A 144,179-nucleotide genomic window follows, 5' to 3' on the forward strand; every position below is an offset into this window, starting at 1 on the left:
TTGGCAGATGACTAGCCAAGGTCAGATGAAGGCCTGAGGCTGGACAAGAGTCATCAGCCAAATTCATTCCCATGACCATTGGACCCATGGCTTTGACTGTATCTGTCAAGAAGTGTCAGCCAGTTCCTCCAAACAGTCTAGATTCTTATTACCACTCACACTGTCTACATGTGCAGCAAAGAAGTGACATCATTGATTTGGCGGTGAAATCCCAATTTTTCCATCTAAAGCAAACAGAATTTTGGAAGGAAGAGTTTGGTTATAAGCAAAAGGCACAGAAAAATCTCATAGAGCTGTTTTGCTTTGAGATGCAGGAACTTAAGTCCATCCCTAAGAAACTATTTTAAAGTCTTCTCGGATGCTTCCTAGAAACAATAAAAGGAAAATAAGTTGATTCTGGCAATAAAATGTTAATAGCTTTTCCTTAAGTATTAATCTACTGAACAAATGTTGAGAATGAAAGCAGCAGTCATATAAATGCTGAGATTTATATATTTTCTTTGCTGCTTCTGCTATTTGATCCTGGGCAAATGACTAAACCAAATCTCAAACCCCAAAGAAAAGTATATTGAACCATACAAAAAAGTAGGAAACACAGAGAAATCTAAATGATAAAAGACGAATATCTCTTCCTTTGTGTCCTTTTCTGGAAAAAACTCTCCCCATTTGGGGTTATAGAACCATTTAACTTTCATTTTCTCCTATACAAACTGGATTTCATCACTGAAGACCCTCAGAATTCAGTTGGTCCACCGTCCCATTTTGTAAATGGGAACACGTGAGATCCATGAGGTGAAGTGACTTATCCAATGTCGTGTGTACATTAGGACAAATAAGGTTATTATTTCAACTAAGTGGGAAGGGTGTTGACCTAGGAATGAAATGATCTGGATTCTCCTTTCCACTCAGCCATTAATGAGACTTTCTATATCAAATAAAAGTATTAGATTAGATGGGTTTGAAAATTCCTTCCCTCCCTGAAGGTGCCATAATTTTGTGAACGTGAACATCAGTTGTTCTTGATTGTTTTTCTTTCTAGAAACTCAATAAGTTTCTTTGCAGTTACGATAAAGAGGCAACATATACAAAGTTATGAGTTCAGGCTCTGACCCCAATCCCAGCTCTCACATGTCTGTGTAGGGAAAGCCTGGACAAATTAACCTGTCTGCCTCACCTGCAAAATGAAGCCTGTCACAGTATCTGCTACATATGGTCCCCATAATGATTAAATGCAGTAACACATGTCAGGTATTCAACACAGTGCATGGCACATAGAAACAACTCAGTAAACAGAGGTCGCCATAATACCACCATAAAGGAACTAGATATGACGTCTTCGTGTGAGTTCTAAGAAAGGCACCCCTTCCTCAGGGCAGAAGCACCCCAAGTGCTAAGGTCCACATCAAGACAGGATGTCATTCTCTATGGCTATGTGTCTGGCTTTAAAAACAAAACAACAGGGGCGCCCGGACGGCTCAGTTGGTTAAGCCTCAGATTGATCTCCACTCAGGTCACAATCTCACAGGTGTGAGACCAGACCCTTCGCTAAGCAGGAAATCTGCTTGGTATTCTATCTCTCTCTCTCTCTCTCTCTCTCTCTCTCTCTCTCTCTCTGCCCCTCCCTGGCTCCTGCATGCCTGCTCTCAATCAATTAATCAATCAATCAATAGATGTTTAAAAACACACACCCAAAACAACAACAACAAAACCAATTTCCCAAACTCCCTTCCTGCTAGCGGTAGGCAGCCAACACTGTGTCGGGGTTTGCTGTAACAAAGGACTTCTGAAATGCTCTTCAGACAGGGCCTACTTGGATGGCAGGAACACTTTCCAACTGCTCTTTTCCTTTTTTTTTTTTTTTTTCCAGCCTGGAATGCAGAAGCAATGGCTGGAGAGTCAGCACCTTACTGATCATACAGGAAGGACTAAAAGACTTTCAGAAATTCAGTCCTTGAGCCAATCATCGAACGCCAGCAACCATTGACTTCTGGACTTCTTGTTCAGAAACTCATGTCCATATTTAAGCTACCATTATCAAAACACACTTCCTAACCAAAATATCCTCCAAAATCTATTTTTCTCTGCTGTCAACAGATATTTGCAGACTTCCTGGTTAGCTGCCTACTTGCTCCTGGCCACTTAGGGGTCCTAAGTCTTTGGCCATCACTTAGATTTTCGCAAAAGGTCCAAGCTGTCCTTGAGGTCCTTTCTACTCAGTGTGGTGTGTGGAACAGGAACACAGTGTCACCTAGCAACGTGTTGGACACGCAGAATCTTTGGTTCCATCCCAGGCCTACTGAGTCATAATCTGCATTTTAACAGGATCCCAGGGATATCTGTGTACATTAAAGTCTGAGGCGCTGGACTAGACTTTCAGGGTCTATTCTGTCCTTCCTCTTAATTAAGTACTACTGCCAAAAGAATCTTCCTGAAGCACAGTTCTAACAATGTCACTCTCCTCGGAAAACTTCAGGGCACCTCACTGCTTACAGATGAAAGTTTTGACTCCTTAGCCTCACACTCAAGGCTCTCTAAGATCTTATGTCTTCCTGGAAATGTCCATCAAAGTGCCTGCCATGCCCATAGTAGGTGGGCAATAAATAATGTTCTGCATAAAAGAAAAGAAAAGTGAGTGTACCTGAGAAACAACATATTTCTCAATTCTGGCTGTACTACGCTAGGCATTTAGGATAGACTAGTACAAAAAACAGACATGGTCCCTTGCCTTCATGGAGCTTAGAGACTGGCTGGAAGGATAGAATTTTAAAACACGAATAAAACTATGCAATGATAAATGATAAGCGCTAGATAAAAAAATAAATAAATAAATGATCAGGCAGTGATACAGAGTAAGGTGGCCTGGTCAGAAGGATGGCCCCAACAAGTGGGGTGGGGTGGGGGGCAGCCTGCTGGACCAGGCTGGGGGACGGTGCGAGCAAAGCCTTGAGAGAATTTGGTGTGTTTCAGGATTGGAAGATCGGCTGCCCTTTCAGGCTCACCCAGAAAACAGATTCCCTGGGGGCTATGGGGTGCACCTTCCAGGTCACTTAAGAGAAAACGCTGAATTTCTTTTCCCTCACATATGTCTTCACTGGGACCACGGGTTAGGCCGAGAGCAGGGCTCGCTGCAGAGTCGCGGGGAGTCCAGCCCTGGAAATTAGACCTAGAGATATTCGAATCCGCCACTTACTGGCTCGCAACTCCCTTGAGCCCTAAGCTTCTGCTCCCTCAGGTACTAAGTGAGGTTAAGAAAAGAAGCAACTTTGCAGTCACTGTGAACATCAGGTTGATAACGCTTGAAAAGCTGCCCAGAACACTGCCACCCACATCGGTGCTCACCTGAACGTCGGCGGCTACATGATTACGACGGTGACGATCACTACTGTTAATCATTAGCTAGTGGGCAGAAGGCTCTACCCACAGATTCCTGCCCGCCCCCCCTCCCCCCAGGCCTCCCGACCCTGCCATCCCTTGCCACCTCCCCCCTGCGCACGGCCACCGTGACCCCAGCGCGGGCGCCAGACGCCGCCGCCGGACCCCCGTTACCTGGGGCCAAACGCGACTTGTCGCCACCTTGCGTCCTGGGCCCTGCCTCCCTCCCGGCCGCCTCCCGGCCCCGCGGCTGCCCGCGGCGGCGCCCCCCAGCCCAGCCCGGCCCGGGCGGCGCGGGCTGCCTCGGCGGGGCTGGCGGCGGCGGCCACGCTGCGCGCTCCGGCGGAGGGGAGGGGGCTCCGCGGCGGCGGCGGCGGCGGCGGCGGCGGCGGCGGCGGCGGGCCCGGCGGGGGGCAGAGCCAAGAGGCGCGGCGGCGGCGGAGGAGGAGAAGGAGGAGGATGCGGGGGGCTGCGGGCGGCGGCACGGCCCTGTCCGCAGTGAAGCCCGCGGCGCCCAAGGTGCAGGGAGTGGCCGTCGCCTCCTGCGCGCATCATTCCTGAGATGGCGGCGGCGCGGCGGCGGCTCGGAGAGCCCGGGAGGGGCCAGCCGGCCGCGGGCTGAGCCCCCGCCGGCCGGGGAGCTCGCCCCGGGGCCCGCGCGGCGGCGGAGCCCGGGCCGGGCGGGCCTGGGGAGCGGCGAGGCCGGGAGCGGCCCCGGAGCGGAGCGCACGGCCTGGGGAGGCCGCGATGGCGAACGCTAGCGAGCCGGGCGGCGGCGGCAGCGGCGAGGCGGCCGCCCTGGGCCTCAAGCTGGCCACGCTGAGCCTGCTGCTGTGCGTGAGCCTGGCGGGCAACGTGCTGTTCGCGCTGCTCATCGTGCGGGAGCGCAGCCTGCACCGCGCCCCGTACTACCTGCTGCTCGACCTGTGCCTGGCCGACGGGCTGCGCGCGCTCGCCTGCCTCCCGGCCGTCATGCTGGCGGCGCGGCGTGCGGCGGCCGCGGCGGGGGCGCCGCCGGGCGCGCTGGGCTGCAAGCTGCTCGCCTTCCTGGCCGCGCTCTTCTGCTTCCACGCCGCCTTCCTGCTGCTCGGCGTGGGCGTCACCCGCTACCTGGCCATCGCGCACCACCGCTTCTACGCCGAGCGCCTGGCCGGCTGGCCGTGCGCCGCCATGCTGGTGTGCGCCGCCTGGGCGCTGGCGCTGGCCGCGGCCTTCCCGCCGGTGCTGGACGGCGGCGGCGGCGACGACGAGGACGCGCCGTGCGCCCTGGAGCAGCGGCCCGACGGCGCCCCGGGCGCGCTCGGCTTCCTGCTGCTGCTGGCCGTGGTCGTGGGCGCCACGCACCTCGTCTACCTCCGCCTGCTCTTCTTCATCCACGACCGCCGCAAGATGCGGCCCGCACGCCTCGTGCCCGCCGTCAGCCACGACTGGACCTTCCACGGCCCCGGCGCCACCGGCCAGGCGGCCGCCAACTGGACGGCGGGCTTCGGTCGCGGGCCCACGCCGCCCGCGCTCGTGGGCATCCGGCCGGCGGGGCCCGGCCGCGGCGCGCGCCGCCTCCTCGTGCTCGAGGAGTTCAAGACGGAGAAGAGGCTGTGCAAGATGTTCTACGCCGTCACGCTGCTCTTCCTGCTCCTCTGGGGGCCCTACGTCGTGGCCAGTTACCTGCGGGTCTTGGTGCGGCCCGGCGCCGTCCCCCAGGCCTACCTGACGGCCTCCGTGTGGCTCACCTTCGCCCAGGCCGGCATCAACCCTGTCGTGTGCTTCCTCTTCAACAGGGAGCTGAGGGACTGCTTCAGGGCCCAGTTCCCCTGCTGCCAGAGCCCCCAGACCACCCAGGCCACCCTCCCCTGCGACTTGAAAGGCATCGGCTTGTGAGGGGCTCTCCTGCCTCGTACGCCCCACCCGGCCTTTCCCTTTGGCTCGGACAGTGACGTCGTTTCTCTCTCTTCTGCCCCCTTATTAATTTTCTAAGCTGCCTTCAAAATGACTCTCAAAGTGGTTAAGCACTTGGATTGTACAGACTACTTTTTTCTTGGCGGGGGGGGGGGGGGGGGGGGGGAGGGGGAGGGAGGGATGGGTTTCGATGTTCCAGCCCCACCTCCAGCTCCGTGCATTTGTCCTACTAAGTATATTTTCATCCTGAACAATAGGCCTTGGAGTCTTTGTACTGGTACTGACGTCTTTTATTCCATGTGTTCCTTTTTTTTTTTTTTTTAAATAAAGCCTACACTAATTTTCTTCATGCAACGTTTCCTAAAGACCTTGGCCAGTTTTCTACAGAAGCTATTTTTGACAACCTCAAGTGGCATTACATTTCGCAGTGAAGTAGAGGAACCTAGGGGACTTCACAAGTTTGATTTCTTGAGGGTCTTCTGTGGGAAGCAGGAGAAAGGGGGGAGGGGAAATTGTCGTCAGTTCCCCCTTGAGTTGCCGGCCGTGGGGTCAGTTGTGCTGCTCTGGTTCTTTGAAAGTGTTGAAAACTTTGTTCAGTATCGGTAATGAATTTGAAGAGCAGAAATGGGAGCGTAAAGTAGAGAGGCAGTGTTTTTTCAGCAGTGACAAGTGACCAGATTTGTTTCCTACCTTCCTTTATACTACTAGAAAAATACACATCAGCGGCAACAACTGCTCTCTGTATTATACCAATCTTGAGTGGAAACATTTCTGTAAAATTGTAACTTTTAAAAAGAGTAAAAGTGTTTTGGTCAGTGATGGTGTGGAGAAAAAAAAAAAACCAGTATTGCATGTTTTTGTACTGATTGTGGTTCACGGATTGGGAAGGCTCTGGGAAGCAGAGTCAGAACTAAGTCAGAATTGCTTAGGTATTTTTTGCCAATAAAAATGAAAATACGTTTATGGAAACAGCTTGTGCTTTGAGACGCCCAGTTTTATTCTGTCTTATGAAACTAATTTCCACTTTGAAAACTGTTCTCCTTTTGTTCATGGTATCAATGAATGGAATATAATGATAACTCTACTTCTACAAGACAAAGCATTTCCTTAAAATGTTTGCTAGGTTAAGCTGTGCTGTTCATCTGATGGATATTTTAAATTAATAATGACAACCATACTTTTAAATATTTGGTAGACACACTGTAATCTTAAACGGAAAGACTAAATTCTGCAAGTACTGTATAATATTTTTTGCTTATAATGCTACATTTTTATTAATGTACCTTCCGTTTTGAGGATTTATATCTGTATTTCTCTTTGCATTATACAAATATACCAGTATTTTCATTCTGGAGTGGTTTCTTGTTGCTGTTGTTTGAGACTGTGACTGGTACTGATACACTTCTAAATACGGTATTCGTTCCATTATCCTGTGAGTGCATGGCTCTTTAGTTGACCATCAGAATATCTAAGGCATTTGGAGTCTAGCTAAGATACAAGATAAAAAGATGCACATCTTTTCTTTAAAGGAACGCAGTAGTATATATTGCTTTAAAACTTTTTTTAATAAACATACGGAAGATGAGTGTGAGCGAAGCGGTCATTTTGATAAAAACAATAAATATGAGCACAGTAAATATGTTGAAATTTATTGTAGTTCATATTGTATATAATATGAACTATTAAGTATTCAGTGCAAGAGGGATAAGTCATAACAAGAGGGTGTGGCCAATTTGCCTCTGATAAACGGTCAGCAGTATTCTTTTGTGTCCGCAGAAGACAGTCTGAAGATGGTCTCATAGTTGGAAAATACAAGTAACAATTACCTTCTTCCTCCCCAGGTCGTGAGACCAGGTAGATGTTAATTATCCGACAGCCACTTGCCAGAAATCTCAGCTAACCTAAAGAAAGACAGGCCCAGGCTCTTCATCTAACCCTCCTCCGCCTCCCAGGGATCCAAGTTCAAAACAACAGAAGTCACTAAGCCCATGTGATTTGTAGACTATTTAGCACCTGGCATGGAGCATGGCCCAAACCATTTGACCCCTGAACATCTTCAGCCTTAGGCAGCAACCTGACTGTTGAGACAACCCGTTCAGATTGCTCTCTATATATGGATTTGAGTTCGTGGTTGTTTTTTAACAGGAAAATCCATAAACCCGTGATTCTCAAATTTTAATATACATAAGAATTACCTGAAGTGCTTGCATGGTCCAGAGATTATTAGGAGGGGTTGAGGTTGGATCCAAGAAAGAACATCTTTAAGAAGCACACCGGTTGGCTGGAGATATACCAACAGACCTTTGTTCAAAGATTTACTTTATTATTTTATTTTTTAAAAAATGTATTTGTTTTGAGAGAGTGAGCGAGCAAACATGAGTCAAGGTGGGGCAGAGAGAGACAGGGGAAGAGAGCATTCCACACAGGCTCCGTGCTGTCAGTGCAGAGCCCAACCCGGGGATCGAACCCACGAACCGTGAGATCATTACCTGAGCCAAAATCACGCGTGGGACGCTTAAGTGACTGAGCCACCCTGGTGCCCCTCAGACAGAGATTCGCTTCAGATGGCATGTCTAAACATTCGATTATGTGGTTCTGTTTTGTTGTGCTTCATTCTGATTAGGTGGATGATTCCTAATGAGAGTTCAGGTGAAGAGTAATGAGAAATGACAGTCAACTGTAAAAGAAACAGAAGAACAAAGAGAGGCAGAGAAACGAGCTGTCTAGGGGAATGGTGTAGAGATGCAAAACGCCCCTCACACCTCAGCAGCTCTTTGGATCAATGAATCTATTAACATGTACTTTGATTGCTAATTAATAAAACATCATCAAGAAAAAGTTAAAATTTTTTTTTCAACGTTTTTTATTTATTTTTGGGACAGAGAGAGACAGAGCATGAACAGGGGAGGGGCAGAGAGAGAGGGAGACACAGAATCGGAAGCAGGCTCCAGGCTCCGAGCCATCAGCCCAGAGCCTGACGCGGGGCTCGAACTCACGGACCGCGAGATCGTGACCTGGCTGAAGTCGGACGCTTAACCGACTGCACCACCCAGGCGCCCCCATCAAGAAAAAGTTTAGTTGTGTTTCAGAATACTCATCAATTGCCGGACAGGTACAAAGTCTTTGGGGAAGACTTCTATTAAAATAGCACATTTGTTTCTTTGGGAAGTTTATTTAGCACGTCTCCACCCCTCCCACTCTCCCGTGAGATAAACAGGTAATCACTGCACTTGAGGCAATGGAAAATAGATTTCATGTACATAAATCTTCATCTGAATGTCCTGGCATGGAACTGTTGATTCAAAACTACGCATTTTTACGTGTTTTGATATCCTATGTCTATAAGCTTTGCAGAAAAAGGGTATCTATTTACATTTCCACCTAACTGTTCCTTTTTTAAAAAAAGAAATATCTCAAGTGGGGAAGCATATAACAAGCCAATAAACAATGACAATAATCTATTTAGTATCCAGCCTTGACAAATCTTGTCATTTTTTGCCATATTTGTTTCCACTTTCCTTTTCTTTCTTGACTTTTTTTTACTTTTCCTTCTTTCTTTGTCCCTCTTCTCTATTCCCTCTCTCCACTCTTCTCTCTCTCCCTTTCCTTCTTTCCTTTCTCTTTTTGAAAGATGCAAAACATGGCACAATTACTTTTGCCAAGTCTTGGATCTCACCACCACCCCCTACCTTCTCAAGTGACCTGCCCACTAAAAGATAACAGGTTCTGGGTCCTAGGGCTGAGCTAGGGTTTCCTTTTGCAGAAGGATGGGGGGGGGGGGGGATGAGGGGGGGTGGGATCCAGTCTAACCTTTACCATCTGTCTAAGCCTGCAGGATGGAATGCAAAGACATCCTCCCTTTGATGATGACCTTTGTATACGCTCTCCTTGGAAAGCCTATGTCCCCTTCTCTGTCTGGGAATCTCTCACCAATCCCTCCAGAGCAGAGGCAATATTTGCAGTATTTAAGAACTGGGATGGCATAGGTGGAACTTACCTGTATACCCATACCTCTGGGTCCTGGTGAACATTGGGTTCGTGCTGGACCCAGATCCAAGACTTTGCAAGCCTTTCTTAGCCCAGCCACCCTCCTCCGGGCTCTCCTGGTGCACTGTGTTTACCTGTATGAATCCTCGTGTATGCCCGTGGCTCTCAGCTCCCTTAGCTCTCACCTCTGTCCTTTCCTTTCCCAGGCCCTGCCCTCCAGCCACTCCACAACCGCCATACCCTGAACAGATTGCAATGTGTCAAGCCTTTGCATGTATTGTTCCTTGTGTCTAAAGTCCTCATGCCCATTCCCCAATGCAACTGCTACTAAGCGTTCAGATGTAAGGTGTGAATACCTAGACATTAGGAGTGAACTAGCTGCCACAGGGGAGGAGAGGGGGGAAAACGGTTCTAGGGCAAACCCTGCAAAACGTTCCAGTCTCCAAACCTACTCTTTAGATCTGAGGGCCATGGTGGGTTGAGTAGCAAGTTTATGGTCTTACTGGCATTCTGAATTGTCTGTGTGCTGAGGTATCTGGGGTTAGAAAGTGCAGTGGATGTAAAATACTGTTCTCCATTCACCTGGCAGATGTGTCATTCTGTGTCACCTGCCAAGGCCGCTGAGCTTCAGGACCCTCTCCATGAGGGGCAAAGGAGGTAATGGGAAACCGTCACCACCCACTCACATTCTAGACCGAAATCAATAATATCCTTTGCAATGCTTTTTAGCTGCTTCTGGAGTGAACAGAAGTTAAAGCAAACTTAGTCTGAGTCAAAGGGGTTCTTTATGCCTTTTCCTCAACTTAGACAAGACCCTGGGGGTCCAACTCAGCCCAAGAATAGAGCTCTCTTGTCTTCCCCCAGCCCTACCACTTCCTTTCTTTGGGGGTGTTTTTGGTGAGGATTTGGCATTGGGAGCCACAGCAGCCATCTTGCAACCATGAGAAGAGATACTGTCAACACAGTGAAGGTAACAGACCAGAAAGGCATCTATTTTAACAGAGGTGAGCAAGCAAGCAACCTCATGGGATGCCTGGGTGGCTCAGCGGGTTAAATGTCTGACTCTTGGTTTCTGCTCAGGTCACGACTGCACAATTTGTGGGACTGAACCCCACATTGGGCTCTGTGTTGACAGCTTGGAGCCTGCTTGGGATTCTGTCTCCCTCTCTCTCTGCCCCTCCCCTACTTAAACTCTCTCTCTCTCTCAAAATAAATAAACATAAAAAAAAATCCCATAAGCAACCTCATACCTATAGACTCCTAGTCTTGAAATAGAAACTACTATTGCTTCAGGCACTAATAATGATGCTTTTTGAAGCAACAATTACCGGCAACAGTACTTAAAATATTCGATTCCCTTCACTCCTTTGACAGGAGTACTTGATATCCTAGAACTGTATTTAAAAAGTTAAAAAAAAAAATTAGACTTATTTAATTCACTCACTCTTTCCAACTATCAGGTCATTCAGCCTGCTGTTGACTGTTGAATTAACCTGCCTTTGGAAAAATAGGAACTTTGACCTGATTTCTTAGAATGAAATAAACCTAGAAGATGAAAAAGACTACCTATTACTAGGCTAGTTTTGACCAGTGTATGTTTAAGATTTTGACATCATAAATCTAGTTACAGGAAAATGGAAAACCACTTGGATAAACCCATGGACAGTAATCAGTTCGTATTGGAAGCTAATAAGCAGCCAGTTTCTGTGTGTTGGGCAGGGCAGGAGGAGATGGGGATATGGAAGGTCCCCGTATGCTAATGAGTTAGCAAGCTAATTGGAGACACCTAGCAAACGTGCCTCGAGCCACAAATCAAGTCAGAACATAATATATGCCCAAAGCAGGCCCTAGATAAGGCGCTTGGGGATAATGAGGAGATCAGACATCATAATCAATTGTCTGGGATCTCTGGTTACCCAAGTGAGAAAAGGAGGAAAAACCAGAAGACTGGAACAAAATTGTCCAGTTTTCCTCTTTCCCCTCCTCTTGGGTTCTTCTTACCTTCTGACTCCCACATTCTCCTCACCCTGGTGTCCATTTAAAAAAATAAAGTCCTCTAAGTGAAATAAAACCATGTAATTCTCTGCTCAACATTTTCTCTTCCAATTCTCTCCAAATATCCAAGCGCCAGTAAGGAATGTGGTCATTTTAATGGAGGAAATTTGTTATATAAAATCTTGCTTCAAGGAGAGCCCGCAAAGCCATTATTAATTAGACAAGTCAGAACTTAACAGAAATGAAACAGGTAGTCCTCAAGAAGACCACTCCACTTCCCTGACAAAAGAAGAAAGAGTAGCAGGCTTTCACTACAGAAAAAGGTATTTTGTGCTTTTGGTCAAGGAAAAAGCAGGAGGAAAGCCTTAGTAGGTATTTAGTGCACCCTGTGTCCTGCATGCAGTCATTTAAGAGAAACAGACAGCTTGAAATTTGTTATCTGAAAGCCTCAAGTCTTGAAGTCACTTCAAATTACACGGTGAAAACATGCAAAAACATTTTAAGCTGCAATGTCAAGACATAAATACAATTCTCTTATTTCTCTGTAATATCAAGGAGACAGGTACATTAAAGCTAATATTACTTGGCTTCTAGGAGGAATAATTTCGCCATTTATAAATGAAGATTTAAGTGACCAGTCTACTCTAGGTGGAGAACATATAAACTGTTGGCTAAGCACAGATGTAAAAATTTCCCTGATTCATTTCTACTACCAGAATGTGCCAATCTACGGAGCTTTCTAGGATATGCCAGGATATGATATGTGAGAGGAGCACATTGTTTTTTGGTTAGGCCCCGTGTTGGAACCTGGTCAGGGCAGTAAATGGTTTCATTTTCCTGAACTACAGACGTGCTGTAATTCCAAAAGGCTTTGGAAAATTATTAAAGTTTCGATGCTGACTTAATACATGCCTTATTAGAATATTCTCCAGAGATCATGAAATGTAAAATGCATGTGGAGATGAAACTTTTCCATGTCTTCGTCACTTCACATTTTATTTTCTCCCCGCTTATTCCTCCATATATTTTCCCCAATGTGTTTCCTGAGCACTGACCAATTTGCATGGCAATGTGCTCAGTAGAAGAGGAAGAAGGAGACGAGACAGGGAGGAACCCGTCGCAGGTTCTCATCAGGGATAGCGACATAAAGAGTGTAACTGTACATTGTGTAATTCTTTCAACCCAGTCACGAGCAGTGTAATTTGCATATCTATCTTGAGGAATTATGGGATACCCAGAGCTATTTCTAGAATTTGATTTGCATAATTGTTCTAATCCTTTATGAGTATGGTGACATGTGGTCTGACAAAAGATTTCCTTTTAATTTCTAAGTTTCCTTATAAGTTTTAGAAAGGTATTAGAATTAAACACCTTCAGATATATATTTAATAACCTGCCTCTATTGAAAGGAACACAGTTATACAAAGGCATAATTAGTCTTCTGCTAATGGCATATTACTTTACTTTTTGCTACTTGAAAAAACAGCTTTGTTCACTGAAAGTTTGTCACTTAAAGTCTTTTTTCTCTTCCCTTTATCTCGTGCTTCTTGGTGAGATTAAAATTCACTTAAACATCCTAAGAAAATTTACAGTCATAGAGGGCCTCAGGGACATTCCCTGTCTCCAAAATTTCTTAATCCAGGGAGAGATGACATATTTGAATTAAAAGGAGTGGCACAGAGAAATGGATTTATGCATTTTCTTAGGTTTGGAAAATTAATATTCTCATGACCAAAATACATAAGTGAGTTCAGCCATTATTGGTTTGAGGGTTATTCTTCCATTTGATTATCAGGTTCTCATGAAGATATTATTTCAGCGCTGTGATAAAGAGGAAAACCCCAGTATGGATGTCTGAACACTGACTGCTCTCAAGCCTCAGACTCCCCTTTTCTTTTTGCCCTACAGCCGAGCTACCCAGCCCCAGCAGGCAGGAATTCTCAGGTTGGCCCTGCCTCCTGATCACAATGAAATCTACAACCAACCAAACTGCGTGCCTAGTGCCCTCTGGACTGACGTGCGCCTGCTCCACCCTTGCCAGCAAATCCCAGGAGACATAAATCTTGTCACATCCTTTGGGGGTGTGCCATCACCAGTCCCCAAATGCCCATCAGTTTTGGGTGGGGGGCTGATCCCACTCTCTGCAGGACAGCCGCTAAATGAAAACACGGACGCTATGTTTTTCAAGGGCACAGAATGAAGTCTGAAGTGTAACGAAATGATGCACTTTGGGAAAGAATGACTCCATTAGGATTGGTTAGGGGAGAGGTGGAAGTGTTGGATAGAGACCCAAAATAAGAGTGGCTCAATTGTTTCTCTGGGGTTCTGGAGGCCTGCTTCAGGAGGTGATCCAGCGACTGGCTAGTGGGTCAGCTCCATTACCTTCCCCAAGTGCCTCCTACCCTCGGGGCTCAAAGTAGCCAGGTTCATTACTGAATCTCCCTATTGGGGAGGAAGTGGAGCGTGATGTCCTTTGAAGCACGTGGGGCAGAGGACTGGTGCTCACATTCCACTGCTAAGATCTCAGTCATATGGCCACACCCAGCCAAAGGATACTGGTAAATGAAGTCTCTAGATGGCTAGATGAGTGGCCATGTGCCTAGCTAAAACTTTTGGGGGAAGGGGAAGGAGGCAGAGGAGAGGAATGAAGGAAGGAAGCAAGCAAGGAAGGAAGGAGGGGAAAAGAGAAGAGAAGAGAACGTGAGAATAAAGGAATGAATTATGGAAGACAGATGGAGTTTACCAGTCATGTCTTCAAGGATTTTCCCAAATCCTTCTTACCAAACCCAGGGAAATTAATAGAGAATACTAACATTTGCTATCCAAAGGACTATTGGCTGCAGACGACATTCAACTCCCCAGAACCCAATCACAACACCGTAGTTGGCATATTCTCCTGTGAGTCTCTTACTTTGAGCAGCAATGATTTTCTTTTAAAATTTTATACAGGAGAAAATATTCTTTCGTATGTTCTTATGTCAGGCCTGAGATATTTTTCTCCTCCATTTTGAACTCCAACTTGGGATATGAAAAATGTATCTCACGAGTAAATGGGTAGGGGCATAGGCTGATCAGTGAAAGGACCCTAGCAAGGTTCAAGCAGAGAGCTGCCCTTAAAAGAAAAAGGACTTATATCATCAGTAACACACAAGACTGTGGCTGCCTTTCCCCTAAGAGGCCCTTTCTATCGGGGACAAGACTGATTTGCTGCAAGGCCACACAGGAGAGGCAGAGGTCCTGGGGTGAGAAGCAGTCAGGTAGAGCTGGCTTTGAGATGGGGACTGCTGAGAAGATACTGGATGATGAATACATGAGGCTGTCTTATATAATTTTGATTACTTTCATGTTTAAATATTTCCATAATGAAAGGTTTTTGTTTTGCTTGGCTGAACCACACACACTGAAGCCCAGCCTCAGTCCTGCCTAATGGGAACAGGTCCGTACTCAGTCGCACTCAGAAAACTCAATTTGTGAAGCTTCTCAATAGTTATTCAAATCTCATTTAATAAAAAAAAAAAAAAAAAACCCACAATTTTCTTCAACTTTTTCTTGTAAAGCTTTTGAATTTCTGCGACAAAAACATTTTTAATAAATTATAACACATTTTAATCAAGATGGTGAAATCTGGATTTGAACAATGTGGAAATTTGCTCAGAAGTCTACTCCAAAGATGTGAAATATTTCATCTACTCTTGAGGTTATCTGAGCCTGTGGCCTTAAGCTTTAATGAGTGGCTTATTAAAAAATTTCTCCCTTGAAACAGTAAACTATACAGCTGACATACAATTGATATTTCTTTTTTAATATATACATATTTTTTACTTTAGAGAGAGAAAGAGAAAAAGAGAGCACATGTGAACCCCCGGGGGAGAGGGGCGGAGGGAGAAAGAGAGAAAATCTCAAGCAGGCTCCACACTGTGTGGAGGCTGACACGGGACTTGATCCCACAACCCTGGGATCATGACCTGAGCCAAAACCGAGAGTCAGACTTTTAACCAACTGAGCCACCCAGGCACCCCACAACTGGTATTTCTTTGGTTGGCTATTAAAATGTATCAAGTATTTACCTTTCCATTCCTTTGAATATAAATGGTAGTTTTCTATTTGTGTTTTTTAGTTTTTAGAATACCTATTTGGTACAGCCCCCATTTGGGGGTTTAATTTTTTAATACTGTTGTTTCAAATTTTGTCTGATACTGAAACAAAATTGATATGAGCAGACACAAAGTATCTTCAGACGACACCAGTGGGTTTCGTAGGGAGACAATTTACCCCTACCTACTCATTTGGTAATGCCTAGAGACATTTTGGGGTGTGACGGCTTAGGGGAACTACTGGCATCTAGTGGGCAGGAGACAGGGGTGCTGTTAAACAGCCTACAGAATACGGGACCGTGCCTCACAACAAAAACTGGCCTGGCCCAGGAAGTCAGTAGCGTCAGTGTTGACAAATCCTGGATGAAAGTGAGCGAATGCCTGGAAATACCCCCCAGCTGCCCCTGCAGGGCGCACGCCCGGTTTTGCCTGGCTGTGCCACAGCTCATGAGTGCGTGTTCCAGGCCTTCATGATGATGAAAATCCGCCGTGGACACAATGGTACACACTGTGTACATACATGACACAGGCTACCCCGGGCATTTGCCCCATGATTTTCTACTTTCTTGCCTTTCAATCTCTTGTGGCGTATGTACGTTTTATTAAAATGCTTACTAATGTGAGTTACTCAGTTACAATTTGCTGCAATATTGGACTTTCTAAAGCATTTTGAGGATTTATAGCTCCAGTAACATAGAATGAAATCTGGAGATATATAGGAACGTGGGGCTAGGACAGGGGGCAGTTCGGAAGCTGTCACCTGGGAGGGTGTGCCTGGAGGACGACCGAGGTCAATAAACCAAGGGAGCCGGCTGCACAGACTTCTCAGGGCCAGCAGGAGAGCCAGCACCAGCCAGGCTGCACCCAGGCCTGCTTCCCTAATGTAATTCAGAGGAGCTTTGAATAGACTCCTCAAATGAGCTATGTAACCCACTAAAGTTCTCAAGCGGGACCCTTCTGTGAAGGTCCCTCTAGAAGTCGTGGAGGGAGAAGAAAAAAAGAAACCATCCCAAAACAGAGATTCATTTATGCTTGAGGATCCCAGGGACTTTTGAGGGTGGCAAGAAAAGGCAGACATTAGCTACTCCCTCCACTTCTCATCTAACTACAAAGGTGTCTCATAAAGGGGTTTCATGGGGAAGCAACAGTTCTATAAAGCATATTCCTTTGTTCTTTCTCAGTGGCTCTCAACCACGGGTGCACCTTAGAATCAAATAAGTAGCTTCCAAAAAAAAAAAAAAAAAATCCCAACACCCAGGCCTCACCCCAGACAAACTGAACCAGAATCTCTAAGGGTGATGGATAATGGGGGGGGTGGGGGAGGAGTGGTCCTTCAAGAACAGCGTACTAATGGCATCTCGAATCTTGGGAGAGGTGTGCTCTGAAAAGTGCCCTGACTTTTGGGGGAGTCAGAGTAGAGGGTAATAAATTTACTTAAGGATTATGTTGTCAAAGATACTAGAAGAGAAACAGTTCTCTTTAGTACCGTAGGGTGTACTGACCATTAACAAATCAGGGGGAAGATGTCTAAGAACCAAAGAAATATTAATTCTGGGGATATTACTGGAAATACAGGGCAACATGTTAAAAGAGAATGATCGTAAAAGGTTGTCAGTGAATTTTAGGCAGTGATCCTCACTGAATACCAAAACTGTCCTGTTTTTAAAATTAAAATGGTCCCCAACTTTAATCCTCTAAAAAAATGAAGTTAGAAAATTCTGAATGGGATGAGGTTTCTGATACTGAAACCAATGAAGAAGAAAATTGGCTTAGATGAGTGATTTATCACTGGACTGACTTTACAGAGCTCCAACACTAGAACAACACTGAAATGCTGGGAAGAAAAAAGGCCTTCAGTTAGATGAGAGGGTTTGTAAGGAAAGACTTTTAGCACAAACTTCTCCATGGTCAAAAAAAGATGTTGCTTTAAAAAAAAAAAAAAAGGTTGAAGTCCGAAATGATAGTTTTCAAGAAAGTCAGTGTTTGCAAAGGAATCCACGGGTCCACTTGAATTTAGCTCGTAGGTTCTGGCATCAGATCTGTTTCTCTCCCAGCATGGATGGAATTCACGCCCGATAATGACATCAAAGTAGATTGCTGACTTTAACTTTTCTTGCGTAAATTTTCAGCTTGCCTTACCTTGCAGAAATTCTGGCCTATGAAGTCCCAGTTTCAGGGAGAGAGTGTCCTGAGGAGGGAAGAAACAGCAGCACAGTCTTTATAGCGCAGGAATTTGTGTGCTTTGCGTACAGTGAGCTTAAAGAGTCTCCATGGAACATGATTACGAGTTTTTGAAACAATTATTCGAAAGATGCTAACCCTGGTGACAAGTTAAAAGAACACTAACCAAATAAAGCTGTACCTTACAAAGAACGGAGTTAGTTATTCCCTAGTAAAGATAATAATCGAGGGGAGAGGTTAACAAATAGTAAGGTTCTGTTTTTCTTTGAATGGTAGAAGGTGAGTCAGTAGATATAGTTCTGAGTTTTCTACACAAACCTCACATTCCTTCTCATGGCTATACTACGATCTACCTCTTTTTAGTGATTTTTTTTTATTGAGTTGGTTTATGTAAAAACAGAATTTTATAAAAGTCATATGTTTTTTAACTTGGGTGAAAATGGATGGTTGACCCAATCAAGTTTTCAGACTTAAGAAAAAGGATGTACCACACATTACAAGAAAACAACATTTAGGGTAACGGCTGAAGTGCCTGCCTCTTCACCCATAATTTCACTTGCTGAAGGCGATGTTTTTCCAACAAACTCACTGAGGAATGCTTCTTGCACACAAACTAAACTGAACCAAAAATAATACTTCTATGACTAAATATGGTAATTAGTACAACAAAATCCCATTCATTTATTTATGGGACTCGTTAGCCCCCAGGGTAAAGTTACACACAATGTGCAACTGTGAGCGCCGGCTGAATAAGTTAACTTACTACAAAATGGACGTGTTTTTTTTTTTTGTTTGTTTGTTTTTTTTTGCAACGGTTAGTGGGTTGGCATGGTCAAGTTTACTCAGTTGAACACATTTCATAAGCTGTTTATTTGTTGACGTTGATTCCATTTACAATACTTGGTAGGTTTTGCAAGGCTGGGCCACTGGCATCACCTTAAGGCTATCGCCTCGCATCCTGCCTGACCACTCTTGGTAAACACTGGGTCACTATATGCTGAATCAATACAGTGAAATCCCAGGAGTCCATTCCTGATTACAACCAGTTCTGCATATCACAATTTTCCTTCTTGTTCCAAAACCCTCACCGATTTACACATTGTTTATTTTTTGTACTACCTTAAAATTCATGCAAACAGAACTTTGCTGTATGTAAAGTGAACACGCAAATACTGTTGGTGCTATTTTACCAATTTGGGGGTCTTTACCCATTTTAGAATGTGAGCTAATAGAAATCTGCTTGTAATAAAAACTGACAACAACTGTGACAAAAATAAGGATATAATATTAAAATAAATCAAATGATATATAATACTGTCATTATTCTGATACAGAATTTTTACACAGCAATATTGATATAGGGACACATGGCAGGATGTCAGGTAATCCATTACAATAGACCTTTTGGTTACAAGTAAAGTTTAAATTACAACTTAATACCGACTTTAAAATGGTAACTAGTGTTATGCCAGATTAAAATTAATACTTCCTCTTCAAGGGACATTTTCTGGAACATCTCTAATTATGAGACTTAAAAAATAAACTTCACAAGAAGAAAAAGAAGTAAGTGTAACATATTGGAGAAGTGTTTTTTACTAAAAAAACCCAAAAAACCCTAAATCTAGAAATAAGGTCTAAATGGACTTTCCATGCCTTCTGAACTCACACCTGTCACACAGCGGATCTGAGGTTCTGTCACATGGACAGGTTCCATGAAAGCTGGAGAGTATGCCCACCTCTACTTCAACCAGGAAAATTGTGGAGTGTCTAGTTCAACCACACACCCTTTGCTGTTTAAGTATCAGGCAAAAAAGCTTGATTTTCCACACGGATTTTCCCAGCAAGCTAAAGGATATCTAACAACCCTGTTCCCCTCGTTAAAATGCTAGAGGGCCCAGCAGGGAAATGGCAAAGAATAAGTGGGGGCCTTAAAATTCTTTGAGGAGAGAAAAGAGACCAGAGGGTGTGTGTGTGTGTGTGTGTGTGGTGGGCAGGGCTGGGGTGAGGGGGTTTCAGACAAAAAAGTTTCTGTAACAAAAGACCAAATTCTTACTCTCCTCATTTCTGTGAAAATGGGTGAGTTACTGGCATTAAAAAAGGCCAGACCAAGCCAAAACACAAACAGGGAAATGAGAACCGGTTCCATAATGCTCTACACTCTACATTTCTATCCAAAATTGAAATCCTCTTTCAGTTTAAAAAAAAAAAAAAAAAAGCCATTTAAACATCAAAGATAGAAACGTTACTTGGATAGCTGAGGAAGCAAGAGCATTTCTTTCTGGCATATTATACTTGTTGGGCACAATCACAAGTAAATAGACTTTACAGACATCATGTGGTTGTTCACATTTAAAGTTTCTACTCTGAAGTGATTACTTTCGGGCTAAACAAATAAATCGATTAAATGAAGTCCGTAAACAGGCTAAGCCCGGCATACATGGACATGTGTGATGCATTCTCCGCCCAAAAAATGGAACCTAAGATAAAAGAAAAAAACTGAGTCAGAGCAGGAATCATTAAAAACAAAACAAAACACAAAAACACCCAAACACACATAACAAAAAACGATTCTCGAGAAATCTCTGAATAACAACAGCTGGTGTTATATTGTGAACTATCATCAAGTAATATGCTCAGCTCTTTATATATTATCCTTTTCCGTCCTTACAACCACTCTGTGAAGATGACAAATGCTTTAATTATACCCATTTTACAGATGAGAGACGGAGGCACAGAGAAATTAGTAACTTGCCCAAGGTCACATACCGAGAACTCGAAGCTTGGCTGGCCACCTGGACCAGAGAGACCAAGCTTTTAACCACCAAGCTACACAGGCTTTCACTTCTTCTCATTTTTTGGTCTGTATATCATCCTACTAATGAAGCTCATTAAGGAGGGCATAACATTACGGGCATGTTCACATTGATATAATGAGTAAATATGAAGTCACTGACAAGGATCAACACATAAATTCACACATTTGCACACAGATGTCAGAGGGGTCAAAATTCTGGGGGGGGGGGGTGTGGGTTGGAGAAAAACAAAAGAGAAATTAGGGAAGGAGGCAAGCTCGAGTCACAGAAATGGAACAAACCAAGCCCTGGCCTAGGGAGAGCCAGCAGAGAAAGGTCGGATTCATTCCAAGAGTCTTCCAGTGGGTACTTTTCAGTCTTGCCCATGCCACGAATGAAGCTGGGCTAAGGAGGCAAGTGGCATGGTGGTCCTTTGTCTGAGGGGCATGGGAGTACCTCAAAGTACATATTCTTTCTAGAGGCAAAGGACGACATCCATTCTCCCTCCCCTGGGAATCGTGCCCTCTTGAGAATCTGTCTACTTTGCAAGTTACAGCAAGAAACTTTCAGCCCAGGCCTGGAGGCAGTTGATAATCAATGAAATGGGATGGCAGATTACTCCCAGCCAGGGTAACGTGAGAGAGAGGCAAGCTCTTAGAGACTCATGCCTCAGGGATCCTTCTTCGGTTGACACATGGCACAAAAATGCATCCTTTCTGTTTCTCAATTCAGATGCTTTTTCCGCTAATCATTCTAGTGGATTTCCTAATTCTATTCCACCAAAAGAGGCCGCCCCATACCAATTATCTGTCTTGAGGAGGAAATCTCGGATACATCTTCCAGATGCCTTCTAAATAATTTCTTTGCACATAAGAAAAGAAAGACTGTGCAGACAGTGACAGAACCATTCTAACCTTCTTTTGTGGTTGAACTAATAGGACAAACCCAACTGTATGGTGGTCCAACAACAGTCAGGACTGATTATTCTGCACATTGTCTTTGGGTTGGTACCATGCTCATGTCCTTCTTACCTCCTTTTTCCTTTTTCTTCTCTTCCTCTTTCTTCTCTCCTGCCTTCCATTTCCAAAATGGTTCTGGAAGGGCCAGGGAAATGACTGTGATCAATAAATACAAAAGGAAGAGAGGGAAGCAATAGGAGGGCAGGGTGTGCATGGGGTGAACAGGCAGAGACATCCTTCTGCCTTTTTTTCACAAGGGCCTCATTTTCAAGGCTGCAAGGACAGTGCCTGCACGCAGGTGCCACAGCCGTCAGCTCCATGCAGACTTGTGCGCAGAATGGTTCTGTCACTGTGTGTGTCAAAGGGCACACAGATGGCTAGCTCAGTTGTTGGCATGGAGACCATGTCAGAGGAAGTGGGTGCAGGTCGACTGGCTTAGACGATCACACGTGGACTGCATAAGAAGTTAGCACCCGGACCTTCATCATCTATTCTAGCCCTGAGCCTCTGAGCGCTTCACTTTGTCAGACCTAAAACCATTGGCATGGGCCAGAGGTTCTGAGTTGGGGGGGATTCTGTCCCAGAGGGCACATCTGGCAATATCCAGAGACACTTTGGTTTGTCACAACTTGGGGGAAGGAGTGTCAGTCACATCTAGTGGGTGGAGGTCAGAGAATGCGGCTTAACAGCCTACAATGCACAGCACAGCCTCCCAACAACAAACAACTATCTGGCCCAATGTGCCAACAGAGCCGGCGTTGAGAAAAACGAACACGGGCAGCAATAATGAAGGAAAAAGACCCGAAATAAGTGAACGAGAACTATAATGCACACGTCCGGATGTTCCACATGGACAACGCCAAGCGTGTTTCTTTCATTCACTCATTCAGCAGTAGTTCAGTGAGGGTCACCAGCACATCCATCCTCGTTCTAGGTGCTACGGATACAGAGATAGACAGGAGACGAAAGCCCTCTGCCGAGCATGGAGCTTACTTTTTAATGAGGGAAGACAGGTAACCAGCAAGATAGTTTAAGCTATGAGTAAGTGTCCTCATGGTGCTTACAGTCTTGTGATTTGTCCTTCAAGACACCATGATCACTCTCTGGCCTGTCATGTGGGTTCTCAGTACCCTGAAGAGAGCAGCAAAGGAAAATAACAGTGGGGACCTGCCATGGCCAGGCTTCATAAGGCACTGGGCATCAATGTCACACCAAACCCGTGTGCCAGATTTTTGCCTCATTTTGACACAAGCCAAGTGGCTTCTTCTTTTTTTTCAATGTGTATTTATTTTTGAGACAGAGAGAGAGCAAGAGAGAGCAGGAAAGGGGCAGAGAGAGAAGGGGACAGAGGACCTGAAGCAGGCTCTGTGCTGACAGCAGCAAACCCGAAGTGGGGCTCGAACGCACGAACCATGAAATCATCACCTGAGCTGAATTCAGAAGCTCAAGCGACTGAGCCACCCAGGCACCCCGTAAGTGGCTTCCTCTTGAGCTGAAGTAACGTGGCTGACTGTAGTCACCCAGCTGAAAGGGGACATGTCACAGACCCAGTCCCACTTTCTTCCAGAGTTTGCTCTTTTCTCAAATACCACCATCCCCCAACTTTGAAGCTTTGTGAAGAAAGAAATCTCCTTTGTGAGCACATGGCACTTAGCCTGGTCCACAGGAGACACTGGAGAAAATATGTGTTAAAGGCCTCTCTCCTGGCAAAACCCCCATCACAGACTATGTGCCACCTGAAGGCAGAGGGGTGGCCTTCCCAGATCCTGTGGCTTCTGCTCACTCGGCACACCAATGCCTGGCACCAGGCAGGGACCCAAGGGGCTCATGCCACCAAAGTTAGAGATGGATTTACTGCGAAGCCAAAGAAGCTGAGGGCCTTCACTCGTGTGGTTCCCTGCAGGGCTTAGGTAGGGCCCTGGCAGTGTGTTCACAAGGTCATAGGTCTGTGTGAGTCTTTAAAAAATATTGTGGGGGACACCTGGGTGGCTCAGTGGGTTGAGCATCCGACTTCGGTTCGGGTCATCATCTCACAGTTTGTGAGTTCGAGCCCCACATCGGGCTCGCTGCTGTCAGCAAAGAGCCTGCTTTGGATCCTCTGTCCCCCTCTCTCTGCCCCTGCTCTTTGTGCGCTCTCTTGCTCTCTCTCAAAAATAAATAAAACATCAAAAATATTGTGAATTCTTCTTTTTCTTATTGAGGGCACCAACATGGTATTAGCCTAGGCCCAGATCTGCCCTGGCAATCTTAACATAATGATCAGACTGTCTTGTAGGACCTTTTATACCTGGATTCCCTTGTCTTATTCTTATCAAGTCCACTTCCCCTCTTTCAATATCTGTCTTTGTTTCACCCCCTGCCAAGGATTTTTTTCTTTCTTTTTTTTTTTTTTATCTGCACCTGCCCTTAGCGGGTTTTCCTCCTCCCCTTCCATCTGTGAGCTCATAATGACAAAGAACTCCATTTCTGATATTATACACTTACTAGATACTTGACATTTTCTCAACAGGCCCGTTCATTTCTAGATCTACATATACTGTGTGACAAACTTAATAGATATCTAACAGCCACAGATACATTACAAAGTATATAGAAGATGCATATTCAGAGGCATATATATAGCCAAGGAGCTAACTATTCAGTCCAAATTTGATGGCTTATTTTAGAATTAACTCAATCCGTTTCTTATAGACTAGAATTTCAAACAGAAAATTCTAGAAATAGCCAAGGTAGAACCTTTAGAACTTTCCAGAAGGCATGATTCTTATCCATTTGTGGCATTTTTAAAGAGAAAATAATAGCACTGCCACAAAACAAATGTATTGTTTGTGATTTCTCTCACAACAGAGTCAGTTTTGCTAAAGAAAGAAACATAAAGAAGGATACATGAGGGTGCCTGGGTGGCTCAGTCAGTTAAGCGTCTGACTATTTCAGCTCAAGTCATGATCTCACAGCTCATGGGATCGAGCCCCGCGTCGGGCTCTGTGCTGACAGGGTAGAGCCTGCTTGGGATTCTCAGTCTCTTTCTTTCTCTCTCTCTCCCCTGCTCCTCTCTCTCTCTTCCCACCCCTCCCCTGCTTGTGCTCTGTCTCTCTCAAAATAAATAAATAAACTTAAAAAAAAAGCATACATGAAGAAAACTGTGGTCATGTCACATAAAAAGCACTAGTCCAGTATGGGAGGAATTGGGGGGGGGGCGGGCAAAATGGGGAAAGGGGGTTAATGGAACAGTGGCAGATGGTAGCTAGACTTTGGATGGTGATCACTTTATACTTCAGACAGATCTCAAATTACAATGTTGTATGCATAACTTACATAATTTATATACCAATTTTATCTCAATAAAAAAGTTACGTGTGTTTTTAATAAAGCCAGTTTTGTACATTAACTTTTGTCAACAAAAGTACATAGTTCACAAAATTTCAAATAGCCATAGTAGTGCCTAAAATAGAAGCCTGAAATCTCAGAATTTCTGCCACTCCCAGTCTCCAGTTTTAATAATTAGGAAGATCGCCAATGTATTTGAATTGGGTCAAGTCTAAAAATGTTTCTTCAATTTTTTTTTTTTGGAGTAAGTATATATTCATACAACCCTAAATAATGCAATTATTTATCTTCTTGTGAGTAGACGGTCCACATGGAATTGCACTGTGCCCTCTGAAAGAGTAAAGGAAAACAGGGAATGAGGGGGTTGGCCTCATGGGTTGTGTGGAACTTCACGTGGGTTGGGGAAGCTGTTGGCATATATGCCTGGGGCCTCTGGGTCTAGAGGGGAGTAAAATACTGGCAAGAGGTAAGGGTGGTAAGGATGGGTCTAGGGGGCCCACGTGGCTCTCACCTGTGGCAGCCACAAGTACCCTGTGTGGTAGGGAGGACACACGAAGTATGTGCCTGGGTAGCTGCTGGGCGCCTAATACGATGGTGCTGCTGTGTCCCCTCACTGGTCCTGTGAGGCTAAGTACAATGTAGTGTGAGGCCAGGGGTGCCCAACCAGAACAATTTCCATCTCCCAAACTGTCACGGGGAACATCTGTCATAGTCCGGAGACACGGCTGGTTGTCACAACTGAGAGAGGAGGCTGCTGACCTCTAGTGGGAGGAAGCCAGGGATGCTGCTAAAACATCCTATAGGGTCCAGGCCGGCCCCCACAACAAAGAGCTATGGGGCCCATACTGTCAGCACTATATTTAGTATATCTATCAGTATACAGACTAAAGTATATTTATGTCCTCTGAGTCTTTCTGACAATGAACTTGTATGCACAGCCGTGATGCTGCCCTGAGGGAGAAAATGTAAATAGTGGCTTCTGACACCTGTGATAGGAAATATGAGGAAATTAATGTACTAAGCTTTCTTCTACCCATCTTCCACTCAATTCTATACTTACATAAGTTATATTTTAGTTAATATTGTTTTAAGAAGTACTCACTATCCTGAAATTATAATTACAATGTTTTATCATTGTAATTCTAAATTTATCATTTTAAAATAGAAACAGCTAATAATTTTTAAAATCTTCCCTTAAAAAAAAAACACAAAAATGTCCCAGGTTTTAACTGGAAAAAAAAATGTTTTTTCAGAAAAGGAAAATATATTGGTCAATTATTGAAGTGTCATGCCATATATATATATATATATATATACACATATATATATGTATATATATATATGTGTGTGTGTGTGTGTATGTATATATACGTGTGTATATACGTGTATATATACGTGTGTATATACGTGTATATATACGTGTGTATATACGTGTATATATACACATATATATATATGTAAAACCCAGAAAACAAAAAACAAAACTGGTACAAAAAAGTGTTAAATATACAAAAAAGAGCAGAAACAACTTTTTGGAGGAAACACAGTTGTTTAAAATGAAAAAATAGGGACGCCTGGGTGGCTCAGTCGGTTAAGCGTCCGACTTCTGCTCAGGTCATGATCTCGCGGACCGTGGGTTTGAGCCCCGCATCGGGCTCTGTGCTGACAGCTCAGAGCCTGGAGCCTGTTTCAGATTCTGTGTCTCCCTCTTTCTCTGACCCTCCCCTGTTCATGCTCTCTCTCTGTCTCAAAAATAAATAAATGTTAAAAAAATGTTTAAAAAAGAAAAAATAATAAATCACACATTATAAAAATAAAAGTATTAATCACAGAATGATAAACTTCCAAAGCCAAGCAGTAATCAGAACAGGATAGAAATGGCTAATCTTTGCCAACTGTGAAAAGTGTTGGTATTAATAAAAATATTAAAATAATGTTTTTCTTTTTAAACAGTAAAATACTCCTTGCAGACATACGATTCAGCAATTCATCCTTAATTGTTAGAAAATTGTTAAAAATGAATACATGTTAAAACTTTCATTTGACCAAATATGTATTTGGAAAACATACACTCTGTTCTTCTTAGGGAGGATGATCTTTTATTCTACTTTTGAATTATCAAATGTAAACTTAAAAACTGCACAATTATAAGATTATAGCCTAGCAGTCACTATAAAGTCCACAAGTTAGTTAATGCATCTGAAATAAAACAGTAAACTGAATCCAGTGACTATCAATTCCTACCTGTAGTTTGTAATTTTATTCATCAAATATTATTCACTTTATCAAAATAAACACACATTTGTGGCTAATGACTAAGTCAAGCCAGAATGGAAAGTTTAAAATTTAAACAGGAGTAGTCTGCACTTACTCACAGTCTGGTGTTTTAAAAACACTGATCCCTGTGACCCTTCTTTAAAAACAAAACAAAACAAAACAAACAAACCCCCCCCCCCCCACAAAAAAAGAAGAAGAAAGTACTGAACACGTCATATTAAAATACAATTTTCTATGCAGTGTCTACATTTTTACCATTTACTGATGAGCTATTAAACTGTAGTCTGAAGTTGAATTCTATATATTACATTCACCAGGAAACATTTACAAACATTTTTTTCCTCAAGTTGTTTTGAATACAATATAGTGGAGAGATAATCTGGAAATAACTAGATTTTTACCAGGATAAGTTAATTCCGCCCAGAACAAATAATAACTCCTGGACCTACTCTAAAAATAGGCCATTGAAATAACCGATGAAAACGTATTTTCAAGACAGGAAAGTATCCAGGATGAAAAGTTGTAACACTGAGTTCTAGAAAAACTTTTCAGGTGGGCATCTGAATAGGGGAAAAGTTAAGATCTGACAAAAAAAAAAAACAAACACCTTTTTTTTTTAATCCTTCAGTTCTTTTATCACTTAATTCTAATATGAAAACCATAATTTGTCATTAAAGACTTCATTATTAAAACTATGGTAAAAACAAAGTGCAGAGATGTACCTGGGTTTATGGGAGAAGAATGATTTTGTTTACTCTCAGAAATGACCTTGCACGAGACCTGAACTGGAAGTTATCTAGAAACCCAGGGAAACACTATTTGGTTCTCTTTTTTAAAATGACCTCAGATTTGGGAAGCTCATCAAAACTACATAGGATGTGACAAATTCCCATGCGGACACCATTATCTCTCGTCCCACACAAACCAGTCTTGGTTAACTGGAGTACAAAGCGTTCCAACAAAACCGCTTTTGGGGAGGCAGAAGAGTATGGTGATTCACACCACAAAAACACTGGCTGGAGCGTCAGACAGAAATGGAGCCCGGTGTCTCTCTGCGACCTATCACCTTGTGACCTTACCCAGTTACTGAGTCTCCTCTGAGGCTGCAGGTGGTTGTATGCAGCACAGGACAGAAACAAATGTGCTTCATAGGCACATCTTGTATTAAATTAAAAAAAAACGCATATATAACATTTAGTACAGAGTGTGGGATACGTCACAGCCTTCAACAGGTGGCAACTGGAATTGCTATGATTACAAACAGCAGTTGAGTAGAATGTGTCACTTTCTCCTTGTTTTAGCAAGCAGGCCACGTGACTCTAGTATGCAGGGAGCGTAAGGTTATGCTAACACTGTGGGAAAATGTCATTCTTAAAAGAAAAGGTTAAGAGTAGACTTTTCAATGGCTCAAATGACTCACATGTACAAACGTGGACTTGCCCTTGATAAGGGTGATGAAAAACGAGACATCAATGCCAAGGGTGACTGGGTTGGTGTCACTTCCCCGCAGGGAGTTTGGCATTGAGACAGACAACTAACGGCTTACAACCTTTCCTGTCTTACAGCGGCCAAGAATAAAAGGTGCATGTCATACTTTAAAATGACTGTAAAACCACAGGAGGGATGGGCTACGCGGAACAGGAAGTATTTCTCAAGGAAACCACAGGAAAGCCAAACAGCCTTCAGAGAGACCCAAACAAGTGGAGTCCCTATTACAGCTCACAGAACTAAAACAATCCAGTTTACTGCATTACCTTTACTCCGAGAAAGTCAAAATAGTAACTGTTATCTACAACTGTAGCATATGAGGAAGATGGTGGGCCTTACTACAGCTTTCAACCCCAAACTACATGTAGAAGGCGGGGTCGAGTTTGCTTCAAAAACACTCCATCTATTAAAAAAAATTGTTTTGGGGCACCTGGGTGGCTCAGTCGGTTGGGCAGCCGACTTCGGCTCAGGTCATGATCTCGCGGTCCGTGAGTTCGAGCCCCGTGTCGGGCTCTGTGCTGACCTCTCAGAGCCTGGAGCCTGTTTCAGATTCTGTGTCTCGCTCTCTCTAACCCTCCCCCGTTCATGCTCTGTCTCTCTCTGTCTCAAAAATAAATAAAACGTTAAAAAAAATTAAAAAAAAATTGTTTTAATGTTTATTTATTTTTGAGAGAGAGAGAGAGAGGGACAGAGCACAAGCAGGGGAGGGGCAGACAGAGAGGGAGACACAGAATCTGAAGCAGGGTCCAGGCTCTGAACTGTCAGCACAGAGCCTGATGCAGGGCTTGAGCTCATAAACCGTGAGATCATGGCCTGAGTCGAAGTCAGCTGAATGGACTGAGCCATCCAGGCGCCTGGTCACCCCATCTATTTTAAAACAGGAGTATACAACACGGAGAGAGAATGCTGCAGAAAGACTGAGCTCTGCCTCCCAACAAGCCACCTGGCCTGGGAAACGCCTTTTGATGCTCTGGACTTCACTTTGCTGCTGGGTAAAACCAGGAGGTGGCACTAGGGGAGCAAGTCACTGTCACCTGGTATTGCTGGGGAAGCCTGCCGAGATCCCATCATTTTCAAAGTTTTGATCGGGAAGGGCTGAGACTCTCCAGGCTCCACAGACTTTTCTGCTCCCTCCTGTCTCCTACCCACCCTTTCCTGAAGTAACATAACTGACAGACCCCTGCGGACGGGACAGTCTACAACACAACCTCTAAAGCACCATCCAACCCTGCCTTCATATGGTCATACCACTAACTGCTAAAACTGTCCAAAAGTGTTGTTGAGGTCATTAGGATATTTATACTTGAGATAAAAGAATAAACTGGAAAATTAAACACCATTAACCCCTAGGATTATGAACTGTGTACTGCGTAGACTGAAGGAAAATAGAGGATTTTTAAATTAAGATACAAGGTAACTGTATCATTGACGGTTTTCAGTAAGAGACAAAGCACAAAGTTATTTACCTCTGCCTTATCAGTACGTCTGATATTTGTATTTATATTGTCCTAAATAATTTTTAGGCAAATTCATGGTTTTGAAGTTATTTTTATGACATGTTTCTAAGGTCATGAAAGCCATGGTATGAAAATGATTCACAGGGTGAGGACGGTAGAGGACACAGCTGGTTATAATGGAAGGAGAGAGGGGAGAGGACGTGGTTTCCCGTCGTCACCTTCTCTCACTTGTGATTTCAAGCACATTACCCTGGGTTTCATGCCATACAGGCCTTGCCGGGAGTTGAGTTACCACAACGTAAGGGAACCACTGAGCACCTGGGTGTATATACTAACTTTACGAGTCAGCGGATGGCAGCTGTCTCCCACTTTGCCCATAGGTGTGCAAATCCTTATGCTCTTAACCCAGATACTAACAGCACAGCACATGCCTCCACCACACTGGGGGTCCTTGTCGCAGGCCTGAAAAGTAACAGACAGACAGATAAATACAGATAGCAGGGAAGACTCAGGCTAAGGAAATCCAAAATTAGCAGTAAAAAGGGCTCTTTAAATATCCAACCACTAGGATTTTAATACTCACGCATAAAAAATAACTGTAATCTTCATTTGCTTGAACATATTTAGAATAAAATCTGATGAGAAGAGATTTTCCTAGTTTAAAAACAATGGCCTACATAATGGTCCACACATTATGAAAATCTTAAATCAATACACATAGAAAATGTTATGTGTGTTAAAAAACGCACACAGAAAATCACCTCTCTTTTCTAGGATTTTGTGGCTGAATTGGCTTTGAACTTGAAAAACGAGGCTACATTAGTCTTATACCATACATGGCCATTAGGAACTACATAAATGGAATCAAAAGATTTTATGACTATTAACTGCAGAATATGTTGGGCCCAATTTTAAAAAGGGATTTAAGTGGTCTCTAAATCTGGCATGAAATGCTCCAGACCCATAAAGGCACTGATGTAAATTTTAAAAGTGCTCATTCTCCCTTTCAAATATTTGCATTTTGGTTCATGAGACTTGATGTTTCTCACACCACTGACTTGATTTTCACCATTTCCTCTTTAAAGAAAGAAATTTCATGGGTTGGGAATGGACAAACCAAGACTTCTGTCTTCTGTTATGCTTTTTTGGGGGTAAGTAACCTACAAAAAGGAAATTATTGGCTTAGGATATACATATGTGTACATTATAAAATCAGTGGAACTATTCTTTAAGATTTATCCGATTTAGAAATGCAAACGACAGATACACTTATCAACAATGATTACTCAGGCCATCTGTTCCCAATATAAAAATTGTAAATACAAGTAATTAAAGAATCAACTATGGAGAAATTTTCATACTCTCTCTAAATGGAAATAAATAATGCAGTCTAAATTTATTTGCATGAAAATAGATCTAAAGGACAATTGCTCCTTCCTAGAACCAACAAAAAATAGGAAGCTTAGTTTGAGTGGTGTGCAATACTCTGTTTTGCTAGAGCTAAGGTAAAACATACTGTACTGTATGTGTAAGAAACTAAAAAGTCTACAATTTAGACAGAAATTCAAATTTTTACATTTACTGGAAACAACTAACGCACTCCTCCAAAGTTCTTTTTCTTCAATGTTTTGGGGCCAGTCCCAAGTTCTCAAAACATAAATATATGAGCACACCCTTGTTTATTATTTTTCTTTAAAAACTACGAACCATCTAGCTCCAGGGTTGGTTTATTTCCCTCATGAGAATTTTTTTCTCATTCTATTTAAGGCAACTATCTGATCAAAAACTACAGTTTTCACTTCCGAGTGTTAGGACATTTATATGAAAACATCCAAATGTTTCTATTTTCCAATTTTTATGCGTTTGCCAGAAATCACGTACATGTGGCCTTTACATTCCGTAAATGAGAGGTTCAGTACGTGATCTTTTCCAATACGTTCTTAACAAATCTATGTGGAATATAAATCAATTTCAAATGAACGACATATATTACAAAAAAAAAAGGTAAATATTTCAGGTGGAGGTTTCAGGCAGTATTTTATATCAACAGATGCCCAAGACCCAGAATTCTGAAGCCCCACTAACCCTTTTTTATACGACAATCAAAAGCCAGCCAAAATCTTTTAAAAATTCAATCAATCACTTGGATGTTTAACATCCTGAAGACGAGAAGTTACTAAGTTTTTCATTTGGCTCCAGATGGTTCCTGTCATGAAGACATAACTACATTTCTTTATTGCCATGTCGCTTAGAGAAAATTTTTTAAAAAATCACTGAGGTAAAACAACAACAAAAACAGTACATGTAAGTCCACGCTAAACCTCTCTAACAGATAAACATTCAATGTGATAAAATTTCATTTTTGTAACAAAAAACTTCAGTTCTTGGAAATATTTACAAAGAATTGCATAGGTTTATGTATTTTTAATTAGACAGCTGTTGCCTAATGCCCCGCATCCTTAACCCATTGCAGATCTATTCAAATAGTGTTGTCCTGTGAATGGAACAAAAAGATACTTATATTGCAGAGGAATTCTGGGCTCAGAGGATTAGGGAGAAATTTAAAATGAGCCAGCAGGGGAAGAGGGGAAAAAAACCCCAATCATGTTCCAACTCATATATTAAAAAGACCTGTAAAAACTTTTTTTTTCCAACCACACTGACAAAGCTATTCAAATACATTTTGTAAAAACCTCTATTTTAATAAATACCATAATGCTTATAATACGTATTGGATATAACCAAATACTGTTACTGTGCAAGGTCTTTCAAGATGCTATAAACCCTATTAACTAACTTGGGAGAGTGGAGCTTTATTTTCTCAATACAATGACATTTCCCTCAAATTTAAATTATTTCATTACGCATCATCTGTTCAAACATAAAAGGTTTATTGAAATCCCATGATGTGCACTTAGATAATTGAAGTAATTTCATGGAGGTGTTAATTTAAGACTTTAAAAATAAAAAAAGAGTAAAGCAGGTGAACAACCAGGAAACGGTAGCGGTTTTGCATTGTTAATGTTAAAATAGACAAGATTTTTAAATTTTGTACTGTAAACTCATCCTTCGGGTCCACCCAGAGAAAACTGTTGGTAGGAGCAGGAGAGAAAACTGAATCAGCTCCTACTTCCAAAAATGATGAGGACAACTTCTCAAAGCTGAAACTAACACCTACATTGCAACCTACTCCATAATTATGTCGGGGCACTGGAGGTGCTTTATCAGGAACTGGAAATGGAGAACTTTTACAAGGAAAACCTCAAGACGCTGGCGGGGGGGGGAAGCCCTGGAAACAAGGAGGTGCCCCCATTGCTTTTCAAAGCGCACACATGGCCTCGGACCAAGTTATTTCTAAGGGTTTCTGCGGAGGAAGCCAGACGAGCAAATTCCTTGACCATAGGACAAGTCTCAGGATTGGGGGATATTCGTCTTGCCCCTTTGCATTTCAGAAAGGACCTCGCAAATTGTAAGGTTCGAGGCTGGAACGTCTCAAAGAAGTACTAGAGAAGACTCTGAAAGCAAACTTCTTTCAGCTTAACAGAAAAACCGACCAAACTCGAGGAGAGAGCTTGTAAGGAGATCGGACGGAAACAAGCGGGAGAAGGTGGTGATAAAGGAGGTGGGTAACACTTCGCTCACTTTTTCTTCCAAGGCGCACCCAATGTCCCGGACCGTCTGCCGCTTTTGGAGAAGCGCACCTCTCCCAGCGCGCCAAAGGGCCACCGGGGCAGGTGTCCCTGCCTGGGGCGACCCTCCCCGTGCCGCTCCCCTCCTGACCCACCCCCCACCCCCGGGCGCAGCGCGGGCGCGCATCCCGGGCAGACAGGTGCGTCCGGGGCCGCTTACCCCAGTGATGACCGCGGCGTCCCCGGCGGGGGGCGTGAGCAGCAGCGGCGGCAGCAGCAGCAGGAGCAGCAGCGGGGCGCAGCGCGGGCCCCTCATGGCGCCCTCGGGACTGCGCGGCGGTTGGGGGCCGTTGCGGGGCGCGGGGCCGGGGCGCGCTCGCTGGAGCGCGGAGCGGCGGGCGGGCGGGCTGGCGGGCGGCTGGCGCGAGCCTGCGGGCCGTTATAAAGGCGAGCCCCGCCGTGACTCACGCCGGCGCCCGCCCGGCAGCACGCGCGGGGGGCACGGCGCGGGCACACACCCCACGCCCCACGCGCACACGCGCGCCCACCCCGGCCCGGCGGCCCCGGGATGAGCACGTGCCGGCGCGCGACTCCCCGAGCCCCCGCCCCGGGCGCCACGCAGGCAGGACCCCCCGCGGGGCGCCCGGCTCCCGGCCCGCGCCTCGCCTCCAGCCCGCCGCCGCCTCTCACACGCGCCCGAGCCGCTTTGTGGTCTGAGGCACGCTCGTTCAATGTCCTGGTTTCCAAAGCTCCACGTGCTCGACGCCTAAAACTTGCAGCTCATTTGCTGTGCAGATGTTTAGGGAGCGCCTACTACGTGTCAGGCGCTTGGACACCCGGGGGAGCGGGGAGGGGAGGGACAGGAGCCTCGGAACCCTTTCATTTGTTCTGCAGGTCTTCACAGAGCGCCTGCTGCATGCCAGGTACTGCCACTGGGGTCTGGCCTCATGGTCCAATAACCGAACAGAAAAGGCACACATCAAACAAATAAGCCGGGAAACGTGGAAGACAGGAAAAAAGAACAAAGGGCGAGCAAAATCACCCCTAATCCCACATCCCTGACGACACTGTGGGGTTTGTCCTTCCAGCTGTGGGAGTCCAATTTCTTTCTTTCATTTCTAATGCTTTCCCTTTATGTTCACATCTGTTCCCGACCCTCTCCTCTCTGATTTTCCTCGCATGCATTTCCTCCTTTCTTTAACATTGCGCCAGCTTCAGGCTGAGCAGTTCAGGATGATGCCAAAGGGAAATGAGAACGCCTGGCTTCGGGTGCCAGCCTGAGGCCCCTTGAACTGTAGGTAGGCAGCTCTCTCTTTTACTTTCCAGCCCAGGAAAATCACCCCTCGGTCTTGGAAGATGCCACACAGCACCACTGTGATTTGTTCATTCGTGTAAATACGAGTGGAGGGCCTACCGGGTTCTAGACTACCCATGGCAGGATGAGTGGCAGATTTGCCCTCTGTCTCTGACCCTAGTTCCAAGGATCTCCAGCCTGTTTTCCTTCAGTGAAAACAACTTCAAGAAGACCCAGCTGTGGCCACTGCCAACCTTGCTTACATCAAAATTTTGGGAAGCCCAACTTTGTTTCTGAATGTTAGAACCTCTGGCTTTCCCTGGTCCCTTAAGGACCAGAAACTGTTGAAAAGCAGATGCTTCTTTCAGCCTCTTTAATAAATGCAGTGAGGAGAGTTGGGACAAAGTTACTTTCAGACTGTGGGGTTCCCCATGCCAAAGCATTCAGACTAAATGTGGAAAAAAAAAAAAAAAGGATGGCAATTATCTGAATGTTAAACAGCTGAATATTTGGAAAACCAAATCTTTGAGTTTTAAAAGCTTTCTTTTTTACCCGTGGTTACGTTTGAGAAGCGTCCTGGAACAGAAAAGAAAAAAAGAATAAAACTTTTTTAACTTTGAAAAAATTGTAAAAATTGGACTCACAGTAAAGTAAGTGGAAACAGTAGCAAGTGACAGATTGGTGGAAAGTTTCCTTTTCCAGTCTCCATGCCAACGCTAGCATGGGAATGCTGCCAGGTAAATGTAAAAACCAGTCAACATGGATTTTAACATTCCTACAATTTTTTAAAAATGGTCTATTTCATTTTTGCTACTATTGAATGCCAGCTTGGGTATTCCCTGCTTCTCCAAGCACAGAAAACAGGATATGTCTACACAGGAAAATCAGATTTCAAAAGTGGATGGCTTCATATATGGCTGTTTGGAAAACAGTCCTCATTAGGCTGTTTTGAAACAAGATCGGAAACACTTAAAAATAGGGTTGGTTTGTTTTCATGTTGTTTCTTTTGATTATGTTTTTTTTTTTCATTGCTTTTAATGCTTTAAAGGAGACATGAAGTCCCCTGATACGACAAATCTTTGCATCTCAGCTTAGAGAATTTAAGTCTGAAAGTTTCATCTTATAAGAGGAAAGATGAAAGGTTGAGTTTGGATTAGTTCATAAAAACCAGTTAGGTGGAAAGGCCGACTTAAGAATGCTGAGATAGAAATTGAAGAGTGGCTTAACTATTCTATTTATTACTACAACCTGTTGATTTTGCCACATGTTAAGTGCAGTCCGAAGATAACTGCATACGGACAACCAAACTTTGTGTAGATCAGAGTGGAGACCACCATCTAGTAGCAGGCTATCAAGGTTGAGCTGAATTGAAGAGGCAGTACAGGAAAGGCCATGGGATTTCAAATATTTGAATCAGACCAACCTGGAATGGAATCCTGAATGACCATTGGGCAAGCGGCTTAAGACTTTCTAAGCTTGTGGGGTGCCTGGATAGCTCAGTCAGTTAAGTGTCAGATCAGTTAAGTGTCAGTCTCCTGATTTTGGCTTGGGTCATGATCTCACAGTTCATGAGTTTGAGCCCTGTGTCTGGCTCTGTGCTGACAGTGCGGAGCCTGCTTGGGATTCGCTCTCTCTCTCTCTCTGTCTTCCCCTCCCCTACTTGTGTGTGTGCATGTTCTCTCTCTCTCTCAAAATAAATAAACATTAAAAAAAAAAGACTTTATAAGCTTGTTTCCTCACCCATAAAATAGAAAACACCAACCCAATGTGGTATAGCCTCCATGGGGTTGAAAGGCTATAATACCTGTAAAGTGCTTACTATAGTACCTAGAACAGACTATGAGCCCTATTAGCATTACCTCTTATTAAGTCATATTATTTAGTGTCTGATAATTTCAGCCAACACTGATAGTTTTTTCTGTTTCACCCACCAGATTAGATTATATACTCCTTATAACTGGGCTCTTTGTGTCTAATTTCCCACATGTTCCTCTTGGCACATGGCACAATGATAAGCATATGGCAGATACAAAAAACTAATGATCAACAGGAATATATTCTATGGAAGAACAGACAAGAAAATGGTATACAGCCTAGACACATTTAATTTGCATGAATCAGGGAAATGGAGTCATCAAACAGCTATTAGGGATAAATACTTGTCCTGGTGCAGGTGATTCAGATCACCGGTCTACCTAGGAGACATGGGACTGAACTGAGGTGAACTGGGAGACACAAACCTGTCTCCCGGCAATAACCCTGGGACCCAGGCTGATGAAGGCTCCATCTCAATGTGTGCTTCACAGGTAGAATGGGTTCACTTGTGTCCCTGCCGAAAGCTATGTTCAAGTTCTAAACTTCCATACCTGTCAGTGTGACCTTGTTTGTAAGTAGGGGCTTTGCAGTTATAATCATTTAAGATGAGGTCAGCCTGGACCAGGGTGGGCCCCAAATCTAATAATTGGTATTTTTGTAAGAGAAAGGAGAAGGAGACCTTGACACAGAGACGTGGAAGAAACACACGGGGAGATGGTCATGTGAAGACTAGGGCAGAGACTGGAGTCATGTATCTACAAGGCAAGGAACGCCTTGGATTGCCAGCAACCACCAGAACACAGAAGAGTCAAAGATTCTTCCTCAGAGCCTTCAGAAGAAGCATGGCTTCATCCACACCTTAATTTTTGACTCTTAGTCTCCTGAACTGTGACAGAATACATCTCTGTCATTTGAAGCCACTCAATTGTGATAAATTCTTATGGCAGCCACAGGAAACTAACCCAGGTGGATGGAACTGGAGGGTTGCACACCAGTTTTCAAATGCATCTGCCTTGACTTGATGTCTCTCACTTTTGCCCACGTTTTAATGGCCAAAGAAAATCACATAATTTAGTCTGTCTTCAAAGGGATGGACAACGTAAATCTGAGGGGAACCAGAAATCTGGTGAGCAAGGCCGTATTTTACAGGAAAGGGATCAACCATGGCTTGGATTCCTGAATGAGCATATTGAACTTTGAATGATTATAAATGATAACGTATTATTCATTTTGTGTTTTTGTTTTCAAGTTCAGTATTCCTTATGCTAGAATTATACCGAGACTCTGAAAAAGAATAAATGTGTAAGTTGGTATTTTCTTTTGGGTGGGTAATAAACCATAATTCATTCAATCACCAGACATTTACTAAATACTTACTATATGTCAGATAATGTGGGAGGAACCAGAAGTACAATGATGACCAAGACAGATATAAATCCAGCCCTCTGAGAGCTTACAGTCTAGTGGGAAGGACATGAATCAAACAATCATACAATTATATAATTATAGGAAACCAATGTCGTGCACTCGGACACGGCATGTGGGAAGACCTAAAGGTTTCTTAAAGTAACGAAGCATAAGCCGAGATCTGAAGCTTGAGCCGGATTTAAGTGACATGAAGAATGGGGACAGCAGGAGCAGAGGGGGCTGAACATTCCAGGCAGGGGAATCAGCTTGTGCTGGGGATTGGAAAGAGCATCCTCTATTATTGACTTTTATGTTTATTGCTCTGTCCCACGTACCCTACACATAGCCCAGAATACAAGCTCTATGAGATCAAGAATTTTTTTAAATATCTTTTGCTTATCGATTTGCCTCCAGTGCCTGGAAGAGTAACTGGCACACAGCAGGTACTCAGCAAATATGTGCTGAACAAATTACTGGGAATGTGGAGAAGAGGTTGCAGGTGGGATACGGTCGATGAGGACGGATCTGATGACGGGCTACTGTAGTGGTCCAGGGGGCTTCTGCTAACATCATTGGCAGTAAAGAGGGACAGAAGTGAATTGATTCACTTTAGAAGTGAAACAGGTAGAGTTTACTGTTGGTTAAGATAAAGAGTGAAGAAAATACCAAGATTTATCCCTAGGATTCACCTTGTCTCAATAGCAGTGATGTTGGGGATGCAGGAAATTTACCTGGGTGTGGGAGAGGCAGTCACAGACAGGCCTGGGGTGCAGAGAAGAGGCTGGGCTGGGGATAAAATTCTGGCCAGTTTCCTTTAAACTTTTTTATTTGTCTATATCACATACTACAGCCACAATGGTAAAAAAAAAAAAAAAAAAATTAGATCAGGGGTTGGCAAAGTGTGACCTAGTGCCTGTTTTTGTAAATAAAGTTTTATTAGAACACAGCCACACTTGTTTATGTCCTGTCTATCATTGCTTTTACACTACAACAGCAGAGTGGAGTATTTTTTTTAATGCTTATTTATCTTAGAGAGGGAGCACACAAGGATGGAGAGACAGACAGAGAGAGACAGAAGATCTGAAGCAGGCTCTGCACTGATAGTGCTGGGCTTGAATCCACGAACTGTGAGGTCATGACCTGAGCCGAAACCAAGAGTTGGATGCTTAACCGACTGAGCCACCCAGGAGTCCCAGAGTCGGGTATTTTTCAGAGACAGATTGTATGGCCTGCAAAGCTAAAAACATTTATGACCTGGCCTTTTATAGAAAGTTTGTATAAAAAGCTCATTGACTCTTGCTTTAGATAATAAAGAAGAGGAATCACAAGTTTTTCTACTGGTCCTCAGGGCAAATTTGTTACCATGAAATTTTCCTGAGCCTAGTATGGACTGTACTTCAGATGTTCCCTCTGGTTTATCAGTTTAACCCATCTGCTTCCCAAATTTGGGAAGTTGCCCCCAACACTGGTTCTTCGATGGACCCCTGGCATGTTCATCATGTTATATGTACTTTTACTTCAATTGCTTGTTACATAGTAGGTGGTCAATCAATATTTCCTGGTAGAACTGGAGGCAGAAGGGCAATAAATTTGTTTGGTCTGACACCTTGAACTGGAAGACTAAAATATTTTCTCAACCATATAAATCAAGAAAGCTTTTATTACCCATGTATATGGAGCTCTGGTTTTTAAAGTGATTCCAGCTTGCTAGAGGACATACTTTCTTGTGTGTCTTCTTCCTATGACTTCTGGATTATTATAACATAATAGGTGGACCTATTAACTTCATAGCTGGGTCCCATGTGTCTTAGTAAATGATTTTCATTTAGATGGTCTAAAAAAAGTAAAATAGATATTCTGCTTGTTTTCTTACTCTCCATCTTTCATCACTGTACTATTACACAGTGGCTTTTCTTGTTAACAAACCCATATTATAGTCCAAAATATTTTTTAAAAATAATAACCAGGCTTTAAATGTGACATATGAAAAAATGAATTGCTTTTAAAGTTCTAAATAAGACATCTATTTTAATCTATTTCAATGCTGATGATTTCTCTTTATTTTTAAAAATAAATCACCCTGCTTCAATTTGAAAGCCAATTGTCTGTGGAGGCACTAAAATTATTTAGTCTATTCAAGTGATAATGTACAATAAAGTTTACCTATTTTTAAATAGTTGAAGTATAATCGAGGAGAAAGAGTTTTCTTAAAACAATTAGTATAAAATTCATTTGAAATAATATGAGGGGTCGGGATGAATAGATGTTTCTAAAAGATTTAGGTTTTGTTCATTAAAATGCTGAATGTATTTAATATTCATTGCTAGCACTGAACATGGGCCTGAAGGCTAAGGTTTATATATCATGTACTTCATTAAAAAGAAGAGATTGTTATGCAAATCTGTAGTATATTCAGTAACTTTCCACAGAGAAAAAAAGAAAGCACATATAGTAAAGAGTTTTAAGATAAAAACAAGGGCGAGTTAATTACCTCTATCAACATTTATTAGCTATCCATGCAAGTAAATTTCACTTAGCAATTTGTTCTTCTCCCCCATATTTGGAGATTTATTTTTCTACTAAGGGAAAGGCCTTGGAATAATAAGGCATCTGGGCATAGGAATTTAAGGCACAAACCAGTTAACAGAGTCTCCATTTCCAAATGTAAAGGATGGCTATTTCTATGCTTTGCACACGGTAGTGCTAATAAATTTCAATACATTTTCTATAAGACCTCCAGTTATTCTCTGGGGTAGCTACTATCACAATTCCCATTTTACAGATGAGAAAAGTGTGATGCACAGAGATGGACAATATTGCACAGAATCACAACCATTTCTAAGTAGTAGAGTGGGGGGTTCAACCCAGTCAGTCCGATGCCAAATACTTCAATATTATAGCTTTGCCTCCTATTTATATGGTTTACGTAAACAGTGCCATACAAAATTTAGGTAGCCAATAACCAGAAGCAAGAAATTACCACTATGGTGTGAATTTTCCTCAAACTTATCTCAAAGCCTTCCTTTTTTTGTCTCTCTCTTTCAACTCAAGAGATCAAACTCAAGAACAAAATGTCAGATCCGGTGCAAGTCTAGATTTTTTGTTTGAGACTTTTTTCCAGAGGGATTCCCTAAACAACAGGGAAGGGTCAGAAGACGTCTTTTTTTCTTTTTTCTTTTTGTCAAGGAAACAGGTGATCAACATTTCTGCTCTGCAGGTTCGTTTGTCAGAGTTCTAAGACCAGATTGGTGCCTCTGCTCATAAGGTAAGTACCCTGTCAAAAGCATCCTGCTTGCTTTTTTTAGGCAGGAAGAGAAGTCATCATTTCTATCAATACATCATAGGCCCTGAGAAGTCCTTCAAAAAAGAAACCAGCCCAACTTGGTGCAACCCAGCATTTCCAAAACATTTGGTAATAGAGCACATCTTGCATGTATCAGGGATAAAATTTTAGACAAGTCTAAATCTCCCATCATGACCACATACGAGCCGTAACAAAACCCCCACTAAACTTAGAATAAGGGCCTTGAAGATGGAATGAGTCTTAGGCGAACTCATCCATCAAATACAAGGAATATTGAGACACTCAGATCCATCTAGCTTGCTTTTCAGCTGAGGAAACTGAGAATCGAAAAGATTTCATCTTATAGGAAGGAGGAGAAAGAGTTCTCTTACTTCCTGACTCAAAAATTGTCCAACTATACATGCACCTCTTTGAGGTATGGGGACCCATCCAGAAAACAGTTATAAACACATCTTCCAAAAAAAGGAGACTACTTTGTGGAGATTCTTGCCCTATATATTGAGTCCTTACAGTCACTGGTTCCACTGTCCCTAGAGTGAGAGACCATCAAAGTGTGCATTCGATGTTAAAGCATCCTGCGTATCTATCCACTGGTGTCATCTGTCCTTCACATGATTGGGCAGTTTGGGTCTGTTAAATGTATACGTTACATATTATCAACATTTGGTCCATGAATTAGCAAACAGGGTAGCATAGGCTTGGAGGTAGAGCCTCCAAGGTATATTTTTGTTTCCCCCAATATTGTTGGGAAATTACCTTTGGTGGGATAAACCCTCACTTGGAGAATCCTAAGCAGTAAACTGCTAACTCATTTGTTTACTTCTAAAATGTCTGTGAGCTGATAGATGCAATTCACCATAATGAAAGTATTTCCAAGCCCTAGCCAATGATCCATAGTAATTGTGCTTTTATGATCTTATTACACATTCTCCCCTCCACTTCCTCCTGTGTTTGTCTGTTTAATAGACCCCCATCATAATAGCTGGAGGTGGAGGAGAGTGAGTGAGGTCAGGAGATGGGTTTACTGGGGTGCTTCAAAGTGTTTTCCTTGTAGAGCCGGTGGGGCCCCAGAACCCCACCTTGACAGAGGTGCTCATTGTCTTCCTTAAAGCTGATGAAAAACCACAAATCTTATCCCAGCACAAGCTTCTTCCAATTATTCAGTAATATTTAAATTAATTAATTGCTAGTCTGATTTGTAAATTGATCTCTTAGACATTCAGTTTGTGTAAAATAGTAGATTTCAAACTTTTTCCCTCCTCAGCGGAACATCCAAGTTTTGGTAAGCACACCGTCAGATAAAATTCTTCCTGACTGCCTGTCATTTCTGGTGTTTTCATATGCAGATGGGGCAGGGGTAGCTGTGAAGAGAGAGCACAGGCAATTTTATCAACTAGAGACAAACTGGGTCTGTAGGCACTGTTGAGAAAAGCCCCATGAGAACCACTCTACACCACACGCTGGTACCAGACAGTTCTTTCCAGGCTAAAAGTCTCACCACGACCATGTTCAAAGTCCTAAAGTGATTTTCTTTTCTTTTTTTTTCCTTTTATTTTAAATTCCGGTATAATTGGGGCGCCTGGGTGGCTCAGTCGGTTAAGTGTCCGACTTTGGCTCAGGTCATGATCTCGCAGTTTGTGAGTTCAGGCCCTGTGTTGGGCTCTGTGCTGACAGCTCAGAGCCTGAAGCCTGCTTAGGATTCTGTGTCTCCCTCTCTCTCTCTCTGCCCCTCCTCTGCTCACGCTCTGTCTCTCTCTGTCTCTCAAAAATAAACATTAAAAATAAAAAGATGTAGTATATCTATACAATGGAATACTACTTGGCGATCAAAAAGAATGAAATCTTGCCATTTGTAACAATGTGGATGGAACTGGAGTGTATTTTGCTAAGTGACATAAGTCAGTCAGGGAAAGACAGATATATGATTTCATTCATATGTAGAATTTAACAAACACAACAGATGAACCCGGGGGAGGGAAGGAAAAATAAGATAAAAACCAGAGAGGGAGGGAAACCATAAGAGTGTCTTAAATACCAAGAACGAACGGAGAGTTGCTGGAGGGGGGTGGGTGGGGAAATGGGCTAGAGGAGCGATGGGCATTTAGGAGAACACTTGTTGGATGAGCACTGGGTGTTATATGTAAGTGATGAAGCATTGGGTTCTACTCCTGAAACCAATACTATATATTCACTAACTTTCACTTAAATAAATACATTCCAAAAAATCTGAGAGCATTTGGAGTGTACCCCCAATTACTTAGAGACAAATCTGGATCTGGGTCAGGGCTTAGGGGCTCATCCAGTAAAATGGAGATAATGATGGCTCCAGCCTCAAAGGGCTGTTATGGGAACCAAATGAAATAATGAATAAATATGATCCATCAACTGCATCATCATAAGAGCTCAATATATGTAAACTATCAATAGCCTCATACCTACGTGACAGGTAGGAAATGACAGGTGGGCAAAAACAAAAGGACTGAAAGTATTAAATGAGATCATGGACAGCGTCTAGCAGACTATATGGCATACTTTGGTACCTAGTATATGATGGTGATGATGATGAGATCGTGTTTTTTTGACTATACGTGCACCTCTTTCAGGTATGGGTACCCATCTCCAACGCCATTATAAACACATTTTCCAGTTCACGGAAATCTGGAGTAAGAAATAAAGGAAGTTAACATATTCTAAAGGGCTTACTTACCACAGTGCCTGACATATAAGCGTTGGAAAAATGGTAGCTATTATCACTGTATGTTCTTTTATAGCATTATCTTCCTTCAAAGTAAGTCTATTTATATATTTTTTTGTTTCCCCCAATATTAGGCCTCTGGGGGGTATTTTTTGATTACCAAATGTTTGCCCCAATTATGAGCCATGATATCAAATGAGGAGCTCTTGAAGCAAAGAGTATGAAAGTACAAATCATCTGCAGTATATATTTCGAATGCTATTAATTACCTTTCCTAAACATCACAATAAATTTACTGAAAGTTTGAGCAAACTTGGGGTTTGACCACATGTTGGCAGAATTTGGGACCTGTGGTCACAACTGCTTTCCCTTCATTCTACTGTGGCATGTCTGGTCTTGAGGCCTGCTTGTTAATCTTTTTACCCCAATTGTACTTGGAGAGTGCTGCTCTGAGGTTAGATCTGAGGGGGTCCAGTCTCAGTGCTGCCATTGACAGCCTGACCAGCCTTGGGGGAGACACTTAAGCTCTTAGAGTGTCACTTCTTTTCTCAATAACATGGAACTAAAAATAGTAATACCTGCAGTACAGGGTTGTTAGGAGAATTAAAAGACAATGTACCTGATATAATGAAAGGACCCAATGAAACATCTGCTATTATCAAAGGAAAAGGGTACTGTGCCAATGTCAGTGTCCTGGTCCTGACAATGCGTTCTGGTCATGTACGATGCTATGTTGGGGGCAGCTGGGTGGAGGTACTCAGGAACTCTCTAAATCATTTTTGCTATCTCTTGTGAGTATAAGATTAGTTCAAAATAGTTAAAAAAAGGAAGAAAGAAAGAAAGAAAGAAAGAAAGAAAGAAAGAAAGAAAGAGAGAAAGAGAGAGAAAGGGAAGAGAAAAGAGAAAAGAAAAGAAAAAAAAGGAAGGAAGGAAGGAAGGAAGGAGTGAAGAAGGAGAGATGGAAGGGAAGAAGGGAGGGAGAGAGGGAGGGAGGGAGGGAGGGAGGAAGGAAGGAAGGAAGGAAGGACGGATGGAAGGAAGAAGACAAAGAAAAATGGGGAGTCTCTTAATACAAAGTCAGCAAAGCTGACCATTATCAGGCCCAAAGTCTTCTGGCCTGAGAAGGTACCTGTCCAGCTCCAGTGGCAGGCAGGTCTCCCTTGAACTTGGGGAAAAGCACACTCAGACCACACAAACCAATGCCCTTGCTCTGACTCTGGAGCACTCCAGCTCTCTGCTTCTCACCACAGCTGGGAGAGGCTCTGGGAACCAGAGGGCCTGAGTGCCAGTCCTTGGGCAATGAAGGTTTTCATTCTAAAACAAGAGATTGGCATTCTGATTTCACGACCCAAACTGAGGAGGCCTGGTTATCCTAAGTGCCCTGCTCCTTCTCTGGAGGTGCAGACAGGTCAGGGAGACATTGGACTATTGTCACTGGGTCAAGGTGAGAGGTCACCTGTGACTCCTTTTGTGACACAGCCAGAAAACCTTCCACCCAAAAGTACAATGTTTCCAAGCAACAAAAATGGAGGATTTTATGCTTTTCCAGTTCTGGTTTCAGTCACTCCCCGAACAGCACAATGCAGTCCTACAGAACTTTCCACAATGATAGATATATTCCATATCTGCCCAGTCCACAACAGTACAATGAGCCTCATATACCTGTAGAGCACTTGAAATGTGGCTTGTCCAACTGAGGAATACATTTTTCAATGAAATTTAAATTTCAGTAGCCACAGGTAGCTAGTGACTACTCTATGGTACAGTACAGGTACAAATCAAAATTCTTCTATGCTGCTGCAAAGATTCGTCAAATGTAAGGCTGGGAAGAAACACTAAAGATGTCCCCGTATCTCTACTCGTATCGTTTTTGTACAAAACGTCTTGTATAACCTGAATGGTAGGAGAAAAATACTCAGCCCACAAATACCATGGGTGATCTGCTTCTATGGAAGATGTGTTGGTCAGAGAAACGTATTAACCCGTTATGATAAAAATGATAATAGCAAACATTAAAGTAATCTCTTACTAGATGTAGCAAGTAGTGCTAAGTGTTTAATATGCATTATCTTCTATACTCCTCCCAACATCCCCAAACAGTTATTATTAGAACAGCATCTAACATCTACTGAGCACATGCCGTGTGTGAGGCATGATGTTAAAGCCTTACATGCTTTGCCTCATTTAATCCTTACAACCCTGTGAGATAAAGTACTAATATTACCCCATTTATAAGTCCTGCGATTTTGTGCAAGCTTCCTAACCTCAGAAAAATAGAAATACATAATGTATACATAGAAGTATATAAAATAATAATAAAAATAATTTAAAATAAAAAATAATAATTTTTTAAAATTAAAAATAATTAACAAATAATAATAATTAAAAAATAATAACAAATTAAGTGCCTGTGTGGCCAACAGCCAGCTTCAACATCTGAACACTGCCAGTGCTCCTGAAGTCCTTGGAGTGCTTCCCCAAATATGTATCCTGATTTTTCGTTTGCTAACTACTTCCTAAGTTTGTGCTTTGTAGTTCTGCTGACTACATACAGCTCCCTAAATAAACGTGGATTCTTCTTTGAACTCCGTTCCACATGCATCTCTGAGCTCTTAGTCTTCTCCAGGTTCTGCAGAACTTGATTTTCTGAATTCCTCAGGAATCTTTCATTTGCAAGTAATAAAATCCAGTGCAAACTGGCTTAGGCAAAGAAAGAATTTACGCAGTCTAGAAAGAGGACTGGTCATGAGTTCAGGCTGGTCTTCAATCGTGTTTTGGGTTGGGTTGGTCTCCTCTGCCAGGGTCTCTTGAATGATCTACCCCAGCAGATCCCGGATGACACTCTCACTGTTTCCCATTTAGCAAAAAGGGGGCTCTCTACCTGCCTCCTGCACCAGGCATCCTAGCAGGAATCTCAGGACTGAGTTTCAGAGGACCATTCTGGGTTAGGCACTCATCTCTGAGCCAATCACTACAGCCACAGGGATGGAATGTGCTGTTGGACATGATTGTGACTTGGGGGTATGACGCTGATACACATATGAGGGTAGCCCCACAAGACCTCTTCTATTTAAGGTGAGAGGGGATGGTTTGCCTAAGGAAAATGAGGTACTGTTCACAAACAAGAGAGGGTTGGGGTACCTGGTGGACCCAGATAGTTAAGGGACTGACTCTTGATTTCGGTTCGGGTACGATCTCACAGTTCATGAGATCGAGCCCTGAATCGGGCTCTGTGCTGACAGTGCAGAGCCTGCTTGGGATTCTCTCTCTCTCCCTCTCTCTCCCCTGCTTGCACTCTCTCTCTCTTTCTCTCTCAAAGTAAATAAGTAAACTTAAAAAAAAAAGATGGTGGACATGGATAGGTAAAGGCAAGACAGGTGTGCCCCACTTCTAAGCAAAGAGGGTAACTCTGACATACCTCAGTCGCTGATGCTCCAGGTACCCCCTCCCAAGACACAAGAAACAACCTAACTGCTCCTGTGCATGGCTGACCTCCTTAACCTCTCAGGATGTTTTAAAAATTATTCTATTCCAAAAGGAAAACATTACTGAGGACTTTATCTTTGGGTTTTCATTTTTATATACAATACTCATTGACTCTAAAAATGTACTTTATTTGTTTAAATCGGATAGTTATGTCTCTAACTTCCTACTGATGACTACATATTCTCTCTCTCTACCAGAGTGAGGTAAATGAAAAAGAAATTAGTGGGTGTTATTTCAGAGATGTATGGCACAGAGATCAGCAGAAAAAGCCAGAAACAAACAAAAAAGCAACCCATGATTACTCATAATAAAGATTACCGCCAAACAATGAGACTTTATGGGGCTAAAATTATGAAATATTTATAGACCAGTTCATTTTGTTTGCCACTGAAAACTAGTTTTCATTTTTCACATTTCTCTCCCTACTTCTGTTAGAAGCCATGGAAACAGCCCTCTCTTTTTCTCCCCTATGCAAATTGATTCACCTCAGCATGTACTGACCTTTTTCCTTGGCGTATTCTGTTTTTGACTGTGGCCATGTCAGTTGTAAAAAGCAGTGAAGAACCTGATAATGAATGCTTTCACAAGATAACAGTGTGAAAACCTGACCTTGAATCAATGAGAGCACAAGTGCTTTGCCGAATTAAAAAGAAAAATAGTCATATATATCAATGACTATTTTTCTTCCTTAAAATAATGATAGTCCTCAACAAGACTTTCGGAAGGAAAAACAGTATGTCTCATTCTATAGACCTATTTTCCCCAAATTGGCATGTCAATCACATTTTTGTAAACCGAATCATCATTTAAGGTCCAGGGTAACCCCAGAAATATTTTCAGTGAATCATGGAATAATCTTAATTCTAAAGGGAAAAAATACTTGTGAGTTGTCTTACATAAGTTCTTCCATTTAGAGATTTGGAAACTGAGGTACATGGTGAAAAATGACTTAACGGAAGGCATGCTTAAAGAGTTTCTTCTGTGATTTGTATTACTATTCTTTTTTTCTTTTTTCTTTTTTTTTTTTTTTTTTGCTAAATGCAGATTCTGTTTTCAATGTTCACTTAAAAGAAGGTAGGCCTAAAGGATCAAAAGATTGCTTTCTTCACAAAGCAAGATTGCTTTCCTGTAGTTTAAATATAATTTATCATTAATTGTAAAGTTTGTAGATAAAACTAAGTAGCTATTGAAACTAAATAGCTATTTGAAAGAAAAAAGCTTTCAACTGGGTGTGACTTTGCCTCTCCCTCTTCCCCCCCAGAGGACATTCTGTAATGCCTGGAGACTTTTTTGTTTGTCAACAACTAGGGTGAGGGGGTGCTACCAGCCACCAGAGGGTAGAAGCCAGGCACGCTGGTAAACATCCTATAAGGATTCCTTTCCTACAGAAAGGAATGATCTGGCCCCAAACGTTAATTGTGCTGATGCTGGGAAAGCCCCTGTTCAATGAACCCATTACTGCAGGTGAAGATTCCCACAAAGATAATATATCACCTTATTGTACTTACTCTGCTGATAACCGCTATATTAAAGTGTCATAATAATGCTATATCCAGCTGTAGAGAAGTTAGTGTCAGAAGTCTTCCAACCTATTTCTGTATTTACCTCTGCTTCTTCCTTCCTGCGAAATTGATCTTCTCTAGAAGGTCAACCCCTCCTCCAAGGCTTGGAAGCTACTTAAGAATAAATCTGGCTGTGGGGTGCATGGGTAGCTCAGTCTGTTAAGTATCAGACTCTTGATTTCCACTCAGGTTGTGATCTCACAGTCATGAGAGAGCCCCAAGTCAGCTCTTCCCTGGGTTGGGGGTGCAGCCTACTTATGATTTTCTCTCTCCCTTTTCCCCCTCCCCCTTCCCCTGCCAGAGCAAATGCACACGTGCTCTCTCTCTCTCTCAACAACAACAACCCAAAAAGAATATATATACACACACACGTGTGTGTGTGTGTGTGTGTGTGTGTGTGTGTGTGTGTGTGTATGAATAAATTCGGCTGCACGTAACAGAAAAATCCGATTTCCTCTGGCTTCAACAAACAGGAGTTTTGTTTTCCGCACAAAAAAGAAGTCTGTAGGTGACTATCCAGGATGGTACACTGGCTCCATGATGCCACCAGAGACAAGGGATGGTTCTACCCTTCTACCCAGCCATTCTTAGAACTTTGGTCCTCATATATATCCCCTCAGGGTGGTCAGATGGCAGTTCCATTGAAAGCCATGGGGGAGAGGAGAGAAGAGCAAAGGGTAAAGGATGCCTGCGGGTTGACAATGTCCACCTCTGGCGACCATTCCAACTAGATACTCACCGGTTAGTCTCTAAAAATCACACTCTGTTCATTGCCCATGTGCACTCATCACATACAATAATGACATAGTTACCTGTTTTCTTGTCGTGGCTCCCTTGGGCCAACCCAGTAGATGACAAACTCTGTAAGGAGTAGGTGGTAGCCTGGTCCATGCTCTGCCCAGCTGCCCTCCCATCCTTCTTCTGGTTCTGTGCTCCCCTCCCTTAGCTGCCTTAAACCTTTGCTGCTAACAGTAGAGCCTGGGTCAGGATTAGTCAAGGCTTTCCTCTGTGCAGGGAGACAGAAAAGCCTGAGTGTTTCCATCCTGGGGGCTGAGCGGGGGTGGTGGGGAGACGCGGTGGGTGGGGCGGTGGCCTGTAGCCAGTGAGTGCTAACACAGGACTAGGAAAGCCTACTCCCTCGTCTTGAGTAGGACACAACTTGGAGGTGTAGTTACCCTCCAGAGCTCCCTGCGGGAACTGCCGAAGACTGGAGTTTTGCCTGAGAGCACCACCTGGCTTGCCTTCTTCCTTTACTAGTTCTATCCTCCTGCCCCCCCAACCCCACCCTCTGCTTTACGAGGGTCTCCCGGGAACACTGCATTAAGAAATCATTTTCACAAGAATCTTTAGTCTGCTTCTGGGGGACAAATCATGTTGCTTTGATTCACCAGCGCCTAGCACAGAGCCTGACACATAGTGAGTGCTTGAGAGCCTCGGCAAGACTGCTTTAAAAAGCAAACAAAACAACGTTAAACTTGACCAAATAACCAATTCTAGCGAAAAGAAACATTTGAATTCAGTCAAGTTCATATGATTCAGTAACAGTTACTAATTCTCTATATAAGTTTGATTCAGTTTAGTGGAACTCAAATTCAAGGTAACCTAGTCAAAGTTGGATATTAAATTTTCATTAAAATTTGAGGTGATGGATCAATATAATATGAGCAGGACTAAGATTTTAAAATGTGTCTCAGGGCACCTGGGTGGCTCAGTCAGTTAAGTGTCCAACTTTTGATCTCAGCTCAGGTCATGATCTCAGGGTTGTGAGTTCAAGCCCTGTGTTGGGTTCTGCACTGGATGTAAAGCCTATTAACATTTTTTTTTCTTTTTAATGTGTCTCATTTTTTTTAATGTTTATTTCTTTTTGAAGGAGAGACAGAGCATGAGCGGGGAAGGGCAGACAGAGAGGGAGACACAGATTCTGAAGCAGCCTCCAGGCTCTGAGATGTCAGCACAGAGCCCAACGTGGGGCTCAAACTCATGAACTGTGAGATTATGACCTGAGCCAAAGTTGGAGGTTCAACCGACTGAGCCACCCAGGTGCCCCTTTAATGTGCCTCATTCTTTAATTAGCTTTAGGTTCCCACTGAGAAGCCCAGGAGTCTCACCCTACTAGATGTCACAAAACCCTCTTTTTGGTAAGCAGGCTGGCTACAATGGCATCCCAGAAGCAAAGCTACAGGTAACATTAAATAAAGTTGCTCCAATGAGTGGAGGTCTGGGAAGAAGGATGAATTCCTAAGGGGAGTTTAAATCTGTGCAGAGCTCTCCTGGGGCCTCAGCCCTCACAGTTTCTGTTTGCTGCACTCTTTCTAGCCTGCTGACTGCCCTTCGTGGTCCTGGGTGCTCTCTTGTGGTGAGTCCACTGCAGGTCATGGTGCCTGCCCCCCGGAGCAAGGCCTTTTCCAAGACACGCAGAACCCTCTCTGGGAAAACAGGTTTGAAAGAAGGGAGTCTGGGATTGGCTGAGTACTGTGACCGAGTTTCAGTTAACATCTTACTTCACATTTACAGTACTTCACTTAGAGCCAAACATTTTCCTGTCCCAACTTACTCTTGGCGTTGGAGTTAGATTCCCTGAATTCAAATCCCAACTCTGTCACATTCAAGCTCTGGGATATGGTGCACCTCATTCTCTCTCCCTGGGCTGCAGTTTCCTAAGTACAGAATGCAGGGGACATGAGAGAATGAGGTCTTGGTCTTTTGTGACTGTTACTATATTCCTAGTGACTAGACAGTGCCTGAAATATGGGATGTACTCATTAAGTATTGCCTTATTAACGAATGATGTGTTTGTGAAGATTGAAGGAAATCAGTGAGTACGAAGGACTTTGCATAGTGTCTGGCACAAAGCAGTCTCTCAATAAATATTAGCTATCCACATGTAAAATAGACATATAAATATATACTTTATTTTTTATACCTGGTCACATAGCTTCTAGGCTTAATGCAATGTTCTCTAATCCATTCTTTTCATTAACAGAGGTATCTCCCTACTTCCTGACAGCAACAGTACATGTAGTAAACACTGCTGATTGCCCAATCAGCCTCCATTCACCCCTTTCTTTCTTCTTAACAGAACCTAGCTCCTGAGCAAGTATTCAACATTCCACATGTCTCATGACTCGGGAGAATGTAATCCAAGACTAAGCTCTAGAGTGGATGTTAAGCAGTCTGAGCCAATCACATGGCATCCTTTCCCCCTTGCCCCACTTCTGTGATTCTGATTGGTCACATAATTAATGCCGGTCCAATAAGAATGAGGGAAATATTTCCATTTCACACTTGGAGTGTGTTTTTTCCCTCTCCCATCAGGTGGTCAACTGAGAACAAAGAAGCATGTGGATATAGAGATGGAGAGGGCAAGGCATTTGATAGTATCTTTGATGGTTCCACTCTTTCCAGGTATGTCTTGTTTGTCATTTAGGATGGGCTTTTCAGCACCTTGCAACAAGAAGCATTCTACCTAATGGATTGCAAAATTATTTAGGAGGTGATACTAAAAATGCCTTCTTCAAATAATAATAGTAATGATCGCCAATGCTTACTCATCACTGTGTCAAACCCTGTGCCAAACTCTTTGGCTATTTTACTTATTTATGCTTCCAAACAATCACTATGAGGTAGAGATTGTTATTAAGCTCATTTTCAGATAAGGAAATCTTTGTCCAGCTGTATGTCAAAGACACACACACATGCACACATGCACACACACACACACACATGCACACACACACACACACACACACACACAACAGGTTAGTGAGGGAGGTGGAGTTTAAACACTGGCAATCCGGCTCTAGAGCCAAACTTATACCTAGTCCTACACCTAACCAGTGAACTATACAGTGTTTAATGTGATGAAGGTTCCCAGTGACATACATATAAACCACCACCACAACAAAAATAAGAATGGAGTGTGCTTCGCTTAAAAAAAAAAAGTATACTAAGTCTTTCTCAGGAAATAATTGAACACTAGCTCAATTTTTTTGCTGGTGTATCTTTTTTTTTCATAAAATGTATCCCTTTTTGAAAACACATATTCATCCATTCAGTCATTCATTAAATATTTATTGGGTTCTTATGTGTCAGCCTTTGTACCAGGTGCTACAGGTACAAAAGTGAATAACTTCCTGTCTAGCGGGAAAGACCAGCAAATGGCAATCACCATGCTGGGTGAGGAGCACTTCCACGGGGCGGGGGGTGGGGGAGGGCGCGGGAAATAATGTCTACACCATGGGAACATCAAAACATGGTACCTTAACCAGCTGGTGCAACAGTAGTGTCAAGGAATGCTTTCCACGTGAGACAGAAGACTTCTCTATGGGAGGCAGGAGAGCATCTGTACAGAGGCCTGCAGGGGGAAAGAGAATATGGCATATTCATCATGCTGCTGAGTGTGGGGATTCTGTGTGGGGTCTGGGCAAGTAGGGACTGGGCAAGAGAGAGGGGAAAGCAGACTCGAGAGTCAGGGAGATAAGCAGTGGCCAGGAAGTTTGGTCTTTGTCTAACCCAGGTCCTCTAGAAAGTGGACTACAAGGCAGAAATGAAAGCACTGACACTTAATGTGGGGGATGCAAGGCCAGGGCAGTGAGGAAAGTTATAAAGGGAAGGAAGGCAAATGCAGAAGCAAAGCAACATGAGGGAACTATAACACATGGCCTTGGTGGCCACCATGTTACAATGAGCCAAAAGGAGGCACAGCAAGTAACTAACTCAGCAGGTGAATCTGCATGGGACAAGGGACTTTGCTTGAAAGATTATAAGAAGAAACCTCTCCTTGTAGTCCACAAAAGTAGCAAGAAGGGGAAAGTTCTCTGCCCAGCTCCCTTCCATATCCTACTTTCCTTTGTTTAAGGAATATCTATTCGAAGTTAACTTCTCCATCTTTCTGGTTATGTCACCTGGCACAGCCCAAGAAGTCAGACGTCACGCTCCATTGTGTGGCATTTCATGAGATTTTGGAAGTGGAGGTTGGTGTGTGACACTGGAAGGCCATGCAGGCCCACCACTTCAACTTGGACCCCGGACAGCAGAGCTGAGCTCCTTCATAAAGGAAAAAGGTAAAAGAATCTACGAAGGTGGGGAGGTTTGTGTGCAACACAGTCTTTCCCCTGAAAGAAGCTCTGAAGGGCTTCAAGCCTAAGGAAGCCACAATCAGGTTAGAGCTTAGAAAGCTCATCCAGGCTGTAGTGTGAAGGGGGGATTTGAAAGGGCAGATCCAAGAGTATGGAGACCACACTAGAGTCTGGTCTAAGGTGGATGGACTTGTCCAAAACCAAAGCAGTCAAGTTGACTGTACTTTGTAACTAAGTGGATATGGAGGGTGAGGGAGAGAGGTGGCACCCAGCTGTTTGGCTTGGGCAGCTAAGGATTAGAGTGTGGTGCCATTTCCCGAGATGGGGAATGGATAGAAAGGAACAGGCTGGAGGTGGGGCAGGGTAGGGAGGAAGTAAAGATGGTGAATTCAGTTTTGAACATATTGAAGTTGAGCAATGTGAGACACATCCAAGTAGATGTGTTTTAAGGCTGTCGGTGACACAAGTCTGGTGTTTGGGAGCAATAGCTCAGCAGGAGACACAGATTTTTGATCAGTGAGGTGGGTAATGAAGCAGGTGCGGGGGTGCATGAGATGTGTCAAGGAGAACATGTCAGAGAAGGAAGAAAAGAGGTTCGAGGGCCCAGCTTTCTTAGGCTCCACAATGCTACTGTATAATGACTGGGCAGCAAGACCAAGAGGAGACTCCAAAGGAAGCCAAGAATGACCAGAGATGTCCCTGAGGCAGGAAAGCTCTCCAAGGACATGGGGAACAATGTCAGCCGCTGCAGAGGAGTCAAGTCAGAAAAAGAGTGAGAAGTGTTCAATGGATTTAGAAATGAGCAGGTGATGGTTATCCTTGTTGTGAGCAGGGCCAATGGAGTGGGTTGGATTTGGGGTATGTAGAAGCAAAATGGGGAGAAAATACTGATCTCTCGTGCAGAGCTTACTTACAATTCAGAATAGTCACTGTGATTAGTGATGATGCAAAGGTCAAGAGATTGCAGGGCAAAAGAGAGTTCCAGTGCATTTTAGCTCCATACCCTATTCTGTTTCTTCACAGCACCTTTCACAATGTGAAGCAGTATTACTTATGTGCTTACTTGTTGTCTTGTCCTCTAGAATGGAAGCACCATGAAGTCTGAAATTTTGTCTTGTTCACTCCTGCATCCCCAGTGCGTGGCACAAAGTAGCCATTTAATAAATATTTGTTGAATAAAGGATTGGCTGAATCTGATGAAAATAGGTAAAGGAAAAAAAAATAAACACAATGAGTTTAATTATATGGACATAATGTTCAGATTCTTTATGAGGAATTATAGATGCGCATTAAAATCAGGAAAAGCAAGTTGTGAGGATGCCTGTAAGACATCTCCTGGGGTTGGCCTCCCAGACTTTACTCATAATGTAAGCGGACATCAACAATACTCAAAGACTGTGATGTACTTCCATAAGACTTCTAATCTACAACTCTCCTATAGACTTTTATTTATTTTAATTTTTTTAATGTTTATTTATTTTTGAGACAGAGAGAGACAGAGCATGAGCAGGGGAAGGGCAGAGAAAGAGGGAGACACAGAACCCTAAGCAGGCTCCAGGCTCTGAGCTGTCAACATATAGCCCAACGCGGGGCTCAAACTCGTCAACTGCGAGATCATGACCTGAGCTCGCCCAACCGACTGAGCCACCCAGGCTCTCCTCTCCTATAGACTTTTATGAAGAAGTGTTACTAGCAATTAGATTCTAAACTGCAAAGTAACTATCTTAGGGACTAAATAACATTAAATAAATAAATAAATAAATAAATAAACAGATAGATAGATAGATAGATATGTATATTTGTGTGTGTGTGTGTGTGTGTATTTCCATTACTTTACTCAACTAAAAGACAGAAGTTATGTACTCGAATTTTGAAGCTTGCATATTCACAATCTTGTATTCCTAGTAAAGGCAACATCATACATAGTATACAACAACGATGTCAAAGACCTACTTTACTGTATTGCAGGATGAAAGACCTACTCCCTATGGAATCAATTTTAGCGGAAGTAAACACTGAAATGGCAATTCCAAGAAGAATGCTGTCCTTGGCATAATTTCCTTTTTATCTCTACTTTCTATAGCTTCTATATGGTCCCATGTTTTAGCCACAATCAATTAATTATGTGCTCTTAAGTATTTAATAACTTTACCAGGCCCAATTCTGTTTAGTGACTCTCTATGGTAGATGTGTGTTCCATTTAGATTGTGAATTCTGGTCTCCAAACCTTGTGATTTCAGTGATAAGAATGAAATGTGGAGATATGGAAAGAGAATGTCTTCTCAACTTAAGGAGCATTGTTCTTCATGACTGTAGTAGAAATTAAGAAGGAAAGAGTACCACTTAAAGTATGTTACCAGTGTAAGGAGAAGAGCAAAACTCATAAAACCAGTGTGCTTTGGGGAAATTCATTGGTCTTTGAATGGATTTCACAAGTCCAGGGGTGAAACAGTCAGAGTAATATCCCAGATTGCCCTAGCTGGCTAATTAGTCAGTTTAGGGTAAATTAGGCTGGAGGAACATATATACCTTCAAATCTCAATGGCTTTCAATCATAACATCTTATTTCTGATTCTCCTTACACACCTATCTCAGAATTGGCTTTAGAGAGTTCTGCCTCCACTATGGTAGAGTAGGTTCCATTATCTGCTCTTCCTGCAAATAATGACTGTGAACTCTGAACAAAATACATTAAAAACAAAACAAAACAAAACAAAACAAAACAAAACAAAACAACAACAACAATAAAACTGCTGAAGGTTCTGGAGAGTGAGCAAAAGCAGACAGATTTAAGGAGTCAAAACTTGTAAGAGTCATCATCAGAGTTGATGATAACAGGAATTTCCCCTTTCAGTGGTGTTAGATTAAGCTTAAGTAGTAGCATGGGTGGGTTCAAATTCGAATAGAAAACCTGCTGTTCTTTCTGGCTTGAGGAATCACAGGCTCTGAGCTGGTCATTGCTGCTGGAAAGTAATGAGGGAATCCCAGAAAAGAGGCAGAGCAAAAGGGCCACCACTTCTGTGCATAAACTTTGTCCAAGTCTCTGACCCCTGAACAATGTGTGAGGCAGACTTAAAGCAGCTTGGGGTTGGGGGGCGGGAAGGCTAAGAGAAGCACATTGAGATGTGAGCTGCGATCCTCCACAGGCAACAGAATTCACTGTTTGACTCTTTCCAAGGTAATCGCCTGCTAAAACAAAATCATCAACACTCTTTGTAGGAATATAATAGAAGCAAGAGTTTCCACAATATAACCAGAAAAAAGGCAGGAAAGGGGGAAAAGAGGAACAAAAGGCAGAGGGGAAAACAGAAAAAAACCCAGAATATCTAAATAAAATCATATTGATAATTGCATTAAATATTAATGGATAAACACTTCCATCAAAAGACAGACAGTATCACATCTGCTTCTAGCTCCTCACTCTACCTAAACTACAGGAAAGACTTTCTAACATGTTGCTTCCACATAGTAAAAGGAAAGGAGCAGTGGGGGAAGCACATGATGGCTCTTACAGCTTCTGTTCAAAACTGACAGCCATCATTTTCACTAGCATTTTACTGGCTAAGGCAAGTCATATGGCCAAGCCTGACTTTAGTGGGACAGGAAACTATAATCCACTCCCACTCAGAGGAGACAAATATTTTAAAATAAATAATAAAGTTTACTCATAAAGGCATGTTTACTGTCATGGAAGGGTAATTATCTTAGGGTGAATGACTTCTGCATAACAGGAATATTCTTACAGAGTATAGACTCTCCTGACAAAATCCAGCATCATCTATGTAACCACAGAAAGCTGAGTGACCAACTTGCTTGCCCGATCCATACACTTTTCTCAGAGATTCTGTCTTTTGCAAATTTGAACCACATGAAACCACTTCTGTGGATGCAGCTGTTTGGGCCAGGGTGTGGATGCCTGGCCCATGTTAGGTCATCTGGATTTTCCAATCTGGTCTGTCCTATTATATGCCTAAACTGCAGTGCTAAGCAAAGCCAGGAAGATGAGATGGAAGTCTTTGGCCCTTGTAAAGGTGAAGAGAAAAATATCAAACAGCAGGAAATGCTCTATGTTGATATAACCTCACCCACTTTTGTTAATTTCTAGGGCTTAGCCTAACTTGAGGGCATTTGCACCATTCCAAATGCACCACTCACATGGTAGTCTGTATAAACAGTGCTAGGGATTCACTTAGACTAAAATGTGAATGTTGCCCCTGAAGTTGTACAATACGGTAGCCCTGGGTTTCTTTTGTACTTTTGCCATTACAGATAGAGAATTCATGGAACTTACAGAGAGAAAGACACAGAGACCTCATTCTCAGGGTAATAGGCAATGACCACAGTAATTTTGCTGAGCATATTGAAAGAGAACAAACTTCCAGTTTGGTGCTTGGATCAGTCAGTGCAGGACCAAATTTGTAATGGGATTGGTTAGCATGATGGGATACAATGGATGGAGACCAAATGAAGTGTAAACTGTGACTAATCACAGAATTTTTGCACTTTTGGTGTAAAAATCCTTGCTATAGCAGTTAATTCTAACATAGCAACATACATATATATACATATTGCAAATAACATATAGTTATTTGATAATGCCTTTTCTCTTTTCAAACACAAAAGAATATAATCCAGTACATATTTTATGTATACACATACCTCTCATTGACTAATTTATCTTCATATCTTATTTCTGGATAGAAATTCCACATTCTGTAGCTTTAGCTCTTTGATTTACCTTCCAAAACTGTGTAAGCATGTCTCTATCAATTTGATTTTACAAACCTGTCTCTTTAAAAAGTGAAACATCTAAATATAAGTTCAGAGCCTCATATATTTTAAGACTTTTGCCTTCCTTTGTCACATAATTTAAAAATATGGCACATAATCTTATCTCGTACAATTCAAAACAGGAATACAAAATGTATAGACAAAGCCTCTCCTGCTGGTTTAAACACCATTTAGCAATTTTTTACAGTTGAAGGGTTTGCCAACCTAACTATCAATTCCTTATTATAGTGAGTATATGAGTTTTTTAAATAAACCAAATAAAGATGCTTCTATAGCCAAGCACAGCATGTATCTTTCAACAGTCAGTTCTAAGCCCCTTGCTCTTAATCCTATTCCAGTATTTTTTGGAATCATTAAAACACAGTAAACTCTCAATACCTAGACTCACAGAGAGAAATGCACAGCAAAATTTATTCCCCAATCATTCCTAGTTGGTTTGGGTTTGCATTTTGATACTTAGAACATGCATGTGAAATTAAAAAAAATTTTTTTTTAATTTTTTAAATTATTTATTTGAGAGAGAGTGCACAAGCGAGTGCATGAGTGGGGGAAGGACAGAGAGAGAGGGAGAGAGAGATTCTTATGCAGTCTCCACGCTCAGTGTGGAGCCCAGTGTTGCAGCTTGATCCCACAAGTGTGAGATCATGACGTGATCAAGAGTCGAACGCTCAACCAACTGAGCCACCCAGGTGCCCACCAATTTTTTTTATATTATCTAGTGTTCTTTATTCATTTGCCTTTATGTAGATATTTTCTCTTTGGGGACTAAATAAATTGTACCAGATACATTTCTTTAGAGCATGTCATCATCACTTAAATTGTTTAGAAAAAAAAAAAAAGATGTATTGACAATCCTTCTTAGCATGTCTTTCTGTATAATGTGCTAGCCTGCTGTCTTGGACCATCAGCTGAAAATTATAGCACAGTACAACAAAGTAGATCAGTTGATAAATGAACTTGACCATCTTTTGCAAAGTTAAAAGCGCCATATCAATTTAAAGTGTTGTTATTGCCCATAATTAAGGAGACAAAAATCACCAGCTGAGGCTAAACTCAATCTGTTAACCAGTGGAACAGATTGTAAAAATATTTCCTTACAGCTCTTCTGAACTGTGTAGGTTTTTTTTTTTTAAGAACAAGCTTTGCACATAAAAGGAAATTGTTTCTGAACACTAGCTAATTTGGTTTTGCCTGATGGTTCTAGGACTCATTTAGATGTCTTTGGTGAGCCCTCAGATAAGCTTCATTCAAGGATCAGAGTTATTTACTGGAAGACGCTTGACTGGATTTGCCAATTCCCTAATACGCTCCCTTGATAAGACGACAGGACATGAAAGTCCGTTCTCAAACAGTTGAACCTCCCATCTATCTCAAAAGACATTTGTTCCCCTCGAAAGCACAGTTGGTCTTCTTGAAACCTTGACTAATTTCACTTAAGATGTTACACTTGCTCCCCTCTGCCAGACAGCTCTTGTAATAAGGGGACTCTGTGGGTTCCACACTCTTTCCTGTCTAGTTGGCTTCTGTCTGCAATATTGTGAATAGCTTCCCTAACATAGTTCTGCAGTTCAACTCAGGCAAGAATTACAATCAAAGGCGGGCAAAATGCATTTCAGGAATTTATTATTTGCCATTTAGTATCTTTCAATAGCTTGAAAAGTGTTTTAAAACAGCTGCATCAATATTTCTGTGTCACCCAGCCTTGTGGGTAAGCTGAAGACAAATCACTCCACCCAGAACTGGAAACCCTAACTTTTTAACCCTAAATTAAACAATGGAAGCATTTACTTGAGGAAGGGGGATATGAGGGAGACACCTGTCTCTGTCAGGTACCAGCTGGATGGACCTTGGGCAAGTCACTTGCCTTTCTTAGGCCAGTTTGCTTCTTTGTAAATGCAGGTAATACGGCTTTTATGAAGAATAAGTGAGATGATATTCAAAGTGATAAATAATATGTATGAAGGGCTTAGAAATACATATCCAAGTTACATTATCCTGTAGTATATTAGTTAGGGTCCCCAGAGAAAGAGAGCCAACAGAATGTGTATCTATCTATCTATCCATCCATCCATCTATCCATGCATCCATCTTTATATTTATATGTATTTATAGTCATAAGATTCCACCCATCCATCCATCTTTATATTTATATATATTTATAGTCATAAGATTCCATATGTATATATAGAGGTCAGTATTTTTCTGTCAAGCCCTTCAAGTGATTGGATAAGACGTATCCACATTTTTGATAATGTGCTTTACTCAAGGTCTACCTATTTCAGTGTTAATCTCATCTAAAAAATACCTTCTCAAACCAAATAGCTGGGCATTGCGGCCTAGCCGAGTTGACACATAAAATTAATCATGACACACAGTAATGTGTGTACTTTGTGGGTGCCACTGTGCTAAGCACTTCACATTTATTAATTTATCTACTCCTTCACCATAACCCTTTGAGGTAGGTACTGTTTTCCATCGTACAGATGAGAAAACTTGAGCACAGAGAGGCTAAATAACTTGCCCAAGGTCATGCAGCCAGGCTTTTGTGCTTTTAACCACTGGGCTAGACTGTTAGCAACCTGAGGACAGACACATGGGGTCTGTCTCTGCTGTGGCTGGCATAAGGCTATATGAATATTTGTGAAGTGGATACTTTGAATATCCAAATGGCTCACTTAGCTAACCTCTTGGATTCCTTTAAGCAATGTGATCTTTTCTGTAAATTGACTAGCTGTTCTGTTTTTGATTTCATCTTGTGGATGAAACTTCAAAATGACATATTCTTCTTTATGTCTAAGACACTCCCAGCAATTAGTGACAATGGGCTGTGAAAGTGGATTTAAATGTACACAGCAAATGAAGTCGTCCATATATACAGGCTATAAGAAGACAATGTAAGTTTCCAAGTTGACTTGTGTATGCCAAGGGAATGGCCCAGACAGGGAGAATATCTGTAGTAACTATAAAATATGGATCCATCAGTATAAAATTTTTGCTCAAACATCCCCTATAAATTAATATAATATAATATAATATAATATAATATAATATAACATAACATAACATAACATAACATAATATAATTTATAAGTTATATCACATGATACTGCCTGGATGTATAAATACATTATAGCCATACAGAAAGAATGAGCTTTAAAAACGATGAGATGGGGAATAAACGTTCATCAAAATTCTACTTTTCACATCATTACGGCTCTTCTTGTGTCTTCCTCATTTTCATTTTCACTGACTTGAAGTCTTGAGTAATTGGAAGTTTATCCCTCTAAACAACTTAGTGAGAAACGAATTGATTCACCCCATCGACTGCATGTAGTCAATGAGATAATGAGGGCCAGCAGAAGAGTACCTTGAGGGTTAAATAATATGTGAAAGCCTTTGACACGGTGTGTGGCACTTGCTTTTCTCACAAGAGACCCAGTTTTGCATAGTTGTTAAGAGTACAGACTCCAGAGGCAGATCCTTGGTTTCAAATCCCAGCTTCACTAAGGACTAACTGCATCTGATTAGATGGGGTTATTTTGTAGATTAAATGAGTTAAAAAACAAAACAAAACCCAAAACCAAGTAAGTAACATCCTTACAACATCCTGGCATGTAGTACGCACTATATAAATGTTACTGATCATCATCACAAGGGCCCAATGAACAATAAGAGTTACTGGTTGTAAAAACCAATGTAATGACAAGCCGAGGCCATTACACCTCTATCCCTATTACTTTGTTCATCCAAAATGCTATATAATGAAAATGTTCAGAATGATGACTTTGAGGTGGAGGTGGAGGAGTTAAGATGACAGGGCTGTAGGGGGACCCTATGTGGAATGATGACTCTGAACCACTGCCCTAGGATTTCATTCATTTGTGTACCAGTCATAATTTTTGCCCTACCTGTGTACTTTACTTGATATTTGTCTCTAAATAGACTGGGATCTAACATCAAGACCTACTTCGTTATTTTGGAGAGCAGTTATAGTAAAATCACGGACTTGATGTGCTAGTAACATTTATTTTTCCGAAAATACATGACAAGCACATAACCAGTAAACCATTTCCCTCACTAGAAGAAATGCCGCAAAAAAAAAAAAAAAGGCCACGTTACACGACCCTTAAATTATGACTGCTTCAGTTATATTCATTCTACTTAATGAGATCGAAGAATTTACCAACATATGTTAGATATCAAACCAAGTTTCCTTCAAAACACCCTAGTTCTCAAGAAGCGTAGCTAATTGGGATTCTAATCTTTTTATTTTCTGATTCTTGATTGTTATTTTCTTTTGGATGAGGAGAATTTCCATTTCTTCATCCTTCTTCATTGGGCCACTTCAAAATGGTTCTATTTGCCTTTAAATACATAAGGCTTAAAGAAACATTGATCATTGTTATCACAGGCATACTAAACATACCAAGTTAAATTTTATCAAATTAACTGGATTCCATATGCATGCAGAGAGACAGATTCAAGTTAAAGAGCTGAGACTAGAACATTAAAAGAGAAATTCAGCAATACTGAAATCAAATCTACTTCTGTAGAAAGTGTGGAACTGCTACATTGAACTGACCATAAATAATGTTCTAGGTAAATGCAAGTTACAATGAATCAGACCTTGTGATCTTCCCATTATTTGCCATCATTCTTGACGCTGGAGATAGACCCTTCTCATCTAAATGAGAATCCCAAGCAGGTTTCTTTTAAGCATTTTTGGACTAAAATGCTAACATCTTGAAACCCATTAGATAGCCAGATGCTTTTAGTTCAAAATGGCCAAGCTATCCCCTTGAAAATATATCAAAAGTTTGGACAAGTTAAAGTCATTTCTCTAATCTATATTTCTAGGGTTCTATTCTAGCCCTCAACGCTATTGTCTTTATTGCAGATGCTAAAGTCATTATTACTTTAACTATTAGGGGGAAAAATCATGTGATCCAGATCCACACTTCTAGTTCGTCTTCCTCTAAATCTATGTGACAAGATGAAAAGTGATCTCATTTGAGAAAATACCGAATAAAATGGAGCATTCTTTGAATGGGACCCATTTACCTAGGTCAGGGTTTCTTAGTCTTGGGACTGATATTTAGGGCTGGATAATTAACCAATGAAGGAGCTGTCCTGTGCACTGTAGGGTGTTCATCAGCGTCTGCGCTCTCCATCCAAGAGCTGCAAGTAACACCCCCCTCAGGTGTGACAACCAAAAATGTCTCCAGACATTGCCAAATGTATCCTAGGAGCCAAGTTCCCTTTCACCCACCCACTGAAAACCTGTCACAGGTCAAGAAGAAAGCTTTGCCATTGTTTTCCTGAACGCCATTGCCGTGTTTGCAAGTAAAAGTTTACTTCTTTCCATGAGATTTTTTTTTTTTGAGGCTGTATTACAAAATTCAAACTATAAATAACAGAAGGAAGGGAGAAAAGATTGAACATTTATTACCCAAAGCCATATAAATTCAATAATAAATAATGGCTCTCTCTAAAAATATGAGAAGTCTTTTTCAAAGTCATTAGTTCTAATCATAAATGAATTTAGCAGCATTTCTTTAAATATTGCACCTTTGTAATGAACTCTGATAAATTCATGGAACTGGATGTTAAATAAAGAGATAGAAAGGTCTAATTTGCTGGTTCATTAAGCTAGCTTATTTCAAGACATTGTGCATATTGCTTTGAATTTCATATTTCTGAGCAGTGGAGACAATAGTGGTATCCATCTTTAATGTAGTGTGGCAGACAATTAGGAGCTCAAATGGATTAAATCTCATTTCATCAGAGATACACACAGTGATTATTATTTTATTGCCAAATACTGTCAGCATTACATTTCTTCAACAGCTAGTGTGGTACCTGACTCGCATGCTTAAATTTGCATTAAACACTGTGCGGTAACAACAACCATTCGGGCCATTTTCTTACGTGGCATTATTCTCTTCTTCACTATGTGTGTTCAGCCCAATACCACTTTTAGGGGTACAAAGTTTTACATGCACTTGATACACGAGAGGCAGCTTGTAGCTTTGAGGAAAGGGTGCAGCCTTGGGGTCAAAAACATGGATGACGGTCCTGATGCTGTCCCTTTCAACGTAGGAGACCTTGAGAAGGTCACTTTACTTACAACAGATGTAGAAGAAAGGTACTTTTCTTTGATTGTTTTAAATATCCTCTGTCAGAATCTTTAAATTCTCAAATATTACTTTTTGAAAGAAATGTAATTACACAACAAAAAAGCCACCTATACATCCTGTCATCCCCTTTGTCCAGGCCCATACGCCAGCTCTCCCTAAGTAACTCAGAGTGATCATTAGTATATATCTGTCTTTATTTTTCAACAACTTTCTATGAACACTTATAGGTAATTCTACCCAAATACTGTATAGCATGTTCATTTCTTTCTAAATAAAAAAAAAATGGGATTATGCTATATATATTTTTCTTTTTCTCTAGCTTGCTTTTCTGAGTAAACTCAGACTTAAGCTATTGCTCAGATCTAAAACAGCTGCATAACATTTTGTAGTATAGATATTACTATTTGGCCAGCCATTTCCCTCCAGACCAACTCCACCCTGTTTCCAGTTCTTTGGCACTACTAACCATAAAGCAATCAATGTCACTGCACATAGAGCACGGAGGCTGGGTTCCTTCCTGCAACTGGAACTGGGAACGAGAGGCTTTTTCCCCAGTGTGACTAACTCCTTGGAGGCCCAGTTTACACAAACACATAATGAGAATCACAACAGCTGCCTACTTCCTTCACACACTATGTAAGGACGGTCTGAGTCAGCATGTAAAAATGATGTGGTGGTCCTAGAATCAGAAGGGCCCTTGATAAAAAAAAATAAAATAAAATCCCACTTGATCCAAGCTGCAGCCTGTCAAAGCCACCTGCTTTTGTCTGTTTGCACGATCTAATATAAAATTTGTACACTTGTCACATGCTCCCCCCTTCTTGAACATTTTTTTCCAGTAGGCATAACTGCTTTTTGTATAGACAATTCACCCTTTCAGTGATTGATGTTTAGTTTACAAAGTTCCATAGCAAGTGCTACTCCAAGGTAGTGCCGGAGTTCTGAGAGCTGGAATAAAGTGTGTGCGTGCGTGCGTGTGTGCGTGTGTGTGTGTGAGAAGGAGACAGGGCGGGGAGGGGGAGAAAGAGAGAGAGAGAGAGAGAGGGAGGAAGAAAAGGAGGGAGAGCACTCGGTAAATTCGTTTAGTATGAAGTGACAGTCATCTGGTAATAATCACAAGAGTGCAGGCTTTGGAAACCGCTCATGGTGAAGGAATATTCTATACATTTAACATTTTACCTGGTACTATAGTTATTTTTAATTATTCTACTAAAATATCTCATAATGTATAATACAACATCTCTCTCTTAGACATAAAAGGTCTTAAAAAATACATCCACGTTTATATCATATTTTTTACTTACATCATACTTGTGCACGAAGCAGGAAAATGGTGACGTGCAATGACTGTATGTTCCACATTTATCTGAGAGACTGCAGAGATGCATGTGACATTCTAGTTCAAGGGCTCAGAGTTGAGACCAGAGGTCTTTAAACTATGGTCTGTGATCCACTGGGTTATGAAACGAAGTCAAAGATCAAGATTGGCATTTTAAAAAATGAAATAGAATAGAATGCAAAATGTCAAGAGTGCCACACTCCAAATAATGATACAGTTTCATAAATCTTTTGTTTCAGAAATATAAATGTGCCTGTGTGCATGTGTCCTGGATCTCAATATTAAATGTTTAGCTGTCAAAGACATTTGAAAGTCCCTATTCTGGTGATACTTGTTCATGAGATTCATGGACAGTGACTGGTATTTGCTATTTGGTGTAGTTGCGTCTGTGAGATACAAAGATGTGACCTGATGGGACTCTCTTCCCCCTTCTTCTCTTCTCCCCATCCTCTCTTCTAAGAACACGGTCTTTCATTAGACAGACGGAAAAGCCAAGAAGTTAATAGCATAACTACACATTGATGTTAAACCTCAAGAGGCAGTCAACGTTGGCAAGAAAAGTTTATTTGCTCTGAGAAGGCTTTTCTCTCAAGAATTAGGTAGGGAATGAAAGACCTCATCTTGTTCATCCAAGATGGGCAGGAACCCTGGGAGAGAAACACAGGTGGGTGACAGGTGTCCATGAGAACGTGATTTAACGGATAAAATTGTATTTTGCTCCATCTTCTGGGTTCAATGAACATCTTTCTTTCAGGTACTTCACGGATTCAATAAATATTTGAGCACTTTCTATGTGCTACGGTCTTCTCTCTGAGAATATGGCAATGATCAAGACAGGCACAAGTCCCTGCACTTATGAAATGAACACTCTAGGAGGGTGGGAGGGAAGACAGACAGATATTAAACAAAGGACTACAGCATGCAGAATGTCAGATGGTGGTACACATTTGGAGAAAACGAAGTAGGTAAAGAGATACGTCTGTGTAGAGTGGGGACTGGAGCTGAGGGTTGCAATTTTATAGAGAATGGCCAGGGAAGAGAAAGTGACAGGCAATTAAAGACTTGAAGAAAATGGGGAAGCAAGCCATCCAGGTATCAGGGGAAGAACATTCCAGGTTGGCATGTGCCTGTTGTGCTGGAGAGCCACAGCTAGCCTGAGTGACTGAGCCGAGGGTAGGAGGTGAGGTTCGAGGTGCACGGTGGGTGGTGGAAGGCGTCTATATTGCACAGAGCCCGAGGGCTATGGTAGAGACTTTGGGTTTTGCTCTGAATGAGATGTCACAACAGGATGTTGAACCGAAGGTGACCTGATGATATTTACATTTTAAGAGGGTCACCCTGTCTCCTGTGCCCCAGGAAGTACCTATGTGTTCTCCCAGATGTGTAGGTGTAACTCAGGGATAATACAGACCAATACAGATGTATGTGAAACACAACTGAAGCAGAAGGAAAATGCCCAGGTAGATTACAAATCAAGGTCCACTGTTTCCTTCGTTCTGTTAACTTAGTGATGAACCAAGCCAGACACAGGAAGTTTGGGCTCTTGGGTTCTTAGTTTCGATGGAGGATCAGGCCAGGTGTCTTAATCACAGTCCACCGTGGGGAAACTGATTCCGTGGGGAAACTGGATTCCATGAAGTGTATTTGACATCAACAGCCCCTGTTTCCCTCGATTTCAAGCTCTCTGCAGTGTGTTCTTATCTTTGTTTGCTCATTTTCTGAAGGTAGGCATCAGGTCATGTAGCCAAAGAACACAAGGTCCCTCCTTCTGCACTACTTTCAATGGTCAACCTAAGAGCCAAACTATGCTGTTCTGTTGTGAACTCACCTGCCTGATGTGGCCATGCCCTACCATGGTTTCTGTGGCTGGTCCTCCTGGGGGAGGTAAGATTCCTTTTGTCTGCCTCTTCCCTTGGTGGAAAAGAAAAGAAAAACTACCCCAAAGAACTCAGCAGTGCTCCCTTGCACAACCTTTGTAGGCTGAGAAGGGATCACAGTGTTTCTATTGCTGTATCACAGGCTCCTCTGTACCATGCCCTGTTATATGGAGTGGTGGGATGGAGGGCCCAGACAAACACCCCAAATGCAGCAACACCCCCCCCCCCACTGCTTCATGGAGGAGGGCAAGATCAGTCCCAAGTTATTCCAAGGGCAGCCGCTCTGTTAGCTTTTCTGTGACTCTGACATATGTGCTTTTGTTCCTGTTCTGCAGACATTCTGACCTAGAAGCACCGAGATTGTCTTCTCTTCTACTCCAGCTTCACAGGGCTGGGTCTCAGCCTCCCAGAGCGTAAGCACATTGCCAGGGAATGTTGGTGGCTGGCCCAGGTCCAGACCGCTGGGTTATAGAAGTTATTACAATTAAATCAATTGCTCACAAAATTGGAAGCGTTTTGACCATAAACATTGGTACCTATAAATAGCAAATTAACTTTCCTACCTTGGAAAAGGGTAAGTTGTAAACTGTCTTCAGAGAGGCCTTTGTAAAACCTCGCTGACCTGCCACTTTCAGATACCTGGACCTTTTAGGCCAGCAGATTATCAGAGTTTCCCAGGAGGCAGATGGTATGGAATCCTGGTTCCAGTGAATGGGATTTTGTGTAACGGTGAAAGCTAAGAAAAATAAATAAATAAAAAGTAAACTCTCATGGCTTTCAGAAAATCTGCAGTACAGAAATTCAGATGCCCTTTTCTATTATATTAAATGGCTACAACACAAGTTGAGGTTGCTGTATATTATAAAACACTGAAGGATTTTTATTCCTTCCTCTCCTCCTGCCATAATTGTTTTTGCTTTCCTCCCTTGTAGCAAAATGGGTCTGGGGTGAGCAGTCCCTCAACAACTAACTAAGTGAACATGGATTACTTATTTTTAAAATATTTTTCGAGTTTTTAATATTTGATTTTTTGAATCATCATTCTTCAAAAAGTTCTTTTCTTAACACGTAAGAAAGTATCTACCTGTCTCCTAGACCTGAGAGCTCTTAATATTTTGCTGTATTTGCTTCAGATAAATTTTTTCCCAAAGAAATAACACATAAACATAGGGGTGCCTGGGTGGCTCAGTTGGTTGAGCCACCAAATCTTGATTTCAGCTCAGTCATGATCTCATGGTTCGTTAGTTCAAGCCCCACATCGGACTCTGCTCTGACAGTGCAGAGCCTGCTTAAAAATCTCCCTCTGTCCCACTCTCTCTCTCTAAATAAATAAAAAACCATGTAAAACAAATTAAAAAATTAAAAATTAAAACAAGAAACCTTTAAGTAAAACATTATAGATTTCATGGAAACTTCTTTCGTACTCTTCTCCCTTAGAAATGCACTAAAGCAGATTATTCTTCTCATCTGTTTTTATCTTTTACTACATTCTGTGTGACAATAAGCAACATACTGTTTTAAACTTTATTAAGGGATATTTTAAACTTAAAATTAGGTGGAATAGTATATAAAGCCCATTTGTTTTTTTTTTAAGTATCTGGGTGAACGCTGTTGTTTAATATAGTGGAAGTTCTAGCATCAGCAATCAGACAACAAAGGGAAATCAAAGGCATAAAAATTAGCAAAGATGAAGTCAAGCTTTCACTTTTTGCAGATGACATGATACTATACATGGAAAACTGGATAGACTCCACCAAAAGTCTGCTAGAACTGATACATGAATTCAGCAAAGTCACAGGCTACAAAATTAATGTACAGAAATCAGTTGCATTTTTACACATTAATAATGAAGCAACACAAAGACAAATAAAGAAACTGATCCCATTCACAATTGCACCAAGAATCATAAAATACCTAGGAATAAACCTAGCCAAAGATGTAAAAGATCTGTATGCTGAAAACTATAGAAAGCTTATGAAGGCAATTGAAGAAGATACAAAGAAATGGAAAAACATTCCATGCTCATGGATTAGAAGAATAAATATTGTTAAAATGTCAATACTATGCAAAGCAATCTACACATTCAATGCAATCCCAATCAAAATTGCACCAGCATTCTTCTCAAAGCTAGAACAAGCAATCCTAAAATTTATATGGAACCACAAAAGACCCCGAATAGCCAAGGTAATATTGAAGAAGAAAATCAAAGCAGGAGGCATCACAATCCCAGACTTTAGCCTCCACTACAAAGCTGTAATCATCAAGACAGTATGGTATTGGCACAAAAACAGACACATAGACCAATGGAATGGAATAGAGAACCCAGAATTGGACCCACAAATGTATGGCCAAGTAATCTTTGACAAAGCAGGAAAGAGTATCCAATGGAAAAAAGACAGTCTTTTTAATAAATGGTGCTAGGAGAACTGGACAGCAACATTCAGAAGAATGAAACTAGACCACTTTATTACAACATTCACAGAAATAAACTCAAAATGGATGAAGGACCTGAATGTGAGACAGGAAACCATCAAAACCTTAGAGGAGAAAGCAGGAAAAAACCTCTCTGACCTCAGCCGCAGCAATTTCTTACTGGACACATCTCCAAAGGCAAGGGAATTAAAAGCAAAAATGAACTACTGGGACCTCATCAAGACAAAAAGCTTCTGCACTGCAAAGGAAACAGTCAACAAAACTAAAAGGCAACCAACGGAATGGGAAGAGATATTTGCAAATGACCTATCAGACAAAGGGCTAGTATCCAAAATCTATAAAGAACTCACCAAACTCCACACTCATAAAACAAATAATCCAGCGAAGAAATGGGCAGAAGACATGAATAGACACTTCTCTAAAGAAGACATCCAGATGGCCAACAGGCACATGAAAAAGTGATCAACGTCACTCCTCATCAGGGAAATACAAATCAAAACCACACTGAGATATCACCTCACACCAGTCAGAGTGGCTAAAATGAACAAATCAGGAGACTATAGATGCTTGGGAGGATGTGGAGAAACGGGAACCCTCTTGCACTGTTGGTGGGAATGCAAACTGGTGCAGCCTCTCTGGAAAACAGTGTGGAGGTTCCTCAAAAAATTAAAAATAGATCTACCCTATCACCCAGCAATAGCACTGCTAGGAATTGACCCAAGGGATACAGGAGTGCTGATGCATAGGGACACTTGTACCCCAATGTTTATAGCCGCACTTTCAACAATAGCCAAATTATGGAAAGAGCCTAAATGTTCATCAACTGATGCATGGATAAAGAAGTTGTGGTTTATATATACACAATGGAATACTACTTGGCAATGAGAAAGAATGAAATATGGCCTTTTGTAGCAACGTGGATGGAACTGGAGAGTGTTATGCTAAGTGAAATGAGTCATACAGAGACAGACAGATACCATATGTTTTTCACTCTTATGTGGATCCTGAGAAACTTAACAGAAGACCATGGGGGAGGGGAAGGGGGAAAAAAAAGGTAGAGAGGCAGGGAGACAAACCATAAGAGACTCTTAAAAACTGAGAATAAACTGAGGGTTGATGGGGGTGGGGGAGAGGGGAAAGTGGGTGATGAGCACTGAGGAGGGCACCTGTTGGGATGAGCACTGGGTGTTGTATGGAAACCAATTTGACAATAAATTTCATATTTAAAAAAAACCCAGGTGAATGGTATCACCTTCCACGTATCCTCTTGCAATTTGATTTACACTCATCATCATATTTCTTTTTTTAAGAAATTTTAAAAAATATTTATTTACAGGGGCGCCTGGGTGGCTCAGTCGGTTAAGCGTCCGACTTCAGCTCAGGTCACGATCTCGCGCTCCGCGAGTTCGAGCCCCGCGTAGGGCTCTGGGCTGACGGCTCAGAGCCTGGAGCCTGCTTCCGATTCTGTGTCTCCCTCTCTCTCTGCCCCTCCCCCGTTCATGCTCTGTCTCTCTCTGTCTCAAAAATAAATAAACATTAAAAAAAATTAAAAAAAATATTTATTTACATTTTTTAATGTTTATTTATTTTTGAGAGAGAGAGAAACAGAATGTGAGCAGGGGAGGGGCAGAGTGAGAGGGAGACACAATATCTGAAGCAGGCTCCAGGTTCAGAGCTGTTGGCACAGAGCCCAATACGGGGCTCGAACCCACAAACTGTGAGATCATGACTGAGCCTAAGCTGGACGCATAACCGGCTGAGCCACCCAGGAGCCCCTAGGAAATTAAAAAATTGAAAACTACTGCCTGATTTGGTGGTGGGGGGGAAGGAAGGGACAAAAACTGTATAGAGAAAAAGGAATTCATCAAAACGTAGCCAGTATATGTATTTTTTATATTAAGTATAATTTATTGTCAAACTGGTTTCCATACAACACCCAGTGCTCATCCCAACAGGTGCCCTCCTCAGTGCCCATCACCCACTTTCCCCTCTCCCCCACCCCCCATTCACCTTCAGTTTGTTCTCAGTATTTACGAGTCTCTTATGGTTTACCTCCCTCCCTCTCTCTAACTTTTTTTTCCCTTTCCTCTCCCCCATGGTCTTCTGTTAAGTTTCTCAGGATCCACATACATCATCATATTTCTGAAGTGGATCTGGGTTGATACGTGTAGATCCATTCCATTCATTTTAACTATTCTGGAGTACTCCATGATAGGCATGGCTACAACTTAATCTTCTGAAGGTGGAGTTTTAGGTGCTTTCTCATTTTTTCCAAAAGGCTGCAGTGGGGATCCTTGTTCACATGCACTAAGGTTTCTTTTCTTTTTTTTTTTTTTAGAAGTGGAATCACAGAATTAAGTGGTATGCATGCTTTGAATTTTACTAGGTTTTGACGAATTGCTTTCCAAATGGTTTTATCAAATTACACTCAACACAAAGAACCTATGGGTGTGTTTCCCCACATCTTCACCAATATTTATTGTTAGAGTTCAACATTTTACCTATCTTGGTGACTGTGAAATGATATTTCTGTGGCTTTAAGTTGTACTTCTTGGATACCAGTGAGGTTGAGCATTTTTTCAGGACTCTTCTTCTAGGATATACCTGAACATGTCATTGACCATATTTTATTGGAGTGTTTATCTGTTTCTTGTTAATTTGACTAGATTCTAATAATGAATGTACACTTTGTTTAGACACTATGCAAGGGGCTGGGGATACAAAGTAAATGAGACACAGTGTCTATCCTAGATGACTTCTCAATTTAGTGGGGAAGGATGGTGCACATATGAATACATATACCATAAAGACAGGCTCTGAGGGCTACAGGAGCACAGAAGAGAGAGGTGTAGTTGTCAAGAGCCTCTTAGTTGAAAGTTACAGGAACCCAATTCAAACCAGCTTATCCAAGGAGAAAATTTATTGGCTCATGTCAACGAAAATTTATTGGCTCATGTCCAGCATGGCTAGATCTAGGGATCATACAGAGCCTTCTGGATTCTCTATCTATTCACCTCTCATCTTTGCTTCTCTTTGTGTGTTAGACTGAGTCTTTCAATGCAAACAGGCTCTCTTTACTGACTGTGTTGGGAGTTTGGGGGGTGGAGTCAGAAAAATGGCAGCTGAGATTACATGGACTAATTGCTTACATTTTATTGAGGGGAAGGGAGAGACACAGAGAGACAGAGAGACAGAGACAGAGAGGGAGAGAGATTAGTTAATTAAGCTGTCTTATACCAGTTTGGAAAATTCATGGAAAGGATGAATTCATGGAAAAATAACGGGTACTGTGAGTGGCCCAATCCAGTGACAGCACAACCTTGCGTGAGGGAGAACAGGCGTATGGGTGCATGTATGTTTATGGGAGCAGGCACTGTCATTACCAGCCCCACCCAGGAGAACTCCATGGTAGGGGAAGAGTTGTTCATCAGAAGAATACTGAACAGACAAAAGCAAGGCATGTGCATGACAGAGGGACATTAGGAAAAGCCTCTAAGAGAGGTACTTTTTTGGCCCCATCTACAGCCCAGTGGGATACAGATGCAATAACAACGGACACCGGATTGATGGTGTCAGTTCCAATGCTGATGCTTACAAGCTGTGTGATCGCCTAAACACTAACCATTCTGAGCCTGTTTCTTCATCTGTCAAATCAGGACGGTTCTATCAACTTTCTAGGGCTGTAGTAATGATAAATGTTATAACCATCCACATATTTTTGCTGTCCTCGGATTTTGCTGAATAGAGTTGCTCCAAAAAAATAGGACATTGGCAGCTGACTTCATTATATAGAGATCTTTGTTGCGCTCGAGTATAAAGCTTTATTCTTGTGTATTAAATATTAAATCATCAGTGCTAAGAACAATCGTGAATGAAAATACTCCCAACATATAATGTATATTTAATTATTATTTCATTTTTGATACATTTTCATCGAGGTCTTTTTGTAGTGGTAGTCAATCCTTTTAATACATATTCATCTTCATTTGAGAGCAAGAGCAGATTCATTGGTTTCCAATACTGTATTTTTAAAAGGGCATATTTTTAAGCACCAGTGATTTTCTTTAAAAGTCTCTTTTGAGCTTCCAGAACATTGTTATTTTCAATTGGAATTAGAGAACATTTCTGACATATTTCAAACAATTTCACCAAACAAGGATGCAAACGCATGTACTATATTAAGGAAAAATACAAATGGGAACAGGCCTTTCTGAACAACAGGTAATGATATTTCAAGGACGATGCAGAACCATTCATTTCCAATACTCTCATTACCATTCCCAGCAACAGGCATATACGTCTCGCAATTCCTGTGTAGTTCTGTTAATCTCTCTACACAATATTCAATTTTCTTACAACGATTCAGCTGATTTATTATTTCTCTCTTGCGTTTTAACTGCTAAAGATGCAATGTAACCCCATAAATTTGCTTCAGTCTCTTAGCTTCGATACCCAAGGTCATTAATACCTCCAAAATATCCTTTGCTTACCTCACTCCTTTAAATGTGCTCTTTCTTGCCCAATGAGCTGTTACATAATTACATGGTACCAGTAACAATATCATCTTGTTTTTATAGTTTTATGATTAAGGATATAAAAATGAACTGAATTGAAGAAAATGTTAAAAGATATTTGCAAAATATAAGAGATTGCTACCATAGTTTATCACATATAAATGATATAGTATGTATACATTTAAAATTGGATTTTCTTAGTATATAGTTTAAAAATGTGTTCAAGTAAAATGTGCTATATTAAAGTTTGACCTGATGGTTCTATATACATGGAATATGTCTTTCTTAGTGAAGGGTTAAAATAATTATGAAACATTTATTCCTTCCCCAATTATAACCAGTTGTTTTCTATTAAATACTTTCATCTAAAGTTATAGTGCTTGAGAAAAAATTTTAAATGGGACCATCTCCCACACCATACAATTTTCAACCTGCTTACAGCTCAAAATATATTGGGGAGCGGTTACGGTAACCAACTGTCCCAGTTTTTTCAGGACTGAGGGGGTTCTAGGAATGTCGGGCTTTCAGGGGTAAATCCAGAAAAATCTCAGGCAAATTGGGAAGAGTTGGTCTCCCTATTAGTAGTTTGGTTTCAGTTCTCCATCCCTATCTCTCTGCATCCACATTTTTGCCATGACCTTACTGTGGACAAAGAATCCTTTCTTGCCCCTTGACTCTGGGCTTGGCCATGTGACTTGTCTGGGCAAAAACATATGGGTAGTAGTGACAGGGCCTCATCCAAGGTTTCAAAGGCCCAATGTGTTTCTCGTTTCTCTCTGTGTCTCTGCAATAGGCCCTAACTAGCTCACTGGCCCAAGAAGGATGAGAGACGAAGCACTGAATGAGTCCAGCTGACACATGGACCAGAAGCAAGAAGCAGAGTTGCCCAGACAAACCCAGCCAAGACCAGGAGAATCCCAAGCAACCAGCACATGCAGGAGTAAAACATGCTTACTTTTATAATGCCACTGAGATTTTATGGTTACTTGCTATACGTAATTATTACAACAAAAGCTAATTGATACAGGTGGCAACACATATTCATTCAATAAGTATTAATTGTCCTCCTATGTACCAGGCACTAGGGATTCAATGACTAGCAAGATAGGCAGAATTCTTATTCTCATGGAACTTGTAGACCATTGCAGTGGTCCTCTGAGACCCTGTCAGGAAGGTCTGCAAGGTCAAAATGATTTTCATAATCATACCAAAACACGATCTGCTTTTTCTCCTTTTTCACTGTGTTGACATTTGCACTGATGATACAAAGACAATGGTGGGTACAGCTGATGGTACCTTAACACAAACCAAGGCAGAGGACCAAGCTGAGGATACAGTTATTATATTCACCCCCATTAGGCCACTTACAGTTAAAAAAAATACCAGTTTCACTTATGAATGTTCTTGATGAGGCAGTAAAACTTATTGATTCAATTAAATCTTCACCCTTGAGATGAATACCTTTTTCAGAGTGTGACACCACAGAAATACACATAAAGCTCTTCTCCTAGGTACTAACATGATGTAGTAGTCAATCAATGGTTGAAAACTGGTTACTCATTTAGATGGAAAAGCCAAATCCCTACCTTGCAACATACCCCAAAACAGGACCAATTGTCCTTGAAGATTTAAATACAACAATAAAACAATACCAGAAGAAAACGTACAAAGATATATTTTTATAGCTCTGACTCAGGACACTTATTTCTCAGCAATACACAAAGGTCAGAAAACACAGGGGACTTCAGTTTTGCCTTTATATATTTTAGCACTGTTTTAATTTCTACGAGAATTTTTAATAATAAAAATAATAAAATTAACCCTATGAAGTAAAGAAAACAAGTCGATGTCAGCATTTTTCTTAACAAATTATAACAGGTTTCACTGATGTCATATGAAGAAGGAGCAAATCTTAAACACAATTCCTAAACAACTGATCACAGTTTAATGGTGAATCTTATCGGAAAATGAGTATAGGCAATGTGAGACTCTTCACACTGTTGTCCAAAGCCAGCATTGGATCCCCTTGAGAGTAATGGCCCATTATGTAAACTATATAATTTCCCTAATATTTCAGAGGGCTAGGATTTTTTAAAGTCCATGACAGTTTATTAAAACCAAAATCAGAGAGAGTAAACACAATCTCACAATGTTCTGGTTGCAACAGTCAATTGTTAACAGCTACCCTTAATATCTTTCAGGCCTGAAGTGTCTTATTCCTGGATTATGGCGCCAAACCCTATGGTTTCCAATTAATTCTTATTAAAGAACCATGCAAAGATTGCTTTTTAAGTGGTAGCCCACAAAAATGGGAAGGATATGAGTCAGGTTCTTAGGTCTTCACAGGGCCTCTGTTAGCACACTCCATGTGCCATTATCGGAATTAGCAAAAGACATCCCTCCCGGCAGACAAATTAGAAAAAGACTCTTCCTCTAGATGGAAGAATTAGAAAAAGACACTCCTTCCAATAGAGCATTAGCTAGATTTCCATGTCCCTTAGCTCCTGTGGCTGAAAGCCTTTTGGGACGGTACAGCCTGGCCAGCTGTGTGCTATGGCCCCGCATCTTCACAGCATAAACTCTGGTTCTGGCTGTCTGGTCACAGAATTAAACTTTAATGAAGCAATAATAGAGAATACGCATACATGTTGTACAATTCCTTCTTGAGTTACTTGGGACACAAGGCTCATTTGGACATGTAGTTTGAGACAGAATGCTAAAGGGACATAATCTGAAAGCTTGATCTTGTATTATGTGCAAGTGGGGATCAGCAAATAAGGGTCCCTGGGCCAAATGTGGCCCACTGCCAGTTTTTGTAAATAAAGATTTATTGGAACATACCCACATTCATCCACGTACTGTCTATGGCTGCTTTCACTCAACAACGGCACAGTTGTGTAGTTGGAAGAGAGACGGCATAGCTCACAAAGCTTAAAATATTAACTACCTGGGCCTTTAGAGGAAAAATTTGCCAATCTCGGTATGAGATCACCAAATGGCACAATCTCCATCATACTATGCCAGCCTTTGTCTAAATGTCTTCAGTGAATTACAATTCAATGTTAGTCCCCCAGCATGTAAAAATGGTTCCTATAATAAATATCCATGTCTACCAAATTTCTACGTATGAAAAACATCTTTTCAAATGATGATAATTTAGCCTTTCTGCCTGTGGATGCCACCAAGGAAGCGTCATTAAAGTCTCCCTTCCCCCACCAGCATGTCTAAGCCAGAGTCCCCCAAAGAGCCCGAACAGCTGCAAAAGCTCTTCCTTGGAAGTTCGAGCTTTGAAACAACTGATGAGAGTCTGAGGGGCCGTTCTGAGCAATGGGGAACGCTCACGGACTGTGTGGTAATGAGATATCTGGGTTGGTTCCGTAAGCCACTGTGGAAGAGGTGGATGCAGCCATGAATGCAAGGCCACACAAGGTGGATGGGAGAGGTGTGGAACCAGAGGGCTGCCTCAGGTAAGGATTCTCAAAGGCTTGTTTGCCCACTTAACTGTGAAAAATATTTCTGTTGGTGGCATTAAAGAAGACACCAAAGAACATCATCTGAGAGATTATTTTGAACAGTATGGGGAAATTGAAGTGGTTGAAATTAGGAGTGAGGCAGTGGCAAGAAGAGAGGTTTTGCTTTCGTAACATTTGATGACCGTGACTGTACACAAGAATGCCATTCAGAAATACCAGATTGTCCTGAAAGGCTCCACCAAAAAAACTGACAGAACTGATAGATGAATTCAGCAAAGTCACAGGATATAAAATCAACATAAAGAAATTGATTGCATTTCTATACACCAATAATGAAACAGCAGAAAGAGAAATCAAGGTATCAATCCCATCTACAATTGTACAAAAAACCATAAAATACATAAGGAATAAAGCTAACTAAAGAAATAAAAGATCTGTATGCTGAAAACTATAGAAAGCTTATGAAAGAAAGTGAAGAAGACATACAGAAATGGAAAAACAGTCCATGCTCATGGATTGGAAGAAAAAACATTGCTAAAATGTCAATACTGCCCAAAGCAATCTACACATTCAGTATAATCTCTATCAAAATAACACCAGCATTCTTTACAGAGCTAGAACCAATAGTTTTAAATTTTGTTCAGGATTAAAAAAGACCCCGAATAGCCAAAGCAATCCTGAAAAAGAAAACCAAAGCTGGAGGCATCACAATTCCAGACTTCAAGCTGTGTTACAAAGCTGTAATCAACAAGACAGTATGGTACTAGCACAAAAACAGACACAAACATCAGCGGAACAGAAGAGAGAACCCAGAAATAGACCCACAAATGTATGGCCAACCGGTCTTAAAGGAAGAAAGAGCATCCAATGGAAAGAACACAGTCTTTTCAGCAAATGATGCTGGGAAAACAGGATGGCGACATGTGGAAGAATGAACCTGGGCCACTTTCTCACACCACACACAAAAATAAATTCAAAATGGATGCAAGAGCTAAATGTGAGACAGCAAACTATCAAACTCCTAGAGGAGAACACAGGCAACAACCTCTTTGACCTCGGCCGCAGCAACTTACCAGACATGTCTCCAGAGGCAAGGGAAATAAAAGTAAAAATGAACCAATGTTGACCTTGTGAAGAAAAAAGCTTCTGTACAGAGAAGGAAACAATCGACAAAACTAAGTGCAATCTGCAGAATAGGAAAATATATTTGCAAATGACATACTGGAAAAAGGGTTACTATGTAAAATCTATAAAGAAATTAGCAAACTCAACACTCAACAAACAAATAATCCAGTGGAGAAATGGGTAAAAGACACAAACAGACACTTTTCCAAAAAAGACATCCAGATGGCTGACAGGCACATGAAAAGATGCTCAACATCACTCATCCTCAGGAAAATACAAATCAAAACCACAAAAAGATATCACCTCACAACTGTCAGAATGGCTAAAAGTAACAACTCAGGAAACAACAGATGTTGGTGAGGATGGAGAGAAAGGGGAACACTTTTGCACTGCTGGTGGGAATGCAAACTGGTGTAGCCACTCTGGAAAACAGTATGGAGGTTCCTCAAAAAATTAAAAATAGATAAATACTAGGTATTTATCCAAAGGATACAAATGCTGATTTGAAGGGGCACATGCACCCTATTGTTTATAACAGCATTGTCCACAATAGCCATATTATGGGAAGAACCCAAATGCCCATCAACTGATGAATGGATAAAGAAGATGTGGTTTAGATTTACACAATGAAATATTACTCATTAATCAAAAAGAATGAAATCTAGCCATTTGCGACAACATGGATGGAACTAGAGTGTATTATGCTAAGTGAAATAAGACAGAGAAGATAAATATCATATGATCTCATTCATATGTGGTATTTAAGAAACAGAACAGATGAACATAGGAGAAGCAAAGGAAAAATAAGATAAAAACAGAAGGAGGCAAACCATAAGAGACTCAAATACAGAGAATCAACTAAAAGTTACTAAAGGGGGTGTTGGGTGGCAGGATGGGCTGTATGGGTGAAGGGCATTAAGGAGGGCACTTGTTGGGATGAGCACTGGGTATTATATGTAAGTGATGAATCACTAAATTCTACTCCTGAAACTATTATTACACTATATGTTAACTAACTTGGATTTAAATAAAATTAAAAACAACAACAACAACAACAATACCCTAAAATACCAGATTGTAAATGGCCACAACTATGACCTAAGGAAAGCCCTATCTAAGCAACAGATGGCTAGTGCTCCATCCAGCCAAAGAGGTCAGAGTGGTTCTGGAAACTTTGGTGGTGGTCGTGGAGGTGGTTTTGGTGGGAATGACAACCTTGGTCATGGAGGAAATTTCAGTGGGCAAGGTGGCTTTGGTAGCAGTTGAGTTGGTGGTGGATATGGCAACAACACGGACAGCTATGATCGATTTGGTAACGATGGAAGCAACTTTGGAGGTGGTGGAAGCTAATAATGACTTTGGCGATTATAGCAATCACTCTTCAAATTCTGGACCCATGAGAGGAGGAAATTTTGGAGGCAGAAGCCCTGGCCCCTATGGTGACGGAGGCCAATACTTTGCCAAGCCACGTAACCAGGTGGCTAATGCAGTTCCAGGAGCAGCAGTAGCTATGGAAGTGGTAGAAGGTTTTAATTACTGTCAGGAAACAAAGCTTAGCAGGAGAGAAGAGCCAGAGAAGTGACAGGGAAGCTACAGGTTACAACACTTTTGTGAACTCAGCCAAGCACAGTGGGGGCAGGGCCTAATTGCTACAAAGAAGACATGTTTTAGACAATACTCATGTTCATGGGCAGAAAACTCAAGGACTGTATTCATGACTAATTGTACAACAGGTTATTTTAGTTTCCATTCTGTGAAAAGTGTAAAGCATTCCAACAAAGCATTTTAATACAGATTTTTTTTCACTCATGCTGTTGATTGCTAAATGGAATAGTCTGATCACAACACTGTGTCTTTTTATAAATCAATCAATCAATCAATCAATCAATAAAATTAGCCTCAAATGCAGTTCAGCTTCAAGGATTCCATGAAACTAACTAGATTTCTACAAAACCAAAGATTAAGTAAGGCAATATTCATTTGATAACTAGCATTTCTCACTAAAGAACTCAGTTCAGAAACTCCTCCATCAGATCATGAAAGGAAAAAGACTACCTTTGCAAATGAGCTCATTCTTTGACTTTTTAAGAGGAAAACAACCAATGTACTCTTCAATTTCCTCTCTTCCTTGGCTACTAGTACAGTCATAGCTTTGTTTAGGACTCACCTAAAGTAATTTCCCACGACTCCCATGCAACACCAGCTCTAAATGATTGTGTATTCTGCTTTCATTTGTCAATGTCTTATTTTGATATTACATTGACTCTATTCCTTTTTTGAAGGGAGGAAGTTTATAAATCATTCATCTTTGTCCAGTACTCCTTCTAACAACAGAATGGTATAGGGAAAGTACATGGGTTTGGTGTCAGCCAGACCAGAGTTCAAATCTTAGCTCTGCCCTTACTAGCACAGGGCCCTTAGACAATTTATTCAAGCTCTCTGAGCCTCAGTTTCTTCATGAATAAACCGATACAATAATAATTATCTTGCAAGGTTGCCAGGAGAATTAGAATGTTACGCACAGTGACTTTGAGATTATATTATACAATACGTTCCTACTTAGTGTGTTTATGATATTAAATATTTATTCATTTTTACTTAAAACATCTAGAATTTGAGAGAGCTCTGAAAGGGGATCACATACCCACTCACTTACTCCAGCATAATGTTACAGAACTTTCTCACAGCATCTTTGACAATAAAATGATGTCAGCATCATATTAAAAATTATAAAAAATGAAACTATTCCTATGTAATAACCAATAATATTTGTAATTTTCTTTACAAATGTACTCTAGTGGTATCTTTGTTGTAAGATAATCAGAATCACTGAGAGGAGATCTTGAAATTCTATCCTCTGTATCATCATGTTTATGATCCTAAATTTATAGTTGGTAAATGGAATAAACTGATAATTCACTCAAAACATTTTTCTACATAACATTTAATAATTCATCTTGGAAATGACATTGTTTATAACATTACAGCCTCAATTTGCCACTGAATGTTCAAATTATATGGGAGCCAAGTCAAAATGCATCGCATACAAATCATAACAAAAATAACAACTATTATTTTGTCAAGAATTTTGATAGGAATTACCTGAAAAAATGACTACAACAACACACTCATGAGCTTTGTGGTACTTATTACTTCTTATCCTAAAAATAACAAAGAATTAAAATTAGAGACTAGCACAGATAGAAAAAGCAGGAAAAATGTGAAAGAAAAAGAGAACACACTTACCCGCTTCAAAAATCAGCTTTATTTGATTGCAAAAAGCTTTGGGATAAAATAAACCAATCTCAAGTTATTACATGAAAGCAAAATTTTCCTTTCATGGGGTCCCACACTGACCTCACCAAAGAAGAGGGTGTGTTTGACCACCACTTGCTGCTTATCGATTTGAAATGTACAAGCGTATCAAACATTAACGTGCAGGTAGTTGGTCTCTTCTAACCAGATCTGTGGTTGGCACTAAATCAGAATAAGTCCTCAGACGAGAGGACAGCCCTCCTTGGGTGGTCCCTTGCAGAGGCGGCAAGATTCAGAATCCCACATGACCAAACCCATTCCTTGCTTTCAGACAGCCATATTCTGTCCCCATTCCAGGAATATATGGGGCCTCTCTCTTTTCCTTCAGTGCCTCAGCTTGGGCCTCTGGTGGGAATAAAACTTCTTCCTGAGGATGCAGAAGTACCCTCTAGGCCACACCCAGCTCCTGAGGTAGGCCTGCCAGCCTAAATCCAGGTCACCCAGGTACATTTGAATTTTAGATCAACAACCCATAATTTCTCAGTGTGAGTTTGGTCCACAAAGCATTGGGGATATACTTATGCTAAAAAATGTATTCATTGTTGATCTGAAATTTAAATTAAACTGGGCATCTTGTATTTATATGTTTTAGAAAAACCAGCACACCCCTGTTGGAGGGGACACTTTTAGGTGATAACATAGTCATTCTGGCCGCAGTGGGGGTGGGGGGGACCAAAAAACCAGTACTAAAGCAAAACCCAATGACTGAAACAACATGAAACAGAACTTCGAGAGTAGTAAGAAATTTCCTCTAGTATCAACACAAACATTCAACAAAGGCTGAAATGGGTCCCTATGAAAATGACAAAAAACTGTGGTCCAGTTGGTTGCTTGGGAAAGGGGCAGGAGGTAAGAAAAATTCACATTGATCTATATATTCATTAAAAAATTAAAAAAAAATATTTATTTATTTTTGAGAGACAGAGACAGAGCACGAGCAGGGGAGGGGCAGAGAGAGAGGGAGACACAGAATCTAAAACAGGCTCCAGGCTCTGAGTTGTCAGCACAGAGTCTGACGTGGGGCTCGAACTCACGAATCGGGAGATCATGACCTGAGCCGAAGTTGGATGCTTAACTGAGCCACCCAGGCACCACTATATATTCATTTTTAAAAAATATAATACCTTTATTTGAGCTATTACAATATAGCAAAGCTAGTTAATTTATCTCAGTGGCTTTATTCCATTCTGTCACATGGCTACCATCTTCTGGTGATTACCAAACAGGATTTCTTGTATTTGCACATTAGCGAACTTCCTTTTGCATAACCCTGTAAATCCAAGTCCCCCACAAGCTCTCTGCTGGTTGAGTGGCTAAGATGACTTGATCAGTGGTAATATTTTTTTTTAACTTTTATTCAGTTTTTGGAGAGACTGAGAAAGAGTGAGCCGGGCGTGGGGCAGAGAGACATGCACACATAGAATCAGAAGGAGGCTCCAGGCTCTGAGCTGTCAGCATAGAGCCCAATGTGGGGTTCTAACTCAACAAACCATGAGGTCATGACCTGAGCCGAAGTCGGCTGCTTAACCAACTGAACCACCCACGTGCCCCAATGGAGGTAACATTTTGAGCATCGTGTTTGTCAAGTGCTTTTTCATGCACCACTCTACAAGATGGGTAGTAATATTTCCATCTCACAAGGAAAAACTAAGACCCAGAGAGAAGAGAGGCTTGGCCCTGGGGTGGGGGTGGGGGGGGTGGGTTTGGCAATGAAGGCAGAACTGGTCTTTATGTCCCAGAGAAATCTCGCCCTATGGTTTTGTGTGCTACCTCTTCCTTTCTTCTCTAAAGCCCTACAGAGGGATCTGCTCCTCAACAAGCGAATTTTGCCCAATATTTGCAGATGGCCCAGAGATGAAAGTGCGATTCCCAGTGGGGCAGGTGAACATGTAGGGGATCACAGTTGGGACTTGGGTGTGTCTTGCTATTCTTGTTCCCATTCTGCGTTCATTCATCAGTCAGTACTCAATGCTCATCCCCACATACTCAGTGCTTGAGGTCACACCCAATCAGATTTTGTGTTCTCCAGAGTTCTTTGCTCTTCCTTGGGGGATTTAGTGTTTATTTAAGGAGTGCTTCCTTATAAATGCAAAAACATCCTCAAGTCTATCATCCATTGAAAAATTACCCACCACTGTAATGGAAAGCTTCCCTGGGCCACAATTTGTCTAATTGAATATTCAAAAGCCATTTAGAAGTGGGTTTTCTGGTCCACACTTTAAAGAGTCAGTCTAGACCCATTGTTTGTATACTTTTTTTGATTGGTTCACTCTGTTTTATTGTACTGAACTCATTTAAGTGCTTCTGTTTTATAATTGTGTGGGATTTGGGGGTAATTCGTTCAAAGGTGTATACCCTATAAATAAATTATTCTCCTTTTGCTGCTAATGTTTAACTGGTTCTATTGAAAGGGGAAAAAAAGAGAGAGAGCAAAAGACAGCTGAAGACATAGCTTTTGTTAAGGTGAGGAGAAAAAGTACACCCATTCTGCTTAGAAAAGACCTTTAAAAACCCATAGTGATTATACAAAAGGGAGCAAAAGCATTTTAGGGAGAAATGAAATAAATGGTAAACAATCATGCTTCCAACATAGAGAATGCGTCATTTCCTCATTTAAAAAAAGATGTTAGAAGTCAGAAAAACTGATGCTGGTTGTAAGCAGCAGAGCAGAGGCCGGACTTCTTTCCTGTATTTTGCAGTGTTCATAGACGCCATCCTGTTCAGTAGCTAGCCTTTGAAAAATAACCCTATGAATCAGCTTTTTAAACTCTGAAAACTAAGCAAAGAGAGAGAAAGCTCAGGTCTGTGTAATATGTACCTCAAGCAAATCTGCCTGAAACTTTGTTCATCTGGAGAATATTTACGAAATGCTTTCTTCTGATACCCAAGAACAAAGGCAGATTTCATATCCCTTTTATTTGGAAAGTTGTTTCCAATTGTAAATATCTGTGTGGAAAGAAGAATGGAATCAATATTCTTCATAAATCGTTTTATTTGATGGGTCTCCAATGTACGATTACCCTGGCATGAGGTTACGACAAAGGACATAAATGATATTTCTGATGAAGTTATATGCAAACATCTCACTGCACCAAATTTATGAGATTTACTTAACAAGCTAAAGGCAATTGGGAGAATTAGTATGCTTCTTTGCAGGGGGTAGGTCTGAGCTATTCCTAACAGTGGAGAAACAAAGAGAAATTGTGATCCATGATTTTCAGCAATGAGACCCCTTTTAGTTGACTCATCCAACGTGAAAATGAAATGAAACATCATCTATATTCTGCAGTCAAGAAGATAATTAATGAGCCACTCATTTCTAAATGAAGGCCCAAGGGAATAAAGCAACTGGCCTTGAATTTAAAAAGAGAAAAGTGGTTACATGTTTGAAAGAATACCAAGTCAAAATCACCCTATTAATGTTTGAATTTGAGCTCTTATTCGTTTTTAAATAAGCTGTAACCCTTGCTGAGTGCCTCCGTGGGTGCTACTCGTCAACTGCAATTACCATCTTTAGTAAAGTAGGGAGACCCTGTAATACTTTTCCTTTTGGTGCCTTTGCTATAAGCTTTCCCCTAGACAACGTCAGACGGACCTCGTCCATGTAGAAGCCCCTCAAATACATGCCACGGCTTCCAGGTGAATCTTTAGACCACCATTCCCCCTTATATTTCAGACAAACAAAAAGCAGCCTGAAACAATGAAGAGATTTAGAAAGAATGTCAACCTCGCAGAATCAGACATCAAGCTTTGGATTCCTTAACCTATCGGTCTCAGTCACTGACCCGGATGATCATTAACGATGACAACAGTTAACATTTATGGAGTACTAACTATGTACTGAGTACTTCACTCGAATCATCTTTGTTAAACCTTACCAGAAACCTTTATGGTAGGGACTCTTATGATTCGGATTTCCCAGGTGTGGAAACTGAGTCTGAGTGAAAATTCCTTGCCCAAGATCACGTCTGAGGATTCAAGAGCCCAAGTTAAAACTCTGCTTCTGTCCAAAAAAAATTAGAAAGAAAAAAACTAGAAAATACTCTGCTTTGAGACTGAATAATTTAGGTCTAATAATGTCACCAGCAAGACTCCCACTGACCACCCCCCTTCTTCTTCTTCACAGGAATGTTAGCCTTATCTTTTGTTATTATTATTAATTTATTTATTTTCAAGAGAGGGAGAGATGGAATCTCAGGCAGACTCCGTGCCCAGCGCACAGGCCAACATGAGACTCAGTATTAAGAACCGTGAGATATGGGGCGTCTGGGTGGCTCAGTCAGTTGAGCGCCTGACTTCAGCTCAGGTCATGATCTCACAGTTTGTGAGTTCCAGCCCCATGTCAGGCTCTGTGCTGATGGCTCAGAGCCTGGAGCCTGCTTCGGATTCTGTGTCTTCCTCTCTCTCTGCTCCTCCCCCACTCACATTCTGCCTCTCTCTCTCTCTCTCTCTCTCTAAAAAATAAACATTAAAAAAATTTAAAAAAAAAAAAGAAAAGAACTGTGAGATAATGACCTGAGCTGAGATCAAGAGTCTGAAGCTTAACCAGTTGAGCCACTCAGGCACCCCTAACCTTATCTTTTAAAGGCAAACAATAGGAAGACCTCTAGCCAGCCTTGACCAGATTGAGCTTGATCACTGACCACTACCTGTGCAGATGGACCATAGAGTGTCGGGCAGTCACCTCTACCTCATTATATAAGCACAAACCTCATTAACGTAATATATGATGCATGTATATGTATGTTTCATACATACATGTGCACGACCTTATGCCCATCTCTACATGCAATGACAAAACTCACCTTTCTTTATATTCATTCTACCCCAAAATAAAAGGGACCCACTCACCCCTGCTGGGGGAGTCCCAGCTTTGGGAGTTATTCTCCATGATCTCCTTTTTTGCTACAAGTAAAGTTTTCTTTGTGTGACTACTCCATCTGGTATCATCTCTATCTGTAACTCACCAAGAAGTGAACTCACATTAGTGTGGTTACCGTAAGACCTTTCAAAATAATCATGAACTCTGTTAGACCAAATTCTTTGGGATGGTGTCTCCCACTGAACTCCCTGATCCTATGGTTTCAGGGGGGTAAGTCTTTCATCTTGTGGAATCTCTCCCTATTACTGGACAATGTGAAAGGCAAGAAAGGACAGATCTGTAACATAAAGGCACTGAACTACTTTGTCTAAACAGGTCCCGTGCCCTTTCATTCAGTTAACATGCCCATGTTAACACGCCCTTTCATTTCATAATGATTGCTCAAAGAACATTTCCTTTATAAACCATCATCAAATATCTAACAACAAAAAAACCCTATTAAATTATATTAATTTCTAATTAAATTCAAAACACAGAAATGCTAGAAGTGAGGCACTGTGGGTTGTCCTAGATTCATCATTAATTGTGGAAGTAAGTAGTAACTAGGTGAGTCATATTTCTTCTCTGTGTCAATTTCCTCCTGTAGACAATGAGGATAATAATGCATTTCCTAACTAATATTTGGTAAGTCATTAAAGTGATGCAAAATAGTGGTGAAATATCTGGAATAACAATGGGCTAAAAGGGTAGAAGGCGATATTACATGTAGCATTTTTCTTTTTGGCTTAATTTCTAAGCCAATACTTTGGGGGGAAAAACTTTGGAAACACACCTAGAAGTAACCTCAGATGAATCTCATAAACCATACACTCTTAGAGTCTTTTTTTAAACCTATTGTGTTAAGTAAACTGCATGACCTCTTACTGAAGTAACCTATTACTCCACAAACTACAAAAAACAAAAAACAAAAAACAAAACCTACACACAAACCCCAAAGCTTTTCATACATCACGTGTGCTCTACTTACACAATCTTCTCAAAGGTGCAACTTCTCTTCCAAATTTCTGAGCTGCTATTCTTAAAGTTTTCTGTGTTAAAGGCTACAAAGTCAAACCTCTTTGTCACTCTTAGTTAAAACAACACCCTCTCTGCCACTGTAAGCTTACCTTCTGTATTCTCCAGCAGTGTCTGAGACTCCTGTTTCTTTTTTTAAATTTTTTAAATGTTTATCTTTGAGAGAGAGAGAGAGAGAATGAGCAGGGGAGGGGCAGAGAGAGAGGGAGACACAGAATCCGAAGCAGGCTCTAGGCTCTGAGCTGTCAGCATAGAGCCCAATGAGGGGCCTGAACCATGAGATCATGACCTGAACTGAAGTCAAAACACTTAACCTTCTGAGCCACCAGGCGCTCCTCCTGTTTTGTTTGTAAGAAATTCAGCCTCTTGTGGGATTCAACTGTCATGGGCATGGAGATGACATCCAGGGCCGTATCCCAAGCTTTCACTCTGCTGACACATTGAAACTGAAAGTGTGTGTGTGTGTGTGTGTGTGTGTGTGTGTGCGCGTGCGCGTGTGCCCCCACACATGCGTGTTTCTTCTTTTTCTCTCCACTCATACTGCCTTAGTTTTTGTTTCCTGAAGTAGTTGATGTGAGATCAAGTGGATTTATCTAGCACATGTTTTCAGGAAGTGGGGGACCTGGGAAGTAAGATGGAGAAGGAAAGAAAGATGATAAAGGAGGTGGCATCAAGCATGTGAGGAAGGAGGACAACTGGGCAGTTCCGGGGGACAGAGTAGAACATGCCCCAAAAAGCTGGAGTATGTACCCACACTCTGCCATCAGCTACAGGCTATTCAGTGGCATCAGCATGAGCTTTATATTCTTAGCCTTATTTTCAGTTCTCTCTCCCTCTTCTCATCTACTCTGTCATCACTGCCAATGGGTTCTTATCCCTCTACTGGGTCTCAGTTCCACACTTCCTCCTCTTTCCCTTCTGCATCCAGACTCATAAGCCCGTTGGGCAGAGTTCTATGTATCCTTTGAGCTGTAAGCCCCGTCTCTAGTTCCACACTGATGTCACCTTGGCCATGCACTACTGTTCTGACACCATCAACAGAATGTGCTTGTTTTTTTGGTTTTTTTCCCCCTCTTGCTCAAGTGCTGCACTGTTGCTTATTAGAGTAAAGCCAAACCATTTGGCACAATCTTCCCATTTTACTCACCTTCAATCCAGGTAATCAAATCTATCTGATGCCCTTTGTGTGTCCTGTTTTCTCTCCTTCTGCCCCTTTCTGGCCATACCATGCCATTCTCCCTTTGTTCTCTGTATGTCAGCCCTATTTGTCTTCTTTCAATTCTTAAAAATGTGTTTAAAAACAAAACAAAACACCATCCATCCCAAAATGGATTCACTTATGCTAAGCCAAATAACCAAATAGTGGCTTAATACCTGATCTAACTACAGTTTCAACCTCCCCCATAAATGTAGTATTAACTAGCCAGTCAGGAATCTTCTGGTCAGAACCAAATCAGCAGGGTATCACAGGGGCCCTCTCCACCTACCACAATGGAAGATGAGGTCATCGACCTAGTAAGAACCACTGCCCTTCCCCTTAAGGAAAGGTGACCTTGCCTGAAAGAATCCTTTGTTTTTCTTTCGATAATAACTTCCTTGTCCACCCACCTCCCTAAAAAACCTTCTATTTTAGACAATTCCTTTGAGTATCTCTCTACTTGCTAGATGAGATGTCACCCAACTCATGAATCATTTAATAAAGCCAATTAGATATTCAAATTTACCCAGTTGAATTGTGTTTGTTAACAAATCTGTCATGTCCCTTCTACCTCAGGGCCTTTGCACATGCAATTCCTCCTTGTCTGTAATACTTCTCTCTTCTTCACTTATGAAATCCTCCTCCTTCCTTCCTTTTGAATGGCATTTAGTTAAGCTTTTTCTGACTGATTTCCCCTTACCCAGGCTCCAATCCCTACACCCAAAAGGTCAGATACCCTGCTGCATCTGTGTTTATAGTATCTGTTTTTCTCTTTCATATCCCTTCTCATGATTACAGTTAATTAACTGATGAATTGCATTTGTAATTATCTGCTACTCCTAGTAGGCTGTAAAGTATGTGAGAGCCTATATGGTTCACCCACATACCTCTAACACCTAGCGTGATGTTTGCATATTGCAAGCACTCAACGGATATAAAAGAAGGAATATACACAATCTATACTTTCCAGCCCCGAAGGCTTTGCATTTCTCTGCCTGTGATACCCTTCACTCTCCTCATTTAGATGAAATACTCTATAAACCAGCATGCTCAGTAAACACTGTGGCTAGATCCCTGGACAAGTCATTTGAGAGGGCTCTGTGTAAATAGAAAGGCAAAGGGCAAAATGCGATGAAATCATTATCACCCTTTATCTATAACCAAAGCATCATATTGTATATCATTTTCAAATTAACTACAACGAAACAGGAACATCCTCAGGGACTTGATAGCAAGGCTGGAAGTAGGTCACTCTGTTGAAAAGAAGAGGAGTCTGTGAACTTGTTAAAGCTTTTGTTTACTCCAAAATTTAAGGGAAAATGCATATGGCACTAAGAGAAGTTAGACAGTAGAGCAATGACTTAATGCTTTGGAAACTTAGGGGACAGGTGTGACAGCCTATTGTGTCTCAGAATAAGTGATTTCAACAAAGACATAAAGTATACAAATGGGAAAAGAATTTGATTTCACTTAATTTTATTTGATAGAACTCAACACTTGAACAACTGCTGTTTGCTAGACTATAAGCGTTTTAAAATTCTCCTTTCTCCTTAATGGGTCCCAAAGAGGAATGGATCCATTTGTTCCGTCGCAAATGTTCAATTGCAGATTTGGGGGATAATAAAAGCTCTTGCCTTGCTATTTAATTATTCAGTTGACTGCTAGGAAGATTTAGTTAACCAAATGGGCTTGTAACTCAGAAATGGTAATACATGTTTATTTTAAAAGATAGCCATGTGATTCCAAAAGAAACTCGTGTCAATCCCAATTTTTATTATGGCAGTAACAATTTGACAATTATGTAAAAAGTTGTAAAAAAAAGTTGGCAGTCATCAATTCACTTAGTAGCCCTGAATATATTTTCTGTGAAAAACATTATATTCTTGAAACTTCCACATTGAACACACAGAGTGAATAACTGCATAAAGAGTGACAAGGAGAAGTTTATAAATATAATATTTTTCTATTCAGCAATTACATTTTCAATAAGGAAAGTTTAATGTATATCTGATATTAGACCTACTTGAAAATACATACACATCACTAAGGGAAAATCACATTAAAATAAAGCACCGTATTATCAATTTCTGGTAAAACTTTAAAATGTTGTCATTAATTATGGATGGAACACTTTTCTTGTGGTATATTCCTATTTGTTTGACACCTGGCAAGGCCTGGCCAATTTATTCACTTTCTCTGTGACACAACATTCAGTCCCTGGGGCCATTATTTCTGAGGGAAACCAAGCAACATAATTAGAAGCCTACATGAATGATTCATACTAGAACACTCTGGAACATGCTAGCCAATGGGATATGCTGTGACTAATCTAACTTGATGGCTGAAGCTTCTGTGGTGTCAGAGAGAAGTGATCCATTTACCAGATCCTTGAGATTAGCTAAGCCATTTCCAGCACCTGCAGAACCCCATGGTCTTCCTGAGTGCACAGGAAACATTTGCAACATTATCATGAGGAAGCATTTTCTCAATGGGCGTGTGCCCACACACACACACATGCACGCACACACACACACACACACACACACACACACACACACACACAGTACTATGGCTGCTTATTTTTGGTACCTCCTAGACACTTAGTAGTGTCTTTACCTTTTAAAAAAATAACCCCTTTTTTATTCTAGAGGCAGCACACTTTACGTTTGTAAAAAAAATTAGTAAACTCATGCAAACAAGTAAACAAAACTTCTTCCCATCACCCAGAATTAGCGTGTCTTACATTTTAGTGCATATGCTTCTGGATATCTGTATGTGTGCATGTAAATTTGTATTATTTATATACACACATATTTCTATGTATGTTTTCTTCACCCACATGAGATTATACCCTACATACTATTCTAAAATATAACCGTTGCTCGTCAGTGATCTTTACCTTTCCATTTCAGTACATTTTCTTATGTTATTGAATAGCTAAACCACATACAAATTTTCCCAATTAAGCTAAATAATACCTTACAACCGTTTGGTCCTATGCAGGAATCCTATCAAGAAACATATCTGGCTTTTATATCCCTTATGTCTCTTCAATCTGTCACGATTCTCTTTTTATGACTTTGGCTTGCTGAAGACACAGGGCCAGTTTTCCCATGGAATGTTGCACCTTCTAGATTTTTCTGGTTGCTTCTTTGTTGTACTATGTAGCTGATTCCTATACCCCTCGATCTCCTATGAACCTGAAGTTAGATCTAAAGGATTGATGGATTCATGATCAACATTTTTGGCTAAAATATGCCACAGATGATTCTGTACTAAGAAATGCACTCTCCAATGTGGCTAGCTCTCACTAGCCACATGTGGCTATTGAAATTTATGCTTACATTAATTAAAATTAAGTTCCTCAGTTGCACTAATCACATTTCAAGCACTCAACAGCCACATGTGGCTAGTGGCTATCATTTGCAGAGTGCAGATATGGGACATTTCCTTCATTACAGAAAGTTATACTGGATTGCTAGCTAGAGACGGATTCCATTTCTCCACCCCTTGAGTCTGGGCTTGGCTACCTGACTTTCCTCAGTGAATTGGATACTAGTAAACACAATGCAAGTAGAAGCTTGGAAAATGGGCCCCGTAGTTTTCTTTCCTTTGCTGCTGAAAACTGGAGACAATCATATGAAGAAGCTTAGACTAGCCTACAGGAACATGAGACACCACGTGGAGAGTGCCACGACTATTCCAGCTGAGGTCCCAGAAATGTGAGTGAAGCCAGGCTAGGTCATCTTGAGAAACTCTGTAGAGGACCTCAGCCATCCAGCCATTGTTGTCAACTGCCAGACATGTGAGCGAGGACCTCTGAGATCGATCAGCTCTAGGCAAGATACCATCTAATCACAGAGACCAGGAAAACTGACCTACAGAGTAATGAAGAATCATAAACGATTACTGTTTTTAGCCACTACTTTTTTTTTGAATGGTTTGTTAGTTGGCAATAGATAACTGATACACAATCAGAAACGAATTGGTATAGTATTGTTCTGGCCTTCTGCAATGTCTTGTCCTCTATCAAACACTCACCAAACATACAAATCTTGCTTCAATCCCTATTTCCATTAGGTTTTACGTTTTACAAAATGATGTTTTCAAATTCTATCATTCCTTCTACATTTACTAACTGGTATTCTTTTGTTATGTAGAGTTCTTTATCAAATGAGCCAGCTGGTAATTGTGCCATATAGTTCCCACTGGGGAGGCAGAATAGATATTTTATTTTTCCTTTAATTACAAATCGAAAAGTAAGGTGGTGTTTAATGGCCATCTCATATGATGCTTTTCTGGCTTTCTCTTTTTTGGGTATCTTTATAAAGTCATGAATTTTATATAATCAAATACATTATATCTATAATCATTGCTCTTTTTGATGTCCAAATTTTCCCAACTTTAGCCACTGGGAGCCTCTTCAGACCACCTCCTATGTCACGGTGATGCAACTCTATTAGTCTTGGATAGTTACCTTGCTTTCTGACAAACAAGCTGTCTCCAGCTCAGCCTGCATCCTCCCTGCCCCAGACCTAGAATGAGCCATTTCTCTAAGGAGCCATGGGGATGTATTGAAATAAACAACTTGGGTGCTTAAATCAATCCTGAGACGACATTGCTTGCAGGCCATTCCATTTATAGAGAGGTAATTTGCAGTATACAAGTGCTCCTCCCTTTCTCAGCTCCCTAGTTTTATTCTTTGTTCTCAAATCTGCTCACAACAGTTCTCACTCAGGATGCAACCCTCTCTTGTGTTTGGCCATTTGATGGATTTGCAGCTTGCAGGACATTTCAGAATCCCCCTTCCTTCCTGTTCCACCGTTGTTGATTTCATATCAGGTCTGCTCCCTCTGGGTCTGGGTTTTTTTTTTTTTTTTTCTATCTCCTACAACATCTGAAGATACTGTCCATGGGTTTTGACTTTTGTTACATGGGTGGTCTCCCTGCTTTTCAGAAACTAGAAAAGAAAGCTTATAAGCTGAGCTATCATCAATTCAGATCCTCAATCTTCAGTCCAAACAAGGGTTGAGAGAGTGACCCACATCAGGTTAACAGAAGGTTCATCATGGGAAGGACACTGACCCAAATGTACCCAAACAAAAATGATCTGGGACTTCTGCTGGAAGGCGTGAGCTAGAGGAGCTGAATGCATGAACATCTAGAACTACTAGTAGTATCTGGCTTTCTCATGGAGAGAATTTGGCTGAGACCAAAGTTAATATAGAGGTGAGAATTGAAAGGTAGAGACAGACAGATTTCTGAGGACCGCATTCAAACTCCTGGGTCCAGCCTTACCCGGATCCAGACCAAACCTAGGTTTTCCACAAATGCAATATTGAAAAGTCCTTTTAATTAAATAAAACAAGATGAAATGTTTATCCTACTGAGTGGCACATACTGTGTCCCCAAAATATGCTATCATTATTTTTGAAAACTTATTTGAGTTATGTTCCAATCATGTGCAAGTACAAGAAAAGCAAAGAAAATACTACCAATAATTTTTGAGAACTGTGCTAGGCACTTTACATGTTATTTCACTAAGTCCTCACTATAAGCCATGAGATAAGTTACCCTTATTTCTTTCCATTTTAAAGACTTACAAATGAGCTGAGCTTTCAAGAACTTTAAGTGACCTGCTCACATAGTTAATAACTGGTAGATCTGGGATTTTAACCTTAGCAGTTCGACTACAGAATCTAAGCTCCAAATTGCTTAAATATTATTGTTTGTAACTTAGAAAGAATTTAAAGTAGAGGCACTTAGGAAATTACGCAGCATGCTAATGAAGAACCAGTAGATCAAAGAATAAAATAAGAGCAATAAAAAAATACCTTGAGATAAATGAAAATAGAAATGTAACATCCCAAAATTTATAGGAGGCAGCAAAAGCAGTTTTAAGAGAGACATTCATAGCAATAAATGCCTATCTCAAGAAAATAAGAAGAGTCTCAAATAAACAACCTAACTTTGCACCTCAAGGAACTAAAAAAAAAAAAAAAAAAGAAGAAGAACAAATGAAGCCAAAAGTTAGTAGAATAAAGAAAATAAAGATTAGAGCAGAAATGAATGAAATAGGGACCGAAAAGATGATAGAAAGGATCAATGAAATAAGAGCTGGCTCTCTGAAGAGACAAAATTGACAAACCTTTAGGTAGATTGACCAAGGTAAGAAGAGAGGAGACTCATCTAAAATCAGATATGAAAGAGAAAATGTTACAATACAAAGGATCACTAGAGACTATTATGAACAGGTATATGCTAACAAACTGGGCAACACAAAGAAATGGATGAATTACTAGAAACATATAACCTCCCCAAGCTGCATCATGATGAAATAGAAAATCTGAAGAGATCGATTACCAGTAAGGAGGTTGAATCAGTGATTAAAAACCTCCCAACAAACTGAAGTCCAGGACCAGATGACATCATTGGTGAATTCTACCAAACATTCAAAAAACAATTAAAACAATCCTTCTCAAACTCTTTTAAAAAATAAAAAAAAAGGAAGGTATGCTTCCAAACTCATTTTATGATGCTAGCAGTATCCTGATACCAAAAACCAGTCAAAAATACCACAAGAAAAGAAAATTATAGGCCAATATCCTTGATGAACACAGATACAGAAATCTTCAACAAAATAGTAGCAAACCAAATTCAATAATACATTAAAAGGATCATACACCATGATCAAGTGGGATTTACTCTACAGATGCAAGAATGGTCCAACATCCATAAATCAGTCAATGTGATACACTACATGAACAAAATGAAAAATAAAAATGATACGATCATTTCAACATATGCAGAAAAAGCATGTGACAAAATTCAACATCCATTTATAATAAAATAATTCTCAACAAATTGAGTATACAGGGAATGTATCTCAACATAATAAAGGCCACTTACAGCAAGCCCACAGCTAGCATACTCGATGAAAGCTGACAGCATTTCCTTTAAAACAACAAACAAGACAAGGACACCCACTCTCACCACTTTTACTCAACATAGCATTGGCAGCCCCAGCTGGAGAAATTAGGCAAGAAATAGAAATAAAAGGCAACTGATTTGGTAAGGAGGAAGTAAAACTGTCACTATTTGTAGATGACATGATATTATATATAAAAAGACTAAACCCAAAAAACTCTGCCAAAAAATTATTAGAACTAATACATGAATAAATAAAGCTGCAGGATACAAAATCAATACACAAAAATTCGTTGTGTTTCTACATACTACTAATAAACTATCAGAGAGATTAAGAAAACAATCCCATTTGCAATTGCATTAAAAATATAAAACACTTAGGAATAACATTTTTGAGGTTTTATTTAAATTGCAGTTAGTTAACATACAGTGTAATATTAGTTTCATGTGCACAATACAACGATTCAACATCTGGTGATCACCACAAAAAGTGCACTCCTTAATCCCCATCACCTATTTAACCCATCCCCCCATCCACATCTCCTCTGGTAGCCATCAGTTTGTTCTCTATAGTTGAGTCTGTTTTCTTGGTTTGCCTCTCTCTCCTTTTTTCCTCCTTTGTACATTTGTCTTGCTTCTTAAACTCCACATATGAGTGAAAAAACATGGTATTTGTCTTTCTCTGATTGACTTCTATTACTTAGCATAATATTTTCTAGCTCCATCCATGTCGTTGCAAATGGTGAGATTTCATTCATTTTTAAGGTTAAGTAATATTCATTGTGTGTCCGTATATATATACACACACACATACATAACATACAAACATACATACTACATCCTTTTTATTCATTCACCAATTGTTGGACACTTGGGCTGTTTCCATAACTTTGCTATTGTTGATAATACTGCTATAAACATCAGGATGCTTATATCCTTTCAAATTGGTATTTTTGTATTCTTTGGGTAAATATCTGGTAGAACAATTGCTAGACTGTAGGGTAATTATATGTTTAACTTTTTGAGGAGCCTCCATACTGTTTTCCAGAGTAGCTATACTAGTTTGCATTTCCACCAACAGCGCAAGAGGGTTCCCCTTTCTCCACATCCTCACCAACACCTGTTGTTGCTTATGTTTTTCTTTTTCTTTTTACTTTATTTTGACAGAGAGCACAAATGGGGGAGGGGCAGAGAGAAAGAACGAGAGAGAGAATCCCAAGCAGGCTCTGCGCAGTCAGTGATATGGGGCTCAATCCCGCCAACCGTGAGATCATGACTTGAGCTGAAATGAAGCACTGGACGCTCAAATGACTGAGCTACCCAGGTGCTCCTCTTGTGTTTTTCATTTTAGCCATTCTGACACATGTGAGGTGATATATCATTGTAATTTTGAATGATAAGTGATGTTGAGCTTCTTTTAATGTGTCTGCTGGCGATCTGTATGTCTTCTTTGGAAGAATGTCTATTTATGTATTTTGCCCATTTTTAAATTGGATTATTCATTTTGGGGGGGTTGAGTTATATAAGTTCTTAATATATTTTGGATACTAACCCCTTATCAGATATATCATTTGCAAGTATCTTCTATTTAGTAGGTTGCTTTTTGTTTTGCTGATAGTTTCCTTTACTGTACAGAAGCTTTTTATTTTCATGTAGTCCCATTAGATTTTTTTTTTTTTAATTTTGTTTCCCTTGCCTCAGCAGAGGCATCTAGGAAGAAATTGCCACAGTTGACGTCAAAGAGGTTACTGCCTGCGTTCTCTTCTAGGATTTTTATGGTTTCAGGCCTCACATTTAATAATCTAGGAATAAATTTAATTAAAGAGATAAAATATATACATATTGAAAACTACAAGACATTAACTAAAGAAGCTTAAGAAGACACAAATAAATGGGAAGATATTCCATGATCATGAATTGGAAGAATTAATATTGGTGAGCTGTCCATACTACCCAAAGCAATATACAGATTCAGTGCAATTGCTATCAAAATTCCAATGGCATTTTTCACAGAAATAGAACAAAAAATTTGCAAATTCGTATGGACCCACAAAATACCCTGAATAACCAAAGCACTTTTGAGAAAGAAGAATGAAGATGGAGGCATCACGCTCCCTGATTTCAAATGATATTACAAGAATATGTAATTAAAACAGTAGGGTATAATAGACCTATAGATAACTCCATATGAATATGGAGCCCAGAAATAAATCCATGAATACATGGTCAATCAATGTATGACAAAAAAAGGCAAGAAGTTACAATTAGGAAAGAACAGTCTCTTCAATAAATGGCACTGGGAAAATTGGACAGCCATATGCAAAAGAAGGAAACTGGACCACTGTCTTACACCATACACAAAAATTACCTCAAGTAAAGACTTGAACTTAAGACTTGAAACCATAAAACTCTTAGGTTATAAGCTCCTTGACACAGGTCTTGAAAATTTTTTTGAAGCTGACACGAAAGCAAAGACAACAACCACAAAACTAAACAAGGGGACTATGTCAAACTAAAAAGCTTCTGCATAGCAAAGGAAACCACCAACAAAATGAAAAGGCAACCTACTGACGAGAGAATGTATTTGCAAATCATATATCTGATAAGGTGCTAATATCCAAAATACATTTAAACACTCATATAACTCAATAGCAAAAAAACAATGTGATTAAAAATTGGGCAGATCTGAATAGATATTTTCTCAAAGAAGACAGACAGATGGTCAACAGGTACATGAAAAGATGCTCAATTTCACTCATCTTCAGAGAAATACAAATCAAAACCATAATGAGCTATCAACTCACACTGGTTCATGTGGCCATCATCAAAAAGACACAAAATAACAAGCATTGATGAGGATGTAAGAACAGGGAAGCCTTGTGCATGGTTGATGGGAATGTAAATTGGGGCAGCCACTGTGGAAAACAGTATGGAGGTTCCTGAAAAAATTAAAAAGAGAACAATCACATGGTCCAGCAATTCCACTTCTGGGTACTTACCTGAAGAAAATGAAAACATTAATTCAGTAAGATATATATTCACTGAGGCGTTGTTTACAATAGCCAAGATATGGAAATGACATAATAACCAGCAATGGATGAATGGATAAAGAAGATGTAGTATATATTTATACAATGGAATGTTACTCAGCCAAGAAAAAGAATGAAATCTTGCCATTTGTGACAACATGGATAGACCTCAAGTGCATTATGCCAAGTGAAATAAGTCAGACAAAGAAAGCAAATACTATATGACCTCTTTTATACGTGGAGTCTAAATATATACATACATATATGTGTGTGTGTGTGTGTGTGTGTGTGTAAACTATATATATAAAACTAAGCTCACAGATACAGAGAACAGCTTGGCGATTACCAGAGGTGGTGGGGGAGGAGGGGGAAGGATGGGAGAAATGGGTGAACTATTTTCATGTTATTTTTTAGTTTAAATAAATTGAACTAAAAAGAAACCAAAAAGCAAAGAAAAAATTAAATTAACATAGTTTTTTACATTTTTATTTCTTCAAAATATGAATTCATGTGTCTTAGAAGTTTCTTACAGTGTTACTGAAGTAATGGAGAAACGTAGAAAGCATATATTTTTTTTTCAAAAAAATAAGAGTATAGGCACATAACCGCAAGCAGCCAGAAAAATCACCTGTAACATTGTGCTTAGTCAAGAAATACGCCTGTGTGTTGAGAATCTAAACTTCATTAATGGCTCATGAAGTTATGAGCTGTTCTGATATTCTCCCAATAGCACACTGTAATGCCTTCACACCAGATTTTATAACCAAATGCCCAATTTCACTTTGCAGAATTCTTCCTGTTGATTCCTTTGAAAACTGCCCGTAGAAACAGAGTAGCTGAACAATCAAACCTGGGGGGGATAAGGAAGACCAGATTTCCAGGACAATGCCTTGTTTGTTGAGGGGAAATACTGTTCAGCTTTTTCTGGCTCCCGAAGCAATGGAATTTCCCCCTCGTAGACAAACATGAACAGCTTGTTTCAAAATATGCATTCCTTCCCATTATGAAAGTTATTCCATTAAAGTGTTATAAATTGAATTAAATTGCTATCCATTTTTCTTTTTAAACATGCTTAATAATAAATAAGTTTCACCAAAGTGATGTTATCATTATAGGTTCATTTTTACCGCATTTCTTTATAGTACCTTTGTCATGATGATCTCATTAGCAGGCATTAATGCTTTTCAAAATCCTTGCTAAAAAAAGAAAAAGAAAAAAATGAAAATAGCCTATCCTATCAACATCTAATTGGAGCTTCTCTGGGGAAAGTTGTTGTTGTTGTTGTTGTTGTTGTTGTTGTTGTTGTTGTTGTTTTTTAACAAAAAGTCTAAGTGTGTTGCTTTGAAAGTCTAATGATAATTGTCTTCAGTTTACAGCCAACCTGCATCTGGGAAATTAGCCATGGAGATACCAACATCGCAGGGAGAATCTGATTTACTCTGACACATTTTCAGCTAGCATGCACTAATACTATATGTTAGGTATAATTGTTACCCACTTTACAAATAAAGAATCACAGGCTTAGAGACATTAAGTAAGCTGACAGGCACAGAGCTAGTAAATCAAAGAATGTAAAACCTGGAGGATGCCAGCAATTGTACCTGAAACTTCTACTTTTTCTCTTCTAATGAGAATTTACTAAAGACTTGGAAATCACAGAAATATTCCACAAAGGATAATTCATATCTGCTCCAAGATTCATTACTTCCAGAGACGGTTGGTCCTAAACTCATTCTCAGGGATTTTACTGCTTCCTAGGAGACCCCCACAGGTCAGGAATCAACTGAAGCCACCCACCCAGGAGTCAAGGTCTCAATGAAAGGGGAGAAAAGAATGCTAGAGCCTAATATAGTTCTCAGAGTGCCTGTTAAGTTCCCAGGAAGATCAACAGTGGTAACATCCACTTATTTGAAGGGAAGCCCATCACGTCCAACACATACTTCGGTCCTACCCAATGGCCAGAACTGGGTCACTGAAGTGGACTGGCCCAAATTCTCCAGCTGGGGCTGTTCACTCTGTGTGTGAAACCAACACTCACTAGGTAGCTCTCTCCTAAGCCAAATACAGTTTTTCTTCTAACCTGGTGTGAAGGTAACTTGTCTTGACCAACATTCACAATCTTTATGAGGAACACATAAACAGCTCAGATAAATTTTTTCAGATATAGGATAGCTTCAATCTAGCTTTAGGAGGAGAGAAATTCTCTCACACATCTCTGATGTGCTCTCACTTTACAGGACTCAACAGAACATGGACAGGCTGGATAGTCTGCCTTTGGGTGACTTCCCAGATTCACGTATTGGCTCACTAGCCTTGATTAGCAGTGCCCACCAGAGGGGACCTCCCAGAACAAAGGTGTCTTCGCTCCCAGGATAATCTCTACCTTAGATAACATACAGTTTGAAGTCCTAAGAGTTACAGTTTCTAACATTATTATTATTTTTTAATGTTTATTAACATATTTTTATGTTTATTTATTTTTGAGACAGAGTAGGGGAGGGGCAGAGAGAGAGAGGGAGATACAGGATCTAAAGCAGGCTCTTTGCTAACAGCAGAGAGCCTGATGTGGGGCTTGAATCACAAATTATGAGATCGTGACCTGAGCTGAAGTTGAACACTGAAATGACTAAGCCAACCAAGCGCCCCTAGTTTCTAACTTTAAAACAAACAAAAAGGGTTAACCTGTGCCTCTTCCCAGAACACATTCCATATGGAGCACAGCTACACAGATGTTTAGGGCCAAGCAAGGCAAAATGGAAAAACCCCAAAGGCTGTGTGTGCCACACATGGGCCATCTTATAGAAATGGAAAGTTGGTTCCAAATACCTGGTGATTTCATGTTGGGGTTCACAGATACCTAAGATTCCACTGAATTTTCCATTTCCATCCAGATTAAGGGAAAGGTAGAGAGACCCACATGGATGGCTTCCACATTCCAGAAGTGGTCAGCAGTTCCATGGCTGAAAGTGGTCACCCCCGGTCTTCTATGGCACTTTGAAATAAAGGTCACAGCCCATCTTCTATTCGTCCTTATTTTGGAGGCAGTATAGCATAGAGGTAAGAATGAGGCTTTGGTTTCTCAGAAATGGGGGAAAGAATCCCCATTCTGCTTCTTAGCAGCTATGTGATCATGAGCAAGTAGCTTTAACATATAGATCCCTAGTTTCTCCATCCATTATCCACATTTTATGGCGATGGTGAAGAATAAATCAAATAAGGGTGCCTGGGTGGTTCAGTGGGTTAAGTGTCTGACTTTGGCTCAGGTCATGATCTTGTGCTCCATGAGTTTGAGCCCCGCCCCGATCCTCTGTTCCCCTCTCTCTCTGTCCTTGCCCCACTTGCACTCTCTGTCTCAAAAATAAATAAACATTAAAAAAAGAATAAATCAAACAATATTTAGCATATGTCTGGAACACAGTAGGTGCCTTAGAAATAGTAGCTACTGTACTGTCAACTCAGCTCTTTGAGAGCAGGATTTAGGTTGTTTTATCCCTCCCCTTGCCCCATTACCAACAGCCATGAACCTACCATGTGTCTCCTTGTACTTGGATACATTTACATGCTCAGTAAATATTTGCTGAGTGATGGGGCGCATGGGTGGCTCAGTCGGTTAAGTGGCCGACTTCGGCTCAGGTCATGATCTCGCGGTCCGGGAGTTCGAGCCCCGCGTCGGGCTCTGTGCTGACCGCTCAGAGCCTGGAAGCCTGTTTCAGATTCTGTGTCTCCCTCTCTCTGACCCTCCCCTGTTCATGCTCTGTCTCTCCCTGTCTCAAAAATAAATAAAACGTTAAAAAAAAAATTAAAAAAAAATATTTGCTGAGTGATGAATACACGATCAAATGAGTGAATATGCCTACAATGCCTACAGGGATACATTTAAGCTAATAATCACATATTCTGAGTAATGAAGAGCAATATCTGCCAGTAGATAACATTACCAGAAATAATAAGGAAGCATGAGGAATTTGTGAAATGTCACTGCGCTGGTCTCTCAAATAGCTGGCACTTCCACTAAGGCTGCATAGAGCAGACAGCCACTGAGGATTTAGCATGAGCCTTGTCCATCACAGCTCAGCCTGGGACAGTGATGAAGGTAGACTTGGGAGTGAACATTCCATCAATGACTAACCAAGTAGCATCCAGGAAGGGCCCACAGGGTGCCCAGCCCCAGGTCGAGGGCCAGGAAATAGAGCTGAGAGACAGAAATCCTTCTCTTGAAAGCTTACACCCTCCTGGAGAAGGTAAAGAGACAATCTTTGTTGTGGGATAAGCAGGGAAGATACACATGGTGTGATCTGGGAGGATAGCAAGACTCCCCTTGCCCAACAGTCTCTCCTTATCTCGCTATCAGGCCTGGAATCTCCCATTCCTCAGACTCGAGCTGAATCAAGCTGTATCTGATTCCTTCCCTACAGTAGTCCTTGGCTCCTTAACAGGCCAATTCCTTGATCCTTTTTTTTTTTTTTTTTTTTTTTTTGGACATGAAATTTATTGTCAAATTGGTTTCCTTTTTTTTTTTAATTTTTTTTTAAATTTTTATTTTATTTTTGAGAGACAGAGCACAAGTGGGGGAAGAGCAGAGACAGAATGAGGCACAGAATCAGAAGCAGGCTCCAGGCTCTGAGCTGTCAGCACAGAGCCCAACGCAGGGCTTGTACCCACAAACTGTGAGATCATGACCTGAGCCGAAGTCGGGCGGTTAACCAACTGAGCCACCCAGGCGGCCCTCAAATTGATTTCCATACAACACCCAGTGCTCATCCCAACAGGTGCCCTCCTCAATGCCCATCACCCACTTTCCCCTTCCTCCTACCCACATCAACCCTCAGTTCATCCTCAGTTTTTAAGAGTCTCTTATGGTTTGCCTCCCTCCCTCTCTAACCTTTTGTTTTCCCCCTTCCCCTTCCCCATGGTCTTCTGTTAAGTTTCTCAGGATCCACATAAGAGTGAAAACATATAGTATCTGTCCTTCTCTGTGTGACTTATTTCATTTAGCATAATACTCTCCAGTTCCATCCATGTTGCTACAAAAGGCCATATTTCATTCTTTCTCATTGCCAAGTAGTATGCTGATGCATAGGGGCACTTGTACCCCAATGTTTATAGCAGCACTTTCAACAATAGCCAAATTATGGGAAGAGCCTAAATGTCCATCAACTGATGAATGGATAAAGAAGTTGTGGTGTATGTATACAATGGAATACTACTTGACAATTCCTTGATCCTAATGGTCACTTCTCACCAAATTTTCAGGTTAATCCTCAATGAAAGGCAGGATTCCTTCAAATCAACAGCGGTGGTTCAACACTCATTATTCCCTTAGTTACGGAAATGGTCACTGAGAGTCTGTGATGTGCTAGGAACTGAGGATAGCACAGAGCTCAGGGAAGAGGCAAGATACAACCTGTCGTGGCAAGTGGCCCACGGTGTGGTGGGCAATACTGTTGACAACTATGAGGAGGAAGAACAGGGGGCTCATGGAATACACAGCAACAGGACAAAATCTAATTGAAGCACAGATCTGAGCTGACACCAGATGGATAAATAAGTATGCTCAGAGAAGAAGGAGGCTTCATGGTTACAATGGTGGGATATGGGATCTGATGCCCTAGGTTCAAGTCCTAGGCAAAGTTATTAACCCAACTCTGCCTCAGTTTCCACACTTTAAAAAGGCAAATAGAAATAATAACAGTTCTTAGCTCATAAATTACTGTCTTCAAAGGTAAAGATTAAATAGGAAATGTATATATGTATTCATATGAATACACTTATGCATGTTCATATATAGATCCTATACATACGTATGTATACATATATATAAATTCCTATATACATAAGTTCATTAACACAGTATCTGACACATAAAAGGCTTCACAAGAAAAATAATTTTTAAGGATGAAAGTAAGAAAGAGTTCTCAATATTGAAGGAGTAACAAGTGTGACAGCCTGGAGATAAAGGAGAAAAAAATGCAGCTGAGGAATTTGTAAGAAGATTATTATAACTAGATCCTGCATGAGAAGTAGAATGTCAGACCCTGATGGGGAGCCTTCTTCAGATCTCTGGGTTTCTGACTTATACAAAAATGTCCAACCCCATGACTGACTCCACAGATAGACAGACTTCTCTCTTAGTCAGTGTTCACAAGTTTTGTTTTGTTTTGTTTTTTGTTTTTTTTTGGGGGGGGGGGTTGCTTAAAATTTTTTTTTTATTAAGTAATCTCAGTACCCCATGTGGGGCTTGAACCCATGACCCCCAGATCAAGAGTCCCATGCTCTTCTGACTGAGCCAGCCAGGCACCCCAGTGTTCACAAGTTTTTATTGTAGCCATCTCCTGGTACCCCAGGTGTGTCTTAGGTCTGTTGTATATTATTTATAACACATTTGGCTCAAAGTGGCAGAAACAACCTTATTAAAAAAAAAAAAAAAAAGAAGGAAGCATAGAGATTATGGCTGATACGTCTGAGAGGTCCAGGCACAACAATGGCTGAATCCAGGTATTCAGACATAGTTGCTGGTAATCTTTCTCTCCTCCTTGTTCTGCTTCCCTTTATGCTAGCTTCATTCTAAGCCATTCTTTTTTCTATGGTAGCAACATGGCCATTAGCAACTCTATCTTTACATTCCACGTGCCTGGGAACCTTATCAGAAAGCAGCTTCCTCTTTCCCCCAGATTCCAGGGTTCACTCTCATTGGACCAACTCGGGGCACTATAGCCAGAGGAGGGGAAAACGCTGATCGGCCAGGACTAGGTCACATGCCCACCCTTGGAGCCAAAGGTCGAGGTCTGCTGCACCAGGACAGTATGAGTGGGTGGTTGGAAGAGAGGTCATTTCTGGGCCAGACATTTGCCTATTTGCTACTCTGATCACAGTGAACTCTCGCTGCTTGATGGCTTTGCCTCTGGCTCTCAGGTAGACTCTGCTAATTGGAGGCACTGACAGAAGATTAGAGGGTAGGAAGAGAGAGGAGCCAAGGTGTTTATCCCTTTCCCTCTACTTCAAGGGGTATCACAGACAATGGCTGTGTCTCCCCTGGGGCTCCTCCCTTCATGGTTCAGCTCTGGCTGGTCAGGCCCACCATTGTTCTAGCTTCCAACAGATGGCCCTGGACTCTGCCCCCCTCCCTTGGCCTCCTAGCTCTGTGTATTAGAGTAGAGACAGCCTGCTGTTGCTAACCACTGGGCAGCTTCACCATCCCGTCTGGCTTCCCATCCCTCCCAACTGCATAACTCCTTGCTGGAATACAATTCCCTCTGTTTGAAATACCTGGCATGGTTTGTGTTGTGCCAACTAGAACCTGACTCATACATTCCTTAGAGGAAAATCCAGGAAAGGGTATATATTTCTGGCAGGCAAAATCAATAGATGTCCACTACAGATTAAAATCTGACTAGTTCCCGTGATTTCCTCAGCAGGGAATGAAATTTTGCCCCTCAGTCCCAGCCTATGCCTGCCTTACTGCTATCTGCTAACATAACTGTGGTATGATGCTGTTTTCTGAGGGCCCTGTAGTAAGAGAAGCGGCGGCAGCAACAGGCAGTTATGTGTGATACGCTGTTCTAATTGTTTTATGTATGTTAACTTACTTAGTTCTCAAAATCACACTATGAAGCAGTACTACCACATTTCAGTTTGACATGTGCAGCAACTAAGACTCAAAGAAATTCCCTAAAGTCAAAGGGCCACTAGAAAGTCAAGCTGAGGGGCGTCTGGATGGCTCAGTCGGCTAAGTGTCTGACTCTTGTCTTGGCTCAGGTCATGATCTCACCGTTTGTGACTTCGAGCCCTGCGTTGGGCTCTGCACTGACAGTGCAGAGCCTGCTTGGGATTCTCTCTTCCTCTCTCTCTGCCCCTCCCCCACTTTCTCTCATTCTCCCTCTCGAAATAAATAAATCAACTTAAAAAAAAAAAAAAGTGAAGCTGAGATTTGAACCTGGCATTCTGGCTTCATGAAGAACCTCCTCTTAACCGGGACGCTTGAATGTCTCTAGGCAAGGGAAGGACCAGGCAAGATCTGAAAAATTCCACTTTGCACATCGTTTGTGGCAATCCCTCCATTCAGTGGTGATAGGTACACCTGAAGTGGAATAGCCAGTGTTTAGTTACCACTGCGGGTATTTCACGAGGGTCAACATTAGGCAGAAACATCCTGATATTTTGTTTGGGGTTTTCCTCGCACAAGCTGCCAGCTGTGGAACATAGCTTGACTATTTCTAATAAACTCTGGGTTATAAAAGGGACTAAAGCTCTATCTGCAAAAACCATTTGTGGCAGAAAACAATTACCATGATCACAAGAAATGTGGGGGATAATTCTGTGAAAACTGCACAAAAGCCATGCCAAACCCTCGCTCAGCACTCCAGTTAGAATCCGAATGAAATGAGGAAATAATCACGGGGCTACGATGATGCCTAATTAAAGCTAAATTTAGCCAACCCTGGTTTTTCAGAGTTGTCATGAAATCCATTTCAACTCACACAGTAATAATGGCAACCCCAGATAATGAGGAAAGGGATTTAATTTGAAAGGTGGAATGTCATCGATATAATAATTAAGAGGGAAAAAAACCCACACAGGGGCCAAATGAAATGGGCAGCTCTCTGGTTGACATTTTCAGTGATTTCAGGGTGACTTCCTGACTTTCTAACTTAAAAATAAAAGGAAAGAAAAGCAAGCAAGAAGAATATCAAGCAAGACATTGATTTTCTTGCCATTTCCAGGAGTGTTAAGTGAACCTGGTGTCTCAACGCAACATGGTTGGGGAGGGGGTGGAAGACCAGACCTTTAATTACAGGCAGGGCAGATTCTGGCTCTGCCCTTCCTGACAGCTCCATGGGGGCCAGGGAGCGACACCACAGGCTGGCTCTAAATTAAACTGTGAGGAAAGGGGAGGGAGGCTGCTCAGAGAGCTGGAGGTCCTCGCCAAGTCAGTGCTTTAGACTTGAGCTGCATTTCCCCCATGAGGCTCTGCCTCCTCTTCAGTGAATATGTGTCACTGGGAAATAATCAAGAAATGTCTGTGAAGCTTGTAGTCTTATGAAATGGAAATAGAGAAGAGACAAGGTGAGGGGAGAGGAAATGGTTGATAAAGGAAATGTTCTTCCCAGCCACAGTTCTGGCAGCCACACCCACACCTACGCACACACAGCCACACGTAAGTAACATGAAGGCCTTCAGCCTCAGCTCGTTTTATGCATTTTTCTCAGCCCTTGCAGGCAGGAAATGAGGGGAAAATATGAAGGTTGATTATATGGTTACTGATCTGCTCTCTAACTCCAGAGAGAACCAAGGGAGCATATAGTGGCTGTGTTTCTCTTAGAATCCTCCAATGTTCAATTTATTATCTCCTAGGTACTAGGCTCTTTAATTGTCTTATTTCATCTGTGATGCAATACTAAAAAGTAGGTATCATGACCCCCATTTTACAGATTAAGAAACCAAGACTCCAAGAAGTTGAATAACTTGCCCCAGATCATAGAACAGTAGGTAGCACATTTGGGATTCAATCCACAAATTATCAGACTGTAGTACAAGACTGCCTCCTAGCTACTTCATTCAGCTAAGAGTCGAAATGTCTCTATGTATTGTCTACCTTAATTACAAATTGTCTATTGTGAAGATGTTCTAAATATGATTTTAAAAAATGAAAAGTATTAAATTACAGCTTTGAAAAAAAGTCCAACTAATGGACAAAAGAGATCATTTCAGCACAGACACTCAGCACAATCATTCAAAAAGCAGCATAAATTAGAATCTTATTCTGGGGGGTAATCATCCCACACACTAAATAAATTTAAGATTTTTTTAACATTTTTGAGAATTAGACTCTACTACAAAAGAAATGGGTTAGTTGAGGGGGAGGAGTTAAGATGGCAGAGGAGTAGGGGCAACCCTAAGCTTGCCTCCTCCCTCAAACACAGCTAGATAAATATCAAATCATTCTGAATACCCAAGAAATCGATCTGAGGACTGAAAGAACAAAACTACATATCTATAAGTAGAAAAATAACCAGCTTGTGGAAGGTAGGAGCTGTGAAGAGTTAATTTGGGAGAGAGAGAACTTTGGGTGCTGCAGAGGGGAGGGAGTCCTGATTGTGGAGACTACTGCAAGGTATTATAATCAGTGCAGTGCAAAATCTGAAGTTTTAGAAGTCCACTACCACCAGGGTCATATCTGGCTTAACAGTGCTCCTGGGGGCAAGGAGGGCGGAGACCCAGGAGCAGACAGGATGGTTTGAGGATCCCCTTGGTCTTACCTGGAGAAACCTGGGGTGGAGTGCAGTTGGGAGTGGTGGCAAGGCCTTTCCCCTGACAGAAGAACGGGTGGCACAAACAGGTGCACTGTTCCCAGGCATAAGAGTGGGGATGCTGGCTGAAGGCACTGAGCCTTGGTGCCAGCTTTATGATCCGCTTAGCCATAAACTCCAAATTGCTGTGTGCTCATGAGATGGCTTTCCTGGGACAAAATGGCAAACAGCAAAAGTGTGGTGAGACGCTCCCATAGAGGACCAGCGTGGGTCATGCTAAGGGAGTCCCTAAAATTTGGAGTTTAGAAACCCAGCTGTGCACCTGAGATAAAACACAGGAGTACTATGCAACCTGGTAGGTGGACAGCTCAGACACAGAGAAGGTGAAGGGGGGAATCTGGCAGAAGCCGGGGACACAAGGCAGGTGAATGCTCTCCTGTGAAGGCTTCCTGAAGAGAGGCAGGCATGAGCTCTCTGCTCTGGAGGCAAGAGAGCAGAGTGCTGCCAGTTTGCCTCCCACCAGTTAGCATTGACCAACCTCAGAGAGCTAAACAATGCCACCAACTGGAGACAGGAGTCACACCAAACCCTGCTCCCTACCCCCTCCCTGTGCCCTGTAGGTGCATCTCTACTAGGGCAAGTGGACCTGAGAATAAGCACAACAGGCACTTTCCCCAGAAGACCAGCATAAATTCCTTGCCTGTACCACGTCTACTAATCATAAAGTGCTGTAAAGCTTCAGCTCTAGGGGAAATAGGATTTAGCTATCCTTTCCTTTATTTTTTTAAATTATTTTTTTGTTAAAAAATTTATATATATATATATATTTTAATTTTTTGGATGTAGCTGCTTTTAACAAGCAGACCAAAACAACCTAGGATCTCACTTTTGTTTTTCTTTTTCCTGGACAAAAATGACAAGGTGAAGAAATTCACCTCAAAAGAAAGAACAGGAAATAGAAGTAACAGCCAGGGATTTAATCAATATGGATATAAATAAAATATCTGAATTAGAATTTATAACAACAATTATAAGTATACTAGCTGGGTTTGAAAAAATCATAGAAGATACTAGAGAATCCCTTACTGCAGAGATAAAAGAGATAAAATCTAGTCAGGCAGGAATTGAAAATGCTATAACCAAGATGCAAACCCAAATGCATGCCATAAGAGCAAGGATGGACAAAGGAGAAGAATGAATTAGTGTTATAGAAGATAAAATCATAGAAAATAATGAAGCTATAAAGAAGAGGAAAAGAAAGGTATTGGATCAAGAAGGCAGTTAGGCAATTCCGTGACTTCTTAAAACATGCTAACTTCCATATCATAGGAGTCCCAGAAGATGAAGAGAAAGAAAAGGTACAGAAGGATTATGTGAGCAAATTATAGCTGAAAACTTCCCTAATCTGGGGAAGGACACACACTGAAATCCAAGAAGCACAGAGAACTCCCATTAAATTCAGCAAAAGCCAGCCATCATCAAGACATATCATAGTCAAATTCACAAAATACACAGACAAGCAAAGAATCTGGAAATCAGCAAGGGAAAAAGTCCTGACCCTCCAAGGGAAGACCAATAAGGTTCACAGCAGATCTATCCACAAAAACTTGGCAGGTCAGAAGTGAATGGCAGGATATATCCAATGTGCTGAATGGGAAAAATATGCAGCCAAAACTACTTTATCCAGCAAGGCTATCATACAATATAGAAGGAGAGATAAAGAGTTTCCCAAACAAAGAAAAACTAAAGGAGTTCATGACCACTAAAAGAGCCCTGCAAGAAATATTAAAGGGGATTCTTTATTGACATTTTTTAAAAGTTTACTTATTTTTTGAGAGACAGAGAAATAAAGAGTGTGAGTGGGGGAGGAGCAGAGACACAGAATCCGAAGCAGGCCCCAGGCTCCAAGCCTCCAGCACAGAGCCCAATGCAGGACTCGAACCCACAAATCATGAGATCATGACCTGAGCTGAACTGGGATGCCCAACCAACTAAGCCACCCAGGCGTCCCTGAAGAGGACACTTTGAGTGGGGAAAAAAGACTAGAAAGGAACAGAGAACATCACCAGAAACACCAACTTTACAGGTGACTCAATAGCACTAAATTCATATTTTACGACAATCACTCTAAATGTAAATGGACTAAATGCTCTAATCAAAAGACACAGGGTATCGGAAGGAATTAAAAACCAAGACCCATCAATATGTTGCCCACAAGACACTTATTTAAGTGTTTAAAGTGTCTAAAGTCACTTGCTGATTGAAAATGAGGGGATGGAGAACCATTTATCATGCTAATAGATGCCAAAAGAAATCCAGAGTAGCCATACTTATATCAAACAAACTAGATTATAAAACAAAGGCTATAACAAGAGATGAAGGAGGGCATTACATCATAATTAAGGGGTCTATCAATGAAGAAGATCCTAACAATTGTAAATATTTATGCCCCTGACTTGCAACACCCAAATATATAAATCAATTAATAAAAAACATAAACTCATTGATGATAATACAATAATAGAAGACTTTAACACCCCACTTACAGCAATGGACAGATCATATAAACAGAAAATCAACAAGGAAACAATGGGTTTGAATGAAACACTGAACCAGATAGACTTAACAGATATATTTAGAACATTTCACCCTAAAGCAGCAGAATACACACTTTTTTTGAGTGCACATGGGACATTTTCAGAATGTTCACATACTGCATCACAAATCAGCCCTCAACAGTACAAAGAGATCAAGATCATTCCATGCATGTTTTCAGACCACAACGCTATGCAACTTCAAGTCAACTAAAAGAAAAAACTTGCAAAGACCACAAATACATGGAGGTTGAAGAATATCCTACTAAAGAATGAATGGGTTAACCAGGAAATTAAAGAAGAAATTAAAAGTACATGAAAGCAAATGAAAATGAAAACATGATAGCCCAAACCTTTGAGATGCAACAAAGGCAGTCATAAAAGGAAAATATATTTCAATATAGGTCTACCTCAGGAAGCAAGAAAAGTGTCAAATACACAACCTAACTTTACACCTACAAAGGAACTAGAAAAGGAACAGCAAATAAAGCCTAAACCCAGCAGGAGAACAGATATAATAAAGTTTACAGCAGAAATAAACAATATAGAAACAACAACAACAACAACAAAAAACCCAGTAGAACAAATCAACAAAACTAAAACTTGGTTCTTTGAAAGAACTAATAATATTGATAACCTCCCCTCCCCAGTGAGACTCACAAAAAAGAAAGGTGAAAGGACCCAAATAAATAAAATCACAAACGAAAGAGGAGAGATCACAACCAACACCACAGAAATCATAAGAGAATATTAAGAAAAATTTTATGCCAAGGAACTGGGCAATCTGGAAGACATGGACAAATTCCTAGAAAGATACAAACTACCAAAACTGAAACAGGAAGAAGTAAAAAATTTGAACAGACCCATAACCAGTAAAGAAACTGAATCAGTAACCAAAAATCTTCCAACAAACAGAAGTCCAGAGCCAGATGGCTTCCCAGACGAATTCTTATTTTTTTTTAATTTAAGTTTAAAAGAGAGAGGGAGGGAGGGAGGGAGGGGGAGGGAGAGAGGGAGAGAGGAAGAGACAGGGGAGGGGGGAGAGAACACAAGATGGGGAAGGGCAGAAAGAGAGAAGGAGAGAGAGAATCCCAAGCAGGCTCTGCACTCAATCTCACAAACTAGGAGATCATGACCTGAGCCAAAATCAAAAGTCGGATGCTTAACGGACTGAGTCACCTAGGTGCCCCTTCCCAGAGGAAGAGTTAATACCTAGTCTTCTCAAATTGTTCCAAAGAATAGAAAGGGAAAGAAAACTTCCAAACTCCTTATGAGGCTAGCATTACCTTGATTCCAAAACCAGACAAAAACCCCACTAAAAAGGAGAATTACAGGCCAATATGCCTGATGAACATGGATGCAAAAATTCTCAACAAGAAACTAGCAAATGGAATCCAACAGTACATTAAAAGAATTATTCATCATGATCAAGTGGGATTTATTCCTGGGTTGCAAGGGTGGTTCGATATTTGCAAATCACCACATTAATAAAATAAAAAATAAGAACCATATGATCCTCTCAGTAGATGCAGAAAAAGCATTTGACAAAATACAGTGTTCATTCTTGATAAAAACCCTCAACAAAATGAGGATAGACAGAACATAACTCAACATCATAAAAGCTATATACAAAAGACCCACAGCTAATATCATCCTCAATGGGGAAAAACTCAGAGCTTTTCCTCTACTGTCAGGAACAAGACAGTAGGAACAAAACAGGAACAAGACAGTGAGGTCCACTCTCACCACTACTATTTAACATAGTACTCACAGTCTCAGCCTTAGCAATCAGACAAAAAAAACAAAAAAAGAAAAAAAGAAAAGAAAAGAAAGAAAGAAAAGACATCCAAATCAGCAAGGGAGAAGTCCACTTTCACTATTTTCAGATGACATGATATTCTATGTAGAAAACCCAAAATACTCAATCAAAAAATAGCTAGAACTAATACATGTTTTCACCAAAGTCCCAGGATATAAAATCAAGCAATCTGTTCAATTTCTATACACCAATAATGAAGCAGCAAAAAAAGAAATCAAGGAATGGATCACATTTTCAATTGCGTCCCAAACCATAAGATACTTAGGAATAAACCTAACCAAAGAGGTAAAAGATGTGTACTCTGAAAACTAGAGAATACTTGGGGCACCTGGGTAGCTCAGTTGGTTAAGCGTCCAATTCTCGGTTTCAGCTCAGGTCATGATCTCACGGGTTTGTGAGTTCAAGCCCAGGGTTGGGCTCTGTGCTGACAGCATGGAGTCTGCTTGGTATTCTCTGTTTCCTCTCTCTCTGACACTCTCCCACTCATGCTGTCTCTGTCTCTCTCAAAATAAATAAATAAACTTATTAAAACAAACTGTAGAACATTTATGAAGGAAACTGAAGAGGACACAAAGAAATGGAAAACATTCCATGCTCATGGATTGGAAGAACAAACATTGTTAAAATGTCTACACTACCCAAAGCAATCTACATATTTAATGCAATTCCTATCAAAATACCACCAGCATTTTTCACAGAGGTAGAAGGAATAATCCTAAAATCTGTATGGAACCACAAAAGATCCCAAATAGCCAAGGCAATCCCGAAAAAGAAAAGAAAAGCTGGAGGCATCATGATTCTGGACTTCAAGCTATATTACAAAGCTATAGACATCAAGACAGTATGGTACTGGCACAAAAAACAGACACATAGATCAATGGAACACAGCAGACCTGGAAATGGACCCACAATTACATGGCCAACTAATCCTCAACAAAGCAGGAAAGAATATCCAATAGAAAAAAGGCAGTCTTTTCGACAAATGGTACTGGGAAAACTGGACAGCAACATGCAGAAGAAAGAAACTGGATCACTTTCTTACACCATACACAAAAATAAATTCAAAATGGATGAAAGACCTAAATTTGAGACAGGAAACCATCAAAATCCTAGAGGAGAACACAAGTAGCAACCTCTTGGACCTCAGCCAGAGCAACTTCTTGCTAGACATGTCACCAGGCCAGAGGCAAGGGTAACAAAAACAAAAATGAACTACTGGGACTTCATGAAGATAAAAAGTTTCTGCAAAGTGAACAATCAATAAAACTAAAAGGCAACTGAAAGAATGGGAGAAGATATTTGTAAATGATATATCAGATATTAAAGGGTTAGTATCCAAAATCTATAAAGATATTAAGCTCAACACTCAGAAAACAAATAACCCAGTTAAGAAATGGGCTGAAGACATGAATAGCCAGTTTTCCAAAGAAGACATCCAGACAGCTAACAGATACCTGAAAAAATGCTAAACATCACTCATCATCAGAGAAATGCAGATCAAAACTACAATGAGGTATCAACTCACACCTGTCAGAATGGCTGAAATTAACAACAAAAGAAACAACAGATGTTGGTGAGGATGCAGAGAAAGGGGAGCCCTCTTGCCCTGTTGGTGGGAATGCAAACTGGTGCAGCCACTCTGGAGAACAGTATGGAGTTTCCTCAAAAGGTTAAAAAATAGAACTACCCTATGATCTAGCAATTGCAATACTAGGTATTTACCCAAAAGGACACAAAAATACAGATTTGAAGGGGTACATGCACCCTGATGTTTATAGCAGCACTATCAACAATAGTCAATTATGGAAAGAGCCCAAATGTCCACCAACTGATGAAGAGATAAAGAAGATGTGGTATGTGTAATCACAATGGAATATTACTCAGCTATCAAAAAAGAATTAAATCTTGCCATTTGCAGTGAGGTGGAGGGAGCTAGAGTGTATTATGCTAAGCGAAAACAGTCAGTGAAAGACGTATCATATGATTTCACTCATATGTGGAATTTAAGAAACAAAATAGATGAACATATGGTGGGGGAAGAAAGAAGAGAGAAGGAAACAAACCATAAGAGACTCTTGAAAAAAATTTTTTAACTAGGCAAAGAACTTTATTAACCTTGTTTCAAACTTTATTCCCAGCCTTCTTCAGCTTAATTAGCTGCAAAGAATGAATTTGTATAAGCAAAAACTGAAAAGAGCTGCAGTGTCCAAGGGGCGTGGGCTTAAAAATATCAGAGATCTAGATTTTATCAGACCCATGAAGAAAATTTTAAAACGCAGTCATAATATAAAATACCAGCTCCCTGTAACTTCTTCAAGTTTTATCTTCTTCAGAAGTTGACTCAATTCAGTTGGCTTCATTCTTGGAAGCTTCATCAAAATTCTCCACAAGATCTGGAACTTCATCATCATCGTCCTCTCTGGTAGCTAGCTAGTGGTGCCTTTCCATCCACAGATTGGGCAGAGCTTCAGCCAGTCTTCTTAAACTAGTCAGACCATCTGCACCAAGGTGGTTTAAGATACCGGGTAGCATTTCTGTCAGCTGCTTTGTCTCAGCATGGCCTGTTCGCTGCCAGGGATGCCTGAACTTTACGGTTGTTAAAGTGGGTCACTGTTCCTTGGTTTGTGAACACATTTGCTTCTTCAACACCAGAGATATTGTTTACCCCTAACTTCTTTAAGGAGAAATGAAGTTTTTTATCATCTGCCGTAGCTGTTTTATGAACCACTTTCTTCTTTCCGTGGGCAGTTCCTTTCCCACCAGCCTGCACTTGTGCTTGCAAGTTTGGCGAGTTTCTCCTGGTTCGTGATAGTTTCTTTCACCTGGTTGGAGTGGAAATGGGACCGTGCATGGGGGACTAGGGTTGGTGCTCAGGGGATCTTGGGTGGACCAGCTGAGATTAGGCACACACACGCTGGGACACAAAGATGGCAGCTAGAGGGAGCTAAAATTTTTTTAATGTTTATTTATTCTTGAGAGAGGGAGGGAGGGAGAGGGGAAGAGAGAGAGAGAGAGAGAGAGAGCAAGCGAGCATGAGAAAGGGAAAGGCAGAGAGAGAGAGGGAGACACAGAATCTGAAGCAGGCTCGTGTCTGTGACCTGTCAGCACAGAGCCCAAAGCGGGGCTCGAACTCACAAACCATGAGATCATGACCTGAGCTGAAGTCAGATGTTTAACTGACTGAGCCACCCAGGCACCCCAAACCATTAGAGACTCTTAACAATGTAGAACAACAAACTGAGGGGTGATGGAAGGAGGTGGGCAGGGGATGGACTAAATGGATGATGGTTATTAAGGAGGGTGTTTGTTATGATGAGCACTGGATGTTGTATATAAGTGATGAATTACTGAATTCTACTCCTGAAACCAATATTGTACTCTATGTTAACTAACTAGAATTTAAATAACACTATGAAAAGACCAAAAAAAAAAAAAAAAAAAAAAAGAAATGAACTTAGCAGGTATATGGGTTTGTATGTCCATAAACAACTTAGTACTAAGATAAGATAAGAATATTTACAGTCTTTGCCCTTGCCTGACCTCTAAAAAGAGTCTGGTCTGGTAATTTTGGTGCCCTCTTCACCACTGTGTCCAGGTTCTATGGCATTGGTTCTCAAAATATGGACGAGGGAGGAAGTCTGTGCGGGCAATGGAGCAGTGACAAATGCATTAAATAATAAATCCCTCTCTTCATATCTTTATGAGGCAATCTGATTTAGGCAACGTAAATAATTTAAAATGGTACTTCTCAGAAAATAATGTGGCTCAGAAAATATATTACTAAATAGAAGATGGACAAAATGATTTTATCCCTTCAATACTGTGGTAGACAGTGTTTACCCAAAGTGGATGCACCAATCTTTCCCTTCCCAAATGCTGCTTGTTATGTAATATGACTGAGACTCCACCCATTGAGAGATGGGTCTAAGATCTCTCCTAGTGGGTTTGGGAAGGCTTGTGATCACAGTGGAGGTGACACTACATGACTTCCGGAGGTTGGCCCTAAAAGGCAATACAGCTTCTGACAGGTTGTCTTGGGGCACTTGCTTTTCGATCTCGCCACCATGCTATAAGGATACCACGGAGCCCCATGGAGAGGCCAAGTGTAGATGTAACAGTTGGCAACCTCTCTGTAGTCTCTGCAAACATCAACATCAACTGCCAGAAGCCTTCAGATGGTTCCACACCCTACCCAGTGTGTTGCCTCCAGCTTTCAAGCCTTTGTAGCCAAGCTCCAGACACCATAATGTGAAGACACACTAACTCCTCTACACTCCCTTTCAAATTACTGACCCACCAAAGCAGAAGCATAAAGAAATGGGTGCTATTTTATGCCACAAGTTTGGGGTGGTTTGCTACATAGCAATAACAAGGAGAATAAGTATCCTTCCTCATCTTTCAAGATAAAAACACAGCCTTCTTTGTGTGTTCTCATAGCAGTTTTTACTCACCTCTATGAAAGCAAGTATGATTTCATTCCACCAGTAATTACATTTCTATCTGCTTGCCATCAGTTTCTGAGCTTGGCAAGAACAGAGACTTTTGCTTATTGATTTCTGTCGTCCCAAAGCATTTGTTGTAGAAATGAATGAATGAATGACTGAAATAGCCTAGAGAACACCACACTTTTGACTTCAATTTCATCGTCCCAAACATGGAGGAAGCTGATAAGTTTTAAAGCTACTGTGTTTGTGAAGAGTCATTACATATGAATCAATACACATGCAATCAATACACCTTCAGAGGCTAAGCTAGAAGCAAAGAAATGGAAAACAAGAACACTCATAGTTCTGGTGGCAGAGGTTGGCTGTGTGCCTCCCACATCCCTCTGAACCTTGGGTCCCTCACACACATGCCTAGCACATTCTATTACAGGTATCTACAACTCTCCACCTAAAGACTTGCTCTCAGCTCCTGAGCAGGGCAGGCCAGACATGCTGGGAGAATTAAAGCCCTGGAAACAGACCTCAGCCAATGATGGATATGAGTTGGAGGATAAATACCCTCTGGTTCCATATACTCTGAGTTGGTATTTTTAGAGCTTATTCTACAATGTTCTTTAGAATTCCCAGGCAGGGATGAGCCCCAGAAACCTTTGTAATAATGCATTCTTCTCTTTCCACTTTTATTCCCTCAATCCCCTGCTGATACTCTTGGGATTGCCTTTGAAATAAACTATTGGCTTTCAAATCTACCCAGGGTCTGCTTCTGGGGAAAACTCAAACTCATCAGCACTCTAAGCAACACAGACCAAGTCTCATTGACAAAAACAACTAAGAAGAGGGTATGGACAGATAAAATTCACCCAGCAAGTTACAATTCCTTCCAATGGATTTCAACAAATGACTCCAATAAAAATTTCCATGTGCTGTTGATTAAAGATAATCAACTCAAGATTCAGGCCACAACAAACTATAATAGACAAAGGGCTCATTTATACATTAGTCAGGACATTTGGGCTGCAAGTGACAGAAAACGAACACAGACTGGCTCAAGCAAAATAGGAATTCACTAATTTGTGTAACTAAAGTGCCATGGGAAGAGGAAGGTCTTCAGCAGTGGTGGACCCATATCAATATTACCAAAAATCTGTTTACCAACACACAGCTCTGCTTTCTTCTTGGTTGTTTTTTTACCATTTGGTAACCTCTTTAAAAACAGTGGGAAGAGGCAACTTCAGATTTACATTCCATTCACTAAGTAACACCAGCAGAAACAGAGATGCTCTTTCTCAATAGTTTCATGCAAAGTCTTGGGCTTGGCTTTAATTTCTGAACTGACAGCTGTGGTCAGGACATTGGAATATGTTACTGGGCAGACTAGATCTGTGACCTCTGTGCAGTGGGGGATGATGCCATGGTGACTCACACCCAAACCATACAGGCTGGCAGTAGCTCAGGAGTGGTTCCTTAAAGGAAATTCACAGTAGGAAGGGGAAGGGATACTACACAGAGAAGCATGACCCCCTATAACACTAAAACAGACTTGTTGTTTTAAAAAGGAGAAGGGGCGCCAGGACAGGGGCGCCTGGCTGGCTCAGTCAGAAAGAACATGCAACTCTTGATCTCGGCGTTGTGAGTTCAAGCCCCATGTTGGGTGTAGACATTACTTAGATAGATAGATAGATAGATAGATAGATAGATAGATAAAATTTTTAAAATGAGAAAGTACAGACAAGGAAAAACAAATAAACTGAACTTTTCAGTTACTCAAGGCATAAAAAGTCCATCTTTTGGGAGAGCCAATTTCTCTGATTTATAACTGAAAAAAGTTGTGGCTGATTATGTCTATAAATAAAGAGTGTTCCATGTGAGATGAAATACGCACATTCTAACCTGTCCTTCTGTTTTTAAATGTAGGTTTCATTATTATTTAGTTATGGTGAGGCCAACAGATTAGGAGATGACCGTTATTGACATGAGAGATTTTTACTCACAGTTTCCAAGAGAAGGGTCATACTATTCCATGAGGGGCCACATGGGGAAGCACCTGGGATGGTCAGGAGGCAGAGGCAGAGGCAGAGGCAGCAGGGAAAACTGGGCAAGAAGATTTACTCTAGTTTCTGTGGGAAGGAACACGAGAGTCAAGGTAAGCAGGCATGGAATTCGCTAGTTTGAAAAATTTCAGGAGGCTCTAGGGTATAGGGGCTGTCCTGAGTGTCTGGTGTCTGGCTCTGGGGTGATTTACAGAAGGTGGATCCGGTAGCCCAAAGCGTTAGACTTCAGTAAAGGAGGTGGTTGGGGGTATGGGGTTTGGACTCTTTAATTTGCATATGAAAAGTGTGCCCCCAGGTGAACTGTTGAAAATCTCTAAGAATTAGCTAGTCCTGAGAGGGGTAGTCCCTCCCCAATTAGCAAGACCCTAGATACCAGAACATAAAGAATAGGAAAATATAGTTAATACACTTTTTCACTGAATGCAGCTATACAACCTGGAGAGATTGCATCAATCAGCCATTTGAGGACTCTGAAAAGGAAGCAGTAGCAAGTGGGCTGGAAAAGAAGACCAGAATTTGAAGAACCATCAAACCGGAGTTTACTCTTTTTCTCTTTCTAGTGTCTACTGGCCTGAACTCAGCACAGTCTAAAACCTGGGAGTGAACAGAGAGAGCTCGAGGAAAAGCCCTTTAGTTCTGGCTTGAAGACAGGGAAAGAGGTTTCCTGATACTTAGAAAGGGGGGAGGAAATGACTTATTTTCTTTTTCTCATTCCTTCTTGTCTTTTTTCTATTCTCCTGTACCTCATCCCACAAGCAGTCTTGGCATACTAATGGTGCTGCTGTCAGAGGCAGCACTGGAGGCCTCCAGGAGCCTAAAACTCTGAGGAAGGGAACTTCCTCTCCAACAGGAGGCCCTGTGGTCCCCAGAGATAAGGCAAACTCCTGTGGCTTTCTTACCCTAAAACTTGGCTCCAGATGTGAGCACAGCTAGGGGTTGTGCATGCCAGAGTGGGGTAAATAAAACCCCAGTTTTCTGTTCAAATCAGCAAAAAGAGGTGTTCAGGGAGCTGAAAAGTGTCAGAGACAGCCAAGAGAGAGGAGAAAGTTGCTCATGGACTCCTAGGCTAACCTCTGAGCTATGCATTCCTGATTGTGACCTAACCAACATACAGAGACTTTGGAACTGAGCTATGGAACAGACTATACCCAAGTCCCAGGCTGAGCCCTGGGTGGTGAACATCTGGAACAGATCTAAATAGCACTGCAAAAGGATTTGAAAACCGAACTGACCTTGAAACCACAACCCACAAAAAACTGGTTGGAAATTGAGGACCGAACCCAACTGGGTTGATTAACTGCTAAAACAAAAACATCAACACTCTTCATAGGATTTAAGTAAGATTCAGAGTCTCATAATATTTAAAATGTCCAGGATACAAACCAAAATTACTCTGAATGCAGAGAATCAGGGAAATTTCAACTCACATGGGAAAAGATGCCAATGCTGAGATAACACAGAGGTTAGAAATATTTGAAAAAAGGCTTTAAAGCAGCTGTTAAAGAAATGTTCCAACATTCCAACAGGAATCCTGGGCACTCCTGAAATAAATGGAAAAATAGAAAGTCTCAGAAAGAGAAAAGAAGATACAAAGAACGAACCAAATAAAAATTTTTTAGGACTGGGAAATACAATAACCGAAACAAACTCACTGGCTGAGTTCATCAGCAGAATGGAAATGACAGAGAAGTCAGCGAACATGAAGATAGATTAGGAGACAGTATATAAGTTGAACAAGAGAGAGAAAAAAGATAGAAAAATAAACAGATCCTAAGGAACCTGTGGACAATCCCAGAAGGTCTAACATGCCCATCATTATGTCTGAGAAGTGGGAAAGAATGAAGAAAACATATCTGAAGAATAACAACCTGAAAACTTCCTGAATGTGGCAAAAGGCAGAAATCTGCAGTCAAGAAGCTCAGAAAACCTCAAATAACATAAATCTAAACAAATCCCCCCTCCACACACACATAATAATAAAACTCCTGAAAACTAAAGAAAAAGAAAAAATGTTGAAAGCAAACAGAGAACAATGGACACACTACCGATAGTTATCCTATAGGAGAACAAGAATAGAAGTGGTTGCAGAATACTCATGAGAAACCAGAGTCTGGAATGAAGTATAACAATATACTTAAAGTGCAGAAGGAAAACAAATGTCAAGTCAGAATTCTATTCTACTGGAAACAGCCTTGGGAACAAGGTGAAATAAGGACATTCTCAGGTGAAAAAAAAAAAAACAAAAAACTAAGAGAATTCATTTCTAGCAGACCTGTTCTAAAGGAATTTCCAAGTAGTTTCTTCAGACAGAGGCAAATTATATCTGAAGGAAACCTGGAACATCAAGAATGAGGAAAGAGAAATGGAAATAGTAAATTTCTGTGTAAACATAACGGGACTTTTCTCCCATGAGTTTCTTAAAGTATGGTTGATAGTTGAAAGCAAAAATTATAACACTGTCTGATGGAGTGTTCACTGTATGTAAATAACAAAAAACATATCATAACAAAAAAACCATATCTACTGGTAAGGTTTCTATATTCAACCTGAAATGCTAAGATACTTAAAAGTGAAAAGTTATATATATTGTAAACTCTACAGCAATCATTAAAATTACTATACAAAGAGATACAATCATAAAAACAGAATACATATGTCCAAAGTATGCTCTCAGACCATAATGGGCTTTATCTTGAGTTATGCCAGGTTAGTTCAATATTTGAAAATCAATGTATTATTCATTGTCAAAAAAAGAAAAAGTACATGATCATACCAATTAATACAGTACAAGCATTTCACAAAATTCAATGTTCATTCATAATTAAAAACTCTCAGCAAACTACAAAAAGAAGGGACTTTTGTCAGCCCAATAAGGGACATCATTGAAAAATCTAGAGGAGGGGCAAATGGGTGGCTCAGTCGGTTAAGTATCTGACTTCAGCTCAGGTCATGATCTCGCGGTCCGTGAGTTCGAGCCCCGCGTCAGGCTCTGGGCTGATGGCTCAGAGCCTGGAGCCTTCTTCCAATTCTGTGTCTCCCTCTCTCTCTCTGCCCCTCCCCCGTTCATGCTCTGTCTCTCTCTGTCCCGAAAATAAATAAACGTTAAAAAAAAAAAAAGAAAAATCTACAGGAAACATTACACTTAATGATAAAAGATTGAATACTTTCCTCCGAAGAATGGGAACAAGGCGGACTTCCTCTACTTCCCTTCCTATTTGACACCATACTGGAATGGTGCAAGTAAACTATCCAGTGCAAGTAAATAAAAAACAAAAAACAAAAACAGGAAAATAAACAAATAAAAGTCATCCAATTTGGAAAAGAAGAAATAAAGACAAGATGAATTTACTACGTAAATGTTAAAAAAGGATTATATTTCTATGTAACAGCAAAAAGGAATTGGAAATCAAATATTTCTAAATGCTATTTAAAGTAGCTCAGGGGTGCCTAGGTGGCTTAGTAGGTTAAGCATCTGACTTCGGCTCAGGTCATGATCTCATGGTTCATGGGTTCGAGCCCCACATTGGGCTCTGTGCTGACAGCTCAGAGCTTGGAGCCTGCTTCAGATTCTGTGTCTCCCTCTCTCTCTGCCCCTCCCCTGTTCATGCTCTCTCTCTCTCTCTCTCTCTCTCTCTCTCTCTCAAAAATAAAGAAACATTAAAAAAATTGAAATATAGAATAAAAGAGCTCAAAAGTGGAAATACTTAAATATAAATCCAATAAAACATGCAAAGGATCTGTGTGCTGAAAACTACAAAATGTTGATGAAAGAAATCAAAGAGGACCTCAATAAATGCAAAGACATACCATGTTCATAGGCTGGCAAATAACAAGTAAAGATGTCAAATCTCCCCAAATTTATTTATACATTTAACATAATCTCAATCAAATTCCCAACAGGATTTTTTGTAGAGATATAAGTTGATCCCAAACGGATATAAAAATGCAAAGGAACAAAAATAGCCAAAATGATTTTGAAAAAGAAGAACAGAGTTGGAGAAATCACACTTTTCAATTTTAACTTTTCTATAAAGCTTCAGTAACTGGGATCAAGATAGGATAGTATTGGCAAAAAAAAAATGTAGATCAATGGGACAGAGGAGACTCTGAAAATAGACCTGATGCTATGGCCAGCCAAATGATGCCATTTTAATTGAAGTTTAATTCAAATACAATGAAATGCATAGACCTGAAGTGTGCAAACTGAAGAGAATGACCAAGTCATAAACACACATAATACACACCCAATAAAAAATATTTCCATATCCATTACTCTAGAAAGTTTCCCTGCACTAAATTTATCAATTGAGTCTGTGCTAAAAGTGCAGAGGCAATTCAATAGAAGATTGTTTTCTTAATAAATGGTGTTGAAACATTTGGACTTCATATGTGAAAAAATGATTTCCAATATAAATCTCATGTCTTATACCAAAATTAACTCAAATGAAATTACATATCTATGATTCTTTTTTAAGAAAGAGAAAGCATGTGAACAGGGGAAAAGGGCAGAGGGGGAAAGAGAGAGAGAGAGAGAGAGAGAGAGGGAGGGAGAGAGAATCTTAAGCAGGGTCCACACTCAGCATGTATGTAGCCTGATGGAGGGCTTGATCCCATAACCATGAGATCATGATGTGAGCCGAAATCAAGGGTCAGACAGTCAACCAACTGAGGCACTCAGGTGCCACACAAAATCATATATTTAAACTTAAGACAGAAAATTATCAAACTTTTAGAAGAAAACATAGGGGAAAACCTTTATGATTCATAACAGAAAAAGAATACATTGGGCTTCATCAGAATTAATAATTTGTTCCAGGAAAGACACTGTTAAAATAATGAAAAGGCAAGCTACAAAGTAGGAGAAAATATTTACATACCACATACCAAAGACTTGTATCCAGAATATATTAAGAACTCACAAAACTCAACAGTAAGAGAACAAACAATCCAGTTTTTAAATGAGCAAAAGATTTGAACAGACAGAGGAAATACGCATGACAAAAAAGCACATAACAAGATGTTCAACATCCTTAGCCATTAGGGAAATGCAAATTGAAAACATCATGAGCCTGTGTCTCCCTCTTTCTGACCCTCTCCCGCTCATGCGCTTTCTCTCTTCAAAAAAAATAAACATTAAAAAATTTTTTAAATAAAAAATAAAAAAACACGATGAAATGCTACTAACCACCTATTAGAAAGGGTTGAAAAAAAAAAAAGATAACTGACAATGTCAAGTACCGGCGAAGACAAATTGCAACTAGAACTCTTACACATTGCTGGTGGGGGACTACAATATGGTACAGCCCTTGGAGCAAACAGGGAGGTAGTTTCTCATAAAGTGAAAAATGTGCCTACTAGTTGACTCCTGGATCCTCCTAGGTATTACCCTAGATACATGAAAACTTATATTTATGCAAAAGCCTATACACTTATGTTTATAGCAGCTTGACTCATGATTGCCCAAAACTGGAAACAGCCAAATGCTCTCCAATGGGGAAACAAACAAACTGGGTTACATTCATACAATGGAATTCTGCTCAGCAATAAAAGGAAATGGACTATGGATATAAGCAACAGCTTGGATGAATCTGAAAGACATTATGCCGAGTGAAAGAAGCCAGTCTCAAAAGATTATATACTATATACTGTAAGATTCCATTTATATAACTTTCTGGAAAAGATAAAATGCTGGTGATGGAGAGCAGATCAGTTGTTGCCAGGGACACGGGTTGGGGGAAGGGTGTGCCTACAAAAGGATATCATGAGGGAGTTTTCTCGGGTGACGGAACTGTTTTGTGTCCTGAGTGTGGTGTGGTAGTTACGTGAATCAATACATGTGTTAAAACTCACAGATGTGTAGACCCACACAAAAAGCCAATTTTACTATAATTTCATTTAGAAAGTAAAATTTTAAGAAACTTACAAAGTAAAAATGTTTCCAGTGAGACAATCAAACATATCAGGAATACAAAACTTCTCCAGAATGTGTTATTCGTAGGTAAAGCTGAAAGGGAAAATAAAATTAAAAAGAAGTAAGTATTGCCTTGAGCAGTGATTCTCAAACTTCAGTCTTTATAAGAATCATCTGGAGAATTTGTTAACATTGTTTATTCTGGACCTCACCCTATCCCTACCCTTTGAAAAATATTTGGTTGGAGCAAAAAAGGTACTAGTTGTTAAGTTACCTCAGCATGCTGTAAAATGCCTGATTAAGACCCAACTGGACTTACCGTAAATCAAAGCAGATGCTTCTGGATTCAGTTAAGTAATTAGGACAAAATTTTCCTTCAGAGAGTTTATATTTGCAGTGCTTAGGCTGGTAAATTGAGACACATAAATAAACCCTCTCCTACCAGCAGAACTAAAGCTTTTTTTCCTCCTTACAGATTAAGGAAGTTCAAATGAGATTCCTTGAGTTTTCCTAGGCAGTCACCAAAGAGCATGAGCCTTAAAAAATGAATCCATGATTAAATGACTTGCTCCAAGTTACTGATGGAAGATTAAGAGTTTGGTTGTTGTTGTTGGTTGGGTTGGTCTGGCCAGGAAGGGAGATGCAATTGCATAGAAGTAACCAAACATGGAATTTTGAATTCTGGGAAATGATGTCAAAAACATGATTTAAAAAAACTCCCTCTCTTTCCTACACTTACAGTTTGATGTTAGCCTAACTTAGTTTCAATTTTTTTTTAACGTTTATTCATTTTTGAGAGACAGAGAGAGACAGAGCACAGCCAGGGAGGGGCAGAGAAAAAGGGAGACACAGAATCTGAAGCAGACACAGAATCTGTCAGCACAGAGCCCAATGTGGGGCTTGAACCCATGAACCGTGAGATCATGACCTGAGCCGAAGCTGGACGCTTAACCGACTGAGCCACCCAGGTGCCCCTCAAATTTGTTTTTAAAGTAACTCTGAAAGGCCGCATCTAATTTTTCATGACTTTCTTAATAAGAGACAGGAAAAGTGAAATAAACTCCTAGCTTGCATACAGTTCTATTATTTCCAAAACATTCCAATTACTTTAAGTTTTGAGATGATGTGAACCAAACAGCTATCTGACTTGCCTACATTTTAGAAAGAGCGGAAAGTGAGCAGGAGTTGGTTGTTCAAGGCACTAGTTTCATGAGAGTTTCATGAACAGAGGCCTCAAAGCTCCACACATCAAAACGGCAACTGTCTTCTTCAGCTCACATGGCTGTGCTCATGCCAAGAATTTTGAACCCAAAGCCACAGGTTGACCTTCCAGAGAGGTAGGCCCAGTCTATCTGCCTCCTGCCCAAGGGAATGGCTTGGGGATTTCAAGCGACCAGAGCAGCTACACTATCACACCTTGTCTGAAATGTGTCCCTCTTTGTAGGATGAAAAAGAAGGTCCTCTGTTCTCTTTACCTTTCAGCAGAGGAAGTGGGTTTGGCTCAGCAAGGGAGGTGGATGCAGACAGGAAGGGAGGAGATGTAGGCCTGTCTTCTCGAAGTCTTGCCAACACCAAGAAGGGGAAAATGCAGGCCAGCATGCCTGTCACGAACAGCAATGCTCAAAAGTACAAAACGGGGACAGCCACTTTGAAAGATTTCTGACAAAACTTGCCATATGAGTCAGCAACTGCACTCCTTGGTATTTACCAATTTGTTGAAAACTTACGTTCATACAAAACATGTACACTAACGTTTATAGCAGCTTTAGTCACAACTGCCAAAACTTGGAAGCACCAATAATGCCCATCAATAGGTGAATGGAGAGACAAACTGTGGTACGTCCATTCAATGGAATTTTATGCAGTGATAAGAAGAGCCATCAAGCCTTGAAAAGACACAGAGGAATCTTAAATGCATAATCCTTGGTGAAAGAGTCAATTTGAAAAAAGCTACATACTATAAGTCCCTAACTACATAACATTCTGGACAAGGCAAAATTATGGAGACAGTAAAGATGATCAGTGGCTGCCAGGGGTTCAGGGAGTCAGAGGAAGGCAGGAACGGGTGGAGCAGTGAGGATTCTTTTTTTTTTTTTTTTTTTAATTTTTTTTTTCCAACGTTTTTTATTTATTTTTGGGACAGAGAGAGACAGAGCATGAACGGGGGAGGGGCAGAGAGAGAGGGAGACACAGAATCGGAAACAGGCTCCAGGCTCCGAGCCATCAGCCCAGAGCCCGACGCGGGGCTCGAACTCACGGACCGCGAGATCGTGACCTGGCTGAAGTCGGACACTCAACGGACTGCGCCACCCAGGCGCCCCGGAGCACCGAGGATTCTTAGGGCAGTGAAACCTTTCTGGATGACACTGCAAACATGGAAACATGTCATTATACATTTGTCAGAGCACTTAGAATGTAAGACACCAAGAGGGAACCCTAACATAAACTACTGTGGACTTCAGCTAATGCTATGTATCAATATTGACCCCCTCAACCATAACAGATGTACCACACTAATGCAAAATGTTGATAATGGGGCAGAAGAGTTAATAATAACTGGGGGAAGGGGTTGGGGTGTGAGAGGATAGATGGGAACTCTGTACTTTCTAATCAGTTATTCTGTAAACCTAAAATTGCTTAAAAAAAAAAAAAGCACAAAACATCTGTCAGGGGTCTCTTGCCCTGGCCAGAGCCCTGGTTGTGCCTCAAGGTCACCAGGGCCCACGGCAACATTTTGATTTGGCTTGCTTCCCTGATGGCTTGCAGCCCTGACTTTTTCAAAGCACAGTGGCACCCCAAGAACCCTTGCTGCCTGAGCCTAGCGCTGCCTGACTTTGTGCCTTCAAAATCACCCCAGGCAACAGGGGAGGCTGGGTGGCTCAGTCAGTTAAGCCTCCGACTCCTGACTTCAGCTCAGGTCCTGATCTCACTGTTGGTGGGTTCGAGCCCCACATTACGCTCTATGCTGATAGTGGGAAGCCTGCTTGGGATTCTCTCTCCTTCTCTCTCTGCCCCTCCCTTGCTCACTCTCTCTCCCTCTCAAAAATAAATACATAAACTTAAAAACAAAATCACCCCAGGTGACAGACGAACTCTGCCTATGGCAAGAATCTTTCCAGCTTCCCTCACCACTTTATCCACAATACCTGGAGCTTTTGTGTCACCAAGTGACAACTTCCTCTTCTATAAAACCAGAGTAATAACACAATCTATCTTTATGGCTGTTCTCATGCAATCGGTATTTACCAAGTACTTCCTGTGGGCCACTCACTTTGTAGGCACTTAGGGATACGGTTGTGAAAAAGAGACAAAAGTTCCCCTTGTGTGGGCCTCTATTGTAGTGAAATGGATTAGATGAGACAATGCAAGGAAGTTCTAAGCATAGTGTTTGACCCACAGCGGGTGCTCCAGAAATACCAGCCAACTGCAAAGGTGAAGGCCACTGCATCCATCAGGACAAGAGCTGTGTTTCCAGGCTTGGAGGAAATGTCTGTGCAAACACCTGCAGGCAGACTGCAGAGGCTCCAGGCTCCAGCAGGTGGCAGCAGCTGCAGACACATCCCTGGCGGCCCTGAGCCCTGGCTAAGGGGAGGAGGGATGGCCTGATGAATTCGAGGCTCAGGCTCTTATCCTCTGGATCACAACAAAAGCCTGTTCTTTCCAAGGAGTGTCTGGTGAAAACACAGCTCCTTATCTTATCGCCATCTCTTGCTTTGTCCTTTTGAAAGTAGCCACTTAACCCTCTGCAGCAGGGATCCTTCTCAGCCCTGCAAGACAAACCTGAGGTTTCAACTGCTGAATTTTCCAGCTGGAACGGACTTGAGAATTCGTAGGTTCAAAGGTTTGCAAAGTCAAGTGCCTCCTGGGCCCAGGCAGTAATGAACAACTTCCAAAATCCTTCCTGGCTCCAAGGAATTGGGGGTGCTGTCACCACAAGTGTTGAGGGAGCCACATATCTGGACTTCAGTGTGACACTACCATGTTTTCAAAGCACAGTGGCACCCCCAAGAACCTGTCTGCCATCTGGATTCGCCCAAGCCCTTCAGCCTGTGACGAGTGACACCTCACTGCAGTTTCCTAAGTTGCAGGACCTCAGCAGGGCTGGAGAGGGGGTAGCTTGCTCAAGGCCAGCCAGTGAGTTGGGCATAGCCAAGAGATGAATGGAGTTCCAAATGCTGGGTCTGCCTGTGCTGCTACGCTCATAGCCACGAAGTGGTGTGTGTGTATGTGTGTGTGTGTGTGTGTGTGTGTGTGTGTCTGTGTGCGTGTGCATGTGTGTCTGTGTGTCTGTGAAGAAAAGCAAAAAATATGTTAAAATATGGCACGTAGCCCAAAATTGCTGTGACTGATGTAACTCCTCAGTTATAGATGATAACATCGCCACCAGGAGCAGAGGATGTTGATGGGCATTTACCATGTGCCAGGCCTGGGCCAGGATTAATGCATTTAATCCTTATAGCCTCCTGGCCATGAGGCAAATATTCTCACCATCCACATTTTATGCATGTGGAAATCAAGGACACTGAGCAATCTGCTCGGAGTCGCTAAGCTGGAAGTGACAGAACTTCCATCCTTCCTTGGCTTTGAGAAGGCAGGTGATCAAGAGAGGGCTCCCAGGGCTCATTGTAGGGAAGAGTCTGGAGGGACGGTCTCCTCAGAGGGTGGAGAGCCAGGACCCAAACCTGCTGGGGTTCTGAGAGAACGTCACCTCCCTATATAGCCTGCAGTCCTCACACCTGTCTACATGCTCAGGTACCTTCACTGCCGAAGGTGACATAATGACACAGGAAACAGAAATAGGCCTAGACCAGGAAAGCCGTGGGAGGCAGGACCAGAAAGTGGTTCTGGCCTCCTGGCAGGAACTGACCCCCAATGAGCCGTGGGGGCTCCGCTGAAGCAGTTGTCTCCAAGGAAGCTGCAGAGACTTTGGGAAGGAGGTGGGGGGAAGGCCTGTGGTCTCATGAGGCCACCACAGAATGGAGTATGGAGGTGGAGCACAAGGGAGAGGGTGGCCAGAGCCCCTTCTTTATTGATACTCCTTTGAATGTCCCCTTCTCACAATAACTAGCTGCCTCCCCTCTTGCTTCACACTCAGACACACCCTAGATATTTAGCACTTTTCTGGAGTTTTCCAGTTTGCCAGAGCCCTCAGAGTTACAATGCTATAGCTAGGCTATCCTTCCTCAGCATTAACTAGTTTATTCCTTAAGTGATCACTTAACGTCCCCAAGCCTCAGTTTTCTCATTGGCAACATGGGTGTAATGATATTTAGCTTATAGTGCAAGGCTGCTGAGAATGTCACAGGGAGGAGTCCAGTGCCTAGCATGGTGGTGATGTTAGGTGGTGACAGAGTCAACTCTGTCAGTCACTGTTATGCTTTCTCAGGACAGTCTCCTGTCCTGACCTTCCCATTCCCCGAAAACAAACACAGAAATAAAAAAATCTCTTGGTTCTGCAGTCTGGGTGGGTTTTTTCAATGAATCAAAAGCCAATCAAGAAAATGAATTCACAGAAAAAGTGTAAATGGAAAATAGTAGTTGAATGCGTTTCCCCTCCAGGGTAAGATTTGCATTTTAACAGAATTTCTCAATGCCTTAAGTTCAAAGAGCGAGGAATGGAGAGGGTTTCAAGAAGAAATTGGGTTGCTTGTACAAATGAGCAGCTAAGAGGCACTATGGTTATGATGCTGAGGGAAAGCAGGAAGCAGAAAGCAGAACACGATGCCTTGTAACTGGGAATCACCCCCTTCTCACCTCCACCTTCTATACACACACATCCCTCCCCAGTCATCTACAGTTACAGACAACTGGAGTCAGAACTAAGCTTTTTCTCCCTACACTATCATTTGCTAATATGGAAAATGGCATCATCATCATAATAGCTATGTCCTAGGGTTATTATTGTGAGGGTTAAATGAGTTAATACATGTCAAACTTTCCAAAAGTGTCCAACATCTAGGAAGCACAACGTAAGGGTTCATTGTGTTAATTACCAAGTTGGCCCTCGTTCTGAGTTCTTGCAACAGTGACGTGTAAGTGAATCTTCCTCCTTGTGTTTGAACTTGTATTTGAAGATATGTATACCATATTTTTTTGAAATCTTGAAGGCCTCTCTAATGCCTTTCACGTTTTGATTCAGGGAGAACTAATAGCTTAGCTATACTCTAATAGTTAAGCATAAATCAACTTGATGTACTGGGAAAGACACAGGGGCAGATGATGATTCAGTGCTCCTGACCTTGGAGCTATGTGACCCCGGACAAAGTCAGACCTCTCTGAAACAGAAAACATTCATAGAGTCCTTTGAGGATCAAATGGCATCATAGATGTAAAAGAGTTTAAGTAGAAAGCTATTATAACTATAACTACCATGTAGACTTCTAGAAGCAAGGTCATGAATTCTATGACCATTGAACTAATTATCTCCCCCACTTCTTGCTCCAGCCCTGGAGCTCAATATTTCACAATTTGATGCTAAATTTGCTCATGCTGCTAAGACAGAATACCATAGACTGGGTGACATAAGCAACAGACTTGTATTTTTCACACTTACAGAGACAGGGAAGTCCAAGAGGAAGGTGCTGGAAAGGTAGGTTTCGTTCTGATGCCTCTTCTCTTAACTTGTAGGCAGCCACCATTTCACCAAGTGCTCATATGACCTCCTCTTTATATGTGCACTGAGAAAGCAGTGAGCTCTCTGGTGACTTTTCTCATAAGGGCACTAATCCCATCATGAGGGCCCCACCCCATGACCTTATCTATACCTAATTACTTCCCAAAGGCTCCTATCCAAACACCATCCCACTAGGGGTTAGGGATTCAACATACAAACATTCACTCCATTATATCACCCACCAGTAAATGCTGGTGGAGTGATCAGGCTGCTGGTATGTCCATTGTCCAAAGCTGGTCTGTGGAGATATTCTGGCTTAAGAATGAGAGCAAGAAAGGGGACACACACACAAGCTGACATTCTTCTTGCTGATAAAGGAAGATGACAAGCCTTATTCTTGTGCTATCACATCTGGCCATGGTAGGGAACAATACGGTACCAGGGTGTCTTACTGACAGCAAGGTATCTGGGAGCAAACAATGCCTTTGCCTCATTTTGTGGAGTTATTTGATATCTCGGCACTTCAGTGCTCTCGTCTGTAAAATGGGGACAATGATGTGTAACATCATGTTACACATCTCACAATGAGCTGGAATCATTTAGCAGAGACCATGACATGGTTCATGGCAAGTAAATGGCAGTCGTGAATCTAGGATACCTGAATGAAAGAGGGACATTAAGAGTTTTGCTGCAGGATAGAAGCTCAGAAGAGCTTAATCTGTGCTTGGATCTGAGTTCTTGGTCAAGATATTTAGCTGGTCAGTTTCCCCATTTATAGAATGACCAAACTAGAATTTCCTAAAGTGCATCTAAAGAGTATTCATCCCTTAAATGTCCTATAGGAATGCAGCCATGGCCATGAGGTTTTGGGCAAAGCTTCATTCCCTCCATCTCTGAGAGTCCCACAAGGAGTGTGCTGGAGCTGATTGGTGAAGTTTTCAAAACTTCTCTAAACCAGCTATGTATTCAGTGAGGTCACACTGGTAGCCTCAAATAGTTATGGTGGGAGTATAAACTCCAGACATTGACAAATGCTCAAAATCAGGGTTATGTTTTTTCTCAGCTTGTTGGTTAAGCATTTATCAGCACACCACTGACTTGAATACATGTTAGCTTATTCATATCTCCAAGGAGTTCAGTAATAAACTCACTGAACTGGTGTTTCCCAAACATTTCAAACGATCGGACCACTTAATTGACAGTGTTCAGAAAACCTTCTGGGAAACGCAGCACTAGATGATTCCATGGCCCTTTTATTCTACCATTTTCCCATTAGAGGATGCAACCACTGAGTCACTGAGCTGAGAGGGACCCCTGTGGCTTGAAGGCTCAGTTCAGTGTTCACTTCACCATGCTTACTGACAAAGAAGTATCCTTCCACAATCCCATGAGATTTCCAACTGGTGTCCTTGGCACAGGAAGGCTTCCTTTGCATTCTTCAGGTTTATGAAATGTACTGCCTGCCCAAGCCTTTGCAAGCGATGGTCCTACTGTCTAAACACTACCCCCCTTCTAGTAAATACCTCCTTATCCCTGACATGCATCTTGAGATGCATCACTTTTTGGGGGTAGAGTTAAGCCTTCAGTCAATGAGCTTCTGCTAATCCCTCAGACACTTCTGTAGTGTGCTGTTCTTTGCCTTCAGAGCACTAATCTTGTGGTAGCTGAAATGTGGCCATGAAGTCTTTTCCAATCAAATTCACTTCCAAACCCCTTGCATCTGGGCTGGACTTGTAACCTGCTCTGACACATAGAATGGGGAAGCCTCTCCCCACTCCCCCAGCATGTAGCCCTGAGACATTTACGCTCATCAGCTCAGGACAGATGGAGAAAGACTGAGGTAATGCCAGTCTAATATGAAAAATCTGATTTTGAAGGGAGAAATAGCCCTGAAAGTCAGATTATCTTGTGAGAGAAGATTTCCCAGATTCTTCTGTTCTGCCTTCGTCCACAGTTCATGATCCTAGAAGGGCAGAGATTTTAGATTCTCCTGATACCACTTCTTCATTGTGGATAAACTTATGGGAAGTTTAAATACTTTCACACAGACAGTGCAGTATCTTGCCTGTGTTAGCTTAAGCTACATGCTAGGTGAAGAATGCTGCCCAAATGAGAAGTGTATACACCAGAGGCACTTGCTTTGAATCATAAAGACCAGATTCCAGAAGGACTTACAGTCCATAAGTAGAACAGTCTTTGCTCATTAACAAAACAAATATCAGAAACGTGTTTTCACTGACAAAATAACGGGTTTTAAATGAATACATTAGATGCTATAAATGGGTTCTCATTGAATAAATCAGTGGTATTCAAGATATAGGTCTTAGCCAGAGTCTTGTAGAGATAGTTCTCTGTCCTTATATGAATAGAGTGCAAAGTCTAATGGAGACTGGAGCATGTTCTCGTAAGATGATACTGGAGATTTGATTTCTTGATGGTGCATCTAGGTTAGCATCCCAACTGCTCATGTGAATCTTCCACAATAGCTGGAGTTAAAAGGGCAGAGATCTATAACTCATGCAGCTTGCAAAAATGTTTTGTTCAAGCACTTTCATGCCTGCTTATTAAAAAATATGTTTAAATAATGTGTCTAATGTGCATGACACAGTGTGGTTGGAAACTTGCCTTCAAATGCATGAGTTGAACCCTTTGGTTGCCATGGGTTTTGTTTTGTTTTGTTTTTGCTTTGACGCTCTTTCCACATCATGGCAAAGGGAGGGAAAACTGAAGCAGAGAATGGCAATTTCATTGAGCAGATGTGATGAGACTGGAGTTAAGGCAGATATCATGGACTTAACTCCAGAGGGGTGGAAATCTGCATAGGAATCTCCCAGAATCTTTGACTGAATACCAAGTGGCATGTGCACAGGACAAGAATCCACAAAGGGAGGCAAAGGAAATTGACAGAGATGATTGTATGTGTAATTGAGAGACCACTATGATAATTCTGGGCACTCAGTTGACACAAGAAAGACTATGCATTAGGGGAAGGGTTGCTATCAACCCAGAGTTAAGAATATACTAGACCAAACATAACAAGTATTTTTTAAAGCTTCAAAGGATCAGGCTGATCCATAAGGAAGTTAACTACCTTCCAGACAAAACCCAACGTTATTTAAAGGAAGGCAACAAAATCCAGACATTTGACAATGCATCATCCACAATGTCTAGCACATAATAACATATTATTAGATACATGAAGAAACAGGAAAATGTGAAGGAAGAACATCAGTCAATAATTGAAACAGACCAGAAAAGACAGAAGTGACAGAATTAGGAAACAAAGCTTTCTAAACTACTATTATAAATGTGGCCAAGGATATCAAAAGAAAATGTAAACATTATGAAAGAATAGACTGTGAGTCTCAATAGGGAAATGGAAACGATAAAAAGGAACCAAAATGAAATCTAAAAACTGGAAAACACAGTATTCACCATGAAATTCACTGAATGGCATTAACAGAAGGTGAGATACTACAGAAGAAAATATCAGGGATTCAAACTAATGAAACTGAAGCAGACAGAGAAAGAAAAGCTGAAATAAAAGTAACAGAACAGAGCTTTAATGACCTATGGGATAACATCAAGTCTAACAAATATTCTCAAGTTCTTGAAGTTGAGGAGAGTGAGAAATGGACAGAAAGAAAAATTTTTTTTAAGAAATGTTAGCCAAGGGGCACGTAGGTGTCTCAGTCGGTTAAGCGCCTGACTCTTGATTTCTGCTCAGGCCATGATGTCACAGTTCCTGAGTTTGAGCCTCACATCAGGTTCTCAGCTGACAATGCAAAGCCTGCTTGGAAATCTCTCTCTCCCTCTCTCTCTGCCCCTCACTTGCTCGTGATTACTCTCTCTCAAAATAAATAAACATTTTAAAAAGAAATTTTAGTCAAAATCTTTACAAGTTAGATGAAAAATATAAACCCAGAAATTCAGGAGGCTCAACCAACCTGATGTGGGATAAATGAAAAAGAAATCTACACTAAGACATGTTATGAGAAATTGGCTGGAAATCAATGATGAAAATAAAATGGTAGAAGCAGTCAAAGCAAAAAGACACGTTACATACAGAAGACTCAGAAATTGTGATTGACTTCTCATATAAAACAAAACAAATCAAAAAACTACAACATGAACCAAAAAACAGTGAGATGGCATTTTTAAGTGTGAAAGGAAAAAGTCTGTCTACCTAGAATTCTACGTCCAGTGAAAATATCCCTCACAACTGGAGAAATAAACTCATCGTCAGACTAACAAACACTAACCAAATTCATCACCAGCAGAACCTCATGAAAATGGAAGTTCTTTAGGAGAAGAAAAACAGTAACAAATGAAAATCAAAATCTACACCAAGAAATGAAGAACACTTTAAATGGTAAGCACCATTAAATAAATGTCTAACTTCTAAATAATTTCTAACTTCTTTACAACATAGTTGACCATTTACAGTAAAAATAACAACAACATATAATGGATGTTATACCATGTATGTAACTAAAATATCTGACAACAATAGCAAAAAGAATGGGGGGAAACAAATATATTTTTGTCAGTTTCTCACACTGTGTGTGACGTGGTGTAATGTTATTTGAAGGCACACTGTAATGAGTCAACAATGCATATTTCAAACCTTAGAGCAACCACTAAATAAAACTATTTGTTGAATAAATGAAAGATTTATTCTAGGTATTAAAAACCTACTTCTTATGGAAATGTTGACTGAATTAGATGTGACATTTGTCTTCTCCCAAACACTTTGATTCAGTGGGATAAAACAGCGGGCAATTTTCACAAGGGCAAAGGAAGGATGAATGGGGAGTAGGATAGGGTAAATTTTCTGCTTCACTGTGCCTAATACAATGCTCCAATTGTTAGAATGTCAAATTAGATTCAACCAGACAGTACTGTAAATTCCAAGGGAAACAAAATATTCCAGGAAAGTCTTCCAGCCAAGACCTTAGCTGGCCTCCTGTGGTGACATTCCATTAAGAAATATTCCAACTTAAATTTTATGAAAGGATTAGAATTGACAAAGTGTCTTGCCTGCTAATGTAAATACGTGAAAGAAAATGAGAAGTTTTTAGAATATGACTTTTCTTTCACTTTCAATGTCTGAGGCAACACCTCTTATATTTTCTCTTCTGGCTTAGGTCTTGGTATTTATTCTGCACATTTTGTAAGTGCTGTGCAGTAGGTTTAGGAGAATTACACTTGGGGCATTAGATACTGATATTGCTGGGCAAATGGAAACAAAGCTTTCTTGATGGTAGAAAGGATAAAATCTATTACTATGGCAAGTTACTATTCATGGTGTGACCCCCAAAGCATATATAATCAAAGAACTAATGTATTTCTACAAAGCATTATCTATTTCTCCTTTTCATGGGAGGATAGATTAGCCAGGTCACAGAGAGGCTAGGAATGGGGTGGATCCCAAGTAGAATGGTTTTGAAAGGCATGGAGTTGAGTGATACCCACCCTCTCCCTTCTTCCTAGAAGCTTCTCCGCCCTTTTCTCTAGTCTTCTGAATAGAACCCCATGGTAGGCTGTTTGGAATCAGCATAACAGTGTGTGTAATTATAATAATCATTTTGCATGCATGTAGCTCTTTTCTTCCAAAAAAACTCAAGGGCAATGATGAAAGAAAAACACAACTCTCAGAACCTTGGTCAGCTTGTAAATCAGGATTTCTTAACTAGGGGTTTGAGGCCAACCTTGGCTGTGGGAGCATCAGTGAATTGACTGAAATGGTTTGGAGAATATATTCATGCATTTTTCCCCCCAAGAAGACGATTCTCAGATTTGTTGTGGGAGCAGGGGGAGAATAAGGTCCAAAAAAAAGAGTAAAACCCATGGTGGTAAAAGATGCATTTCTCTTTCAAAAATTAAGAAGCAACACCAAATACTGCATCATTTAATGTGATCATTTAATCACTGGAGCTAAGAGACAGAAGAACAATAAACATACTGAGTATACATTTTCTGTCTATGAAGTAAATATGCACCTGTTTTATGGAAATCATTGCAGCTTGGAGAATGTATGTGCTTTACTGAAAGCAAGCAGCTTTAAAGGTTCAAAGGGGATGTAAACCAAAATATTTCAGTGGCTGAAGTCCTATCTGTTTCCATTCCTTGTTCCTGCTATCATAGATGAACAGTCTGTGCCACCTACACTGGGCTTCATGTCCCCCTACCTTCAAGGACAAAGCTCCAGCACCCCTCCCCACTATCTTCTCTATCAGAGTTAGGTGAACCATGGCCTCTAGGTCAAATCTAGCTGGCCTTGGTTGTTCCACTGTCTGCAAGCTAAGAATGACTTTTACATTTTTAAATGGTTAGGGAACAAAAATTTTAAAAAAGAATAATATTTTTGATACATGACAATTACATGAAACTCAAATTTCAATGCCCATAAACACTTGGATATTATAACAAGTGAAACTGCTATGCCAATTTCTCAGGGTTTACTCTCAATTTCTTCCATACCTCCTTACAGATGGGAAACAGATGGTTTTTGGACTGGCACAGGTTCCCAGATGCACTGGGGAGCATTGGTTTGAAGCACCCAGCTCTGGCCTCCTCTGGCTGTATTCCTTGCCAGGGAGTCAGGATTCTGCAGTACAAGGAATGGTACCTACATGGAGCCGGCAACCCCTGGAGATCATACACCATGTATCCTGGACCCTGGAGTCCACATTCAGAGCCCATATAGCCTCTTCCTTAGGTTCATGCTGGCCACTGTGTGTACCTCTAACCACAATGGGCACCTGTGTGCAGTGAGATTTGGACAGGAAGAGAAGGGGAGAGGGCTGTGGGCCTGGGCTTGCTCTACATGTACTGCCATGTTTTGGTGCAGAATTCCAAGTAGTCTGGAAAGTCTTTTGGTCATGATGAAAGTAAATTTCAAGGTAGGAAGATAGAACCTTGCTTATTTAACAGAGTATTAGCTTCATTTATGACTTCTAAATTTTTGGACGTATGGTACGTAGGCTTCCATTTGAACTCTTGGCTGGGGCCCCAAAAATGTTAGAGGCAAGTGTGTCCACATGGTTTATTTCCCTCAAGGTTTTGTTCAGCTCATTTTCTATGTTAGTTTCTTAGATCTGCTGTAACGAAGCACAAAAAACTGGGTGGCTTTGAACACTAGAAATATATTATTTCACAGTTCTGCAGGTCAAAAGTTCAAAACCAAGGGGTTAGCAGCACCCTGTTTCCTCTGAAGGTGCTATGGAAGAATACATCCCAAGTCTTTCTCCTAGGTTCTGGTAGTCTCAGGTGCCCCTTGGCTTATAGATAGCCACCCTCTCCCCATGTCTCTTCCTATCATTTCCCACCCCCCCCCAAGTGTGTATCAGTCTCTGGGTCCAAATTTCCCCCTTTTAGAAGGATTTCAGTCATACTGGACAAAGGTCCATCCTAATGACCTCATTTTAACTTGATTACCTCTATAAAGACTATTTTCAAATAAGGTTTCATTCTGAGGTACCAGGGGTTGGAAATTGAACATATCTTTTTGGGGAGGACACAATCCAACCCATAATACCTTCTCAGTGAAAACTCCTAACATGACTCTATTCAATACTATGTTCTGCCCCCTTACCTCCAGCTCTCAAACTCTCCAAACCCTGTTACTCTAAATTACTTTGTCTTTTTTATTGAAATTATCACTCTCTAACATGCTTGATATTGACTTGTGAGTTCTATTAATTGCTTATTGAATGTCTCTTCCTATAAGAATATGAGCTCCCTGAGGTCAGGGGATAGCTAGCACAGTATTTGCCTCATAACAAGCACTCAATAATCATGTGTAGGATGAGTGATTTGATTCACATTGGCTTCCAGGGGAAGAAAAATGTTCCTTCCTGTCTCTGGTAGGAACAGTAAAGGAGTTACAACACCTGAAGAGCGATGGCCACAGAAAGAAGATCATAAGTGAGCTCCAATCTCAAACGTCAAAGCGTTTGAGAGTAGGCTAAAAAGTCAAGGGTCATCACAGACCTTCTCCTATCTTTGTAAGGAAGCTAAAATCAGTTCTTTAGAAAAAAGATCCCTACTGTCACCATGAATGCAAACAGATGGCTCTAAAGATGTAGTGAAGTATAAATGATGAGTGCCATTTTTCAACCATTAAATTGGCTGAAATTCAAAGGTTTGGTAATATTAAGCGCTAGTGAGGCTTGGGGAAACAGGAACACTTTGGTGGGAGTGGAACCCCGGGGGTCATTTGGCCATATCCAGGAGACAAAATACATATCCTCCTTAAAATTCCACTTGGTGTGCAGAGGCATGAAACAGAGATACTCCTTAGCAGTATTGCTTGTAATGGCAGAAAAAGAGGTAACAACCTGAATGACCATCAATATGGGTTAACAAAGGGGGATAAATGAATTGTAGTACATCCAGAGCAGTCATTCTCAACTCTGTACCCGAAAAATACTTGGGGAGCTTTTAAGAAGACCTGTGCTGACCCTCAACCCAGAAGCAATAGAATCCCTATTGACAGGTATGGGATCTGTAATCTGGACATCAGTATTGTTAAAAAAAAAAACAAAAAACAAAAATGGGCCAGAACTGAGAAACATTGATCTATGTCATGGAACACTATGCTGTATTGAAATAGCACTGAGATTATATGTGCTAACATTGATAGATCTCCATGGCATACTGTTAACTAAGAAGAGGAAGTTGTAGAAAATTAGTTGCAGTATAATATGTTTTATGTGAACATACAGTGGTAGGCAGCCTCTAAAATGGGTCCCAGTGATCTCCTCCCCTTTAGGAGGAAGATCCTCCCCTTGGATTTATTGACTTGTTTAACAGAATATGGGAGAAATAACAGGATGCCACTTTTGAGATTAAGTTATAAAAGACTGATTTCTATCTGGGGTGTTCTCTCTTATTCTCCCTTGGATTTCTGGCCTTGGGGAATTCAGCTCCTATATCATGAGGCAGTTCGGTGGGAGGAGTCCTGATGACACGGGAATGGGCCTGCTAACAGCCATGTCGCTGGGCTTGGATGTAGGCCCTCCCCCCAAATGCAGTTTTCAGATGAGCCAAGCTTAACTGTCACTTGATAGGGGACCCCAAGACTAAGGTACGCAGCTGAGCACCTCCCCATATTCCTGACCTAGAAACTGGGAGACAATATTTGTTGTTTTAACTACTAAGTTTGGGACAATTTGTTGCATAGCAATAAATAACTAATATACACACACAATAATCTACGTATTTCAAATGATTCTACACATATGTAAATGAAGGCACAGAAAAGATACAGATAAAAATGAGGGTGGTTACCTCAGGAGTGGTGTGGGTCTGAGTATTTGTTACAAGGAGTGGTCAAAGAAATATTAGCTTTATTTGTACAGTTGCAGATTTATTTACTGGGAGAATACATTCAGGGGTTGGTGGTCTAATTAAAAATTAATAAAACAAGATGTAGTAACTTGTGGCTTTCCTTGGGAAAGGCAGCCAGCTTTTAACTGCTGTGCACTGCATCTGGGAATGAGTGTTTGCCTCCAGAATGATTTCAAGAGGCTTCCACTTGCTCCCCTTCTCCTGGTAAAACATTTATGAGTGAGTTGTATTTCTGGCTCACGGTGAGTTTTGTCATCATACTCCATGCCACCGTCTACAGCTATTTGGGAAAAGTCGGTTGAGGCCAGAAGGTCAAGTGAATGAAGAGAAAAGGTGCTCTTGGGAAATAGGAAGATGGTTTCAGAGATGGCCCTGAGATTTCACAAGTCTGTGTAATTTCTTCTATCCTTACAGTAACCATGACTTAAAACGATAATGCAGCCATACTTTCTAGAATCCTGGAGTGCCAAGCCATGGGAGGGTAACTACAGTGAGGTCCAAAGAGTGGAGTTTTCTTCTCAGTTGATTGGGGAAGAGCCAGAAGTCCACTAGAAAATGCATTTCTGGTTGCCAAAAGGAAATCTCATCGCAGCAGCTAACATTCACAGACCTCATACTATGTGTCAGGCACGTATGCTATACTCAACCCTCACTACCCAATACTGTGAGGATGATACCATTATTACCCAGATTTTTAAGAATAATTCACTGAAAAGCATGCAAGTGAGATAACCTGCCCAAGTCACCCAGCCAGATATGGGGAAAGCTAGGATCTGTACCCAGGCAGCTGGACCCCAGAATCTAGGCTACTAGTGACTAGGTGTTTTTGTATACTCTGTCTCTCTATCTTCTCTACGCTTTGTGGCCTGCCTTCAATTTCTTGGGTAGATATGGCAGTTTTAAAGTATTGTCTGCAAACTCTTTGACATCCTATTAAGAGATGGTGTCTGTTTCCCCCTTTGAATCTGGAAGGTTTCTATGACAAATGAAATGCTC

General features: G+C 41.1%; 2 protein-coding genes and 2 pseudogenes across 3 annotated transcripts; 2 read left to right on the top strand and 2 right to left on the bottom strand.

Moving 5' to 3' along the window:
- Positions 1-4,070: 4,070 nt before the first annotated feature.
- GPR27 (G protein-coupled receptor 27) lies at positions 4,071-5,407 on the top strand. Its single transcript, XM_042929978.1, has one exon. It carries the CDS (start codon positions 4,120-4,122, stop codon positions 5,248-5,250), a length of 1,131 nt encoding a protein of 376 aa, XP_042785912.1. The 5' UTR covers positions 4,071-4,119; the 3' UTR covers positions 5,251-5,407.
- A 10,024-nt stretch (positions 5,408-15,431) lies between these two features.
- Positions 15,432-34,062, bottom strand: PROK2 (prokineticin 2). 2 transcript variants are annotated; one of them, XM_042929981.1, is made up of 4 exons: positions 33,675-34,062; positions 30,162-30,287; positions 19,963-20,002; positions 15,432-17,532 (listed from the first exon to the last, which is right to left on the bottom strand). In XM_042929981.1, coding segments are annotated over exons 1-4 (264 nt in total). In that variant the 5' UTR covers positions 33,771-34,062; the 3' UTR covers positions 15,432-17,530. The 2 variants fall into 2 exon arrangements, with proteins under 2 accessions (XP_042785915.1, XP_042785914.1); XM_042929980.1 differs by lacking the exon at positions 15,432-17,532 and having other exon boundaries at positions 18,367-20,002; positions 33,675-33,867.
- LOC122213119 lies at positions 32,517-83,526 on the top strand (annotated as a pseudogene).
- A 33,575-nt stretch (positions 83,527-117,101) lies between these two features.
- Positions 117,102-119,453, bottom strand: LOC122213120 (annotated as a pseudogene).
- Positions 119,454-144,179: the final 24,726 nt, after the last annotated feature.

Source organism: Panthera leo, chromosome A2 (assembly GCF_018350215.1).
Source record: "Panthera leo isolate Ple1 chromosome A2, P.leo_Ple1_pat1.1, whole genome shotgun sequence".
Classification (NCBI taxonomy): Eukaryota; Metazoa; Chordata; class Mammalia; order Carnivora; family Felidae; genus Panthera; species Panthera leo.

Excerpts from the sequence above, each read along its gene's own strand:
- GPR27 (XM_042929978.1), top strand. The coding sequence starts at position 4,120 with ATGGCGAACGCTAGCGAGCCGGGCGGCGGCGGCAGCGGCGAGGCGGCC.
- PROK2 (XM_042929980.1), bottom strand. The coding sequence starts at position 33,770 with ATGAGGGGCCCGCGCTGCGCCCCGCTGCTGCTCCTGCTGCTGCTGCCG. Across the intron at positions 30,288-33,674 it reads ACGCCGCGGTCATCACTGGG|GCCTGCGACAAGGACCCCCA; the intron begins GTAAGCGGCCCC and ends GTTACTTTTCAG. Across the intron at positions 20,003-30,161 it reads GCCATCCGCTGACTCGTAAA|GTTCCATTTTTTGGGCGGAG; the intron begins GTTAGTATATAC and ends CTTTTATCTTAG.